Source organism: Phocoena phocoena, chromosome 4 (assembly GCF_963924675.1).
Source record: "Phocoena phocoena chromosome 4, mPhoPho1.1, whole genome shotgun sequence".
NCBI lineage: Eukaryota > Metazoa > Chordata > Mammalia > Artiodactyla > Phocoenidae > Phocoena > Phocoena phocoena.
In genome coordinates, this window is record NC_089222.1 from 69,230,674 (window position 1) to 69,374,852 (window position 144,179).

A 144,179-nucleotide genomic window follows, 5' to 3' on the forward strand; every position below is an offset into this window, starting at 1 on the left:
GAATTATAGAAATATGTCTAATTCCTTAGAAGCTCTTTCTTTCCTTTTTCTCCCCTTTGGATATTTGTCAGCTGCTAATCCAACTGGGTACTGTTGGTTCACACTTTGACAAAAGGTATTAAAACCTACTTTAACCTAAAAATTTCTCATGATAAAGATTTAAAGTTGGATTAAACAAATTGATTTCCTATCTTCTATAATTTTTAAATTCAAAATTATGTCTATGGCCTCCATTTTAACTAAAGTAAGAAGTCACAGTGTATCGATTTATACTCTATTCTAATGTGTAATGCATTTGTCTCATAGCATATACACAAGACTTACATGAAGAAAAAAAGAATACACAAGACTTACATGAAGAAAAAAAGAAAAGTGTTTTCTCCACTTATAACTATTTTATTTCATATTTTAACTTTTACCACTACTTTATACAGAGTAGAAAATAAGTCAGCGGTATTCTAGTTTAAAATAAGGCATCCTTTTAACATAGCAGGAAATTTAAGACATAATTTCTGTTAAGAACATGACGAGTCATCTCATCTATTTGTATAACGCATTGTATATTACTAAATCCAGCTATATTTCATTGAAAGTCACCAGCTTAAAGGGACTTTTCAGTTAGTTTCAAAGAAATAGATTACTTTTTATTTTTCTTTGTTCCTGTAAAAATCTTCATACAGCAAACTGTGAATATGGATTTCTGAGTTCTGGTGTTAATTATATAACCAGTTTTTCATGGGGGATATTAATTCCTGGTTACACACACACAAAAAAATATCTAGCAAATTCTACCTTTAATCTACAGATATCTTTAGGGAATTAAACTTCTTAAAGCAAATTATAAAAAGAAAACAAATTATAAACAGATGACTTTCTCTAAAAGGAAGAAGTATCAAAACCTTTTCTGAATGACATTACCCCTAAAGTTTACAAATGCATAAATATTGTTCAACTGCTCCAAAGTTAATAAACGTGAGATGATGAAAACAGGAGTTTTGTTTTCTTTATGATAATATCATGTTTACGTTCACAACAGGTGTAAATACGTGGGAACATTCAGGCATTATTGAGCAACAAATATTTATGTACATTTAAGTGGCTCCTACCAAGTGTATTTAAAGCACTACAGGCATGTTACTCAACTTGGTCAGTTTCGTGTATTTTTAAATTTTTTTTTTTGCTTAAGCAATATTGTTCATTCTAGCTCATGAGATAGTCTTATCTTCAAGCACCACACAATTAACATCATGTAGATAAACTGCATTTCCCCTGTTCTGTGACATAGCGGAATGCCGGTAGGCTCATCTGGCCAGCTAGTCATTGATATTCTTTAATTATAAAGTTACTTCAACTATGCTTCTGTGCCACAACAGGTGGCAAACAAAAATGAAATTGGATTCCCAGCCTTGAATTGATTAAATAAGTTTGCTCAGACGAGATGTAAACAAGAGCAGTTTGATGTGAAAACGTGGGGGAAAAAATGAAGGAAAATCCAGTGAGTTTTTGTTCTGTTTTACTTGACGTTTTTGGTACACTGAGTCTAGTCTCTCACAGACGTGCTGAGAGCCTCAAATAATTTCTGATATTGTGGAGGAGGCAGAGATGAGAATTAAAGGACCCAAAAGCAAATTGTACTGTACAAAAATTTTCTTAATATCTATCTCTGAAACTTCTAATACATCTTTCTCCTAGAGTCCGATAAACAATAGATTTCTGCTTCTTATAATGTATTCATTTGGTTGTAGTAGTCTCAGTGACAATTGCCCTAATGAACAGAAAAGAGATAGTAGCCAGCATAATCACAAAAAAAGAGAAAAGACAATGATGCACATTTTCTATAAATTGAGACAATATAATTTAATTTTTCAAGACATTTTCTAAAATATTTTAAATAAATTTAATAAAATATAATTTCTCATATAAATTGGGACAATATAATTTAATTTTCCAAGACACTGTCTAAAATATTTTAATTGATAGCTCAACAGCCTAGTCAGCTCTGGACAAAACTACATGTAGACAATGAATTTATGAAAAGCATACAATAGATAACAGCACTCCCAACTTCAGGTCTACAAAGCCATTCTGATCGTCCCATGCCATTCAAAAGTGCAACTGATTTGTCATCATTATTCACGACATAAGTTTGAAGCATGTAATATGCTGGATAAATTCTGCCACCGTTTCTTTATGCTTGAAATAGCTACAATCTTTAAGCAGTAAAGTGAGTAGATATATAATTTTGTCTAATGTTCTTATCTTTTTTGGCATCCAGAGGAAAAACTTTAGACACAGTATTTCCAAAAGCAAGCTAAAAAATAAACAAAACAAAATCTTTATTAGGAAGATTTTTGATAAAATGGTACATTTGAATAAAATAGTTTATGTACACCTGAGTATGAAATAAAGTTTTCTAAAACGAATGTTCAAATGGTAGTTATTAGCCTCATGTGGATCTTTAAATTAATTAAAATTAAATCAAATGTGAAAATTCAGCTTCTCTATCACACTAGCCAAGTGCTCAGTAATGCCGAGTGGCCTGTAACTACCGTAATGGGCAGTGCAAATTAGAGAATGGTCACATCATCAAAGAAAGTTCTATTGGACAGCACTGTTCCACATTATAATGCATATAACACAGTTCAGAGAATACAGTAAGACACACCCTTCCATTTAAGAGTTGGGGTAAGTTAAGTCCCAAAGGGGAAGTCACATAAGTAAAATCAGTGATAAATATGCTTCTATTTACTGGAGAAAAAAGAAGGAAGAAAATTTAAAGTTTACTTTGCAGACCACCAAATGATATTTAAATAATTTGATCATCACACTGAGTCTTCACATTCTGATCATAAAGGGATGTTTCAGAAAAATCAAACCAATTTGAACAGCATTTTAATCTTGAAATGAATGAATGCGTCATTTTAAACCTTCTGTGGGTTGTTCCCAATCAATTGTCCAACTTACGTTAGCTTCATCTAATTAATTACAAATTTCTCTAATTTCCTTCAATCTAAATAGTTTATAAAATGAAGACCTTGGGGAGATGGGTCTTCAATTCACTATTGATTAATAGGATGAACAATAAAAATGAGTTGAAAAACTCAGTAAAGACACTCTTTGCCATAAATGATAAAAGTCTATCGGGCTTCCCTGGTGGCGCAGTCGTTGAGAGTCCGCCTACCGATGCAGGGGACACGGGTTCGTGCCCCGTTCCGGAAAGATCCCACATGCCGCAGAGCCGCTAGGCCCGTGAGCCATGGTCACTGGGCCTGCGCGTCTGGAGCCTGTGCTCCACCACGGGAGAGGCCACAACAGTGTGAGGCACGCGTATCGCAAAAAAAAAAAAAAAAAAAAAAATCTATCTTCCTGCCTAGGTTTCTCTCCCTACCTCCACTCATTCTGTAAACTGTGAACCTAGCACTCATCAGTGCAAACACATAGAGTGTTATGATAGCACTCAGAGTCTACTTTTCATTCCCAAAAGAGCCAGCGTTTTCTTTAAACAAAACCACATTCAAATCCTATGCAAGCAGAAGTTTATTTTCAGACAGTAAACTGAAGAACTTGGCCTGCTAATCCAATCTTCTTTTTATAGTATTTTGGAAAGTCCCTTTCTGCCCTCTGGATATCTTTGAATATCTCAGGCTGGAAGGAAAAAGAAATCTACACATATCCCAGATTTATACCACAAGAGAGGCTCAATGAAGTATGCACTGGAACATAGTTTGGAAATTTTCTGGACAAGTTGAAGGGAACTTTCATGAATGGTATCCCCAGTAGAGCCAGCTCCTCAATGCTTATTTATCATTTATCATTTATGTGAAGGAAAACCCTAGCCAGCATTCTGGTGTCTCTTGATGTCTATCTGGTTAACTCTTGTAATCCCCATTTTTAGCATGATGCTAGGTGTTGGACAGTTATATTTTTAATGAATGGAAGAATTTAGCAGCGGTCGGTCAACTATATATTAAATAATTAAACAAATTACAATAATTCACAGTAAGTGTAAGATACTCTTGCTTTAAGCTGAATCTCTGAGTCCATTTTACCATCATACATTGCTATTTATGGTGGACTGTTTCTAGTTATGCCAATAAACACCACACTTCAGATATGATGTGGGTTGTTTTTGTCACCTAACCTGGGCGTCTAATTCATATGTTTATCACCATAAATATTTACTTTGTTCCTACTACATACACATATGTTTTAATATCTCCTTGCTTAAAAACAAACAAACATAAATCTTCCTTGACCCCCCTCAAGCTACTCTAATATCCCAATTTTTACTACCCTTTAGAAAAAATTTCTCAAAAATGTTGTCTGTTGTTAGTCATTCCTGTTGTTTGGTCATATTCTCTTTAACCATAAGTCCACCAGATAATTCTTGTCAAAACCATTAAAACCCTTCCCATTGCTATTCAGATGGAAAATCTCAGTTCTCATTTTACTGGACCTATTATGGCATTAGAAGAGCTGAACTATGTCTTCCTGGAAACAGTTTTTCATCTGACTTCCGAGGCATCTTTTTCTTTGTCGCCTGTTTCCTCGGTAGCTGCTCCTTCTCAGCCTCCTTTGCTAATTCTCTCTCATCTGCCCAGTCTCTAAATTTGGTGTGGCCTGGGACTTGGCCTTGGATGTCTTCTGTTTTATATCTGTTTAGAGTGATTCCCTAGACAGTCTCATCACAATACCACGCAATATTGATATGCAGATAACTGTCAAATTTAGATCTCCACTCTGAGTTACTTTCCTAAACTCAAATTTATATACTTAAATCATTACTGGGAAGATTTTGTTATACATGTCATAACAAGCTCAAAATATCTATGGTAGAGGTAAGATTCTCCAACTGTTCCTTGCATTTCTCCACATTCTCCAGGGGCTTCCCCAACCCCGCTAAGTTAGGTTGAGATCATGTGTCTAATTTTGGCAGGTAAGGGTGCATTTACCTCCATGTTTTTCCTATCCTGCTACAATGACACACGGTGCAGGGACAAAGTGAAGGAAAATAACCAAGGCTTCATGTAAATACAAAATAAATCTTAAACCAAGTTACACCACTGAGATTGTAAGGTTATTTTCTTGATGTGCTCTGCCTAATTTGTGCCAAAATACACTTTGAAAACTTGAAGGAGGGTGGTACTCTAAGAAGAACCTAAGTTATGGTACAGTCTCAGCAGTTGATTAATGGCAGACGAGGAAATTGATATCATAGGCTGGAAACACGAAGAACCATTTTACAAAGTAGCACAGTATGTGGTAAAACTGATGTCTACAACAGTTCAGGTTCAGATTGTGTTCCTCTTGAATTTCTAGAAGAAAAACTAGGAAAACAGAATATTGGCAGTATTTTTAGGTTGCTGTTGGATACACTTAGAAAGGTGTTGCAAGAAATAGTGAACTTAAGAAGAAAATGGTGTCTTTGCAAATAAATAAAAAGAGATAGTTCGGAAATACAAGATCTTGAAATATTGCAAGAGCTGTTTCTGGATCCCAAAACTATAAAATGGGATTTAAAATGACTCTAAGTGAGTGACGCCAGGTAAATATCAATTGGAATAAGGGGCTCAGGGCACAAATCAGATTACATGTATAGCCTTCAAAGTATGTTCCAGATGTCTTCAAGGCAACTCAGTTGGGGATGAGAATGAAAAAGAGTTAAAATTGTTTAAAAAAGATTGTGTGTAGGAAATAGCTGAGAAGCTTTCTAAATTGTTACAAGAACACCATTGGCAAAGAAACCATAAACCCTAGCATACAAAATGTCTTTGACACTTTAAGACCAAATAAACCTTGGGCCTCCAACTTTGTGAGAGTAGGAGGAGACCTGAGAAAACTGTGCAATCCTCAAGAAGGGAATATTCCCCGAGGAGCCCATATGATGTGTCCAGGGATGAAAATGAAAAAGCCAAAAAAGCAAAAACCTCAGAAAGGGTGAAGCCAGGGGAAATAACACAGTGGAAAAAGCACTCCACCTACACACTAGCAGGTCCTAATCAAGAAACCATTCTCCATCTCCAGGGTAAGAAACTTTTATAATATTTGCCCAGTGAGATTTCAGAATTGCTGGAGGCCAGCATTCTTGACGTTGTGTGCCTCTTGTTCTTTTCCTTTGTGAATAAGATTATTGATTGTGATAATCCAGTCCCTGTTCCTCTGTCAATTATTGAATTTTGTCCTTTTAGCTGATAGGTCTGTGAATGAAGAGGAGCCACATTGTATTTGACAAAGATTAGTATCTCCTGGAGGGCTTATTCTTTGTTCTGGGTGCAGCAGTGAAAGGAGTTTGGAGTTGTCTCTAATGGGAGACGGTTGAATATAGCCTATGTGGTTAAGAAAAGATCAAAGGATTGACTGTGGTTGAGGCAGTACTCTCCAAGTACTGTACGTGCTTTCTAACATTTATTAGTCTGTCTTGCCAATATTTTGGTGGCAGCCCAAGTGATTAATTCTAGGCAATGGACTTCAGTAGAAGTGATGCATGTCACAAAACTGAGCTCTGAACTGAGGCAGTTGAGAGCTGGGATGCATCCTCTATCCTTTCCTGTGTCTTGGTAATCTTGGAGGTCGTCAAGCTACAGCAATAATCTAGATGATATAGCCACAAAGTAGAAGAAGGTTGTACTATGTACACTGAACTTTATGATTGGATTTTATTATATTAGGTCTCTGAGATTTAGATTATAATTGGTGACACATCACAGCCTAAGCTATACTAACTATGGAAAGGTCCAGCAAATCTCTATTTCAACTCTTTTCTACCACCAAACTTACCTCGCTTATTAGGATGGGAAGAAGATAGACCACCTATAGCATAAGACATCTCAGCATCCTTTGCCTCCATGAGCTGATCTTTCAGTTTTTCCAGCTGTTAAAAATCAAATATGAAAAGTATTAATCTTTAATAACAGCAATGTTTTTTTTTCTATTGAAGAAGAAGAAAGATAGACAAAGAAAGGGAGAAGGAAAGATGGAAAAAAGGAAGGAGGACAAAGGAACATAAAAGGAAATAAAAGTAACAAATGAAAATAAACAAAAAGAATTAAATAGAAAAATAAAATGAAACTTGCATTTAGAAACTGGCTGGGAAAGGTCCATGACTTAACAGGTGATCAGGAACAAACAGGCTTATGGTGAAGGAAGTCAAATCTGAGTGTTCATTAATGGGGAGCCTGTAAACACAACCTGTGTAGCTGGTCTTGATATTAAGTCACCTATAATAACCAGTCCTTTTCAAGGAGTTCCGAAGAGTTATGTGAATGTTTGGATTTCCTGAAATATTTGTCCCTTCTAGCAGTAAGTGAGAAGTATTTTGATGCCCTAGGGTTCCCACCCAGAGTGTAAGCCATGTTAATTTTTTGCAAGCTCGCTGATTGCCTAAACCCTAAAGACCTAACTCTATCAAAATAGAACTCAGCCTGAGCTACTGCATGCATCTGTGTCCTAGATACTAAGAATTGATGGGGCATAATTCTCTCTCACAAACAGCCATACAGTTTGTATAATAGTGGATTTGCATGCAGTTGTGTTTGAGAGAGTTAAGAAATCATCTAATCCAATGATTTTCCAATTTTCTTCATAGCAAGGAGTCAGGAGATAAGGTTGCTAAGGGGCTTTCTGTACCGAAGCCAAATGCAGGTCAAGAAAGCAGCACTTCGGGCCCCTCCCTCACCAAACTAGCTGTTTCAAACAGAGCAGTTCCACTTTTTTTTTTTTTCCGGTACGCGGGCCTCTCACTGTTGTGGCCTCTCCCGTTGCGGAGCACAGGCTCCGGACGCGCAGACTCAGCAGCCCTGGCTCACGGGCCCAGCTGCTCTGCGGCATGTGAGATCTTCCCGGACCGGGGCACGAACCCGTGTCCCCTGCATCGGCAGGTGGACTCTCAACCACTACGCCACCAGGGAAGCCCTCCACTTTTGTATATTTCATTTACTGAGACCACATACAATTTTGTTTGGAAAAAAAAATTTCCACTTTAAAAAATAATAACTTTTGAAAACCACCAATCTAGTTATAGCCTCCTATTTTACAGATGAGGAGATTTAGGTCCAGAGAATTTTAATTCTTCCATGGTCTCATATGTAATTGGATAGCTAGGTCTAGAATCCAGATTTCTAGACATTTTATCCCATGATCACTTCAGTTATGGCTCTGTTCTGTTCTCTTTATTTTTTAGTAGAATTTGATTACTTTTTCCCTAGCGAATTACTTCACTCTTCCTCTAGCAGGAATAAAGGTTTTATAATAGAGTATTAATAATTGTAACAACTATTATGTCAAAAGAAAGTGTCTTTTGGTTATTATTAAAATTGAAATTTTAAGTATTTCACATTCTCACCTGGTTAAGTTCTTCCAATTTGTTAGCCAGCTCTATATCTGCAAGACACATTTATCATATGAAAAATGTACATTGCAAGTAATATTTAATTCATTTCAGATCATACATTCAAGGAAGACAAAGGTCTTTTTTGTATGATTTGAGATCACCTACCTGTCCCTAATATAAAGGTCCAAGCATTTTTTCAATGCCTGTAATATTGAAATATAATCAGTAATGTAATGAGCAAATACCTAATTTCTATCAAGCACAGAGTTTTTTTAAATAAACCATAGTTCTAACAAGGACTAGTATTTAGAAATAAGCTAGTTTACTGACATGGGGAAATTCTCATGAAATGATATTAAGTTAAAAAAGCAGGACACAAATCTTATCTATATAATTCAATCAAGAAGGAAATTTCCAGAAATGTTAATATCAACTCCCTCTGGGTTTTACACTTTGAGTATAGCTTTTTTTTTATAATTGTGTTCATTTTCTTCAATGAAAATATCTTATTGATTTTAAAATCCTGTATTTTTAAAGTATTTATTAAGGTATTGTTTTAACTGGTACACTGTCCCATGAATTTTTTTATAAGAACAGATGTTTTCTGAGAGGATACCACATTATCATATTGTCACACTATCTCTCAGGTTAGACTTGCTAAGTTTCTGACAATATTTGTCATTTCTTGGAGACCAGTCTGATGCATAATTGTAAATCATATTCTCCTGTTCAAAGAAAAAATAATCTCAGTTGGTGTAGCCTAAATTACCCAATGGTTTCTACTCCAACCATTTCCCAAATTGAAAGAATTTGATTGCAGAAAAAGTGCTAACTTAACTGCCACAAAACCACAGTTAACTTGTGAAATTTCTAGTGGAAACCTGTTTTGAAACGTTTAGTAGCATTTAGTAAATGAAGTAAATGAAGTAAATGAAGCATTTAGTAAAAATAATATTAACTGTACCAGTGGGAATTGCTTAGGTGAGAGGAAAATACGACTAAAGATAACTATTGAGTAACTAGATAGTTACTGATCTCATTAGGACTCTCAAACTGAACAAAATGCGATTTTAATATTTTTTAATAACGCCATTGCTTTTAGCGTGAATATGAGATAAGAAAGACATTTAAGCCTTCAATGCAGCATTAAAATTAGTAATTATTATTTTATTTAATATAAATTAACATGTAGAAAGAACAGGTCAGAAGATGGAATAAATAAAGTTTGACTTTATTCTTAACTCACCAATGTTGGAAGGTCTTTGGAGATCAAAATTTTTATTCAGTAGAGCCAGCAATAGTTCTTCGCGATCTGTATCTCCTTTATCTAGAAACAATTCATTTCCTGTAATAATTACCTCAATGTAGTGAAACCTCCATTTTCAGTCTGTGTCACTGAACATGTTTCTGATTAAATACGTTTTACAGGTAACTATAATCACTATCAATCACTATCAATGTGTATACTCACCAATAAAATGTGTATAGAGAGAGGTGTGTAATCCAAAAAGATGGGCTGTTTTAACGATCGTTGAATGTATGTGAACACTCAAAGAGAGATTGTGAGAGAGAGAGGGAGGCAGAGATAGAGAATATACCTGGAAGGTTACAGACTAAATTTTACCTGTAATTATTTCTGGGTTAGTAGAATTGCAGGTAAATTTTGCTTTCTGTTTTTTCATCTGTTTTTTTTTTTAATTTTCTACTATTGTGTTTAACATAAGAAATACGAATTAAAAGTTGTTTTTAAAAGAAAAAATAACATTTGATTTTGAGATTTTATTTGATACACATTAAAATATGAGCCTTTTTGTGTTCTGGGAATTGCCTTTGAATCATCCAAGGCAACCCTGTGGAAGAGGTAAGACAGTGCCTACTTTTTCCATATTGATATCTTTCCATCTTTGCCCATTTACCTCCCAGCCTACTCATTGGTCAGATGCCCAGCTATCTCAGCACTCTAAAAACAGAAAAATCACCCAAATTTTCATAAATACTTTAATTCTGGAGTAGAAGTCAGGACAATAGACTTTATTCAAGCTATAAAAAATGAAGAGTCAACAAGATTTTAATGCAAACAAAATAATAATTAGTGTGTTATAAACAAAATGAACTTTGTGAGGTGGCCTAAAAAATCAAACCTTTATGGTACAATTTCTATAGGATCATTCTTCCTCTATCTCCTCATAATAATTGATATTGTGTGGACAAAAGGTAGGTTAGTGAGTTTAAAATTTAGGAGTGGGAATATTGTGGTTTCAGTTAGAGAAATGGCTCATAATTTAGCTAAATTCTTCCTTTAAATTTTTTCTCTTTCCCTGTGTCTACAAAATGTCAACTAATGAACTCAAGAAACTAAGTGGCTAATTAAAGGAATGAAAGCTTTGCTGAGAAAGAAAATAAATGAGTTGGGGTAGGTGGCAGCGTCAAAATTTTCTGCATTGACCAAAAACACTTATTGTTGCTCAATTTCCTCAATTTCAAAGTTCCTCAATTTCCATTACTTCACAGACATAGAAAGTATTTGTGAAATTCTAGGGTTTTTTTTTTTCTTTGAGTGGTTAAAATAATAGACTAGCAATGGAATTTTTGCTTAACATCAATTAAACAAGGACCCTCGGAGATAATTTAGTTTAAGAGAAAGACATGACCATGCAATAGTGTAGTAATTTTTTTATTATAGCTGTTCACTAAAATGTTAAATTACAATCTTTAAAATGCTTTAATTGAAAAAAATAAGGAACATTGTGTAGCCAGGTGATAACGATTATTTGTTTCAGAAGGAGAACTGTGATAAAAGAGACAGATTCATTGCCTTCAGTTTAGGGAATTTATAAGACTAGGAGGAAGGTAACTAGAAAAATGATGATCTGAAGCTTTTGTTTGCTTAATTTACAGCCCACTTCTCTGCATATTTAAGTGGAATATTTTTTAAAAAGACAATTAATGTATTTACCATTCTTTACCAGTTTGGTTTCTAGTAATTACACCTGAATGACTGTCCTCAAAAATTCTTGTCACTAACTTTTAAGAAAACCACCTTTTGTAGGAATCTCTGAGGAAAAAGTTTTTTCAAGAAATTAAAATTTTTTTATTTCTAAAATTAAGTAAGATAATGCCTAAGAAAAATAGCAAATAAGTCTTATTTCTTGTTTTTATTTTTAGTATTAAAACACATATGGCTTTAAAAGAAAAAAAAATGAATGTACTTTTCATCTTTCTTTGAACTAAAAGTTAGTGTTGATAAAGGAGATGTTTGAATAAAAGAATACCCAAGTGCAGATACCCCTTTAGCACAAATGATGGCAAAGTTGCTCAGACATGAGAGAGTGATTACTTTTGCAAATACACAGGAAAAAACTGATTGATTACTACTTGAGATACTGAAGCTTAAAAGACAGTTGTCTCCTGCTTGTCATTTGAATGTGAAGATTTTTAAGGGATATAGACAAGAAACTTTACCAGAAAGAAACCTGGAAACCCCTCAAATGATAATATACCAAAAAAATTAAATTGCCCGTAGCCTTCCTGGTCACAATATTCACTCCTCCACCTTTTGTGGTAGGCAGCTTGTCCAGTTTCAAGCTTATCAACTGAGGCAGGCTTTCATACGGCCCCAAACAAATGAAAGCTGACAGATTGTGCCATTGGTCTTGCATGACGTCTAACACAGAGGATGGTGACCCCTTGGTGTTCTGTCAGCAGACAAATGCTTATTTGAAAACAATGTGTTAAAAGACTAACGTAAGTCAAACACTTAGTTGCTTTGAAAAATGTGTACATGGAGAGAAGCTCACTCTAATCATCGACAATTTAGATTAGAAAATAATCTTCCCAATAACTAATCTTCTCCATTTATATATAATGAAACTGAGGTCAAAGGGGGTCCCAGAAAGAAACCTTTCCTGTATGTTGCCAATGAAATATACATATCAATATGTGCTATTCTGGGATCAGAGTTGTTATCTAATTATAACCTAGCAAAATGTGTGAGTTGGATTTTACTGTATTTCATATACACATGATATCAGAAGTTACAGTTAACACTAACTAACATCCTAATTTTGCAAAGTCCTTTTTGAATGGCCAGATATTTCCCTCCTCACACATATATACTGTGTTAAGAACACTGAAAATCCTATTATTTCACAGGAAGAACAATGAAGTCCTACCAAGTACAATGATTTTGACTGGCCAAAGACAAAATGTGAGTGCCATGGATAAAATCCAGAATCTTTCATTCCCAGGCTTGTATTTAGGTCTCAGGCTTGTATTTGTTTTTCAAAGGGAAAATCCCTATAAATAAATAATAAGGGTTTCCGCAATTTTATTTCCACTGTCAAAAGAACTGCTCTAATTTTCATTGACTTTTAAAACACATTTGAAGCAAAATGGTCTAGTAAAGTTGAATTAGAGCTGAAAGGGGAAACTTAATCCCTTTTCTCAACCCAGTGTCATGTAAACAAAATTTATTACATTCTGTCTTGGTTCCCCCAAGTAAGACAAAAGTAAAAGGCTATCTCCCTCTTCCTGACAAGGAGATCAGTTAGATGATAGATCACCTCAGAGTTTCAAACTGGAAGAGATATTAAAGAGCAATATTTTTAAGTTACTATCTTTAAAATGTAAAGAAATGTATAAAAGTTTCAATGAGGTTAAGTTGCTTGCCTAATAAATCAGCATTTAACCTAGCTCCACTGATTCCCAGATTAAAAGCTATTTCCACTACAGAATGCACTGAAAATTTTAAAGAAAGATCAAGTTACCATATTACAAGAGCAGAAAATTATTTTCTCTATTGTGGCATATGTTTGTAGATGTCATAAATTAAACTATTTCATTTAATATAAGTACCCTAAGTATGTTAGAAATCTGATACAGTCCATGCGTAACGTGGCTGTTAGCATCGTCCTCCTGAAAGTACTATGTAAATTTCCCCATGCATTACTCTCCCCAAATCTCTTCACACACAGGTTTCTTTCTTGATGTGTTCTACTAGGAACCACTCTCCTTTCAAAAGTAACTTATTAATAATCTCATTGGATGAAAATCTCATTTTTCTTTCCTCAAGATGTATTTTTGAAATATGCATAGCACTATCACTATTTACACATTCCCATCTTTGGTCATGGAATAGAAATAAGAAACAGATGCCCCTGGATTAGAAAAAAAGAATGTAGTTGAAATCAATTTAGTACAGTGTCAGTTGAAATTAATTTACTTGAGAACAGCATCACAGATTACATGTAATTTAAAACAGCAACTACTGAAGGGCTGTTTGATTAAATCATATTGATGTTTAAAACATTATTGCTATAGTGGTAGAAAAATCAAAGCAATGCAAACAGGAAGATAAGGATTATTTACCCACCTGTAGGATTTTAGATTCGTACGTACATACCTTGGATAAAATATGGCAGCCCATGTACCGATTCTAAAAAGAACATTACAGATAAAGTTAAGAGTCCGAAACAAAGAGTGGTTGAGAGGATCTTGTTCATGTTAAAAATCTTCTGCGCTAGCAGAAAAACTGACTATCCAGGTCAAGACGAATATTTCAATGGCTCTGGAATGCTTCAGAGACCACGTTTAAAAGGTGGCAAATGTGCTTCTACTACAAATGATCTGGACAAAGAGAAAAAAACTTATAAAATGTAGTGCACCCTGTCAACATGATTCACTTACTTGGAGAAGTGACAGGTTTGCTACTCAGTCAATGACAAGAAGAACCCAATCAATATATCTCATACTTGCCCATTTCACTAAAAGCATGCATTCCTATGCATGCACACGCACTCAAACACATGCATAGCATAAAGCAAAGACTGGGACTAGAGACCTGTGGGTTAGCTTTTCATAAAAATGAAATGGGAAAAATGCCCTTCATTTGGCTGATTTAGAGCCAAATGTGGTCTTCCGGATAGTAATGTTATTTGCAAGCACCATTTCATTTTTAACCAACCAAACAGATTTGAGCTGGGAAGAGCTCAAATTTGAAATGAATCATAATGGGTACATTAACATCTCACTCTGTTGGAGAAGGATGGTTTCATTTTGCTGCAAGCAGCACTTTTAAAAATTAAGGCTGAATCTAATTAATTCAAAGTTGGCAAGTGTCCCATCAATTACTCTCTCTAATACTTGCTTTAATTGTGTTAGTTTTCTTTTTAAGTCAAAGTCTTTCCATATATCTGTAGTTCCAATTTTATGGCTTTGAAGATGCAACAATGACCAATGGCCTTGGCATTTACTCCTTCTCCCAAGAGACTTAAGGGGTCTTTGCTCTAAAACTGACTTGGTTCCACGTGTGTGAACTGTAGCACATGGTGATGTTAAGCAGATGCAGGAACCAAACTTTTCACCCACTGTTTTAATAAATTTTCTGAATAAAGTCTAAACTACTTAGTTTGATAGGCAGGACTGTTTTTTCTTCACAGACTCATTTTCCACTACGTGTCTTTGTGCACAGCTATATTAGACTTCTAATTCCTGAACATATCCTGCACTTTCTACACTCCAGAGCTTTGCTGATATATTTCTGTATGCATGGACTCTTCATCCCACCACCATTTTACCTTCTCAGTCCTCAAGCCTCTGATCAAATGTCACCAGCTCTGTTTAGTCTTCTGGATCTCTCTCTCTTTTTTTCCCTTATGGCCATAACATTTTTAAAAATTTTTATTGAAATATAGTTGATTTACAGTGTTGTGTTAGTTTCAGGTGTACAGCAAAGTGATTCAGTTATACATATATATTATTTTTTAGATTCTTTTCCATTATAGGTTATTACCAGAGTATAGTTCCCCCTGCTACATATTTCTTTTTAACCTCCTTTGGACTGCTGCAACACTTGGTTGATAAATCTATCACAACTCAAAAATCCATTCTTTTTATTACAGTTATGCATTTGTGTGTCTGCCTCCACTATTAAATTGTCAATACTTTGAGAGCAGTTACTGTTATAGTCATTTCTATTCCTATTTGCAAGTATCAGAGTGATTTAAAGGAAAAATCAGTGAAAACATAGTTGCTGTGTGAATAAATAATAACTGAAATGTGTGGTAATTTAAAGGCAAAATGGGATAATGCTCTTCAACGTTATAGCTAGTTACAAAGCTAAATAAATGAAAAAAATAGTTGTGACCCTTTAAATGTCTGTGTTTTCTTGAGCTTAAAAAGTTAAGAATAAACATTGTCTTTGAAACTTGATTTTAAAAGTTTATCATGTTTCTGTCATTCAAATATACCTTGATGTTATCTATCATAGTTTATTCAGTAAGTTATTTAGATTAGCTTTTTGAACTATTTTCTAAAGATTATATCAATATGGAAAATGGTATATCAGTACCACTTGATGAACAAAGAATATACAAATGTGATGAAAAATAGTTACAAGTTAAATAGTAAAGAAAAATCACATATTAAATATATAGGTAATAAATCTGATAAATCTTATATAAAATATATTGATAAATTTAATAATCCAAAATGAAGAAAGACCTGAGAATAAATTATTCAATGAAATGAGAAAGTTAAATATGAGCGAGCCAATATTAAAGACATGTTTAGCTCATGGTTCCTTAATTTAAAAACATATATATTTTCAAATGTAAATAAGATTGTTCTGATTTTTTAAAATTTTGTTATATAGAACAAGGAATCCCATTTCTTATGGGGTTTGCCTTCTTAAAAGAGGCAAAATAATTGGCTTGCCTTCTCTGATAGGGTTGGGTACTGATGACTTGTTTCTAAACAAACTTATACGTATGACTTTTGTTCCACAACGTTTGTTTCAGGAAATCTGATACAATCGTCTGAATCTTTTCTTCTGTTATATCTTAGTTGATGTTGTCAAGGTGATGAAAAATAAGTTCCTTTTTCATGATCATCCATTCACTGTGGGAACAAGCTTACAAAGCCCTTTCATTAAATCGTTCATCCCTCTCTCCCTAATAATTAAATTATTCTACTAAATTCTTCTCATGAGTGTAGAGCCAAATTAATTGTTCAAAGAAAAAACAAATTTTCGCTATTGATTGTATTGAACAGGTAAATGACGTCAGCATATTTGTTCCTGGAGCCACTAGTATGCACAGTAACACAGCAAGGTTATTGCTGCCATTCACTGAGCAATCATCCCATGTCAGGCCCTGTCCTAAGCACTTCACATACAGTTATCTTATTTAATTCCCACCACAGTCCTTCAATAATTATGTAATTGTCATATTTCACTTTTTCCAGCAAAGGGAGAAAGTTGTGGAGCCAAAAGTGGAACCTAGACCTACCCACTGCAAAGCCACACTCTTAACCCAAGTTGTCTCTTGCCCACAAGTGGGGAGAAACAGAGATGAAAAGTCATTGATTGTGCCAATAATAGAGACCCCAATTTTAAGAAACTTATGACACTTTCACTTTGCATTTTCAAGAGCAATTTTTCATCACTTAAACTGTATTTCAATTATAGCGTATACATAACATTTCTATTTTGTCAGCAAAGACATTGTCAAGTTATAATTTACAGAAAGCTTTAAGATTTACATACACTTTATCTATTTCACATAATGAGTGACGGGAAGAGTCAGGGTCCGTATGGTGACTCAAACACATTTGAATTATTACTTTATGACTCTATTAAAGTCTTGGACTCTCTTTCCAGTAAGTAGAAAAATTGAATAATTTCATTTTGACCTCTCTGACCCTGTTAGTTCTTGGTAAAATTCCTGACATATAGTTAAATGAGTGAATGAAAACAGCAGGCAGAAGGAAGAAGGCAAAAACAGAGACTCTGACATTCTGACAAGTGAGTAGATGGATTTTTTTAAAGAGTTCAGAATGGGCTTTATTTGTCAAAATTAAATAGAAATGTCTATTCAAATACCTTGACAGTATTTTAAATTGAGTTGTTTGTCTTTTTATTCTTAAATTGTAAGACTTCTTTATATTTTGGATACTAGTTCCTTATCAGATATATGCTTTGTAAACATATTTTGTATTCTGTCCATTGGCTTTTCACTTTGTTGATAGTGTCCTTTGAAGCACAAAAGTTTTTATTTGGATAAAGTCCAACTTATCTATATTTTCTTTTATCGTTTTGTGTTTTGAATATGGCATCTAAGAAACCATTGCATGATCAAAAGTCATGGAGACTTATGACTATGGGTTCTTTTAGAGTTTTATAGTTCTAGCTCTAAAATGTAGGCATTTGATCCATTTTGCATTAAGTTTTGCAAATGATGTGAGGAAAATGTCCAGATTTATTCTTTTGCAGGTGGGTATCTAGTTATCCCAGCACCGTTTGTTGAAATTTCCCCATTGAATGGTCTCATCATTTTGTCTAAACCAATTGACAAAAAATATGTGGTTTTATTTCTAAATTCTTAATCCTATTTCATTATTCAATTTGTCTATCCTTATATTTACACTACATTGTCTTGACTAATGTAGCTTTCTAGTAAGATTTGAAGTCAGAACGTGTGAGCCTTCCAACTTTTTTTTTTTTTCTGGATCACTTGTATTTCTATATAAATTTTTGGATTAACTTGCCTATTTCTGTGAAAAAAGGCAACTGGGATTCTGATAGGAATTGCCTTGAATTTGCAGATCAGTTTAGGAAATATTGCTGTCAAGTCTTTCAATCCATAAACAAAGGATATCTTTCGAACTACTTAGGTCTTTAATTACTTTCAAAGTTGTTTTGTAGTTTTCAGTGAACAAGTCTTACACTAATTTTATTCAATTTATTTCTACGTAGTTTATCTTTTTGTTGTTATAGTAAATGGAATTATTTTCTTAACTTAATATTTGCATTGTTCATTGCCAGAGTATAAAATACAATTGAGTTTGTATAATGATCTTGTTTCTTGCAAACTTGCTGACCTCATTTATTAGCTCTAACATTTTTGTTTGTCTGTTTTGCAGATTCCTGTAGATTTTCTATTTAGAAGACTGTGTCACCCACAAATACAATTTTACTCTTTCCTTCCTAATCTAGGTGCCTTTATTCATTTCTCCTAACAATTGTTTTGGCTATGAACTTCAGTATAATGTTGAATAGAAATGGTGAGAGTAGATCTATTTACCTTGCTCCTGATCTTAGGTGGAAAAGTTTTCAATCTTTCACCTTTAAGTATGATCTTAGCTCTGGACTTTTTGTAGATGCCCTTTACCAGGTTGAAGAAAGTCCCTCAACTTTTAGTATGTTGAGTGTTTTTATTGTAACAGAGTGTTGGATTTTGTCAAATGTTTTTTCTCATCTATTGAGATGATCATGTGGTTTTATTCTTTTTTTTTTTTTTTTTTTTTTTTTTGGCGGTACGCAGGCCTCTCACTGTTGTGGCCTCTCCCATTGTGGATCACAAGCTCCAGACGCGCAGGCTCAGCAGCCATGGCTCACGGGCCTAGCCACTCCGCAGCATGTGGGATCTTCCTGGACCGGGGCACGAACCCGTGTCCCCTGCATCGGCAGGCAGACTCTCAACCACTGCACCACCAGGGAAGCCCTGGTTTTATTCTATTACTATGGTGTATTACATTGATTGATTTTTGTGTGTCAAATGAAACTTGTATTCCTGGGGTAAATTCCATTTGTTCATAGTGTTTGATTCCTTTGAATAAGTTACTAGATTCAGTTTGCTAGTATTTTATTGAGGTTTTTTACATCTATATTTATAAGGCATATTGTTCTATAATTTTCTTGCTGTGTCATTGTCCACCTTTAGTATCAAGATAACACTGGCATCATAGACCTAATTGGGAAGTGTTCTTTTATCTTTTAATTTTTTAAGACTTTCTGGATGGAGGAGTCAAGATGGCAGAATAGGAGGAGGCAAATTTGCCTCTCCTCACAAGTACATCAAGAATACCTCTACAGATGGAACAGTTCTCACAGAGGACCTGCTGAACACTAGTGGAAGATCTCAGACACCTAAAGGTACAAGAAAAATTCCCACACAACTGGGTGGGATGAAAGAAAGAAAAAAAAAAGAAAAGAGGAAATGGGAAGGGACCAGCACCCCTGGTGGGGAAGTGAAGGTGAGGAGAGGTCCCCACACTCAGAAAAGCCCATTCACAGCAGGGAATTCAGCTGAGACAGCAAAGGACCTTCAGGGGATCAGAGAGGAATGCAGCAATCGGTCTGTGGAAGGCAGGACAAAGTAAGAACTGCACATATGGTCCATGCCACAGCCCTGCACACCTCCCAGACTGAGTCATGTGTCTCCTGGTGCGGAGGGGTACTGGGTGCTGGAAAGTAGTACTTGGAGAGTGGGCCCAGGGAGGGGACTGCTGTTGGCTGTGAAGAGACGGTCTGAAGGGACAGGAGTAAGGAGTTCTACAGCCAGGAAAGTTTTTGGAAGAAGCCCGGTCCACTACCGAAGCAAGGTGCCGTTGTTGAGTGGCGCATAAGGGGTGGGGCTGCTATTGCAAACCCCTCCTCCACCCACTATCTCCATGGGCATGGGGAGGGGCACCCTTCAAGCCAAGGCCTCCTCTGACTGCACAGGCTCCGGCGGGCTTGCACATGCTGCCCATGCCAAGGCCTCCTCCAGAATCAGACCTGGGCACCCCAGTCTGAGACGGGAAGCCGCCAGTGCTGGCAGGGGCTGAGTGCTAAAGTGTGGGGTTATGAGAGCAGATCCAAGTAGAGGACCACTGTTGGCTGTGCAGACAACCTGAGGGGATGGGAGTGAGGGGCTCTGCAGCTGGGAATGTTCCTAGAGGAAGCGTGGTCTGCCTTGGAAATGAGGTGCCATTGTTGAGTGGTGTTCAAGGGGTGGCACCACCACTGCAACCCCCTTCCTGACCTACCAGCCCCTGCCTTCACGGGCACTGAGAGGCACTCCCAACAGAGCGAGTGCTCCCCAGTATGTTGCAACTTCCTGCCAGTCTCTGTCACCGGCATTTCACGCACACCCCAGTTGTGCCCACCTTATCCCTACCCAGCCTGAATGAGTACGTGCCCCAATGAGCTGCTGCTTTTGACACCTCTTGCCTGGGTGGGGAACAGAGGCCTGAGGGTGATGCACATGCAGAGGTGGGGTCAAAGCCAAAGCTGCACCCTAGGGGTTGTGAAACTAAGGAAGAGGAACCGAAATCTCTCTGTGCAGCTGTATAAGCCATGGATTAAATCCCCATGATCTGCTTGGTAAACCCTGTGTCTGTGGAATACTTGAATAGATAACAAGTGCTCCCACAACTGACACTGGACTAGCTTTAGCAGCTGACTTTGGGGAAAAGTACACATGGGAGTTGGGCGAGGTTAGAGTCTGTGCTGTGCCCACAGTGCTCATAACAGTTCCAGAGACCTAGAGGTATTTAAGACCCAAGAGTGGATGCGAGGGTTGGCTGTGGCTCATTGTGAGTGCAAGGATATTGACAGCAGAGGCCTCAGGAAAATATTATTATTACTATCATTATTTTGTTTTGTTTCATTTTGTTCTCTTGTTGGTTTTGGGATTTTTAATTTATTTTTCTTTTCTTTTTAAAAATTTTTATTAGATTTTTATTTTTCTATTTTTATTTTATTTTTTTGTTGCTTTGTGTTTTATTTTTGGTTTTGGTCTTTGTTTTGTTTTTTGCTCTTTTTGTTCATTTTTGTGTTTGTTTTATGTTTTCTTTATTTTAGTTTGCTTCCTGTTTTTGTTTTGTTTTTGTTAATTTTGTTTTTATTGCTTGTTTTGGTTATGGGGTTCCTCTGTTTGTTTGGCTGTTCTCTTGTTTTTTGTTTTCTTTGGGTTTTTTGTTGTTTTTGTTGTTGTTTGATTTTGCTGTTACCATAGGTCTTGGGTTTTGTTTACCTGTTTGTTTTCTTTCTTTTTTTTTTTCCTTTTCTTTTTGGCCAAACCATGCAGCTTTCCAGGTCTTGGTTCCCTAGCCAGAGGTTGGGCTTGAGCCTCCAGGGTAAGAGCACCGAACGCTGGACCTCCAGAGAATTCTCAACCCCAGGGAATATTAATTGGTGTGAGCTCTACCAGAAGTCTCCATCTCAACACCAAGACCCAGCTCCACCCAACTGCCTAGAGGCTCCAGTGCTGGACGCCTCATGCCAAACAACCAGCAAGACAGGAACACAGCCCCACCCATCAGCAGACAGGCTGCCTAAAATTGTACTAAGCTCACAGACACCGCAAAACACACCACCTGATGCGACCCTGCCCTTCAGAGGGACAAGACTCAGCTCCACATGCCAGAGCTCAGGCACCAGTCCCTCCCACCAACAAGCCTACGCCAGCTGCTGGACCACCCCAACCACAAGGGGGCAGACACCAGAAGCAAGAGGAACTGCAACCCTGCAGCCTGCAGAAAGGAGACCACAAAAACAGTAAATTAGGCAAAATAAGATGACAGAGAAATATGTTGCAGACAAAGGAGCAAGGTAAAAATCCACAAGACCAAATAAATGAAGAGGAAATAAGCCATCTACCTGATAAAGAATTCAGAGTAATGATAGTAAAGATGATCCAAGATCTCTGAAAGAGAAAGGAGGCATGGATTGAGAAGACACAAGAAACGTTTAACAAGGACCTAGAAGAACTAAAGAAAAACAGTGATGAACAACACAATAACTGAAATGAAAAATACACTAGAAGGAATCAATAGCAGAATAATTGAGGCAGAAGAATGGATTAGTGACCTGAAAGGTAGAATGGTGGAAATAACTGCCATGGAGCAGAATAAAGAAAAAAGAATGAAAAGAAATGAGAACAGTCTCAGAGACCTCTGGGACAACTAAACACACCAACATTCGAATTATAGGGGTCCCAGAAGAAGAATAAGAGAAAGAGAAGGTGTCTGAGAAATTTTTGAAGAGATTATACTTGAACACTTCCTTAACATGAGAAAGGAGATAATCACCCAAGTCCAGGAAGCACAGAGAATCCCATACAGGATAAACCAAGGAGAAACACACCAAGACACATATTAATCAAACTAACAAAAATTAAATACAAAGGGAAAATATTAAGAGCAGCAAGGGAAAAGCAACAAAGGAATCCCTATAAGGTTATCAGCTAATTTTTCACAAGAAACTGCAGGTCAGAAGGGAGTCACAAGATATATTTAAGTGATAAAAGGGAAAAAACATACAACCAAGATGACTACCCGGCAAGGATCTCATTCAGATTGGACGGAGATATCAAAAGCTTTACAGACAAGGAAAAGCTAAAAGAATTCAGCAGCAACAAACCAGCTTTACAGCAAATGCTAAAGGAACTTCTCTAAGTGGGAAACACAAGAGAAGAAAAAGACCTACAAAAACAAACCCAAAACAATTAAGAAAATGGTAATAGGAACATACATATTGATAATTACCTTAAACGTAAATGTATTAAATGCTCCAACCAAAACAGACTGGCTGAATGGATACAAAAACAAGACCTGTATATATGCTGTCTACAAGAGACCGACTTCAGACCTAAGGCCACATACAGACTGAAAGTGAGGGGGTGGAAAAAGCTATTGCATGCAAATGGAAATCAAAAGAAAGCTGGGGTAGCAATACTCGTATCGGACAAAATAGACTTTAAAATAAAGACCATTACAAGAGACAAGAAAGGACACGACATAATGATCAAGGGATCAATCCAAGAAGAAGATATATCAATAGTAAATATTTATGCACCCAACATAGGAGCACCTCAATACATAAGGGAAATGCTAGCAGCCATAAGGGAGAAATAGACAGTAACACAATAATAGCGGGGGACATTAACACCCCACTTACACTAAAGGACAGGTCATCCATACAGAAAATTAATAAGGAAACATAAGCCTTAAATGACATATTAGACCAGATAGGCTTAATTGATATTTATAGGACATACCATCCGAAAGAAGCAGAATACACTTTCTTCTCAAGTGCACACAGAACATTCTCCAGGATAGATCACATCTTGCGCCACAAATCAAGCCTTGGTAAATTTAAGAAAATTGAAATTGCATCAAGGAAAAATTGATAATCAATTACAGGAAAATTGAAATCAATTACAGGAAAAATACCCTGCAAAACATACAAACACAGTGGGGCTAAATAATATGCTACCAAATAACCAATGGATCACTGAAGAAATCAAAGAGGAAATCAAAAAATACCTAGAAACAAATGACAAAGAAAACACGACAACCCAAAACCTAAGGGATGCAGCAAAAACAGTTCTAAGAGGAAAGTTTATAGCAATACAATCCCACCTGAAGAAACAAATAAAAGAATCACAGAAAAACCCCTAACCTTACACCTAAAGCAAGTAGAGAAAGAAGAGCAACCAAAACCCAATGTTAGTAGAAGGAAAGAAATCATAAAGATCAGAGCAGAAATGAATGAAATAGAATTGAAGAAAACAATAGCAAAGATCAATGAAACTAAAAGCTGGTTCTTTGAGAAGATAAACAAAATTGATAAACTTTTAGCCAGACTCATCAAGAAAAAAAGGGAGAGGACTCAAATCAATAAAATTAGAAATGAAAAAGGAGAAGTTACAACTGACACCACAGAAATACAAGGCATCCTAAGAGACTACTACAAGAAACTCTATGTCAATAAAATGGACAACCTGGAAGAAATGGACAAATTCTTAGAAAGGTACAACTTTCTAAGACTGAACCAGGAAGAAATAGAAAATATGAACAAACCAATCACAAGTAATGAAATTGAACCTGTGATTAAAAATCTTCCAGCAAACAAAGTCCAGGACCAGATGGCTTCACAGGGGAATTCTGTCAAAAATTTAGAGAAGAGCTAGCACCTGTCCTTCTCAAACTCTTCCAAAAAATTGCAGAGGGAGGAACACTCCCAGGCTCATTCTACAAGGCCACCATCACCCTGATACCAAAACTAGACAAAGACATCACACACAAAAAAGAAAATTACAGGCCAATATCACTGGTGAACACAGATGCAAAAATCCTCAACAAAATGCTAGCAAACAGAATCCAACAACACATTAAAAGGATCATACACTATGATCAAGTGGGATTTATCCAATGGAGGCAAGGATTCTTCAATATATGCAAATCAATCAATGCGATACACCATATTAACAAACTGAAGAATAAAAACCATATGATCATCTCAACAGATGCAGAAAAAGCTTTCAACAAAATTCAACACCCATTTATGATAAAATCTCTCCAGAAAGTGGGAATAGAGTCAACCTACTTCAACATAATAAAGGCCATATATGACAAACACACAGCAAACATTATTCTCAATGGTGAAAACCTGAAACGGTTTCCTCTAAGATCAGGAACAAGACAAGGATGTCCACTGTCACCACTTTTATTCAACATAATTTTGGAAATCCTAGCCATGGCAATCAGAGAAGAAAAAAAAAATAAAAGGGATCCAAATTGGAAAAGAAGTAAAACTGTCACCGTTTGCAGATGACATGACACTATACATAGAAAACCCTAAAGATGCCACCAGAAAACTACTAGAGCTAACTGAATTTGGTAAAGTTGCAGGGTACAAAATTAATTCACAGAAATTGCTTGCATTCTTATACCCTAATAATGAAAGATCAAAAAGAGAAATTAAGGAAATTATCCCATTTGCCATTGCAACAAATAGAATAAATTACCTAGGGATAAACCTACCTAAGGAGGCAAAAGACCTGTACTCAGAAATCTATAAGGTACTGATGAAGGAAATGAAAGATGACACAAACAGATGGAGAGCTCTACCATGTTCTTGGATTGGAAGAATCAATATTGTGAAAATGACTATACTACCCAAAGCAAATTCAGTGCAATCTCTGTCAAATTACCAACAGCAGATTCAATGCAATCCCTATCAAATTACCAACAGCATTCTTCACAGAACTAGAACAAAAAAATTTCACAATTTGTATGGAAACACAAGAGACCCCAAATAGCCAAATCAATCTTGAGAAAGAAAAACGGAGATGGAGGATTCAGGCTCCCTGACTTCAGACTATACTATAAAGCTACAGTAATCAAGACAGTATGGCACTGACACAAAAACAGAAATATAGATCAATGGAACAGGTTAGAAAGCTCAGAGATAAACACATGCACCTATGGTCATCTAATCTAAGACAAATGAGGCAAGAATATAAAATGGAGAAAAGACAGTCTCTTTAATAAGTGATGCTTGGAAAACTAGACAGCAACATGTAAAGGGATGAAATGAGAACTTTCCCTAACACCATATACAAAAATAAGCTCAAAATGGATTAAAGACCTAAATGTAAGGCCAGATACTATAAAACTCTTAGAGAAAAACATAGGCAGAACACTCTTTGACATAAATTGCAGCAAAATCTTTTTCGAGCCACCTCCTAGAGTAATGAAAATAAAAACAAAAATAAACAAATGGGACCTAATGAAACTTAAAAACTTTTGCACAGTAAAGGAAACTATAAACAAGACAAAAAGACAGTCCTCAGAATGAGAGAAAATATTTGCAAACAAAGCAACGAGAAAGGATTAATCTCCAAAATATACAAACAGCCCATGCAGCTCAATATCAAAAAAACCAACAACCTAACCAAAAAATGGGCAGAAGACCTAAATAGACATTTCTCCAAAGAAGACATACAGATGGCCAACAAACACATGAAAAGATGCTCAACATCACTAATCATTAGAGAACTGCAAATCAAAACTACAATGAGGTATCACCTCACACCAGTCAGAATGGCCATCATCAAAAGATCTACAAACAATAAATGCTGGAGAGGGTGTGGAGAAAAGGGAACCCTCTTGCACTGTTGGTGGGAATGTAAATTGATACAGCCACTTTGGAGAACAGTATGGAGGTTCCTTAAAAAACTAAAAATAGAGTTACCATATGACCCAGCCATCCCACTCCTGGACATATACCCTGAGAAAACCATAATTCAAAAATATACGTGCACCCCAATGTTCATAGCAGTACTATTTACAATAGCCAGGACATGGAAGCAACCTAAATGTCCATCAACAGAGGAATGGATAAAGAAGATGTGGTACATATATACAGTGGAATATTACTCAGCCATAAAAGGAATGAAATTGTGCAATTTGCAGAGGCGTGAATGGACGTAGGGACTGTCATACAGAGAGAAGTAAGGCAGAAAGAGAAAAACAAATATCATATAATATTGCTTATATGTGAACTCTAGAAAAATGATACAGATGAACTTATTTGCAAAGCAGAAGTAGAGACACAGATGTAGAGAATGGACTATGGATACCAGTGGGGGAAGGGGGTGGAATGAATTAGGAGATTGGGATTGACATATCTACACTATTATATATAAAATAGATAACAAATGAGAACCTACTATACAGCACAGGCAACTCTGCTCAATGCTCTGTGGTGACCTAAATGGGAGGGAAATCCAAAATAGAGGGGATATATGTATATGTATAGCTGATTCACTTTGCTGTACAGCAGAATCTAACACAACATTGTAAAGCAACTGTACTCCAATAAAAATTAATTTAAAAAAATAGTTTCTGAAGGAATGGTGTTTATTCTTCCTTAAATATTTGGTAGAATTTGACAGTGAAGTCATCTGGTCCTGGACATTTTTGTGTGGGGATTTTTTCTGAAATACTAGTTCCATCTTCTTATTTCTTATAGGTCTATTCTACTTCTTGATTTAGTTTTGGCAGTCTGTGTTTTTCAAGGAATTTGTCCATTTCATCTAGGTTATCTAAATGTTGGCATAAAAGTCTTCATAGTACTCCTTTATATGCCTTTTTTATTTCTGTAAGATTAGCAGTAGTTTGGAATTTGATTATATAAGTTTTAAATCTAGAAACAAAACACTGAGATATTTGTCACTTATTTATCAAGAAGAGCCATGAGATACAAAGACCTCTCTGGCAGAGTCCAGGGGAGAATAATAGTAATAACAACATATATAACTAATACTGAACACCAACAAGAATTAACATCCAGAAGAGACTTTACTCCAGTGGATGAGCAGGGCATCAGGAACTTCTAGGCACCAACACAATATAATGTGGGAGTTTAGTCTGTTTTCAAGTAGCATTTCTGATAATGATTGAGAGCATTGTAAGTGTCTGAGTACAAGTTATGTAGGGGCTTAGATTCTGGTCCAGACTGGGAACTTAGAATATATGCTTCTTCACTTGTAGCACTTAATGCAAGACAGAACAGCATTCAGAACTGTAACTGAGGTGAAATCACTGAGCAAAAAATCATATGAAATATAGCCTATGGGAACAGAAAGAGATGAGAAACTGGGTTCAAAATCCAGGCTCTACTAGAGGATGAAAAATTAAATTAGCAGTGTCTCTGTAACAAAAAGGATTCTCTAAGCTTATAAGCAGCAGGAAGCCAGACTCTTAGAATTGAGATCAGAGGAAGAAACTGTTAAAAAATAAAATAAAAGGTTTGGGCCTCAGTTTAAAGAGTAGACTCCTTGGCCAACAGGGGCCCTTTGTTCTAACAAATGTCTCTAAATTCACCTTCTTTTTTCAGTTACCATGGAGATGGTAGTTGTAAAGACAGTCTATCCTTCTATCACAGATCAGGATCTCCATGTGCCACTAACATTTAATCAAACCTTTTTTCTCTCCCATCTTAAAACAAACAGCAAATAAACTTTATTAGACTACTCACATAATCTTCCACCTACTGTTCCTAGCTTCTCCACCCCACCATGGCCAAACTTCCTGAAGTAATTTCCTGCCTCCACTTCTTTCTCATATATTTACTTTAGCCTATTTCAATCTTGCCTTCACCTTCCTCTTCCCAACTCCACTGAAATAGTCCTTTCCAATAATCTTATTGCTGCTAAATGCAGTGAACACTTTAGCTTTTCCTTTTCCTGGATATCTTTTCAGAATCTCCTTTGTTGACCACACCCTTCTTACTGAAAAACTCCCTTGTGTTCTCCTACTTTTCTTGTCATTCTTCTTCAGTTTCTTTTACCATTTCATCCTCCTCTGACCTTTAAAGATGAACTTTCTCAGGGTTTGATTCTAGAATCTCTTTTCTTATCATGCTTCAAACTCTTCTAGGAAATGTATGACTTTAATTCTCATCCACATACCAGTGACTCAAACTTGTATACCTCTCACCTCACCTTTCTTTTGACTACCATACCTGGACTTCTTACAATTTTCTCAACCACATCTGGAAGTGAATTATTCATTTTTCACTCTAATGTTTCACTTCTCTTCCAATGTTTACTACCTGAGTAAGTAGCAGGGCCATTTACCAAGTTATTCATTCAAGAAACCCCTTCCTCTTTCTTCCTTTCCATCTTTTCCAACCAACTGCAAAGTTCTGTCTCAATATCATAGGTATTTTTTCAAATCTTTCCATTTCTATCTTTCATACCACCTCCCTAGACTGAGAAGCTATTATCTCACACCTACGTTATTGAAGTACCCTTATTACCAAGTCTCCTCACATCCACTTTTGTCCCCTTCAATCCATTTTCCAGGAAGCTTTTAGAGTAATCTTTTGGAACTGCAAATACCTGTCTGTAATACTCCTACTTAAAACCCTTCAGTCTTATGTTCATTACACTTAGGATAAAGATCAAACGTCATGATACTGTCTATGAGGTCCTGCACTGTCTGCCTCTACCTACATCTTCCATCTTGTCCAGACCCATCTTTCTCTTACCACAGTTCAGCCACAATGACCTTCTTTCAGTTCTTCAAAAATGTCACTACTTTCTGCCACAAGGACTTTGTACCTGCAGGGAGGCGCACTCTCTTCTCTCCCCTTACACACACACACACACACACACACACACACACACACACACACACACACACATTCCCTTTTAAGCTTCAGTTAAAATTGTCACTTCCTCAGCAAAATCTCCGATTTTCCAGAGTAGGTGCGCCCTCCCATCACAGCCTCTCACTGTGCCGTACTTTGCTGGATAGTGCATATCTTAACTCTAAATCGATTACTCATGTATGTTTTTGTGCATTGTCGGTCTCCATTGCACTATAAGATTCAATATGCTTGTAAGATTGTTTGCCTTGTTCATAACTATATCCCCAGCAACCAGAATAAATCCTGGCCCACAATTGTCTCCCCAAAAGTATCTAATGATTAAACAAATGAATAGATAAGAAGAATGAGTCCATTTGTAGTCCTATTTGTGCTTGGGTACTTTCCATTAGTTTGATTAATTCAAACTCCACCTGCTAGAGGGAAGAAGACATAGAATAGGGCTATCTCAAGAAAGGTGGAAGGATGGGTATCTCTAAAACTAGTCAGGGCTGAGACTTCCAAATTGAGAATTTCCATGCCCAGAGGAAAAGAGGACAAGAGAAGACAAAGGCTGGCATATAGTATTCTTTGTTTTTCTCCTAAATGAGGAAGTAGCTGGCACTGAGCATGTGAGGTGAAGGGAAACTGAACATGACTTTGAACTAATAGGCAAACTAACTAATAATATATGAACACCTTAATGTGTATATAGACCAGGCAATAAACTATAATGGTGTTTGCTGTGCTTGAGAAAGAATGTCATTATCTGTGAGGAAGAACAGTGTTGGAAACCAAGTGATGTCAGAAAAGGAAACTGGCAGGCATGCTGCAGTTCACTTAGAATCTGAATCAAGGCTTCATCCAGCGGAGCTCAGGAACAAAAAGCATTTTTCTATGAGAATCTCTTCAAAGAAGAGCTTCCCTATAAGTTCTTTGCCTTTTCTCCTTGTGTGTGACCTTGGGATTTGCAGATTAACCTAAAGGTTTTGTCTGTTATGAGTGTCTGACTCATAGAGTAATTCATCTATGTGTGGCCATTTTCCTGACTTTACACTTATTAGGAACTAATCTCAGGAGTCCTATTTGCTGTTCTCTGAACCTGATTTCAGCTTTTTCCTTTCTCTTACTCTGAGAGCTGGTTTAGAACTTGCCTTACTATGCAATGGAGATAAAATACTTTTAAGAGATCACTCTTTTGTTCACACAGTTCCCGTTGTCTAGCAGATCCTTATCCTTCATTTAAGCTACCTGGAAAACTTATTTTTAAAAAATCAGAAGTCCAGGATTGTATTTTCCAATTAAGAATTCCAAGAACTCCTTAAGGCAGAATAAATTGCTTCTTCTTCCATATACTTAGAGTATAATATACTTCTATGTGTTACTGTACTTGTGGCATCATACTGGTTACTCCTTAAGTCAGTGTCTGGATTGCCTTCTAAATCTGAGTTGCTTAAGGACAAGGATAGTAATTCCTTATTTTTCATTGTAATATATATCTTCCAGCCTGTGGTAAGAATTAAGAGAGAAAATATGAGAGGTAAAAAATTTAGCATGATGCATTCCACATATTTTCCCTGGGAAGGAAGAATTTAAGACAAGAATCTGGACAGAAGTATCTAGGAACATATTCTCTTTTTTAAAAAAATCTCACAGTTAATTCACAAGTACCTATTTATCCCCAACCAGGTAACCATCAGTGAATCAAGAGATATGAGGGATGAAAGAATTAAGAAGCTGTGCTCCCTAATGGTTATAAATGGTGGTTACAATGAATAATTATACCACCATTCATTATCTTTATTTAAACCATCTCTATTTACTAAGAAATTAATTTTAAGAAAACATTATTCATCATAAAATGTGCTTAAAGAAATATTTGCATCGTTATCCAGCCAGATTAAATGTGCCTTTTGTCACCTACCTTAGAAAAAACAAAGTAATACATTTTGCTCTACCATATAATATTGGGACTTCCAAGCTCTGAGCTCCAGTCTCCCCAATGTAAGATGCTGAGATTAGTTATGTCTGAGACCCTTTCCGCTTAAACATTCTGTTGCAATATTCTGTTGAACACATTCTTTTTTTTCTTTAACATCCTTATTGGAGTATAATTGCTTTACAATGGTTTGTTAGTTTCTGCTTTATAACAAATTGAATCAGCTATACATATACATATATCCCCATATCTCCTCCCTCTTGTGTCTCCCTCCCACCCTCAATATCCCACCCCTCTAAGTGGTCACAAGGCACCGATCTGATCTCCCTGTGCTATGCGGCTGCTTCCTACTAGCTATCATTTTACATTTGGTAGTGTATGTATGTCCATGCCACTCTCTCACTTCGTCCCACCTTACTCTTCCCCCTCCCCGTGTCCTCAAGTCCATTCTCAACAACTGCATCTTTATTCCTTTGCTGTCCCTAAGTTCTTCAGAACCAATTTTTTTTTTTTTTTAGATTCGATATATGTGTTAGCATACGATATTTGTTTTTCTCTTTCTGACTTACTTCACTCTGTATGACAGACTCTAGGCCCATCCACCTCACTACAAATAACTCAATTTCGTTTCTTATTATGGCTGAGTAATATTCCATTGTATACATGTGCCACACCTTCTTTATCCATTCATCTGTCGATGGACACTTAGGTTGCTTCCATGTCCTGCCTATTGTAAATAGAGCTGCGATGAACATTGTGGTACATGACTCCTTTTGAATTATGGTTGTCTCAGGGTATATGCCCAGTAGTGGGATTGCTGGGTCATATGGTAGTTCTATTTTTAGTTTTTTAAGGAGCCTCCATACTGTTCTCCATAGTGGATGTATCAATTTACATTCTCACCAACAGTGCAAGAGGGTTCCCTTTTCTCCACATCCTCTCCAGCATTTATTGTTTGCAGATTTTTGGATGGTGGCCATTCTGATTGGTGTGAGGTGATTCCTCATTGTAGTTGTTTTGTTTTGTTTTGTTTTTTGTTTTTTTGGTATGTGGGCCTCTCACTGTTGTGGCCTCTCCCGTTGCGGAGCACAGGCTCCGGACGCGCAGGCTCAGTGGCCATGGCTCACGGACCCAGCCGCTCCACAGCATGTGGGATTTTCCCGGACCGGGGCATGAACCCATGTCCCCTGCATCGGCAGGTGGACTCTCAACCACTGTACCACCAGGGAAGCCCCCTTATTGTAGTTTTGCTTTGCATTTCTCTGATGATTAGCGATGTTGAGCATCCTTTCATGTGTTTGTTGGCAATCTGTATATCTTCTTTGGAGAAATGTCTATTTAGGTCTTCTGCCCATTTTTTGGATTGGGTTATTTGTTTTTTTGATATTGAGCTGAATGTGCTGCTTGTAAATTTTGGAGATTAATACTTTGTCAGTTGTTTCATTTGCAAATATTTTCTCCCATTCTGAGGGTTGTCTTTTCATCTTGTTTATGGTTTCCTTTGCTGTGCAAAAGCTTTTATGTTTCATTAGGTCCCATTTGTTTATTTTTGTTTTTATTTCCATTTCTGTAGGAGGTGGGTCAAAAAGGATCTTGCTGTGATTTATGTCATAGAGTGTTCTGCCTATGTTTTCCTCTAAGAGTTTGATAGTGTCTGGCCTTACATTTAGGTCTTTAATCCATTTTGAGTTTACTTTTGTGTATGGTGTTAGGAAGTGTTCTAATTTCATTCTTTAACATGTAGCTGTCCAGTTTTCCCAGTGGCTGTCTTTTCTCCATTGTATATTCTTGCCTTCTTTATCAAAGATGAGGTGACCATATGTGCGTGGGTTTAGCTCTGGGCTTTCTATCCTGTTCCATTGATCTATATCTCTGTTTTTCTGCCAGTACCATACTGTCTTGATTATTGTAGCTTTGTAGTTTAGTCTGAAATCAGAGAGACTCATTCCTCCAGCTCCGTTTTTCTTTCTCAAGATTGCTTTGGCTATTCAGGTCTTTTGTTATTCCATACAAATTGTGAAATTGTTTGTTCTAGTTCTGTGAAAAATGCCATTGGTAGTTTGATAGGGATTACATTGAACCTGTAGATTGCTTTGGGTAGTATAGCTATTTTCACAATGTTGATTCTTCCAATACAAGAACATGGTATATCTCTCCATCTGTTTGTATCCTCTTTAATTTCTTTCATCAGTGTCTTATAGTTTTCTGCATACAGGTCTTTTGTCTCCTTAGGTAGGTTTATTCCTAAGTATTTTATTCTTTTTGTTGCAATGGTAAATGGGAGTGTTTCCTTAATTTCTCTTTCAGATTTTTCATCATTAGTGTATAGGAATGCAAGTGATTTCTGTGCATTAATTTTGTATCCTGCTACTTTACCAAAATCATTGATTACCTCTAGTAATTTTCTGGTAGCATCTTTAGGATCCTCTAGGTATAGTATCATGTCATCTGAAAACAGTGACAGCTTTACTTCTTCTTTTCTGATTTGTATTTCTTTTTCTTCTCTGATTGCTGTGGCTAAAAGTTCCAAAACTATGTTGAATAACAGTGGTGGGAGTGGGCAACCTTGTCTTGTTCCTGATGTTAGTAGAAATGGTTTCAGTTTTTCACCATTGAGAATGATGTTGGCTGTGGGTTTGTCATATATGGCCTTTATTATGTTGAGGTAAGTTCCCTCTATGCCTACTTTCTGCAGGGCTTGTGACATAAATGGGTGTTGAATATTGTTGAAAGCTTTTTCTGCATCTGTTGAGATGATCATATGGTTTTCATTCTTCAATTTGTTAATATGGTTCATCACATTGATTGATTTGTGTATATTGAAGAATCCTTGCATTCCTGGGATAAATCCCAGTTGATCATGGTGTATAATCCTTTTAATGTGCTGTTGGATACTGTTTGCTAGTAGTTTGTTGAGGATTTTTGCCTCTATATTCATCGGTGATATTGGTCTGTTGTTTTCTTTCTTTGTAACATCTTTGTCTGGTTTTGGCATCAGAGTGATGGTGGCCTTGTGTAATGAGTTTGGGAGTGTTCCTCCCTTTGCTATATTTTGGAAGTATCTGAGAAGGATACGTATTAGCTCTTCTCTAAATGTTTGATAGAATTCACCTGTGAAGCCATCTGGTCCTGGGCTTTTGTTTGTTGGAAGATTTTTAATCATAGTCTCAATTTCAGTGCTTGTGATTGGTCTGTTTATATTTTCTATTTCTTCCTGGCTCAGTCTCGGAAGGTTTTGCTTTTCTCAGAATTTGTCCATCTCTTCCAGGCTGTCCGTTTTATTGGCATATAGTTGCTTGTAGTAATCTCTCATAATCCTTTGTATTTCTGCAGTGTCAGTTGTTACTTCTCCTTTTTCATTTCTAATATTATTGATTTGAGTCTTCCCCCTTCTTTTCTTGATAAGTCTGGCTAGTGGTTTATCAATTTTGTTTATCTTCTCAAAGAACCAGCTTTTAGTTTTATTGATCTTTGCTATTGTTTCCTTCGTCTCTTTTTCATTTATTTCTGAACTGATCTTTATGATTTCTTTGCTTCTGCTAACTTTGGGAGTTTTTTTGTTCTTTTTCTAATGAACACTTTCTTATAAGCTATTTGTAGCATGCAAAAATCATCTTAAAACAAAAGATAATTCAAGGTTCTTGTCATACATTTTCACACCTAATATAATACTGAACACAATAATAGATCCACAGTAGCCTCACAAAAAAATCATTGATTTAAATTATGAAATCATCACTGCTTTGTTTAGCTTAGAATGGTTACTCTTTTTTCTCAGTAAATCTATTTACTGTATGTGTGTTCTAGTTTATTTTTCCTTTTCTTCCATTTGTAGTGGTGGCTTTCTGCTTACCCACAATATGTCACTTTCCTCTCCTTGACTAAGCCATCTCCTCTCCTTTTGGTGGATTCCAGGAAGTCTTTTTGGGTGGCTAAACAAATTTAAGAATTTATATAAGCCTTCATCAAACCAGCAAAAGAATTTGTCTCATTCTAACGGGTGGCCTGAAGAGTTTAAAGGAAAATAAAATCATTTAAATATGCTTGACTTGGACAACCCATTTTGCTCAGTCTTGGTTGATTCACAATGCTACCTTGCCAACCACAAATTTCCTTTCATTTTGCACCACGATATTTTTCAAGATTTCACTGTGAGAAATCTTCTATGTTGTCATTACATTAAGTAATGGATGAAATTAGATATTGAACAATTCAGTTTTATTAATTAATTTCTTGATGAATTTAATACTCCTAGAGAAACTCAGTGCAAAGAGCAGTGTTTTAGGGAGAAAATGCCATTATCATAATGAGATTTCTTCCTTTGACACAAACCATTAGGTGGAATCAATATTTATGAAGCTTTTATCCTGACGTATAATTTGTAACTCCTGCCAGGGTATGACTTTTTAGCTCAGCTGTTCTTAAGTCCACTAAGTACTGTAACAGGATGAACTCAAAATTATTACCACTACTGGAAGCTTTGCTAGGAAATGTGAGTTGAGAAGAAAATAGTCCCTGGAAAGTGAGTTATGTAGAAGCAATCAGTTTTGTTGACTGCTGAGAGTCAACTCCATACTTAGCTTTGTTATGAGACATCTTCATCAAACATCCCTTACAACCCATGAACAGATTAATGTCTCTGGAGAGGGAAAATTTGAGACAAGAACTGGGACAGTAGTGTCTAGCAATATATTCTCTTTTTTAAAAAAATCTCACCGTTATTTCACAAGTACCTATTTATCCCCAACCATGTAACAACCAGTGAGCCAAGAGACATGTGGGATAAAATCATTCAAGAAGCTGTGTTCCATAATGGTAAGAACCTATTACTAAGATTCAGAATGCCTACGTTCAATCTGTGATGCACCACTTGTGAATGTCATGATAATTGGTGAGTCCTGATTTCTTTATCTTCTTCCTCATCTGCTGTTCTTCCCAGTATTTCAAGCTGATGGTACAATCAACAACTCTTCATTGTCTGTGGAGTATTATATACATGTTATTGACCCACACTAAAGCCCTCTGGAGTTGTAGTTTTCTGTGTAGCCAGACATAGAATAGGATGGGACATATTCATTTAGGTCCAGCTTGGTGAAGAATATATTTCAGAAGAGAGACTTAGCTGATGACTTTAGAATGAAATCTAGTAGAGTTCCTGAAACAGCCTTCATCCAGTGAAAGGGATTTGAAAAATAGTTATGTTGGTTTTCTTGACCTTGATTGGGAAAACTCTGAAGAATGTACTTCACTGTCATCCCAAATTCCCTAGTGGATTTTACTCCAGTTGTCCACAATCGTATCTTGCTTGATAACATACTCCATCGGCTTTCTTCCCTTCCTAGGATCACTTCTCCTCTCCCCATCAGTCTCTTCTGGTATTTCCTCCCCAATAAACTACCTATACTTGAATCCTTGTCTCAAGGTATGCTTCTGAAGAAAGCAAATTAAGACACCTCTAATAAAATATAATATTCACATATTGTTTTTAACCTCAAAACTCCATTGTACAGAAACTCAACAAACACAAGATATGTGTGTACTGCTTACCTTTTCCCTCACTTACCATATAAGACAAAGAAAAACTACATTGCTGTAAAAACATAAAGAGCACCAATTAACTTCAGAGACATATTCAACCTGCTCACTGATTTCATCATCTATAGATTAGGTATAAAGACGATTTAACTCTAGCACATTTACAATTTGCAAATAATCTACTTGGGCTAGTAGACATTTGGTGCTATCTAAAATATCCATCAGCATATTTGGTCCATGCCAAATGGCTTTGGACAGGATCAAATAGTTCTAAAAATATAAGGACATTTTGGCATAGACCAAATATCTAATGGACCAAATGTCTTACGGACATTTTGGACAGGACCAAATGTCCTGCAAGGATCTACTTGTCATGTATTTTGTTAGTTTATGTCTATTCTTGTTTTATCTTGTATGCAAGTCAGAAACATAAAATAGCCACTAGACTCCATTGCAGTTTCAGAAATTGCCTAAAGCACCGTGGAGATATTTATAATAGTTCAAAAGACCTGCTTTGGGGTTCTTTAGCTGCTTGAGCACTAAATATTCCCCTCCGGTAAGCATGGGGAAATTTCATGCTTATAGTTGCTGCAGATTTCTCATTAACTAATTCCCTAAAGAAGCTTTGCTTCACCTCTGGCAGACCTTTCCTCTCCAGCACATGAGAGACAGGCTACTGACAGGAATGAGAGTGCAACCCATGAAATTAAATGAACGAGAGACTCATTGGAATTATGTGAAGAGAAAGAATCGGCAATCTTCACTTCCCATTTTAATTAGCTAATGAACGCCTGGACAGGCACTGAGTCATTTATTGAGGCAGAATTCTGTTGCGACCACTCTGTGTGAATACAGAATCATAGATTCTTGGAACCTGAGCTTGCTTTGAATACTAAGCTTGACTTTGAAGGCTCTCCATATCTAGCCTCAACCTATCCCTATAGTCTAGCCTCAACCTTTCCCTATAGTCTCCTTGCTGACCACATTTCCTCCATATTCTAGTATACTGTGTTTTAGCCTGGGCACTTCAGAAAAGAAAACCTGAGGCAAAATTACATGCTTATGTTTTATTGGAGGGTACTGAAGGGTGACAGAATATGCCACCTTAAAATATGCCATTTTGACATAAGGATTATTTTGAGCTAAAGACATCTGAAAAATAATCAGGTGAAAGAAGGGCACTGTGAACTCCTCTTTTTCTTCCCGAAAGCAGGAGATAAATCCACTTATGGAATACGCCCTCCTAATACCAAGAGGAAAGTAGCATTCTTAGCACTGAGAGAAACCTATAAAAATAAACCTTGTTAAACTACACTTATCTTTCTGGTCACTTTTCTACCCAATGAACTATCCTAGCTCTAGCCCCACTACCTTGCCACATTTTCACCATTTACTACTCTTTGCCCAATTCAGTATATAGATGCGTTCAAATCTAGCTGCTTCATTGGGTCTTCAGTTACTTATGAGGGCTCTCTGTCATGTAAAACTCATATTAAATTCACTTTTATGCTTTTCTCCTGTTAATCTGTTTATGTCAATTTAATTCTGAGTCCCAGCCAAAAACCCTAAGAGGTTTAGAGTTACCATTTGCCTCCTGAATGGTACAAAGGAGCACGAGACAAAAAGGGAAAGTAAGGCATGGAAAGAGGGGAACCAAATACAGAGTAATGTGTTGCTGTGCTGGCCACAGTCTCCCATTACTTACCTGAGTCTTGCAGGATATATCTGCACTCTCTGCAAGGAATCACTGCACCTCAAAAGAGTCCTCGGTGGATTGGTAGGGCAAGGGATTCTCTGTTACCTCCATCTCATCTCTTGGTCTTATTGGTCTCTTGGTCTCACTATCTTATTGGTCTACTCCATGGAGTGTTCCCTCTCCTGAACGTTCAGGCTGTGTTATTTCCCAAGGCTTCCGGTAGGGAAGCTAGAACCTCCTCAACTTCAATTCACCAGTAAGCCATGGCCTTGTGAGGCTCTTGGGCATGGAGGCCCTTTTGTCCCCCATTTCTTGTAGTCAAGACTTCAGCCTCCATAACCTTCCCTGAGTTCCAAAGGGCAGATTCAAACAGTTGCTTTCAAGGTAGGAACAACCAAGAAACCACCTGAACCAAGATTAAAGGGACCGGAAAAAAAAAAAAAAAAGATGAAAGGGACCGGAGAAGCTCATCAAGGGTAGGAGACTGCCCACCTATGATGATATTTAGGGAGTACAGGTACTGCTCACACCTTACTCTTGTCAGCAACCCCACTCTCAAACTATTAGTATAAAACCCTTCACCAAATCCACCCAGGTGGGGACACGTAGTTTTTGAGGGCAGGGACCCGCTGTGTCCCCCTTTGCCTGGCAAAGAAATAAGGCTATTCTCTTCTGCTTCACCCAAACCTCTGTCTCCCAGATTAGATTCTGCAATGGTGTACAGAGGCTGAGATTTCGGCCTCAAGTACCTTATGCAGGGGGTCATTCATTTGTGTTTGTGGGAGAAGTAGAAATAGTTGTACCTTTATCATCATGGGAATGGCAAGAGCTATTGCTAAAATCTCTGTGGCTTGGAAGCAAGTGCTAGGGCCAGGGATAAAGGTAAAGAGGAGCCACATAAAGATGTGACAGGGCAGCTTGAATTGCAACATGGACCCACTACAGAACACTCTCTTGTACAGGACCACAAGCAAAACGTGCAGCCTCTAAGTCGCAGTTAAAGGTCACAGTAGTATTGCCATTTGCTATAAATGTTACCGCCAAAATTTAAAGGGGCTCACATGTGCTATACCTCTTTTGTCATGTAGGAGTTGCAAGAGGCAAAATCATATTTATTACTTTCATTTAAAGTAATCTCAATCTTGCCATTACTGAGAATTAGGGTTGAATACTTCTTTGTTGGAGGAGGCTTTCTTGTGCATTGCAGCATGTTTAGTTGCTTCCATGGCTTCTATCCACTTTAGCTATTTCCCCGACTTCTACCCCTGATGCCCACTAGATGCTACCCACTCACCTTGATTTTTGAAAAACAAAAATGTCTCCAGACACTGCCAAATGTCTCTCGAGGGCAAAAATTTTCCCCGGTTGATAACCATTGCTTTAGAGGGAAGGACTCAGTGTGCCCCAGATCACCTTACTCTTGTCAGCAACCCCACAGACCCAAAACACATGACTCCTGAATCTTTGTAGGGTCTCTTTCCACTTTCTGGTATATATGTGTCTTACTAAAGTATTGAGAATACTTGTTCACTCTTGCTTACCAGGCCAATCAGAATGATTAGAGTGATGTCATCTATACATAGACCATTGGGATATTCTGTAGAATGTGAGAACGATCATCATGGTCAAGACACTTGAGGACTAGATCCCGAAAGAGTATTACAGTTAACATAACCATGTAAAGGCAAACTGTGCTTGATCTTCTATGCTAAATGGATCGTTAATTTGATAAGAGCACACCAAATGTCAGAGACTGGGTTAATAAAGATAATAATTAGCTACTGGGAGTCAACTCTCAATGGGTATCTCACATATCTGCATAACTTGTAAGCAGAGACACTGACTTTTTTTTTTAACATCTTTATTGAGTATAATTGCTTCACAATGGTGTGCTAGCTTCTGCCCCACAATAAAGTGAATCAGCCATACATATACATATATCCCCATATCTTCTCCCTCCCTCGTCCCCCTCCCACCCTCCCTATCCCACCCCTCCAGGTGGTCACAAAGCACGACTTTCTTTATTCTAAACTATCTTTCAAAGGATGATTTTATAGTAGACAGCTTTGGAAGACAGAGAAAGCATCCCCTTTCAGAGCCAACAGTAGGTTTATTTACAGTCCAGTATAAGAAAGACAGTATCTCCCATCAAGGCAAAGGGCAACCAGGCTTACTTCCCATTATAAAAGATTCAGGATCCTTAAGCTTGAGGTTCCTTTCCTATAATATACCCCATTGAGTGTGAAGGAATCACCTGGTTGTCTTTGTATCATCCTGTGTGAACTGGGGTTTGGGGAACTGGTGCAAATGTTGATACACTGTCTACTGCTATTTCTGTAAGTAATACACTATTTTTGTCTCTAACCCAGGAATCTCCTATTTTCTGCCAGTGTCCAAGAAACTGTGACAGTCTAACTTATTAGCTTGCAAGTGGAGTAAAATCTCACACTTCCCAGTTCCTGATGTCTTGTAGGATAGCAATAATTGGAGTTATAATCTGGTTAAGGTTACAGCAGTCTCCCATCATACACCATGACCCATGGTGTTTACAGAGGTCAGACAAATGAATGGATCAGAAAAATGCTCATGGCTAATTTTGCTACATCTTTTATATATTTGATGGTGGCTCAAATCTCTTCAATTCCTTTGGAATGTGATACTGTTTCTTACTTACTGTTTTTGGGGTGTTGCTATAGGAAACTGATTTAAATGTTTTTATTCTTTAATTGGTGCTAGTATATAAAAATACAATTGATTTTTGTATATTGACCTTGTACTCTATGCCCTTGTTAAATGTATTACTTCCAATAGTTGCTTTGCTTCTAAATAGTTTCTATGTAAATAATCATATCAACTATAAATAAAGTTGACTTTTTTTCCAATCTGAGTGAACTTTATTTTCTATTCTTCTTATTTCACTGTGGAGTGTTGCACAGTAAAATGTTGAATAAAAATAGGGAGAATTGATATCCTTTCACTGTTCCCAACTTAGGAGGAAACAGTGCAATATTTCACCAAGCTCTTTATTTTTCATAGATACCTTTTACAACATTGAGGAAGCTTCCTTCTATTGCTGGTCTATTCCTGGTCTGGTAAGAGTTGATTTTCTTAAAATTATGAATTGCTGTTCCATTTTGTCAAAATTGTTTTTGATAATCTCTATTGAGATGATCAAGCTGTTGAATTACAGTGACTGATTTTTAAATATAAAATTAATTTTACATTCCTGGGAGTAGCCTCAATTGTTGTTTATGTGTTTTTCCTTTTGTATATTTCTATTGATTTACTAATATTTTGTTGAGAAATTTTGCATCTATCTTCACCAGGGGTGTTGGTCTATATTGCTCTTTTCATATAATATCTCTATCAGGTTTTGTATTCAGTGCTATGCTAGACACATAAAATAAATTGGGTCATGTTTTCTCCTCCTGGCTTATTCAAGTCTTTCCACACCTAACCTCATAGCACTTTAATTTCATTTTTGCATCCATTACTTTGTGCTTCTGTTGTCATGAATCTTACTTTTACACACTTTATAAACACTACCTTATAATGATTTTTTTTTTTGCTTTAAATAAGTTGTCTTTTAGAGAAACAAAGAAAAAAAAGAAAAGAAGTAGTCTTCTGGAAACCTATCCTCACATTTAGATCTTCTTTCTTTCCTTTAAATCTGAAATTCCATTTGTTATCCTTTCCTTCAGCCTCTTGAACTTCTTTTAGTATTTCTTGTAGTGTAGACATGGTGGTTACAAATTTTCTGAGCTTTCATTTTTCAGAAAATATCTTTATTTTATTTTTATTTTTGAAGGACAATTTTGTCAGGTATTGAATACTCATTTGACAGGTATTTGTTATCACCTTACAGTTGTAATTTTATTATTTTCTGGCCTGTATTGTTTCTGGTTAGAAGTCAGGCAACATTTATATAAGTTTTCCCATGTATAAAATATGCTATGTTTTTTTGGGGGCTTCCCTGGTGGCGCAGTGGTTGAGAGTCCACTTGCTGATGCAGGGGACACGGGTTCATGCCCCGGTTCGGGAAGATCCCCCATGCCACGGAGTGGCTGGGCCCGTTAGCCATGGCCGCTGAGCCTGCGCGTCCGGAGCCTATGCTCCGCAACGGGAGAGGCCACAACAGCGAGAGACCCGCGTACCGCAAAAACAAAACAAACAACAAAAAAATGCCATGTTTCTTTAGATGCTTTGAAGATTTTCTGTTCCTCTGTGGTTGCTGTCCATTTTGACTAGAGTGGTCTAAGTGCTTTTTCTTTGTATTTCTCCTTCTTGGGGTTTCCTGAGCTTCTTGGACCTGTAGACTGAGGTTTTGAAATAAAATCTGGGAAACTTTCAACCATTATTTTCTCAAGGGTTGTTTTTTTTCCTGCCTCATTATCTTCCTCTCCTCTCCTGGGTCCTTATGTACTGTGTTATAAACAGTATGGTATTATTCCACTAGTACCTGAGGCTCTTGTTTTTTTAATCTGTTTTCTGTTTTTTCATATGAAATAATTTCTATTCATCTGCTCTCAAGTTCACTGAGTCTGTATGTGCCATCTCCAAAATATTATTAAGTCCATCAGTGATTTTTTTTCACTTCACATATTGTACTTTTTGTTTCAAGGATTTCCATTTATGTTTTTGGTTTTAATCTGCTAAAATTCTATATCTGTTCACTGTTTTTTGTGTAAGTTCTATTTCGCTGAGAGTTTCTAGTCGTTTATTCATTATGACCACATATCTTGCTTTAAGTCCCTAAAAATATTTCTAATAACAGCTAAAAATAGCCTCTTTACGTCCTTGCCTGCTAAATTTAACATCTGGGTCACCTTGGTGTTTGTCCCCTCTGATTGCTTTTTTCTTGATTATTCATCACATTTTCCTACTGCTTTACATGTCTAGTAATTTTTGGTGGGAAAACTTTTTGTCCTGAATATTTTGAATGATACTTTGTAAGGAGTCTGAATTAAATTGACTTTTTTTTTTTTTTTTAATGATTGTTGAGTTTTGTCTCGGCAGGTGGTTATTTGCTAGAAGCTCTTCTTCTGTCAAAGCTTGGTTTTAGGCTGTGTTAGGTTAGCTACAGAATATCCTTTGCAGGTAGGCTATCCACAAAACTTATGGCCTCTTTGGTAGCTTACCTGAATACCAGACGTGTTAATGAGGTCTCTCCACTCTGAGTGGGTCTTTAACATTTCCCAGCATCTAGTGTCCTCTAGAGTGCCCATTCCATCCTCTATTCTGTGGAAACTGCTTTCCGTTAGGCCTCATAGGGTTTCATCTGGCAGATATGCAGTGCAGGCTTTGACCAACGACTTGGGAACTCCTGTGTGCAGCTCCTGCTTGTTCAGTCCCCTACCCCACAAGTTCTAATTGTATCAGCAGCCCTGTATTCTACTTTATGCCTCCCCAGAGAGACTCTGCTTGGACTCCACTCCCTTTATAAAAGTTGGAAAATTGTACAAAGCTACAAAGTTAATAAGAGCATAGGAGCTCACTTCATGTATTTCTCTTGTCTCAGGGATCATACTCCCTAAAGCCCAGGACTTGTCAACATTGCCACATACATTTTCTCCAGCTTTATACTTGTTTATGGATGGAGGACATGTTTGGAACGATTTACTCTATGCTAGCAAGAAGTGCAAGTATAAATATGCTTTTAAATTTGAAATTATGAAATATGTAATATTTTGTATGTAAAGAAAAAAATGGAAAATTTTCCCTATTTGTCTCAAATATGTGGCTTTTCAAAGAACTGAAACTTTACAGATATAATTGAAACATACTTTTTTGGTTATTTATTGCTATATAATATATCACTCTACAGCTTCTTAGCTTTAAATAGTCACATTCATTTCTTTGTTCAATATTCAACAAATTGGCTCAGGTCAGTGAGGACAGCTTACCTCTGTCCCACCTGGCTTCATCTAGAATGTCTCAGCTGGGTTTTGAAGATCCATATCCAAAATGCTTGGCAATCCTCTTGGTGTTGGCTGTCATTTGGGAGCTCCACTAGGGGTTCAGGCTGGGGATCTTTATTCCCTTACAGATAGCCTCTCCACATGGCTAGTTGAGCTTCTCACAGCAAGGAGATATTAGGATAGTCAGATTTCTTACAAGGCACCTTACTTCTTTCAGAGCATCAAAACAGAAATTGCCTAGTCTTCTTAATGCCAGAGCTTTCAAGTTTCAGAATATTACTTCTGCCATGTTTTACTGGTCAATGTAGTAACAGATCCAGCACAGATTCAATGCGAGGAGAATTGGACTCTATGTTTTTTTTTTTTGTTTTTTTAATTTATTTTTTTTGGCTGTATTGGGTCTTCGTTTCTGTGCGGGGGCTTTCTCTATTTGCGGCAAGTGGGGGCCCCTCTTCATCACGGTGCGCGGACCTCTCACTATCGCGGCCTCTCTGGTTGTGGAGCACAGGCCCCAGACGCGCAGGCTCAGTAATTGTGGCTCACGGGCCCAGTTGCTCCGCGGCATGTGGGATCTTCCCAGACCAGGGCTCGAACCCATGTCCCCTGCATTGGCAGGCAGATTCTCAACCACTGCGCCACCAGGGAAGCCCCTGGACTCTATGTTTTGATGGAGCTCTACAACATCATAGTGCAAGAGGGCATGTGATAGGAATCAATATTGTGGTCATTTTTGCAAATGTAATCTACTACTCACAGTTTCCTGCATCCATTATTCTTTCCCCTTCTCCCACCGCTCAGAGGTAGCCACTGTAATCAATGTGTAAACTTCTTATGCATATTTTTATATCTTTAGTACAGCTCTCTCTAGCACTGAACAGCTTTCATACTTCAAGCATTCTCCACATAGAGCCAAGCAAAATAATGAAAAATCTCATAAATGTGTTATAGGACAGGAATTCCCTAGATGTGTTTATCCAAGAATCTACTAAGACCATTACACTGCTGACAGCTTGAGTTACACAGGTTCATCCTGTTTCCTTCTCTCAATTTGAATTTATAGTCCTGCCCTTTTAGTTATAGGTATCATGGGGAAAATAACACGTGGAAAGAAGATTCCTAAATTATGGGTCTCCTGGAGAAAAACTGACTATGTGGTTCATCTTTAAGAGTGGATTCCAATCTTTTCTAGGTTGAAGATCTCCTTTTAATTAAGACCTTCCTCCATACATAATATTTTTTAGTCACCTTTGGTTGAAAAAAGTACATAATCACAGAAAGCTATGCTGATCTTAGTAACATTTGTAAATAAATTTTTGTATATGAATCACAAATGCACTTGAGTTCATTTAAAAACTAGAAATATGCTTTATGAGAGATTTATAATTTATGCAATTTGCAGATAATTCCTTATATATACATACATACATACACACACACACACACACACACACACACACACACACACACACACACATATATATATATATATAAAAATTAGTGGAACTTATGAAAGTAACTCCAGCATACAGGTATTTGTCCCCCAGAGGTTAGAAACCTTTTAACATAGCTCACACTGTTGAATCTTGCTTTAGCTCTGTATTAGATCATGATCCTTCTTGCACAAGTCAGAACCTATGCCAGTGTGCTTAATATCCCTGGATATGAAGACTGTTGACATCCTACCTTAGTCCCTGCCAAGTCTCTTGGATAAGAATCCCTTGCTCTGGCTCCATATAGACTCACTTTCTTCATTACTGTCTCTTGCCTGCACTCTCGTGGTAGTCATGAAAAATCTCCCAAATGACAGTGGTATCCATACTTATTTTTTATTTTCCTTATTTTTTCACACTGGAAATGTATTTATATGTAACAAATAAATACCCTGTAAACAAAAGTTAGACTTCAGGACATGGTGGTATATAAGCTAACGTTTCCTCTTGGCAAAATGAGATTTCTGTCTTTATGCACAGCCTCAGCGGCCATGGCTCACGGGCCCAGCTGCTCCGCGGCATGTGGGATCTTCCCCGACCGGGGCATGAACCCGTGTCCCGTCACATTGGCAAGCGGACGCTCAACCACTGTGCCACCAGGGAAGCCCAAGATTTCTGTCTTTTTAACCCAGTTGTTTCTCCAACTTTTTTTTAATGATGTCTACTATCTAGTAAGGTCTAGATTTTTTTCTTAAAACTCAGTTTTTAAAAACATTAAAAAATTTACTTTCAAAAATATTGTTTGATCAGCACGGTCATGATCTGCTTTAATACTTCTTTACCAAATGCTTTATTCAACAATGTATTCAATACATATTTTGTGAACAGCTATTATGTGCCAACACTATTCTATGTACTTAGGACACAGTAAAAATTCACATAGGCAAAGTTCCAATCCTCTTACTAGACTGGACAGACATAATAAATAAACAAATAATATCTGCAGGAATAACTAACTGACGTGGAGAGAAAAAAGAGACAAGATATGGAATGACAGGGATTGGATTACTATTTTAGATAAGGTCAGGAAATGTCTCTCTGAGAAGGTGGCATTTGAATAGATACTTGAATGAAATTGGGGAAGCACATCATGAGGTTGTTTGGCAAGGGGTGGGGTGGGGTGAAGGCTTTCCAGGAAGAGGGACCAGTTAAGTGAAAGGTCCTGTCGCAAGAATATGCACGGCCTAGGAGGAAAATCAAGGAGGAAGGGCAAGATGCCAGGGTGAGAGAAGGCCAGTGAGTTAGGGTACAAGAGGAAGGAAATGAAATCAGAGTGCTAGGGGTGATTCTAGCAGATTATGGTAAGCACTTTGGATTGTATTCTAAAGATGAGATACCACTAGAGATTTAAGTACAAAGGAGTGACATTCTCTGACTTGTATTATAAAATGTAGGTGATTCAGCAGATATAGAGAACAATCTAGTGGTTACCAGTGGAGGGGGGGAGGGGCAACATAGGGGTGGGGAATTAAGAGCTACAAACTATTAGGTATACAATAAGCTACAGGGATATATTGTACAACAGGAGGAATATAGCCAATATTTATAATAACTATAAATGGAGTATAACCTTTAAAAATTGTGAATCACTACATTGTACACTGGTAACATATAATATTGTAGATAAACTATAACTCAATAAAAAATTTAAAAATTGATTGATATTTCAATGGGAGTGTGGCTTTAGTGGGTTTTCAGGAGAGAATGAATTAGATACATAGGTTCAATCCACCATCTTTACTGAAACACCCTCATTCATTTTTTAAACTTTGTAATCTGGTTACTGGCTCTCAACTCTACAATTGCTCTTTCCTTGTGAATAACCGAGATGTCAAATCAAAAGTCCTCTTTCCCAGTCCTTGTTGCCCTTATTTTTTCAACAGTATTTGACACCACAGCCAATTAAACCTTTGAATGAATATGAAACATATGCAGTAGGATACATGAATATGGAACTCACAGGAGAGTTTGGGTTGAAAATATAAATTTTGGAGTTGTCAGAATATTAGGTTGAACCATATTAATTGTCAGTCAAAATGGTTCCATATTGGCAATTTCATTTACCCAAGAGTTAATAATTAAAGCAAAGTGACTGAATGAATTACCCAAAGTAGTAAGAATAGTTAGGAAGGAATCGTTTGAGAACTGAAGTGCTGTCTGAAACACTCCAGCATTTAAAGGTCTAGGAAGGGACTTCCCTGGCGGTCCAGTGGTTAGGACACTGTGCTTCCACTGCAGGGAGCTCGGGTTTGATCCCTGGTCCAGGAACTAAGATCCCGCATGCCTTATGGTGTGGCCACCAAAAAAATAAATAACTAAAGGTCTAGGAAATTGGGAGGAACCCCCAAAGAATGTGATATAGGAGTGTGTGTGTGTGTGTGTGTGTGTGTGTGTGTGCGTGTGTGTTTAGTTTTGGTGTACATTCTAGGGGTGGTCAGTTGCCTAACTAGGAATACAAACTGCAGGTGTTGTAACCTAGGATTTTACCAGAAGGCTACACTCTAAAGAAAATTATGAGAACTTAAGCTATTTTTTTAAATCTTAGATTAATAACAGAACTTTTATAGCATAATTTAGTGAATATTAGAAATGCATTTAAAATCGGGGGCACTTGAAATATGTAGATATGTGGATTGACTGAAATATTTTAAAGAAATTCCCCACTCTTGTTTGAAGAGTGTATAAGAACCAAGAGAGCCTTTCAGCCTTTAATCTGTGCAACGATACCCAACGCATGATTCCAAAATTATGGCTGTGTTTGCACAAATCTTTTATGGACTGTGTAGTTAGAGCCTATAAAAGGATAAAGAATTGGGACTGTATTAAGTTTGCAGAGCAGGTTTTATGACTTTGTACCTATGTGCTAATAAATGTGTATATATATGAATTTGGACATACTTTTTTTGTAACCTAGTAGAAACAATTTGGGTGGAGCTGCTAGCCTATAACTATCTCCAATAACTGGCAGATACCACTATCCAGAAGAACCATCAAAATGAGCTTTCGTTGGTTTGGATAATTTTTGAACAAAGCGGCTAGTGGTGTAGAACTGTCTTGGGAGCTAAATGAGATAAGCAAAAATACAAAAACCAAAACAAAAAAATGTTTCAAGAAGATGAATAGAATCATATCTATTACATGGTAATAGCCAATAGGAGGAGGGCTGAGAATTGACCACTGGATTTGGCAATATGGAGGTCATCGTTAATTCTAATAAAAACAGCTGTTTTTGGAGCGGTGAGGCTAAAAAGTATGATTGGAATAAGTTCAAGAAAGAATGAGAGAATAGGAAGTGGAGATCATATGAATAGATCAATATGGCTTATGATCTTATGAAGATCATAAGAAATGTAGATATTTTTAAGGAAAACAAAGCAATGACCCTTTGGCATATCTTAACCATATTAGTCAGAGCCTAGGCAAGAAACAGAAGTCACACTCAAAACGGTTTAACTGGAAAGAATAAAATGCAGGGACTACTTACCAAGGCGTGGGTATGGTTAAGGGAACAGCAGTGAAGCCATTACTATCCTAGGCCTGAAGGGGTACTGGAAAGAAATGGTATTATTAGAGACCCATGAGAGCTGGAACAATGGGAAGGAGGGCTCTAGACAGGCATTGTAGTCAGAGGGACACAGTATGACCAAAATTTTGGCCTAGCATAAAGGAAAGGGGTGTAATACACACCCTGATATTTCTCTCCTCCCTTTTTTGATCTTCTGCCAGTGCTGTGCGTTTGTCTAACTCAAAAGGAAGAAGCCACAGGGCAAGGAGGCCCTGGTGACGTATTTATAAATGTCAGCCTCCGAGGGCAGAGCATGACAGAGCAGTGAAGACAATGGGTTTTGGGGAGGGAAACAGACAATAGTGCTATTATAAATATTCTCTATGACCACAGGAAGTTAAAAAAAAAAGTCACAGGAGGCAGGCAAGTTAAAAATCCTAACAAAACTACCTTTCTAATAGTACTTCCTTTCTATTTACACATTTAATTTACTGGGTGTTCTTTCTGCCTAGTAATAGGGTTGTCTAACCTTTTCTGAAAATGGTCCAAGAGTAAATATTTTATAATTTGAGTCCTAAGAGGCAAAATTGAAAATATTATGTTATTTCTGTAACCACTTAAATGTAATCATTTAAACACATAAAAAGCAGTCATTCAAATTCAGTGGGCTGGATTTGGCCTATGGGCCACGGTTTGCCACCCTCTGGCCTAGAAAATCTTTCTTAATTTTTCTCTGGCCTTAGTCAATGTCAAGTCCAAATAAAACCTCCTACATATGGCCTCTCATACTGTGACTCTGAGCTGTGAGTGACAGAAAATCAACTTTTACTAGTTTAAGATAGTAAAATTACTAGCTTAAATTGAGAGGATGCTGGTGGTAAATCCCAGAATGCAGAGCAGCAGGAATCCCAGCTGCTCCAGGGATCAGCTGGTTTGCTATTGTGGTTTGTGTCTTCAGTTTGGCTTCATTGTCTACTAGGAAGAGCAAACCCTCCCCACAAGAAATAGAATGCTTATCTGTCCTTCTTTATATAATAACCCCAGAGAAGTATTCTGCTTGACCTGTCTCGGTCACACACCCATCCTTAGATGAATGTATGTGGATGAGGGAGGAAGCTTGCTGATGGTGGAGAGGTTCTCCGGTTGTACAAGCTTGTGAGAGGAGGCCCTCCTGAGGAGGGCTTCCCATAGGGAGGGAGAATTCTGTTGCCAGGAGATGCAGACAGGAGATGCTGTCTATTTCGAGGAGATAAAAATGTCACAATTATAGAGCAATGTGTGACATGCCAGAAGAGAGAGATGTCTGACACACGTTGTTACCACCCTCAGAACCTAAAAATCACACTTGGTAGACATTCATGCATTTCTGATGAATGAATGACTCAGTTCCCCCGGCTGATTGTGAACACTCTCTTCTCCTAACTGGTCCAGATTTTGATCAGCTGCTCTTTAGTTCTGTAAGTTGTAGTAGAGGTTTTTAACGCCCATGTATTACCTTTCCTCTAATCCCAGGAGGCAAAGAGTGCCCGAGAGCGCCAGTCTCACAGAAAAGCATCCTGTGGAAACAGCTCACAGAATGGGGACTACACCGGAGACAGTAACGACTGTGTTCTGGGGGGCCCGTGCGGCCTTTTTGAGGAAGCCTTCGGGACACAAAGCCCCACACCGACAGACACGACCCTTCGTCGACAGGGAGGCAGGGCGCGGGGGCGGGGGCACCGCCGGGCCCCAGCCTCGGGCGCGCGTCACTCGGCACAAAGGAGACAGCAGGGAGGCGGCCGCGGGAGCCGATCTGCACTCGCCAGCCGCTCGCAATTGCGGTTACAGACCTGCAGTTCCCCTCCCCCTCCCCACCCAGGCCCGCCTGCCCGCCCGCCGGCCTTTCTGTCTCCTCTCTCCCTCCGTACTGGCCGGCCCGGGTCCATTTCCGGGCTCGGGGTATTTGGTATCGATCTGGGCCGGGGGCGCGGGAGCAGGTGGCTGCGGCGGGGCAGCTGGGCCGCCAGCCTGCTGCGCCGGGGCCCGTCTCCCGCCGCCTTTGTCGCCAGTCTTTGCCCGGCGGCCCGCTCTGTCCTCCGGGCCCGCGCGCGCTGCCGGACTGACTTTGCGCCGGGTCGGGCGCTGCTGCTGCTCCTGCTGCGCTCCGGGCCGCGCTCGGTGCCGACGGCCGCCGGGAAGCGGGAGGCGAAGGGCAGCCCGGAGCCCGGGCCAACATGGCTGAAGTCACCATCGACCAATCCAAGCTGCCGGGAGTCAAGGAAGGTAGGGGCCGGGCCGTGGAGCGCGCGCCGGGGCCCCTCCGGCTCCCAACCCGGCGTCCCTCCCGGCGGGGGCGTCGTCTCGGCGTCCCCAGCGGCGCTTGCTCGGCGCCCATCTGGTGCCGGCCCGCCGTGGCCGGGAGGGAATTGAATTCAGGCTCTGCTGTGGGACCTTGGGCAAGTCACTTTCGTTCTGAGCCTCAGTTTTCTCCTACGTAAGGAAATTGTGGCAGAGAGGTCAGCACCACCCTCATCAAGTGGTTGTGCAAAGGTTCTCTTGAAGAGAAATGCCCTTAGTGAATGCTCCAGAGCTGGGAGCTGTGTCCTAAAAATTCAGGCCCAGTCTAGCTAACTTGAAGGCTAGGAAGTGGGGAAGAGTTGACGTTCAGTTCCTTGTGGAGCCTTTGTTTTGAAACTTGACTCTCCCTTCTTCTGTCTACTTTTCCTAGCCCTGCGTCTGGCTGGCTGACTTTCCCACCTTCCTCCAGGTTTAAAAGTTTAGTCTGGGCACTGCCCAGCGCGAGCAGCGGATGGGAAGCTGCTATAAATGAGCATTTTCTCACAAAAAGCACTAAGCAAAGGGGAGCAGGGGACTCACTGTGACCTTGATTTTTACTGGCTCCGTATATTGAGGTCCAGAAAAATCAAGATTGATTAGTATTGGTCTGGCTTGGGTTCTAGCAAGTAGCCCACTGACTTCTTGTTCCTCGTCTTCATCCAGACCTAGTATTTTTTTTTTTTTTTTCAACTGAGGTCTTGGGTGCTGGATCGCCTTAATCTTTAGTGATCTTTGGCTGTTATTTTGACCTTGGGAAGCATGGAAGTCCCAGAGTGCTATCCGGGCTTGCAGAGATTGTCTTTGTAGTGGATGTTATTTGTTTCAGCTGACTCTTGTGGTCTTAGTTGTCTTGGGAATATGGAATTGAAAATAAGAATCTTTGCTTTCTTGGAACTGCGTGTTTCATTGCCAACCTGATTTGATTCAAAGGGGCTTGTGGGTGCTCAGGCTGACCCCAAAATCCGAAGAAAGCTTGCCTACTTTATGTCCCAGAGTTCCAAACACTAGGCGATTTTATGTAGAATTTTTAATTGGGCTGGGCCTGTCCTGTTGTTCCTGAAGGATGTTAAGAGTTTAGGCCTGAGATTTTTATCAAATAGTGTTTTTCAACCTTTCAGTTCCTAACCTGGCTTTGGTGAAGATTCTGGCATTCATATGTAAATGAACTTTTCTTAACACTGTCAAGTCTGGAGCCTGAGTGATAGGAAAGGCAAATTTACACTTTGGAAGTCCAGGTCTTTGAGCTTGTCCTTAACCTTTCTGGTATGAGAGAGAGAGAGAGAGAGAGAGAGAGAGAGAGAGAGAGAGAGAGAGAGAGAGAGAGAGGAAACAACCTTAATATGTAAAGTATTAGTCAGGTAGTGCTAAGATTTTACCCAGCTCCCTGTATGTCAGTGACCTGAAACAAACTTGAAACTCACTTTCTGTGTATGCATTTATATTACTCTTAGGTCTTCTGGTTTCTAACCGAGACATGAATGGTTTATTCTAGTATATTCTTTCTTAAGGGTTTCAACAAACACTTTCCATCTGTAAATGCAAAATTTTTCCATTGCTAAACTCCGGAGTTTAACACATTTGGATTGCTTTTATTTTGCACAACATGGTGTTTGGCAGTCGGGTTTACATGATATGGTAAAGTGGTAAGGACATTTCTGTGGCTGTTTCATTAAGTTAGAATTAAGTATTGATTTACTTTGAAGGTGGTCCGAAATTGTTGAGAAGATTATTGTCTGTGTAAGCATCTGATTTTTCTAGTTCAAAGATCATCAAAGGAAGTGATACGCTATACTAGGAATGTGCTAATGGTGGTGTGGTTTTTGATCTGGGAAGTATTCACATCGAATAAAGTGTATCTTTCCCTAATTTAACTCTTAATTATGGCCAGTTGCTCCCTAACGATGTTTCTGGACCCTAATTAAAGAAAATAAAGTTGGTGTCCATGATTGGGTAAAACATACACAAACATTGAGACTTTTTAATACTGAAACTCCAACTCAGTTTGAAAAGGAAGTTTAGCAATAATTCACTTAATATTCTGGCACAGATTTTTAAACTCCAGTTTTAAAAATCTGTCTCCTCTACTTCTCCTATCAATCTAAACCTTTATATACAATTACAATTTGGGATCATGGGGTAGATTCCAATAGAGATTGAGAAGAATAATGCAGTGGATGTCTGTGCTTTCCCACTGCCCTTTTCTTTAGGAGAGGATGGGGAGCCCTGGGACTTTTGTTGTGAACTTCTCAACAGAGGTCATGGGTAGCAGCTGACATCAGGGAAAGAGACTATTTGAAAACTTTTTTTTTCTAGGTTAAAATCGAATGCTTGCTTATTTAGTTTTAAGATGGCCAAAGATATTCAACATTTGGACAGACCTTTGAAAAAAATAACTACAGCAGTATTTTTACTTTGGGAAATCTCTCTTAAAATAGGAGACAAAGGGACATGTGTGAGTTCTTATGCAGTGAAAAGAATTAAGTCTAACTAAATGTCAACACACATCATTATTTCTGGTTTAAAACCATATTTGGAACATCTAAATACTTTTTGTAATGGAAATACTGTTGCCATTGTTTGGTAGTAATGCTTTATTTCTTCTGAAACATTTGAGGTTCTTTGCCACAAGATTGGAAATAATTCTCAGCCACTTTTTATCAGTAGATGTGTAACTCAAATGCATCATGCAATTTGTGAATGCTAGACAAAGGTATTCTCAAATAGACAAAGGTTCCAACAATATTCCGAAAGTTTTTTAGTTTAGATCAGAGCTCCCGTCCCCCCAAAAAAGAGCACTTTTCATTAGTTAACAAGCTTAGAGTTTTGGTAAATTTTAGCTTCTTCGCTGAATCTTCTTTCTGAAACCACAATCCAGACTCCCCACTTTTTTTTGCTCTCTGCAGTCTGATTCCCATCTTTCTACTTAGTTTTAATTGCTCACCAATCACTAATCTTGCCCTTTCCCCCACCTAACAGAGGTTTCACGTTATCTTCAAGTTTTGGTCTGAGTGCTGTAGCCTGTCCATCAAAGCCATTTCTAGACCCTTTAAAGTTTATTAACTCCTTTGCAGTTTTTTAGTCATTAGCGTTTTCCCACTTTTAGCCATTGAGCACTTATGTATCAACCCTCCCATCTTCTACCATCTTCTTCTTCTTTCTCCCATCTTCTTCTTCTTTCTTTCCTTTAAGCAGTAAGAAATTTTATTATGTGTTATATATCCTTACTGTCCTTCAACTGGAAGTTTCCACCGTCTCCAAAGTTAGTTAACTCTGTGTGTGTGTGCAGGCACGTGTGCACCTGAATGCAGTCACGATTAGCGTCTGAAATTGGTGCACTTGGTAGAGACGTTTCTTGAAATAAAGGTAGCTAGCTATTCTGAGAGCAAATCCTTTTTCTTTCGTGAAAGACGAAAGTTAATACATTTTCAGAAGTATGCCTAGAAAGCACTGATTCATTTTAGGTCCAGGACACCCCAGTGGCATAATGGGGTAAATTAAGTTAATGGCGTAAATCCAGAACTTTAAGGGGAAGAATACAAAATTATGTCTGGTGCAGTGAGTAAACCAAGTAGTCCCAGAGATCTAAAGCATATCACACGCACACTAGGTACCTAATGCGATGGTGATCTCTGAGAGGTGCATTATCTGGCTCCAGGGCAAACTCACTTTCTGTTTTCTGCAAAATTCCACAGCAGTTTTTTTTTGTTGTTGTTATTGTCTTTTAATGAGACCACGGCTACATCTTGAGTTAGGAGGTTTGTGTCTTGCTTTTCCTTACCCTCATCTGGCTTCAGGTCTTTCACATAGCCAGCAAAGATTCAGCAAATATTTGAATGTGTGAATGAATGAATGAGTAAATCATGAATACTAGATGCTCCCTTTTAGTTTAGGAATCCTATCTCTGGCATAATTTCATATTCCTTCTCAGAGCATAAGCTCTTTTTTTGTATTTTATTTATTTATTTTATAAATTTATTTTTATTTAATTTTGGCTGTGTTGGGTCTTTGTTGCTGTGAGCAGGCTCTCTGTGGTTGCAGCGAGCGGGGGCTACTCTTTGTTGCTGTGCACGGGCTTCTCATTGCAGCGGCTTCTCTTGTTGTGGAGCACGGGCTCTAGGCGCACGGGCTTCAGTAGTTGTGGCAGGTGGGCTTAGTTGCTCTGCGGCATGTGGGATCTTCCCGGACCAGGATTCGAACCTTTGTCCCCTGCATTAGCAGGCGGATTCTTTTTTTTTTTTTGGCCGTATGCGGGCCGCTCACTGTTGTGGCCTCTCCCATTGCGCAGTCTCCGGACGCGCAGGCTCAGCGGCCATGGCCCACGGGCCCAGCCCCTCCGTGGACCGGGGCACGAACCTGTGTCCCCTGCATCGGCAGGCGGACTCCCAACCACTGCGCCACCAGGGAAGCCCTAGCAGGCGGATTCTTAATCACTGTGAGGAAAGTCCTCAGAGCATAAGCTCTTAAAGGGCAGAGATAATGCCTTTTAACCATGGGCATCATGTATCTTAGTGCCGCTATTAACTTTATAAAAACTTTTAATCTATTTTTCTAATGTTTTTTCTTCTTTAATCTTCGCTGTGGTGGAGAGGCAGTCCTGTAGAATTCAAGGAGTTGTTGTAAAGAGCCCTTGAAATTCCGTACGTGCATCCAGAATGCCTCTCACATAAGGGAAAAAAACATCTTTCAGTTTATTGCTATATGCAGGTATGCAGTACCTTCTTAAATGAATCAGTGATTTTTAAAAAATGAAATAGCTGTTAATTGTAAAATAAAGATTATCTTAATGATTTGAGAAATGCTTTTTTTTTTTTTTTTAAACTAACAAGTACATAAAGGACAACTTCTCCCTTGTGGGAAACTGTAAAGTTAATTGCTATTTTTAAAAAAGGATCTCAGAGTAGAAAGCATTAAAAACCACTGATCTAGGCCAGCCAGATTTTCCAGATGAAAATCTGAGAGCCAGGATGGGAGAGTGGGTTGTATCAAACCGCTGAGGCTAAGTATCTAAAAATTGTCACATGGGGCCTAGACTTAGAAAAGTTCAAAACTGAGTATTCACACAGCTCAGTCTTCCCTGCTCTCTCCTTTCCCACCTTCCCTTCCTTTCCTGTCTCCTCCCTTCCTCTCTCTTCCTTTGTTCCCTCTCACTCTTCTTCTCTTTCTTTTAAATTATTCTGTAGATGCATAAGAATCATTCCTCATGTATTCCGTTAATACTGTCATTTAAAACAGTGGAATAAAAATAATGAATGACAAAACAATTCCAGAGATTTTTCTCAACTTATTTTAGGGACAATGTTTGATATGAATGTTAATGAGTTAACATAGGTTTCATTTTATTTTTTAATTAAAAGCTTTTTTTTTTAGGTTTTTATTTCGATTCAGCAAATGAATTACTAGGTGAACTACAGGAGGTCATACTCCTGCCTCAGTGTTTTTTTCTACCTAGAAAATGCATTTCTTCTCTGGTACACTCAGCTGAAGGGGCTAATGTTTAGAGGCTTGGACATTTTAAGAAGTTTAAACATATTAGGGAAATAAAGAAAGCCATAGGCTATGTTTTTTTCTCTAATTCTTTTCAGGAACATAGGAGTTTTGATTGAGATAAATGAATTTTTGCCTCAGTAACAAAAAGCAGTGTGATACCATAAAACTTAAGTAAACTCTGCTTGAAATCCCAGTTTTCTAAGTACAGGAGTGTATTTTAAAATTAACTACCCTGACCTATAAGGGGAAAAAAATAAACCTTATCACAGCTACATTTGCAGTTTCAGATGTAGCCACTGGAAGGGCTGTTGGATTAATGTTTTTAACTGATGACCTGTTTAAAAGTGTCCTGTGCTTCAAACCTGTAAAATTAGGATACCCTAGATCCTAAATAAGACCTACAAAGGATCATTGGTCTTATATACCTTAGGGATTATTTAGACTATTTATTCCCAGATGTTTGAATTTAGAAACCAGTACAAAAGAGTTTCTAGATACTACATTTAAAAGGACACAACAAACATGCACACTCAAAAGAACTATTTTTTTGGTCATTATTATCATTAAAACACATAAACACACACACATTAAGATATGTAGGTCTTCATATAATAGTTGGTAACCATACACTGACATAAAAGCATTGAAAACTTTCTGATAAACTAGAACCAATCTAAAACCAGTCTTGCTTGTTGTATATCAGTGTTTTTTTCTTTTTAGTCAAATTCATTGATGTATAATTCACGTACAGTAAAAACGCATCCTTCTTAGTATGCAGTTCTGAGTTTTGACAAATGTATAGTCTTGTACCCACCACAGCAATCAAGATACAGAACAGTTACATAACCCCCAGACTGCTCCACCCTTTTCCCCGCCTCCACCAACTGCTGGTGTGTTTGCTTTCCCTATAGTTTTGCCTTTACAAAAATGTCATATACATGGGATCATCCAATAAGTTGCTTTTTGAGTTTGGCTTCTTTCGCTTACCATAATACATCTGATATCATGTGTGCATCAGTAATTTTGTTCTTTTTTATTGCTGAGTTCCAGTGTACGGCTGTAGCACCATTTGCTTATCCATTCACTGGTTAACGAACATTGGGGTGTTTTCACTTTTGGTGGTTATAAATAGTCTCTGTAAACATTTGTATACAGGTTTTTTTTTGGGGTGAACATGTTTTCATTTCTCTTGGGTAAGCACCTGGGGTAGGATTACTGGGTCATATGGTGAATGTATGTTTAGCTTTATAAGGAACTGCCAAACTTTTTCAAAGTGACCTGTACCGTTTTGCATTCCCACAAGCAACGTATGTGAGCTCCAATTGCTCTGCATCCTTGTCTGCACTTTACATTGTCGAGATATATTTTTTAAAATTTTTAACTATTTTTTTAAGGGTTTAAATTCTGGTTTTGTTGTTTCGTAGCTGTGTGATCTAAATTTTAACAGTGTAATATCATCTTATGTGGCTTTAATTTGCATTTCTCTAATGACTAATGATTGGAGCCTCTTTTCTTGTGCTTATTTCCTATTCTCATATCGTTTGTTGAAGGAGTGTGTGTTCTAAGCTTTGCCTTTAAAAACAAATCAGACTGTTTTTATTGAGTTTTGAGGGTTCTTTACATATTCTGAATTCAAGTCTTTTATCAGATAGATATTTTGAAAATGTTGGTGGTCTTTAAACCTTGCTGCAACATTAGGATGATGTGGGGAGCTTTGCTGTAAGCATATTCCTGCCCAACTTGATATCAGCTGAATCTCTTGGAGATGGTCCCAGGAATCTGTAGTTTTTTATATCTAGATTATATTCTTGGACTTACAATAGACATTTGGAACATATGACTAAGAATACTGGGGCCACCCTAATGCAGGGATTGATCCTACCCTACTCTGATTTTTTTAAGCTTTTGCATTGGCAACTCATTTCTTTATCAGGGTTAAAGAATGGGCAGCATTTTTTTTTTTTTTTCCTTTTAGTAATTGAAATTAGTTCCTCTAAGATAGGGGTTTGCAAACTATGGCCTATGGGCCACCGCTTGTTTTTATACAAGTGAGCTGAAGACAGTCTTTACATTTTTTAATGATTAAAAAAAAGAGGAAGAAGAATGTTTTGTGACAGGTAAAAATTATATGGAATTCAAATTTCAATGCCTAAAGTTTTATTGGAACATAACTTTGCTCATTTGTTTACATATTGTCTGTGGCTGCCTTCACGCTGCAAATGATGAGATGAGTGTCATTATAACAGAGACTATGATCAGCAAAGCTTAAATTCTTTACTATCTGGTACTCTGTAGAAAACAATAATTTCTTTGGGACCATTTCAGTGAAACCGTTTAAAAAACTTCCCTATTTAATCTTTTTTGATATTTCAGTTATCCCTATGAACATTTATCAAAACTTTTCTTTAATTATAGTGGTGCCCTGTTGGGGACTATTATTGGCTGAACTCGTGTAGCATGTTTTATTTTTGTAGTGACTTTTAAAAATACAGGCTTACATCCTGATTTTTATTTTACTTTTTTTTAAGAAGAAAATGTGCTCTCCATATAAATTTCTAGGGACTTCACAATTGATTATCAAGGTAGAAATCTTATGTAAAGTGAGAATAATCCATATGCCAGCTCTGAGTAAGGATCTGTGGGGCTTTCATGAGTGAAGTGCATGAGTAAACAAGTTCAACTTCTAAAAAGTTTGCTTATGATTCTTAGCTTGTTACTTGTTACTGGCTGTCTTCAAAACATGTTACAAACATTTGCGTGAATGAAGTGCCACTTTGTCTTCTTGGATACTTGTATCAGAAGTACCTAGGTTGATTTACCACTAAACTTTGAAGGCCTAGTGTGTGATGGGCATTTCTAGTCCTGATACAGCTTCTCAATGACCAAACACCAGGGGAGTCCCCACTGGACTTTCTTGGCTTTTATTTTTCTAATGAGTCATAAAGACTGAGTCACTTTCCATTAGCATTACTCCAGGACTTTTAACTGCATATAGTAAAAGCACGAATGACTTACAAGGATATCTTTCCCTCTTCATTGCCTCCCCATCAACAAATTTTTTTTGCCTATTGACTATATAGAGGAGTCCATGATTCACTTTAGGTATTAAATTCACTAATTTTTGAGTAGCACTTCCCACCAAATACTTTAAAATATTAGCTTTGTCTTTCATATTATGAAATTCAGCAAAATACAGAATGTCAGGGTTGGCAAATACTTTCAAAACGTTTTTAATGTCTAGATGGGAAACCAGAAGTAGAGGAAGAGAAACAAGGGACTTGATTAAGATTCATATCCTCTCATCTGCACGTTGAGATTGGCCTGACATCTGCCAGCAGCTATTTTGGAAAGGACTATGCACGCTCAGTGTCTGCATTTACAGATCACTTTCTGGCTTTGCTTACAAACGGTTCCTTATCCTGTCAGTGATTGCTGGACTCTAACTTGCCATGTCTGCTTCTGTTGTTTTCCCTAACTTGCCATGTCTGTTTCTGTTGTTTTCCCAGTTTTCCATGGTCAGACCTCATTATTTTAAATTGGGCTTTAGTGTACCCATGAAGCATTTCTTCTTTTCTTTTCCCCTTGTAAGTTACCCCATTAAAACTCCACAGAGCTAATGTTTGAAAGATCATTTTGGCTATGTGTGTATATTGGAAGGGACAAGCTGAAGGTTTAGAAGATGGCTGGGGAGCTATTATTGATAGACTCCAGTTTACTGTGCTTTTAACATCCCTGAATTCCAGGAACTTGGTTGCAGTGGCACTCAGGCTCCCCCAAAATAGGATAATTACTGAGGCTTAAAGGCAGTGCTGCCAAATAATTTATAGGCCAAACCCAGACACTTTGTGAGTAAAAAGGGTGATCCTAATAATTTTACCAGAATAGGTGTATGCTGGTGACCACACAACTGCAAGACACATTGCTGAAATACCACAGGCAGCTGGATATGATGAGTAAGCAAGGTCCTTGTTAAAAAACCCTTTCTAGATATGAAATGTAAAGTTTTTGTTGACACTTAAAACCTGAAGGGTACCTGTTTCCCGTATACTATCTTGAGGTTCTTAATGTGTTTTCTATTTCATAATTGATTACTAAGTGAAATCTGCTCAATTGGAGGTAGTAGGAATAATTAAGTTTTCATTTAGCTCTTCATATGTGGGTTTCCGAAAATTCTACTTTTTTGTTACGCGGGCCTCTCACTGTTGTGGCCTCTCCCGTTGTGGAGCACAGGCTCCGGATGCGCAGGCTCAGCGGCCATGGCCCACAGGCCCAGCCGCTCCGCGGCATGTGGGATCTTCCCGGACCAGGGCACGAACCTGCGTCCCCTGCATCGGCAGGCAGACTCTGAACCACTGCGCCACCAGGGAAGCCCCTAAAATTCTACTGTTAATTAGTTAGTTTTCTTTTTGTTTCCTGTTTATTGGTTCTCCCCATTTATTCCCTCTGAATGTGGAGAATGGGTGTTGAAAAGATTTGTGTAATTGAAGGGAGGTAAGAAATGCACACATTTCTGATTCCTACTTACTTGGCAGTATGTAATATAAGTATCATTTTCTTCACCTTAAATAGAGTAGGAGGCTACCATTCTACTCTGTGCATTTCTGCTGTGTATCTTTTAAGTAATTGAGCTCCTCCTAGAATTATTTTGCAGTATTTGCTCTTGTTTACTGATATATTAAATAATTTGTCCAGATTGAAAGGAAGCTTGTATAAAATTTAACTTAAGCAGACTGACTTCTTTGGAAAGGGGAAGTACTTTGAACCTAGACTTGTTAAGCCTTGGTTTCACATCTCATCTTTCCTACTTATTTGATGTAAGGACTCAGAAAAAACACTCAGTATCTCTAAGCTTCACTTTCCTTATTTGTTTATTGGAGATAATATTTACTGTGTCTAATATATGGACTTTCCATGAGAGTTAATTGAAGAAATGGATATGAAAGTATTTTGCAAAATGCAGTGTTATACATTCAGTCTCAGTGATATTACTGTTCAAGTTACCCTAAAATACTCCAACTTTTCCTTTTTCCAGACCATGGTTATTTGAGCCCTAATCCTCTGCATGGTATTTCCTTCTATACTATCTAAATATAGCATATTTCTATCCTCTCACTACCTCCTCAGGCCCAGCTCAAATGCTGATTCTCAGTTAAGTCTACCCTGTTTCTTTCCTGTGTATCTTTTTAACTTACTTCCTTAAGCAACATGTCTCATCCTCTGTATTGGTCTGAAAGCTCTCCATCAAGACAAGACTGGTAGCTGACTGATCTCAGTACTACTTGGGGATCCTTACCCATAGGAGATACTCCAGAAAACTTGTCAGAGTATCTGACAGCTTATGTTCAGTGGGCAGACTGACCTGAGCTAACTGAACTAATGACACTAGAATAAGGGCTATGATCATTTGCATGAATTCACTGGGATAGGAATAGAGGATTAGAAGCAATCACTTTTACTTTTTGTTGCATGAAATTTCCCCATCTCTCACATGTCTGTAGGGGACTGATTGGCGTTAAGGTTAACTCAAGGCCAAAACACATAGTAGGCTCCTTTGGAAGCAATGATCTTACCTGTTTACGGATTGATTTTAGTTAAGTAAGACCTTGTTCAAGTGGGTACATTTTCCAGGATTGTGATATGGTATCATTTTGTTGCTGTTACTAAAGGATCCAATTAGTTTCTTAGATGGTATTGGATTCTATTCAGACTTTTTATGTTTACTGTTTTCTCCTTTAGATTTATTTTTAGGTAAAGCGGTCAAAGTTCTTACAAAGTTTTAACTAAACAGGTCACATGTAACATGTATTTTTTAAGTTCTTGGTTATAGAGTTCCTGATTGTGAAGAATCTGAATATTTTGAGTTGGAAACTAAAAAGATGAATGTACAGATTATAAACCTGGTATGGTTTATGATCAAGAGAGGGTGGGAAAGCGTGAGCAAAAGAGCTCAAGAATTTTTGTTTTGGGGGTGGATACGTTTAATTCATACATATTTTAGGATGGTTTTCTAAATTAGGGCATACTGCGTAGTCTCTTTCAGTTTCATGTGGTGTATTAGAAGTTAACACTGTTTTAAAAACATGCAGTGCTACAAAAACCAATTTATACTTCTAAGTAGATATTATAGCAGTTTTTAAAAATCATCAAAATGACTTTGAATTCTTAAAAAACAAGTGAGACAAGTGAATCAATCCTCTAGAGCAGAAAGGTGTTTGGACAGCTTGTCTTCCTGTTCACAGACGCAGGCTGCCCCTGATTTTCTTTCACTTCCTCTTCAGGGGAATTACATGACAACCAAATATACTATAGGATAACCAAATATACTATACTGAAGCCAGTTTCAGTAACAATACATACATAGAGAAATCCAAGGCATTTAGAACACATTGTAGTTGAACTTAAATTTGGTGATCTTCAAGAAGACTTCTGAATATTGAGGGTGTTCACTTTCCCAGGCTGTACTCTGTTCATTGGGCCCCAGGTTAACCTTTTAGTAAATAGTACAGTCCACAATTGCGTTCATTGGACAGTGAATGAATGATAACATGGTCTCATTTTACCATGATACTGAAGGCTCTGTGAGAACTGCTAGTTGAGACAGGATAAGTCTACCTTTTTATAAGTCACTAGATTGAGCAAAAAGGTTATTTTAAGATTTATTGGTGGTTAAGGCTACTATACATAAAATATGATGGATAAAAGCAGATGTTTGCCATTTTGTATGGTAGAAATGATAAAACCAACAACAGCAATGAAGAAAGCAATATTTGGTACAGGAGAAAGTTAGCATAACAGTCATCCTGTATGGATAGTCTTTTATATAGGCTGTGGTTATGACATTTTAGATGATGTGCCTGTATCCAAGAGACAAATATATATTACTTATACTGAATCAACTAAATTTCATACTACCTTATATCTAAGTGGGAGGAGTTCTTAAAAATAATTTGGACTGTTTCCTTATAGGTCAGGACACTGAAGTTCTGATTTGGAAAGTGACTTGTCAAAGGTCACTTGGTGAGCTGCTGACAGAGGCAGAACTAAAATTCTGACCGGTATCTGAAATGAAGAACTGGGCTGTTTTTACTCAACCTGTTTGTTCCTTATATGCTACAATAAGGCCATTATATTTCTATAAATTGGGAAAGAGATATCTATATTTCTTATAGTAAGATGCCAAAATGCCATGTGGATTTGGCAGAAAGCTTTTACTAGCGTATTCAAGGAACAGAAATTAGGAAAATTCATCTGGTTTTAGGCATGCTGTATTTTAAATTTACATGTTAATATTTTGTTTAGATTTTGATGGCTGCACTTCTTCTCAACAGTCTACTCTCCTACCATTCTTAATGGTGATACTTTGATGATTCTTCTATTTTAGTAAACTATAATTACATGACTTTCACATAGAATTCTACTTTGCTTTCTAATCCTGGACATTCAACTGAAAAAAGTTTGGGGTGGTGGAGCTTATTAAACATTCTAGACACATTGATTTCCTTTTAACTCAGGCCCACAATGCATACATATAGGAAACATGTTCTCCCTCATGGGAAAACATATGAAGTTAGAAAGAGCTATTGAAATGTAGTCAACTGTTGATTATATTGTAATTCCTTGCCAGGAAACATTTCCATACATTCATAAGAGGAAGTAGTGATTGCTTATTCCATTATAGATTCTATACTACAGAAGTGATATATCTGTGTTAATCAGGGACTTAGTGGGACCTGACTAAAAGAAGTACTTAATAGAAAAGAACTAATTATAAGAATTCATTAACTCTGATGATGCCAGTAATAATTGGAAGTTCCGTTTCTTGAACTTCCTTTTACTGAGTGACAGATGTTTTCTTTGGCCCTTCACTTACCTAATTTAGTCCTCACAACATTTATCCTCATTTTGCAGATGAGGAACCTGAAGCTCAAAGAGATCAAATAACTTGCCTAAGATCTTTTAGCCAATAAGAAAGCAATTTTGAATCCTGATCTGTGTAGCTCCAAAGTTGTTTTTCCTTCTCTGAAATACTCTTTAAACATTAGGCAAAATCCAAATCAGAACCATCATGCCATTTTATGTACTCTGTTCACTTTTGTATCGTTGAAGACATCTCAGCTTCTTTCTTATTGGAGTTTATTACTAAACTTCAGTTTTTGCTTCTCTCTTCCCATAGCACTGAGTGTCCAACCTTCTTTGGTAATAGAGAACCATCAAAAGTTCACATCTAACTTAAATACCACTAAGGTGAATACAGGTTTCCTTCTCAAAAAGAAAAGAAATAAAGTAAAATATCCCCTCTGATGAAATACATGGAGAACCAAAGTGGTTGACAGAATCCCTTCTTAAAATCTATGCACAACTCCCTGTTACCTGCTTAGGAAGTTTCTGGGTGTACTTTGGAACACAGGCCTGTTTTTTCCAGTTTGCTGTTGGGTCATTACCTTCTTCTGTACAGAGTATTTCTAGGAGACAAAATCTGCATTTAATGTAAGCCTGCTTGTAAGAGAAATCTCCTGGTCTTCTGGGGAGGCATTCCCCTAGTAAGTGTAAAAACTGAGTTGATCTTAGGAATGTACCCATGATCTCAAGATACCTTTTAGAAAAACACAATCTAGTCAGTAAACATGACCAATTATTGAGCATACGGCAGCATATCAGAGTAGAATTCCAGAAATCTCAAGACTTGCCCATTTATTTTATGTGCATACTTTCAGATTTACATTATCCAAGATTACTGGAAATGAGTGTAGAGTTCTGACAAATGGTTACCACAGTGGAACTGTGACTGTTGCAATTTGCTTTATGGGAACAAGATTGTAAGAGAATATTTTTCCCATACCTGCTTATCCCATGAGCAATTTTTTAAGTTTGTTTTTTTTTAAATTTTGAGTATTACTGTACTCTCAATCTTTTGAAATCGAAATGAGTTTACTAATCCTAATAAGAAAGAAAGTGCTAGCTAAAGTATCTCCTTGCAGAAGAGAAGTTGAAAGTTCAAAGATAAATAGAACTTGCAGTAGCTAGTACTTAAGGAAACTTGTCATATGAAGCCAATAAACCAAAATGGTTTTTCTTCCCTTGGTGTAAACTTGTACTTAAGTTGGCTTGATGTGATCTTTTGGGTTTTAATGGGCATGACTGGGTTTATCCTACCGAGGTTTAAGGAGATGGGTGGCTTTTCTTTCTAGGCTAAGGCAAACAGAGAAACCAAACCACTTGAGGGCTGCCAAACCATTTGTGGGCTTAAGTGCCAGGAAAAGTGCCATTCAAATAGAGGGACAGAAGGTCGGAGTTTCTCTAGGGATACATGGGGTGAAAATAAAAGAAAGAAATTTTTACTACCAGGATATTCATAGTGGAAAATTGCTTTGAAAAAAATTGTCTGCTACTGCTTGTCTAAGGGTTTTTACCCTTTTGAGGACCCCTGTGGTTATCAGTGGTCTGTTGTTTTCTACATAGAAGGTTTATCTCCATCAGAATAATTTGTGAGTACCTTTTTTAAAAAAGAAAATTTCCTGCAGTGCTTAAGTACTTACAGTTGTTATTATTACTCTCATATTACAGGGGAGCAAATGTAAGTGATATTAATTTGTTCAAGATTATTCATCTAGTGAGTGTTAGAGCCAGGATTAGAATCTAGGTAAGCGTACCCTTGGTTATACCGTAGTACCTCTGTATGCAGTAAGTATTCACTGAGTATCTCGTTACCAATGCTCTGTGCAGTGTACTACAGAATTCTAACACTGTTTAAGAGTTTCATTTTTTCCTAAGTGTAACTTTGATAGTCATCTTTCTATGTTTAATTATGAAATTTTATAAATCTATTTAGAAATCAACTGAATCATTTTAAAGCAGGAGTGCTTCCCTTTTAATCATTTTTATGATAGTAAGAGTAATTACGTATTTAGCTGCTGTGTAAATTCATATATTCCTGAATTGTTCTGAAGTGGAACACCCATGTAAAATGTAATTGTTCTTAAAGGAAGGCACCAAAGACAGTACTTTTAGAAGAAGACTCCTCTGATTATGATCAGTTTAATTTTACATGCCAATTGAAATTCACAAATGCATAATTTGCTAATGAGAATCCACAGTTCTTTGGTAAATGATCTGTAAAGTATTAGAGATCTGGTAGGTTATTCAGTAGTAGCTGTACTTCACAGAATCGAATTCCCTTAACTATATTGAATTAACAGCTCACTTTCCTTTCCAAGAGGATGTTTGTTCACTTTGTTTCTGTGACTGTATCTGCACGGTGGTTACTTGATAGATGTACAACAACTCTTATTCTTTTCAACCGGCTGAGGTTAGCAAAACTACCATCACCTTAAGGCTGAGAAAAAAGAAGCATAGGAGAAATAATGTACTCTGAAGTTAAATCAGTAGCTACTACAAGGCTAAAAATATATTGGTTGTCCATACTGGCAAAGCGAGTTATATCTGTTGGTTAAAATATAAATATGCATTCTCTCTCTCTCACACACACACATGATTAAAATGGTTTTAAATGCTGCTGAGTGGTCCGGTTGTCTAAATTGACACTGTCCTTTCTGTCATACTGTGATTATTGTTTAGGGCAGTGTTGTCCAACAGAACTTTTGTGAAGGTGGAAATACTCTGTATCCCTCACTGTCCATAATGGTAAGCACCAGCCTCATAAGGCTATTTAGCACTGAAAATGTTTTTAGTGAGACTGAGGAACTGAATTTTTATAATTTAATTTTGGTTAATTTAAAGGAATAGCTATGTGTGACTAGTGGCTACCATATATAGTGTGAAAAAAATTTTTGTGACCCTAGTGGGTAGAATAATGATGGATGGATAGAACATACAGATTTGCTTCAGTTTAGGGCAGTCTTTTCTAATATGTGTTCCATCCAACATTGGACCATGTGAATGCACCTCACTTGGGGTTTTGGAGAGTTGTGATTTTCCTTGGGTAACTTTTTTCTTCTGTTACTGCCAACACAAAAAGGTTTGGCTTCAAAGCACCAGTCCATAAAGTTTATGCCTGTAGCCCAGGAAGCTTGTGAGGTGGTTTGTGTTTGTGGGTATTTTTAATCATTTATGAAAACTTGAGTCAGATATTTCCTAATGGAAAGTCTTATCTCTATCCAGCAGTTCTACCAGGATGAGTAAAAACTGCTGTTTCCACCCTGCTACCTTCCTTCCCTTTTTCAGTATTCCTCTCACCCTCAGTCTTTTACCCTGTCCGATGGAAATTTCTGACTCAGCCATTTTCACTTTTCCAATAAGTTACCCAGTTACTCTGTGGTCTCTGATAATGATGCAGATGGTCTGTGATATTAAAGTAGTACTTCTGATTTGAGGACTTATATTATCTCAGCATTTTCAAAACCCACTTGCCTGCAATCTAGTGTGTCTGTGGTTAGCTATAATATATCTCCTTGCCAAACAAGTGGTTTGGGTTACTGGGGCTTTCATTTAACTTTGAATTGGGGGGATGAGGGGAAAACAAAAGCTCAGGAACCTATTTTGATAAATTGCATCAGAGTTAAATGTTGGGATTAAATCAGTTGTTTTGCTTTTTAAAATGTCTCCTTACTGAGCTCAGTCTTGTTCTTTTGTTGAAGGTGTGTGCATATGTTTGTGTGTATGTAGACACGTGTTTAAAACTCATGCTTGAACTATTGAGAAGTACATTATATAACTCAGTGTTTTCTACTTAAGTTCCAACATGGTGGCTGAACTTGCTTTCGTGTTTGGTACTAGTAAAACATTTCTCTCCAGTCAGGAACTGGTGTTATTTCTCCTTTACAATAATGAGAACTGAACAGCTTTTCATATTTCCCTGATTGCTTTGGTTCTCAGGAAGATCAGATGCAAATTTGGGGTCTTACGTAGACTTTGTTTTTGTTAGCATACATTTTTCCTTAAAAAAAAAAACAAAACTTATTCTCTAACCTTAAGGAAACAGTATAATTAAATTGAATCCATAACATTGCTACTGCAACTTATTTTTTCCTGTAGTAAATATTTGCTGCTTCACTGTTTAGGTGCTTAAATTAGATTAAAAACATGCGTTTTTTTTTATTATAAAATGTTATGCAAGGGATTATAAATAATAAGATTCCATTTCATGGTAGATAAATTAGAAAATATATAAATGTTTTAGAAGGAAAATAAGCTACATTATAGTCCCACAGTACCTGATCAATGTTAAGATTTTGATGTTTATCTTTTCTAGTATTTTCTAAATAAAATTTAACTTGAAAAATCAAATATTTCAGCTGTAGTCAGTGTACACTATAGAAAGGCTCAGAAATCAGCCCTGGGCTCTGCCCATATCATGGCGAGTACCTTCAGGACTTCACCTGTGCATATAGCCCATATAATATGCCATGTGGATGGTCATCTATCGTGTGTATAAAACAACAGACTGAAGAGTGCCAGTGGTTTGTACAAAACACCCACATACACTGTAGGGAATGTGAGTGCACTCTGAGGCTGGAACTAGGACCAGGGATGATATCTCTAGATTGGCAGGTTTTGTCCTTCCACAGACCATTTTATAGTTACCTGAAAGGGAACTCTGTTGAAAGGAAGTGGGCTTCCTGTGGTTAAATATTTATGAGGAGTCCAGATGATTATTTGGACAGGATAAAGCTGGACTTAACAACTACTCAGACCCTTTCTGATAGTCAATTTCTATAATTTTAAGAAAGTGATGAATCAGCACCTTTTTATGAACAGTGACTGAAATTTAGAAATATTTGAGGAAACTTGGGAACCCAGCCTGTCATCCAGGGCCTTTATTATTTTCAGAGGTATTTTGGATTAAAGCCTCTTGATGCTCTAAGACATTTTAGACTTCTAACCAAGGTGGTGACTTTAGCAGATCAGATATTTGGTAGAACTTTGCAGAAAATCCTGGGTTATACTGTTCTGGTCTTTGTGGAGCTTTTTATGAAAAGGGGAGCTTTCTATCATTTTGTAATGTTGATGGAAGGATAATTAACCCTGAAAATGTCTTTCTGTTACTAGATTTCTCAGGACTTTTCTCTCCTCCTACTTTTTTTTTTTGGTTCTGTCATCCTTGACGTTTTTCATTCACCTTATACTTAATTTATTAACATTTTCTAATTTTCGGGACTATTTGGCAGCCTGCAACTATAGAGGACTTCTGAGGACATGAGACAGTTTTATCAAACAAATAGCTCAGGGGACTAGCTCCAGATTCTGAAAATTCATGCCAGCACCTTAGCACACAGTGCATTCTGCTTTAAAATGCCACATACATCCTATGTACCCTTTCAGGCTGTTTAGCTTAATAAACATGTCCTCATGTATACAGACATTTTTCATAGCCCTGGGGTCTAATCTTGGCAATGCCGCATATTTAACTATGTGATCCTTGGCATGTTATTCTAACTTTCAGAGCCATTTTGAGTGATGTACTTAATTGTCATCTAAAGGAACCAAGAATTGACCACCTGCCCGAGTGTACAACTTTTCTAGGTGTTCTAGGAGTCTATCAGGTAATTATCCTTTCCATTATAATACATCTGAAATTTGGGGTGTTGGGAACAGAAACCCTTTGCTGTCATTTAAGGCACTGTGGGTAGATGCAGCTTCTTAGCTTTGTTTAGGTAAGCTAGAGAATGTGGAAATGCAAGATTTCATGGTGCATCATTTATACTAGTCATCATTTTTCTCAGGAGCCCTCCTTTCCACAAGGATTTATTTGAAAATCATCATCCCAGGCATTGAGATAAATATTGGAGAGAAAATGATCCATAAGATGTTTCCTACCTTTCAGGATCTTGAATGTATAATGGGGAAACAAATGAGTACATGTATTTATATGATTAGTTCTCCAGTGTTATATTTACTACATATTATGAAATCACTGGGGGGAAAAAAAAGCATAAGTAAATCTGCTGGGTGTGTGAGAGTATCAGTTGTGATGGTTTTGGTTCTGTGTCCTATAGGATTGGATTGATAGAGAAGTAACATTTGAATGAGGTTTCTGAAGGTTGATTATGAAGTTTTTGAGAGTAGAGAGGAACCACTGGCAGATAGAAAAGGGTTCTTAAGCCCATCATCTGTGTAACGGTGACTAAACTTCCCTCAGACTTGCAAGACTCCCCCATTCTCTGTGTTTCACACCCACACCAACCACCCAAGAAAAACATAAACCAAAACCAATAACCATAAAAATCCCCAAACAATTGAAACAGTGGTTAATGATACTCGATGCCCCAATCATTTGTACAATATGTGGAATGAAAGTCTTTGTCTTTCATAAAGGAATTGCAGAAATCTGTGTGTACTTTGTGGGTAGTTTAGTAAGGGGGGATAATTATACTAAGGACAATAAGTACAGGAAGGTGGATCTGACTTAATTATTTTATAGATCTCTGCTGAGAAGGCTCTTCTATCTCCCAGGCAGATGGAGTAACCATAGTATGTATATGGGAAAGAACAGGGCATTTGGAGACTTGGTCAGAAATGTAGCCCACCCATTGGCTACTTCAACTAGGAACAAAGTAATGAGTATGGAACACCTGTGTTGTTTACCTCTTTAGCATCAGCCAAAATTAGGTGCCACTCTATTTCCTCTGTCATACTGTACTTCAGTTTTGTTCATTTCTACAAGATGGAAATTATAGACACTAAAAGTCAGAGAAGGATCAAAGGTTACCTTTCAGTTACCCTTTATCCCTAATAAATTAATTGCTCAAACATCACTTGGGTATTATTCTAATTGTTTTCAGCTTTCTGCCTGAAAGTGGGAAATTTCAGTTGTCAGAGTGACCAGGGGCTCAAAGCTGTGTTTGTTGTTTTGGGGCTCATAATTGGGGCAGGTGGTTAGGAGAGTGTCTCCATTCCATAGCTGAGCATCTCTAAGAAGCTCCCACTGATGGTGGTGGTGATGGTGTTGGAGACTGGTTTTGGTGTTGGTGTTAGTGGTGGTGATGTTGATGTTATCTTAGTCCCTATATATAAACTTTGCTGGGGCTGAGGAGGTGGAAGATTTGGCATTAGGATGAGGTCTATTCACAGTTTACCTGCATCCCATTTCTCTTCTACTGAGGCAGTTTTATTAAAGCTTTTAATAAAGGGAAGAGACTTCTTTAATAGGTTAGCGAGACATTTCTCTTGTAGGGCAGCAGACAAAGGCTTAGGGGTTTTACCTATGTTATCATTTCTTAGTTAAAATTGTCTTTAACAACTCTGAGACACATTAGTCAGAATTCATTAATGCTCTCTTACCAAAGGGAAGAAAAGCCATTGATTTTGGGTGGAGATGGGGGAACGTGGTTAGATCCCAAACGGAGATTTTCCTTGGAATTTCCCACTGCAGTTACTACCTAGGGTTTTTCTTACAGGTCATCTATGAAATACTGTGCAAAATTTTTTTGTCCTTGCTTTTCAGAAGTGAACACAGGCCAACCGTGATAGCTAGAGACTTCTTGGGAGATAGTGAGACAAAGTAAACTATGTCAATTGTTATTGCTCTGTTTTAGGACCTGGAACCCACCTTCTGAACACATGTACCACCCTTACCTAAATTTTATTTCATCTTCAATTTCAAAGAAACTAATGCATATTTGTCTTATTTAGTATTTAATAATATCACTCTTTTCTGACATACTTAAACATAGGCCCATTTCTTCTAGGAGTTCTTTGAGCAGAAATATTGGAGGCCAGAAGAGCTCAGGTTGGTTTGCAGTTCATTTGCTCATTTGTTGGGTTATCTTGGTCAAGCCAGTTTATTTCTCTGAGCCTAGTTTCCTCATAAATAAAATGAGGATATTGATAAAAACCTTCAGACCCTCAGACAGTTAGGAGGAATAAGTGTGAAAGTGCATTGTAACCTACAAAGTGTTACATCAATGTCAGTTGCAGTTGCCTGTCATTACCAAACTTTTCAAGACAAAATCTGTGTCTGGAACATCGTCCTCATTCATAGAGGGTGTTTCCATGTGAACAGAACAAAGGAAAGTAAGCATAAACCCAGCTCTCAAAGCAGTGAGTATGTATTCCATCTGCTACTAATAGCATTTACACTAAAACAGAATAATTCACAAAATTATACCAGAACATAAAAGGTAATACAGACACAGTTGAAAGAAATAGTTTCTAGTGAATGTATTAGTAATCCAGGAATTTTTTTTTTTTTTTTTTTTTTGCGGTACCCGGGCCTCTCACTGCTGTGGCCTCTCCCGTTGCGGAGCACAGGCTCACGGACGTGCAGGCTCAGCGGCCATGGCTCACGGGCCCAGCCACTCCACGGCATGTGGGATCTTCCTGGACCAGGGCACGCACCCGTGTCCCCTGCATCAGCAGGCGGACTCTCAACCACTGCGCCACCAGGGAAGCCCAACCCAGGCATTTTTATGTGGGAGGAAGCTTGCTCAGTTTTCATAGCCATTTATTTTCAGAAAGTTTGGGGATGTGGGTAAAAAAATGACAAAACAGGAATGACTTCTTCACTCATCTTCTAGTTTGTATAGAGTTAGTTCGTCCCTCTGCTAAGAATGCTTACCCCTTCTGCCCTAGGAGTTTTAACCTTCCTTTGAGGTTGGTTTTGTATGTTAACTACTGTAAGGTTTCCTGATACAGCTCTGCCAAGTCACCCCCACTCCTTACACCTAGCCCCAGTTCATAACAAGCACAACTGCTCCACTTTTATGCCTTCAAGGAATCTTCTATAGGTCTTTATAAACTTTATTACATTTTATATTATGCTTATTTACCTTTCTGTCAACTCCACCTTCTTGATGGCTTGTAAATGACTTATTCCTCCTAATAATAGAATTCAGCAAATGTTTGTTGAATAACTGTGTTTACTAGGTGCGTACTATGCTATTTGTTTATTTAGAGGGATCCACAGATGAATGAGAATCATCTTTCTCTTCAAGGAAAATAGATGGGAGATATATAAATCCTACTTCCCATTCCTGAGACTTGCTTGCCTTAATATAAACTAATCCACTGTATATATGTACATATCTGGATTTTAAAAATCACTAAAGCTCTGTTCTTTTCATGGGAAAGGGAGAGGTTTCTAGTCTTTATTTGAATGTATGAAAAATTTTACAAGTCTCTGTGATGCTGTCAGTAGCGACAGAGCTTAATTCTATTCATAACATTGTTTTCCTCCTGTCTATGGAACTCTGTTCTTTGACTTTATTGACCAGTATTTCTTCATTTTTTTTCTATTAATGAGCATCTCCTGAAGTCCTACTAAATTTATGCTACATCCAGCACTAACTGTGTGGAAGGTGTAGAGATTGCAGGGCTGGATGGGAATGGAGAATGATGGGGTTGGCTTAATGGCAAGAAGATAACCTGAGATTAGGGTGAATGAAAGCGAACATAGGAGGGAAAAAGTTTGAGAAGTGGCAGGATAAAAGCTCAGGGTCCAGTAGTTCGTCTTAAATGTGCCTGCCTGGAAACCATAGTGAGACGAGTTTATGCTGTTTATTCTCAGTACTGTTTATAGCCCTTTGCTTCAAAGTAGAGTGGATTAGAGCAGGAGCAAAGCTCCTGGCTTTGAACTTGTCCTGGCTGAGAATTGTTTTCTGTAATTCCCAAACTGGTTACTGATTTGCAAGGTGGCTGGGTGTGTGATTTTCCCAGCTTGCATTAGATTAGCGTTGCAAAGAATACAGGGGCTGACTTTGAAAGCAACTAGAGTGGATGCATAGGAAATTATGGATTAAGTAAGTAATATTTGCGCATAAATGAGATGATATATTTGGAAGTTTTTAGTAAACTTTGAAGGGCTAAATCTGTGTATTGACAATACAACCCTGTGCATGTATGAGTGTGTGTACATCTTTGTAATCATGGAAGATCTTCTAGGTTCTTTTCTAGTGCAGGCCTTACCCATATTTTGTGGGTACCAATTCAGCCTCTACTGTAATAAGATTCAGGGTCAAATCACAATAATTAAATATACTTCAGCCTTGCTTTTTACATATTAAGAACTAATTAAGAGTCATTATTAAGGCAATCATAAATTCATAAATTCCTTGGTATATCATGATATGTGAAATGTGTCATCATGTTTATGGTTTATATGTGCTGCTGATGAAATAAAGATGAGAATTTTTAAAGTTTTTATGTTTAGCTGTAGAATTTAAGTGCAGTATATGTAAAACATTACAAAAAGCACAGAAAATATAGAAACCCAGGAACCTATCACCTAAATTTAATAGATGTTAATATTTTGCCTCACTTCCTTCAGTCTTCTCTAGTTTGTTTGTAAAGCAGTGGAACAGCATATATATAGTCAAGGCACACCTGCCCCTTTGCTTGTGTCTCTAGGGGTCACTATGTCAGTGCCAGATATTAAGACCATATATTTTTACTACAGGTATATGTATCCATAAACATTATATTTTTAATGTCATGCTGACTGAAATAAAAAACGTGAAAATATTGCAGTTATTCACATGGAAAACTGTAGTAATTTTATAATTTTTATTTTATTCAGCATAATATTAAAAGCATATAAAATATATCATTTTGGCATACCTTTCTGCTCTAATAACATAAATTGAAGTGGCTTTTAAACTTTTTAAAATATTCATTCTGAATATTTGTTGTCTGTGAACTAAATCCATACGTGTCTTAGACATTTAATTAATTAATGTTAATCGGCTAAGTGTTTTAGAGAATGCATGTCGGTCAGTATAGAATATCTTCTTTCAGTCTGTTCCGACTGTGGTTTACCAGAGTCCAGGAGGGCTGGTTGCCATGAGCAGGAAGAGCTCTTGCTTGCTGAGAAACTGACTCCCAGCCCTGCCACCGGCAAACTATGTCTACAGCCTTCATAAGCCCTTTCTTTCTTCTGGCCCTTATTTTCCTCACCTGTTAAGTAAGAGGTTTAACTAGCTCTTCTTGAAAGCACTTTCATTCTGTGAAATATTGGGGAACTTTGACCTGGGCCTCAAGTTGTTAGAATTTGCTGAGAATATATTGGATGTAAAAGAACAGGACTTTCTATTGAAATTGCCGGTTTTGTAGTTGCATTTGAGCCAGGGCTAAGTAGGTCATATTCGGTTTAATATGATTTTGGGGCAGAAATGATTTTTCCATCATAAAACCTTTTCAGAGTAATCTTGACGCCTCCAAGCCCTGCCTGCTTTTTTGTTGCATTATCTCTCAGCGAGGGACAGGGCTGTGTGAATGTGTATGTGAACATACATAAGTGCTAAGAATGGCAAAGGAATGTTTTTTCATTCTGTTTTAATTAAATGTCTTCACAGACAAAGTCAGAGCTGCAGAAAGAAATCTGTAAACTCTGGTAAGCCCTAGAGGACAGTTTCATGAGTCCTACACATTGCAATAGTCTGAGGCTTTGGGAACTTTCCTCTTTAATGTGACGTACATGTTTGGAATAGAGTAAGGATATATCACCTAAACTACACGTCCTTAAAACAAACAAAACAGCATTTTTCATGATAAGAGTCCTTCATATGTATGTTTGTTTTAAGAAGCAGAAGTTTAAATTACAGTTTGGGGTGGAATGGACCTTTAAGACCATCTCTTCCTATTTGTGTCTAAGAAAGTAGTTCAGGAAATGCTCTTGCCTGGCTCTCCAGATGGAGGCAAAGTTAGGGGCAGATGCCTGGTACCCTCCAAGGTTCCCACTGTCTTTTGGTTTGCAGGCTCTCTTTAGGCAGCTCTATATTTAGAGAGACCTAGAGAACCAGTTCTAACTCGTGTCTGAGGGTGTGGACCCATTGAAGAATGTGACTACACTTAAAGTAGAGATCCGCTCCTGCCTAAGGGACTAATAAAGGTGTGTTTTTCCTTAAGAGCACCAGGATACACATAAGTCTCTGGGAAAGGATCCTCTGAATCCCAGATGGCTTAACTCCTCTGACCATGCAAAAACTCAGATTTTTCTCAGCTGCAATATGTGAAACATTCTTGTCTCTTATTATTACAGCAGTCCTTTATAGAAGTGGGTTAGAATTTCTGGGCCTCTGCGTTCTGATTCTGTGATTAATTTCCACAGGCCAGGGACCTAACCATTATTTTGTGACACCTTGTTCTTGGCCCTGAGCAGGTACTATGTGGATTTTTGTGAATGAAGACTTTATACTAACTAGTCACTGTTTTGTGCATTGCGAGTTATAAAGTTGATCATCCTAAAATATTAGGTTGGAGTCTTTGAAGTCCTGAACAAGATCTTTTTATTTTTATGTTAAAGTACTACTAATGAGCCTTTCTGTCTGCCCCTTCTCCCTCATCCTCTGCAGTGTGCCGAGATTTTGCTGTCCTGGAGGACCACACCCTGGCCCACAGCCTGCAGGAACAAGAGAGTGAGTAATAGCCCTCTGCGTGCTCCTTCAGTTTTCTTTTTTAGTGGTAGCTTGAGGCAGATTTCTCAGAGTGAGGCAGGGAGAAAACAGAGTCATCGGGTTATATCACCCATCCATCCTGAGGGATCTGTCTAGGCAAATGACACCTCAGTGAAGAATGAAGTTCTGGGTGTTTTGAAGTCAGATAGCTGCTAGGGATGAGAAGACTGTTGGATGTATCAGAGGAAAAGAGGGACTTGAACCATTTCCTTTGCCTTAGTGCTATAGGAGGGAGATAGTGGTTATACATGCATCGGGGGTGTGTAGAAGGCTGGCAGAGGGATGGGTTCCTTCCCCTAGAATAGGAGGCCTGAACATCTTTTCCCAGGCGCGGGCGGTGTCTAGCTTGTAGATTTTTCTGAATTTTTTTATGTATGTACTCATGAATAGTAAATCTAAGTTATATGTGTTATACAGAAGTACGTAAGTATGAATTTGTAATTTGTGAATCATTAATTCGTGTGTCAGTATAAAAATTCAGTATTGAAATAGTATTTTATAAATAAGGTGGCAACTTGTAGAGCAGAAAGAGCACTGGCCCTGGTTTTAGATTATTTGAGTAGAAGTCCTGGCACTGCCACTGTTTTATCTTGTGCCCAGTACAAATTACTTTAACCTGTCTGATGCTCTTTTTCTGCAATGCAAAGATGAAAATAATAACTCCTGTGCTGCGTATTATATAGTGTTATTTAGAGCATAAGATGAAATGATGGACGTGAAGCCCTTTTTAATGGAAAGGCTCTTCTTAAGTTTATTCTCAGGTTTATCATTAATAAGCCAAAGCATTATAATTCCTCTCTCCAATTTTACTATCCAGTTGAGCATCATTTGGCATCGAATGTTCAGCGGAACCGTTTGGTCCAGCATGATCTCCAGGTGGCTAAGCAGCTTCAAGAGGAAGATCTGAAAGCTCAGGCTCAGCTGCAGAAGCGCTACAAAGACCTGTGAGGACTTGGGGACTGGGAGGGCATCATGCCCGGACTGGTTTTCTCTGTGGGGTCAGCAACCAGGGCAGGGAAGAGGACTCTCCATCTGTTCCTCTGATTCCTTTCACTATTAGATTACAAATCCTACAGTGACTATCCCATAGTTTTCTTTGAATTAAAAAAATTGTCTTTGTTGTTGGAATACTTTACTAGGTTTTGCGACATGTGGTATCTAGTGTGGACTCAACACTCTCACTGATGAGTCCACCTCTCTGACTCAGTTTTCCTTACCTGTACAGTGAGCAAATGATCTCTGTCCCCTCTGCCTCCTGGGCTTTTGGGGGGAATCCAGCGAAATACTGGATGTCAAAGAACTTTATGAGGTCTGTTGGGTTCCTTTATTGTTTCCTAGCAGTGTTTGCTACTCCTATTTTCCTCGAACCCCTGGCTTTTCTTTTTGTGTGGCTGCGCCGCACAGCTTGCAGGGTCTTAGTTCCCTGACCAGGGATCAAACCTGTGCCCCAGCAGTAAAAGCACCACGTCCTAACCACTGGACCGCAGGGAAGTCCCAAACCCAAACCCCTTGCTTTTTAAGTAGAGGCAGAATCTTTTGGAAAGCTCTGAATCGTACCCTTAGTTTTCTTCATAACTTCAGTGTCTGACCAAAGTTATTTCTCTGTCTCCTCCTAAATGGAGAGATCATGTCTAAGGTTTCTTCCAGCACAATGACTTTTTATTCTTTTTCATGTTTTAAAGGCTCACAGAGTACCTTTCTTCTTTGAGAGAGGCTCCTATACCTAAATCTCTAATGGTGGATTTAACCACAAAATTGTTTTGAGGAGGAAGGGGTAAAGGAGGAAGTGAAGGGACCCTTCTATTTACTTTCGTTGTCATGTTTAAATAAACAGGATAGCCTATTATTTTTGCTGCCTTTGAGGAAGGGTTTTTCTATTTTATTATTTTCAGAGAGGACTTTATTCGTGATTTTATTCAGCTTCCTTATTTTGTACATAAACATTCTTACTGACTCTCGCTAATAACTCTGCCACCATGAAAGGCACCAGAGAGCACAGATATGAATAAAACATAGCCATTGCCTTTAAGGGACTCAGGGGAAATAAACTCTGAGCGTTTGCCAAAGCAACACTCAAATTTGTGAAACATTCCATATTCTTAAAACTAGATTAATAAACACTTTTTGGTAAGTTTAAAAAAAAAGTAAGTGAAAAGAGGGTATGGAAATAAAAAATGAGTATATTTTTATTTTCAATTCTGTGGTTTGAATGGTTCAGAATCCTTGAATGTTAGACCTGTAATATGAAGTCATTAAGTCCAAAAACTTTTATAGCTGATAAGACGACAGAAGAGTGCATGATTCGCTGGCTAACAGTGGCAGGACTGGAAATCAGGTCTCCAGGCATCTTGTCCAGTGATTTTTTCTACTGATTCTAAAAAAGCTTGCCATTTCTGCTTCTGGCCTGTGTTCTCTATCTTGTATTCCCTTCCTCCCTTTCTGTCCTGTATGTGCGTTATACACATACATACATACCCCCATGTGTGCACACATCTACTTTCACCTACATCTACTTTTACCTACATAGATTTCACCTACAAATCTATTTCCCAACATGTTGAAAGTGACCAGTTCTTTATACAAATGAGAATAGTCTTCATCCCCTCAGTTTTGTTAGAATAGAATGTATGGATTTCGATTCCTCCAGAGAAGTTAGGATATTGCCCCCAACACCCAACACTTTTCAGTTATAAAAGGCTGCCATTAAACATGGAATATACAACCAAGACTAGATTAACTGAGTACTTTAAGTTCAACTGGCAGGGGGAGAATAAGAGGAAATATTTGTGTAGCAAACGAACTGCATATATAAACCACAATTGTAATTTTGTTCCAGCATCTTTTTAGATAGTGAACTCTAAACGTGCTATCTCTCTCCTAGTTAGCAGTTAAAGGTTGTAAAGGCTGTGTAAAGGTTGGCTCCCCAGCACTATCACACTCTAGAGTTATAAGCTGCCCAGTGACTTTTCTTGAAATCTGCAACCAGAAGACTGGTGTACCTGTAGCCATCTCTGAGAGGTCCAAACCCCATTTTCTGTTGGAACCACTGTTTCATAGGTGCTGTTTTAAAGGATCTATTTCTCCCACCAAAATGATTTGTCTTGTTTCTCCCACCAAAATGTACTGTGGGCTTCTGAGTGCAGGATGGAGATTTATTTATTTTCGTATCCTCAGTGTTGAGCATGGTGCCTGGATGATAGCAGGTGTTGTTTGAATCTTTTTGAATGCACAAACGCCAAAACAAAACAAAACTGTGGTAGCAGCCGTATTACAACATTTGGGCTTTTTAGTGGCCAGAGTATTAAGAAAACTGGCATCAGCCACAGAGGTTTCTCCTGGGACCTAAAGCTAGGGAATATACATTGGGTTGTTTTCCCCCCTTTTTAAAAGTTTTATTGAAACTGAAAAAAAATGCCTCTAATTAAAAAATTTATAAAAATCATTTTAAAGTCATACCACCACCTCTAGGTGGCCACAGTTTTATTGACATTTTAGTGAACTCACTCCCAATTTTTTTCTGCATACTCTGTACGTATTTGGTTATTTGTGGACCTTATTCTCACAGTATACATCTCCTTTGAGGGAATATGCCTGTCTCTGTAAAGCAACCCCAGTAGGATGAGGTGATATGGTAGTATAGAAAAAGCCTGGAGCTTTCCGTTGTAGTGTCTGGGTATTACATTCTGATTCTACCACTTATTTTCTCTGCAATCTTAGGGAAATGATTCCACTACTCTGGGCCTCAAGTTTTTTCATCTGTAGGATATGACAATATCAACCTCTTTGCATCATTATTGTGAAGATTAAGTGAGATAAAAATACGCACTGCCTCATAGTGAGTATTCAGGAAATTGTGTTTAGGAAAAATCATTCCTTACGTTCTTTATTCATGTTGTTTTCATCTTTGTGTTTTAGTGAACAACAAGACTGTGAAATTGCTCAGGAGATTCAGGAGAAGCTGGCTATTGAGGCCGAGAGACGACGCATTCAGGAGAAGAAGGATGAGGTACAACTTAGTTAATGCCCCTCCACCCCACAGAGGAGGGCTGCTCAGCTCCAGAGCTGTGACTTTCTGTATTCACAGGCTCAGTGTAGGGTTGCTGGATGGGCAGAACTCTCCCCTTTTGGGGTGCATAGTCCAAGTGTCACCCTCCATGAACCACTGTTTATTGCCCTTTGACCAGTTGTTTAAGTGGTGAAATCTTAAAAGATGATAATGGATAATTTGACATAAATTGTGAATTCGTTTCCGTAGGGCTACTGTAGCAAATTACCACAAACATGGCTTAAAACAATAGAACTTGGGCTTCCCTCGTGGCGCAGTGGTTGAGAGTCCGCCTGCCAATGCAGGGGACACGGGTTCGTGCCCCGGTCTGGGAGGATCCCACATGCCATGGAGCGGCTGGGCCCGTGAGCCATGGCCGCTGAGCCTGCGTGTCCGGAGCCTGTGCTCCGCAGCAGGAGAGGCCACAACAGTGAGAAGCCCGCGTACCGCAAAAAACAAAACAAAACAAAACACAATAGAACTTTACTGTCTGACAGTTCTGAAGGCTGCAAATCGAAATTAAGATGTTCGCAGGGCCATGCTACCTATTAGGAAAGATCCTTCTTTGCCTCCTCCTAGCTTCTGGTGGCTCTTGGCTGTCTGGCATTCCTTGGTTTGTAGTTGCATCATGTCAGTCTCTACCTTTATTGTCACATGGCCTTCTTCCCTGTATCTTTTTGTCCTTTTGTTTTCTTATAAGGACACCAGTCATTGGATTGAGGACCCACCCTAATCCAGTATGATCTCCTCTTAATTATATCTGTAAAGATCCTATTTCCGAATAAGATCATGCTCTGAAGTTCTTGGTATAAATGAATTTTTAAGGGACGCTTCAGCTCAGTACTGGGTGTCTGTCTGCGGGTTATTCCCACAACTTTAGGGAGAGCAGAGCTTGAGTGTAGCCTGAACAGGAGTCAGGGACTGTTCATTGCTCTCATTCTTTTTTGTTAATGGTTTCACTCTCCTGTGATATGCTGCCTCAAAACAATGATCTGTTTGATTCTGTATATATTTTTAAACTGTGTTGTTTTTAAAGCTGAAAATGGTTAAAATTAGCAGTAGTATATGGTTTGTGAGAAGACTTGAATTTGCGCTTAATGATCACTTGCTTTTGTGTTATGTTTTCAGCATTTCAAATGGTTCCTTTTCAATTTACATTGATTCTCTGTCTGCTTTTTTTACACCTATTGTGCTGTTCTTGGCCATTGTCTTGATTTATAATAAGGAAAAAATGATTTATTATTTTTAATAGTAGAACGACCATATGGTATTTTGCATACTCAGAAATACTTTTCAGGGTTAAAGTGGGTGCTATTAATAAGTACATAAACTGGGACTCTCCTGGGCAAACCGGCACATATGATCACCCTATTAAATAGATATAATCAGGGTTATCAGTGAACCAGCCTGCATCTTCTGTTCCTCCACTGAGCCATCCTTGTTCCTCTGGAACTCCTTGTTCAATGCCAGGTGCGTGTGAGACGCCTGGTGTGAGCATATTAGCTATTTCTTTAAGAAACAAACCATGATTATGTGATGATCAGAGTTGTAAGTAGGAATTGAGGATTCCTTTTCATCCTTCCTGTTAGCAACACAGGAGCTCTTTCTTATTACAGGATGTGTTGCATCTCTATAGTCAAGACTGCCTTGGAGATGAAACTGGCAACTGAAAGAAGTGATTATGTTTTGTAGACAGAAAAGCTTCTATTTTAAATATCACAGAGTAACGAAGTTGTCTTCTTATAAATGCTACTGGTGTCCTGTAATTCTCCCCCCTCCCCCCACCCCGTTCAGGGAAAAACAATATTCGGGAAACCAAAATATTTTATTTTACGCATGTGGAATCTAAATAGCAGTCACAATAATCTCATTGTTACACTATATAAAGCGTGTAGTGTAGTGAATAACTGCGTTTTTCAGATGAAGAAATTAAGTCTTGAAGAAGTAAATGACTGGTCCCAAGCTACAATAAGATGCCAGAGAAATGTCTGTACAGTTCAGTCTCCTGACTGACCACCTCTGACCTGGATGTACTGAGACACAACATAGAACACAGAGACTTTGGAGTTAGACTATCCTGGGTTTGAATCTTATCCATTTAACTTTTAGCTGAGACTTTCAGCATCTCACTTAACCATGTAGAGCCTCAGGTTCCAAACTGAAGAAGTCCATGGTAACTCCACACTTACCCCAAAGGGCTGTTGTGAAGTTTAAATAAAAGTAAGTATATAAAGTCTCTGCCACATATTAAATTAATAGTTGCTCTTTCCTTTTTGCTTTCTTGCCAGGTGTTTTCCCCATCATTCTGCCCCTTACAACAACTCTGATTTCTCTTATAGGGAGATAAGCGTGAAATTAGAAAGGGGAAACAATACACAGGCTTAGGTGTGTTCTAGTGTGGTCTGATCTGAGGGATCTTCAGGCGTTTATGCTTTGCTGCTCTCCTACTACACTGCCTTCCACTATTGTTTGACCTACTGCAATGTTCCCCCTTCCCCAGTGCAGTGCAGTGAGAGATGAGAAATCCAGTTGTGGACGTTTAGTGAGACTAGCCTTTAAAAAACTGCTTTCAGACTTTTTTGACTTTTCACTGATGCCTTAGATTAGATGGCTGTCCCGCCAAGATATTCTTCTGTTGTAGAAAAATGTGACTTCCAGCTGACTAGTATGTTGTAATATTAAATAAACAAAATCTGCATTAGTAAAGTTTGATGTTGAAGGATGTATGATAATCCTTATTTATTTTAGTCCAGGGTGCCTAATAGGGGAGACTAAGACAATTGTGCTGATTTTTCTGTCCAACTTTGCATTGCCTGTTACTCATCAACTGTCCGAATTCTCCCCCCTCCTCACCGCCCCCATGCTCTTCTGCTTCCTTGTAGAGTCTGCCTAGCTAATGAGTTCTTACTGAACGGCAGGGCTGTGGAAAATTCCTCTCTGGATTTTCACCCAAATCTCTTTTAGAGATTTTTGGGGTCAACTCTCTTGGGTAGTTCCTAGTCCCCCCAAACAGATGTAGAATCCAAGGCCCCTTTCCTCTTGGGACAGATTTTTTTCCGAACAACATTGTTCCTGAGTAGCATTATACGACTTTGTGTGGGTGAATTCGCATGTCTAGCTTTGTTATGGTATAATTTTATTGTGTTTTTTAACAGAGCACAGATGTAAGGAAGGTAGCATTTCCACTGGGGAGACAGATATAGAAAAGTTTAAAAAAGATCCTTTGTATTCTTACCAGCATTGTGGCCTCTCCCTCCTTCCTTTCCCTCCCTCTTTTCTCTCTTTCCCTCTTCCTTCCTTCCTTCCTTCCTTCCTTCCTTCCTCTCAGTGCCCTGTTGAAGGGGCTTGTAGCCTTTGGTAATACTGGACTGTATGAGTTTGTGATTAATATGGGGGGATTAATTTTATTGGGATCTTTCCCTTTGGTCACAGCTTTAGCATTTGTCAGTGTTGTTTAATGAAGCCAAGAAATGTGTGTTTAGTTGATTTAACTCAGTTATTCTTAAATAAAACTCTTAACTAATTGTGTGTGAATGTATACATATGTGTGTCTTTAAACCTAGGTCCAAATATATGTGAATGTGAAACTATTTTAGCGAAAAACTTTTTTTTTTTTTTTTTGCGTAAATAAACAGTAGCATGGCCAACCATGTTATGAAAAGTCTGTGGCACTAGTCCAACAATTTGGAGCCATTTATAATGTGAACTGCTCAGGGATAAACTTAGTAAACAATTTACATTAAAAATTAATCTAGTGTGAGCCATGGTACTTTTTCATAGCATTCTTAAGGTCATTAGTAATTTGTGTTCTAAAAAAATATTTATATAAGTTGGTAATATCTAGAGAATAGCTCAGATAATAATTTTAGCAACTGAAATTTTTCCCTATGTTTTGGCACTTTAGAAATAGGTTTATACATATATAGCCAGATGGGGAGTGAGTGGGTTTCTTCTGGTTGAGAAAATTCTTCTCTCTTTTTATCCTAGTTATACTGATGTTTTTATAGCAATGGAATTGGTGTTACCCTCTTTTTCTGGTCTTATAGAGTAACCCTTTTGGGATTATTCCTGCTTTGAGTTCCCTACTGAGTTCGATGTTAATATGTTAATTGCTAGTTAATAAAAGAAATTTAGCAATCTAATGGAATGGCTTCCTTTTTTTTGTTCTTCTGACAGTCATTTGACAATCACATTTTCAGATCTCCTTTAGCTTGTCTTTATACCCAAGATTTTCTCATTTTGAATCCCAGTACTATTGTATGATAGAGGTGAAAACTTTAAGGGGGAAGTAACCCTGATATAAAATCATATAAACCATAAAAATACCCTAAGGGATCCAGCACCACAGTTCAGTAATTTGTCTTCTACTTGAGAAAGATGCGTGGGGTTCCTCTGGGTTCCACTGCACCTTGATTGTATGAATGCTTCTCTTAGAGCACTCATCTTTGCGTGTCTTATATTAGGTTAATCACTTTTCTTCTAGCACTTAATAGATAAGAACATTAACAATATTGACCACATATCTTGTTTCCCTATAGGAGGTCTCTAGCAGAATGTTTGACCCATTGAAGGGAATCAGTAAATCTATGTTTTTCTTAAAATAACTTTCCTCTAGCGTTCCAGGGATCCTTACATGTGCCCTTACTTATGCTCACAGCTTCCAGTTTTCAGAGTTGAGTGTTGTTTCAATAAATGTATTTACTAGAAAGTCTTGTATGCAACAGAGTTGTTTCTACATATTAACCCAAAGTAAGTCTACCTGATTAATTAAAAAATAATTGAATGTGACTTCAAAAGGGCTTATGAGTTCTTTTAGATTTTTTCCCCAAGTTATGTTTTATTGAACACTAGTTTCATAAGGTTTATGTTTTTTTATGTAACAAAAAGGCATCTGTCACAAAATAAATTTGGAAATTCCTGGGTTACAGGAAGATAACAGGTTACTTTTCTTTTATCAAAGTGTTAAAATGAGCTAATGTGTTTAAAGAGTTAGATATAATACGTGTTTTCTATTGAATGCTTTCTGGTTTATTTGGAGAAACTTTTGATACCAGTGTTCTCAGAAACAGAGCTTGACAAATGCTGTTCTAGACTAACCTTTAACAGGAAGGAAGCTGTAGACTAAGGAGGTTGTTTATGTCAAGGGTGACCAAGCTGCATCCAAGCATTGTGACTAATAATTGCCATCTTTAGCTTGTTTCAGGGGAAATTTTTTTATATTGAAATCACCTAACTAAACCCATTGTGCAGTAATGTTGGAGAGCAGGGAAGAAAACTGACTTGGGCTAAACCACGGTTTATAATATAGCAGTAATTTTCCTTTCACTCCCCAAGTCTAGCTAGCTGTTCTTCTCAGACAGAAGAAGCTTACTCAGAAAAGAGCTGAGAGGTTAAAACAGCAAAGGGTTTGGGTGCTGAGGTGCATGACACATTATGATTATTATTATTCTACTCGGTTAAAAGCCCTCCTTTTGACTAGCTAATGCATTGTACAAAAGAGGCATCACCTTTGTTTCTCTTTGGTTCAACTTTGGCTCTTCACATTGAGAAGGCTTATTACTATGTATTAATTAGGACCAAATTCAATAGCAGCAAAGCAATTATAAAGTCCCTGGAGTAGAGTTTCATAATTTCTACTGGCAGTTGGACCTGGTAATTTCCCTTTATATTTTTATTCAGTTATATCAAGGGAAACTTTTTGTTTTCGGTAAAACAAACCACTTAGGAAAATGAGTGTTGGGTGCTTAGTAAACATGACACCTCAGGGAAGTGTTTACATTTTCTTCCTACTTCTGCAGTAAAATAAATAGGGATTTGGGAAATTCTGTATTCAGGTATTACTTTGGGGAGAATAAATGATCTTGTCACACCTCTCTCTTTTCCTAACCGACTGGTATATCAAATAGAATGAACCTGGCACAGGGGATGGCACCTGGTAGCACTCTCAGATTTATTACAATGGTGCGTTAGGGTGTCAAGACATCTGACTTCAAGGTTGAGTAGTTCAGACTCTATTTTACAGATAAAGAATTCAGGCCCAAAGAAATCCATTTTAGTAGTTAATGTTTCTGTCCCAGTGTCTCTAAAGCATCTCTGACTTGAACTGGAAGAGAAAAAGAAAATCATCATCTTCTTTAGGTTTAGGGGATTTTTTTCCATCAGAGTATTAGAAATTCAGATTTCTTTGCATGAAAATTATACTTGTGTTTTAAGTGGGACTGTGTTCTTTACCTTTCATTCTGAGCTGCAGTATTTTGTGAGTGCTTTTACATGGATTACTTATCAAATATATATGTATATGTTTTACAGACTTATGAGAAGTTTCCAGCATAGAAATCAGTTAAAGGACATATGTTAATAGTATATTTATAAGTTTGAATTTAGGCATGGACTTAACATAAAGTCAGGTTTGTAAGGCTATCTTGTGAGCATTAAAAGCCGAGTATATGGATAACGTTTGCTAATTTACCTAGCCTCAGTATCCAACTTACTGCTACACTGATATAAGAGAAATTGAGTCATTCAGATGAATTTTATTTGCCTTGCAGTCTTATTATATTCTTCACATTGACTTATTCAGAAAATTGCAAAAAGAAGAATAGTGATTAATTCTTGCCTCAAAATTTGCACCATTTACATCTGACCACATCTTATATTCCTCATTGTAAATATAAAGAAGTTAGCCCCTCAAACTACCTATGGCTATTATTACCATTTGCATCGGTGAGTACTGTTGCCATATTTGTAAGATCTTTAAGAATCTGATAATGGCTAGGGATCTTTTTTCCAAAAAAGTGTACATGAATAAAGTTTATGTGCTATTTTATTGGGCCTTTCATAGAAATAATCTTCAAATTCAGAACACTGTCACTTTCTACCTCAAAACCTTTAGGAACCCCTCATCCCTTACATTACAGACACCAGACTTCTTAAGATTGTCTGTAAGGGGTGCCTGTGATCCAGCTTCTGCCTGGTTTTTTAGCCTCACCTTTCTCTGTAACACCCCACATCCAGTGTTCTAACTGGACTATTGGTTGTTCCCTAGATTGATGCCCATTAAAATATTTATAACTTTGCTGATGCTGTTCTCTGTTCTTCCTTTACCCGTTGGAATCCAGTTCTTTGTTCAAAACCTAACATTAATGCAAAGCCTTGAACTAATCCGTTTGAGTAGAAATAATATTCCCTCTTTTGTGCTCCCATAGACATTTTACCCTCTTTTTTGAGGCATTTATAATTCAGTTGTATTGCAACTATTTGTATATACCTTTGTTTTCATGGGGGACGGTAATCATTTAGGGGACGCAGTCAGAATGTTATTACTCATCACTCAGTAACTGCTAAAAACTTGCCTGGAGATAGAGCAGAGGGGAGACAGGAGGAAGACTGTTTTCTCTTTTTTATTAGTTAAGACGGTGGTCCTCTAATGCAAAGCTAAATGAGAACCAACTGAAAAATTCTTTTAAAAAAGTTTTCAAATTACATTGTAAATACAGTTTATAAAAGTTTATAGATTATGGTACTCTTCCTCATTCAGACTTAGTGAATCATCATCTTGGAAAAAGGGCCCATAAATATGTATTTAAAAAATTCTGTTCTATAACCACCTGTAGGAACATTACATTTGAATGTCTTCAAGTTAAGTTAGATTTAAATTCAATTAAAAAAAAACTTTCCCTCTCATCTGGATCTTGTGCCCTTCCTATTGAGCAGTCATCTGTGGCATTTGGACAGAAGGAGCTTAATATCAGGAAGTTTAGAGAGCCTAGCTGGAGGCAGAGCCACAAAAGCCTGGCAGTGGAATGTCAAACCATTGACCTGTAGGGTCACTGTATGGAGTTTGTTCATTCTCTGGTAATGTTTATTTCCCTTCTCTTTGTATTTGCAGGACATAGCTCGACTCTTGCAAGAAAAAGAGTTACAGGAAGAGAAAAAGCGAAAAAAACACTTTCCAGAGTCCCCTGGAGCCAATGCTTATGGTGATAGTTACTATTATGAAGATGGAGGTAAGTTTTTGCATCATGACCTACTCTATCCTTAGACTCAGTTGCAAGACACCCCTTTAAATTTGTCTGTAAAGTGACCCTAGGGCCCCTTTAGATTTGTGGTGGAATTTTATCTTATCTAATAAATTCATCTGTTCTTTAGTTGGATGACCAGAGCCATTTTTATGGCTGTTAAAACTTGAATATAGTTTAGCAAAATTTGTCATGCATTCTTTTGCACTATTGCTACTTGGAATGTTGTATTACATTCTAAGCACATAAACTGGGGTGTGGAAAAGTGGCATATGAGTCTCTGGGCTTGATCTTTCTCAAGGAAATCTGGACAGTACTGTTTGAAGCAGCAAAGTGGCACAAATACTAAAGGAGGTACAGCATTTATCAGTTACTGGATACCAAAGCTTTTTTTCCATGCTTCTTATCTTTTAAACCTAGGCCAATGGGTTAACCTGCTGATGACAAAATTGAATTTTAAGATTCTCTGTTCCTTTTTTGCTCTTGATGCTTTCTTTGCTATTTGATTACCATATAGAAAAATTTCTGAAATAGAGAGATCCCTTCTCTAGTGCTTGCTTTTGCAGTGGTGGCGGTGGTGGTGATGGTGTGGTGGTGGCACTTGTGGTGGTGGTGAATCTTTATCTTAAAATTGTGTTGGGAAACGAGTATTAACAAATATTGTTCAGTCCTTTTTAAAGATCTGTCAAAGGAAAGACATTTCCTATGGTTTTTAGTGTCAGTATTTATTGTAGTTCAGCTTGGAGACTATACTTAGGATACCAGCTAAATAAAATCTAAAAGCAGCTTCTAGAGAGTAAAGATTTTAAGGTCAGTAATCCCCAAGTCCCTTGAAAATTAATTGTCAATTGCTTTTCTATAATTTCATTGTAAAATGTAAGTAGGTATTTGTCTTTGATGAGTAGAATGAAAGATACATATATGTAGGTGATAGGATTATTATAGTTTGAGTCTTGCAGTCACAGTGTTCTAAATCTATCCTAATCAGTAGAGCTCAGCTCTATAACACAATCAGTAAGCAGGTTGATTCTCTACTTATTGCTTGGCGTGTTATTCTTCCATATGTAAAATGCTCAGCTCTTTGTTGATAGCCACTTTCCTTATGATGGTCTTTCTAATCAAATGTAGTACATCATTTAAAAAGAAAAATTATTGCCGTATTTTTCTGTACTAGAGGTCAGAAGGTAAAGAGTTACTCGTCAGCTTTAATTAAAATCTTAGAAATGTGGTCTGGCATAAAACATTAGGGTGGTAAGTAAATTAAGTACACTAATTTTAGCATTCCTCTATTAAAACCTTTATACTAACTTGAATTGGGACTCAAGCCTGGTGGTTTGGACCAGACTGCTGACATACTGTTTCATCTCTCTAGACTATGTTAAGAATTCTGTGGATTTTCAGGGACACCTAAAATTTTTACAAATCTCTATTTAACTGCTTTTGTAAAGTTACGGAGAATAGCATATATGCTACTTTTTTGGAGTTGGGGGGGATTGGTAAGAGAAAACAATGACCTTCAGAGCATGTGCCTGTAAAGTACTGTTGGAATTTCTCTTCAGTTGTGTTGCTGCTGGGAGACGATATATCGCTGAGCACATGATCTTCATTTATATGCCTTTGAGTTAGACTAAGTTGAGTTCCACAGAAACCGTATTGCAGTCCAGCTCATATTTACAAAGCAGCCTTATGTTCTTTGCAGTGGTCCTTTCCCAACACGTAAGGGATATTCTTTAATTGTACTTCTTTGCGTGCAATATGATTTTTGTCTGTCTTATAATAATCACAGCAAATCATTACAGAAGTGTTTGTTTTAGCTTTCATTTTACTTAAACTTTAATAAATTAATCTTTTAAGAATAATCATTTATAGATTTTCTACAAATCTGAAATTATCCAAAACATCTGTCAGATTTATATCGATTGAAATGGTATATCTTATTCATTTATGAATCCATGTTTTTTTTTCAAAGCCACTTACCTGTATTGCAAGCATATTAGAGACTTTAAGTCATGGTCTTTGGAGTCATTAGACCTTGATTCACGTTTCATCCATTCCTTAGAAAAATTGTAATGTTAAGGAAGTTATCTACTGTAATCACTCTAAGCCTTTTTCTCATCTATAAAATGGAGATTCTAAAAATAAATCCTTCGCATGGATGTTGAGAAGATTAAACAACATAATTTTTCTGAAGACTTACGAACTCTGAAGTACTATTATTTATACATATATTAATGTAATATGTGTACTACATAGTATTTTGTCTATTTAAACAAAAATCATTTTATTTTGAAAGACAAACATGGAAGCACACAAATCAAATGTTTGCATATATATATGCATATATATATATGCAAACATATGTGTGGGTGTATATATATGTATACGTATATACATGTATATGTATGTATGTATGTATTGGCTATAAGGAAGTTAATTATATTTGCCAAATAACTTGGTCTCAAGAAACATAAAAGTCTCAATCCTTAACTGAACTGGGTTTTAAAGGATTCAAACGGATTCCTCCACCCCGTCTCTTTTTTTTTTTTTTCTTTCCCAGGTTTAAAGATATCACAAGTGATCACAATAAATATTTTTTCCTGTCAACTCTGTAAAAACATAGTGACAGCTCTGTTCTAATTCTTGCAACACACTTCCCTAAAGTAAAACTACTAATATTTGTTAACTTTTTAGAAAGAAGTAAAAATAAAAAACAAAACAGTCATAACTTGACAAATCCATGTTGAAAACAAAACCTTTCTTGTCTCTTTTTGGGCTTAAAGGCAGGCTTCGCTCCTGCAGTTTTCTGTGGGAACATAGGTATTAACACTAAACCATTGTCTCCTAGTTGGGGTCATCATTTATGTAGCTGGTCAGTATTATGTTAATTTACAGCAGTAGTGAAGTGATTCTTTCTCAGCTGTCAAGATACTCCTAAAATAACAGTTTGGCTAAAAGAATAGATACTTTATTACAGAGAGTAATTGTTCTGTTTCACTTCTGCTTATGTAAAAAATAAGTTTTCCATAAATTATGAAGATAAACACCTCTACAGACTTTTTAGAAGACAGATTTTAATTTAGATGTCATCTCTGAGGCAAATGTTCTTTTCTTCTGGAAAGCTCAAGAGGAAACAATTTGGAGTTTCTAGTGGAAGCTTATGGCATAAGAGATACATATAACACATCTCCCCACCTCTGTTCCTTCATTAGATAACAATAACACACTTTAACAAAAACAAAAAACCCAAAACAAGCAAACAAAACCCGTAATAACTAAGGAAATGTATGGTCGTTTATTTTTTCTACATCCCACCCAATTACGGTAGCTGTTTCAAAAGCAGTTCAGCGAGTGACTAATTCCAATAGGGAAATCTTGGCTATCTTAGCAATTTTCCACGGAATTAGGATTTCTTTTTGTTACTTCCCAGTTAAGGTAAAAGTCTTAGAAAATGTTAAAATAAATATGCTCTTGCAATGTGCATTGTTAATTTACTTCCTTTGTTTTCACAGTTTGCTTGTTCTTAAATGAGACCTGACAAAAAAGCACCCATGTGTGTGCTGTTTCTGCAGTTTGTGTTAAACTTAGGGACTTGTATATTTAGCACATATTGTATTTTTATACCCAGAAAACAATATCATAAAGTTTTTTGAAATGTATTTAGGAAGTGACTCCTTTTTATGTATTCTGTTATGGCATCTCTTTTTAAACCTTTTCCTCTGAAGAATTTCAAGTAAGATTAGGAACAGAGTTGTCCAAAGATAATACAGTCATTTACTCACTTAAAATTCTCCTTTACTCCCTCTTCTTCCACACTGAACTGTAACATGGCTGGGATTGTTGGCTTTGGCCACCTATGGGGAAAGGACAGAGGAATACGAAAATCTGTGGCTCATCACTCTAGTGGACTAAGTAGAAATTAGCAATATTCTGACATAGATTTATTGTTATTTCCAATAAGAATATTTGAAAGTCTCTGACTGGAATCACAAAGCTTAGTTCTTTTTCTATTTTATAAGACTCCCTCAGCTCTCACTTTTCCCCCATATACTAGTTCCAAATTGGTTTTATAAATAGAATTAAACATTTAATGACTAGAATTTTTGTTATTGGCAAATATTAAAGTATGTGTTAGCTCTTCGCTAATCATATCAAGCTCTTCTTTCAGATTTACTTTTTTTCACGTACTTTCATTTTAGTTTTCTACCTTTCTGGCTATGTACCCAGAATCCTTCATGTACGCATGGACCATTCCAGCAAATGCTCATTCCTTCGTTTCAGTGTGTTAAATTGAAAAAGTAATCTTCTCCATTTTAAAATATGTTAAACTTGGGCCCTGTCTCTGTCCTGTAGTGAGTTCATACTCATGAAGTTAACTTGCATTTCTATTTTTCACATTCCTCCACCTCCGCTCAGACCAGCCACGGTCAAGGAGGGCAAGGGAGTTGGGTTCTGGCTTCTCAAAGTCTTATAGACTCCAAAGTGAGGAAAAGACTGTGAAGCAGAGAAAGCAGAAATCGAAACCTCCACAGGAGAACTTGGAAGAACTGGAAGAGCATCGTTCATCAGAGAAACCTCTTTCGTCCTCTAGCTTGGGTAAAGCGAGGGACGATCCCCAAATTAACACTGAGCAGCCTGAAAGGAAACGATCTGGTCATGAGAGGCTCCGAAGACCTCCTCTCCCCAAGATCAGTGGTGAGGTGTTTCTGAGCACTGAATCGGAAGACTGGGAGGCTAACCATAGCCATCGAACTCGGAATTGGGAAAAACAGTCCAGGCACCAAGACCAACTTTCTCCCAAGGCCTCACAGAAAGCGGGGCTTCACTGCAAGGAAGCTGTATATAGAAGCAACCATGGGCAAGGTGAGCACAGAGAGAGGAAGCACAGGCCCAGGGCTCCTCCCATCTCAGAGAGTGAGGCGCGGCACCCACTCCATGATGCAGGTAATAAAGGACAGCCTCGTTGGAAGTTCTGGTATCATGTATATACATACAAACAACTGTATTTAATAAGCATCGTAAACAACCTGTTCTTTCTCTCTGGCTTGTGCTCCTGGCTTGGAAATAAATCCTGGAGCCAAATATTACAAAAAGGTATTCACTTAATCTCAAATCTCTGCCTTCTAAGAGAACACACTCATTCCTTACAACATTCTTCCAGCTCCAGATAGCAGTGGAGGTACCCATCCCAGATACAATTTTTAATTTGCCACGACCATATATCAGAGATTCTGATACCAAAGCAATGCTCTTGAGTTTCTGGTTTTGATTCAGTGAACCCAGAAGGTTTAGGCACACCACATTCATAGTATTTGCCTAACTAGAAGACCTGCGGGGCTGGAAGTACTGGATTTTCTTGACCTCATCTTTCCCAGCTCTAAAGTGAGAGATGGGAGAGGCAATCTCTTAAGATAGCGTTTTTCAAATAGTGAGCCTCAAGTTTGTTTTCATCAGAATCAGCTGGGCTATTTCCTAAAAATTCAGATTTCTGGGTCTTACATATGTTATCATCTCTGGAGTGCAACATGGCAATTCGGGTTTGTTTTAGACCAGGAGGTGATTCTCATGTACTTAAAGTTTGAAAACAATTGCCTTGAGTTCCTTCCTGTGCTTTAACCATCTTCAACTCTAACCCTACAGTTGGTGTTCTGAAGTGCCAATATGAGGTAAGTTCTTGGTACTTATGTAAGAACGAGGTGAAGATTAGTCTTAAACCTCAAATTTCTGGCATCCATGAGGCCTAACTCTGAAGTCTGTCACTGACATAGTAGTGGTTCTCTCTATTCTTGTCTGGAAACTGCCACTGTGATGTTTTCCGTGTGGCTGTACCACTGCAAGTCATAGTACTGCACTGTCTGGTGTTTTAATTAGACCATACTCATCTCCCTAGTTCTGTTTTGCTCTCATGGAAGTTTTACAGAGATACGAGGATTATTGGGAAAAAAGTACCAAGGAGATGACTGTTCTTACTGAACTTCCATTACTGTTGCCCAGCCAACCTCTACTTCTGGTCTGGAAAGTAGTTTCTAGATTGCAGGTTCAGGTTGATCCTTTTGGTTCCTCCTTTCATGTTATCTCTTCCTATCATGTTAGTCCTTTAAGTTTTTAAAGGACTTGGTGATAAAGAAAATGAAAATTCAGTTCAGCAAGCCAAATGAGTGTCTGCCACAAATATTCTTGCCTCAGGCTTTATGTTTGGGGATGGATGCTTGGATCTGAGCCTCAGAAGTTTCATGAGTCAAGCCAAAAAGATGGATATGTAGACAAACAATTGCAAATTTGATATACTTTTAACAAAGAGCTGTGGGGCAGTAGAGGAGGAAGTGATAAAATCTATGTGGAGTAGGCTTTATGAGTAAGTTACACTGGATCCAGATTTAGAAAGACGTGTTGGAGTCCAAAAGATACCGGGGAGGAATGGTGATTACATCGGCCTCTACATTTCTGATTCTGTGACTCCAACCTTCTAAGTGTGCTCTGAGGGCTGGTTAAATCTTTATGGCTTTCAGTACACTTGAGGGTATCTTAAACAGGCTTAGAAAGGGTGGAACTAATATGAAACAAACACTGACTCACAGGCCCTAGTACTGGAGTTATAGGCAAATGTTTTGTTTGTTTTATTTTAATAGCATAAGGGTTTAAAAACAGTGTGACTAGGCAGCTACTAAAATGGCTACAACATAGCTGCTAGCGTCTGTCATTTTATATTCAACTTACTTTGCAAACTTTACCGACGTGGGCCCAGTAGGCGTCTGAATTTGCGATGCCCTTCCCCCCCACCTACCCAGAATAGGTCAGAAGATACATGAAAATATAATTATTAGATACTGGTGTCTATTACTGGTGGCTGTTGTGAAAGCACAGTTCTTCAAGTTGTTAGCATAGGCCAAAGTTTTATTTAACTTAATAATGAAGAAACTAGCAGGACAGCAAAGAGCATTGATCTGCAGGACATGGTTTTTTGTTTTGTTTTGTTTTTTGTTTTGTTTTGGGTTTTTTTGCGGTATGCGGGCCTCTCACTGTTGTGGCCTCTCCTGTTTCGGAGCACAGGCTCCGGACGTTCAGGCTCAGTGGCCATGGCTCACGGGCCCAGCCGCTCCGCGGCACGTGGGATCTTCCCGGACCGGGGCACAAACCTGCGTCCCCTGCATTGGCAGGTGGACTCTCAACCACTGAGCCACCAGGGAAGCCCAGGACATGGTTTTATAATTGGTTGAAAATGGAACACAGAATAAAATTGCTAAATTAAATATAAGATTGGTTAATTTTCTAAAGGGCAGTAAATCCATACCACCTTTGAGGGTAAACACCTCTATTGAGCTATTAAATTACAACAGCTTATTAATTTTCTGCTGGTCAACTTCCAACGTCTCAGAGCCATTAAACACCATGCTGCTATGATATTCCCCAAGTGTCAGAATGGCTTATTACAAAATACTCTTGAGTGGTATCAGGATCCATGTGTCATCAGATTACCTTATTCCATAGTTTGGGATAAGTTTATCTTGAGTACCAGTACTTTTAACAGTTTTATTTTATCAGAATTTCTTGAAAGGTAAGCTTTGTTTGTGTTTATTGAGGGAGATTCTTGTGTCCTCAGACTGGAGAATGATGAACGGAAAAAGATAAGCAAGAACTTGATTAAGAAATGAACATGGAACTCTTGAAAGTATGGTTCACCTGGTTTTTTGAAAGCTAGTTTCCAAATTATGTTTGGGTTTCTAAAAAGAAGGCAGCCATCTTGGTAATTTCTTTGAATTAACTATGTTTAATAACATTTTAGAGCATCTCTGTTTTCTGTAATGACAGCCTTACACGGTACTATCTGAAGTTCCTCATTACATACTTACAAAAGCTCTTTTCACCTTTGGTACGGAGTATACTGCATTTAATGGGCAGTCCTGTCAGTCCAGAAATCTAGTATTCCAGGCTGTAGAAATTTTCTACTTATGAGACGTGCAAGTTCCAAAGATATATCAAGAGTTCAAATAAACTCTTCTTTTTCCCTCTAAATATTTGACCTAGAGAGATATTACCTCAAAATATAACTGTTTGTTTTTATTGGGGTATAGTTGACATATAACATTATATTACTCTCAAGTGTATATTTGTATGTATTGCAAAATGATCACAATAAGTCTAGTTAACATCTGTCACCATACATAATTACAAATTTTTTTTCTTGTGATGAGAATTTTTAGGATCTGTTCTCTTAGCAACTTTCAGATATGCAATGCAGTACTTACAGTCTCCATGCTGTACATTGATTGCATCCCCATGACATTTATTTTATAACTGGAAGTTTGTATCTTATGACTCTCATCACCCATTTTGCCCATCCCACCAACCCCCACTCTGGCAACCACAAATCTATTCTTTGTATCTCTGAGCTCAGGATTTTTTGTTTTGTTTTAGATTCCACATATAAGTGAAATCGTACAGTATTTGCCTTTCTCTTTCTGACTTATTTCACCTTCCATGATGCCCTCAGGGTCCATCCCTGTTGTCATAAATGGCAAGATTTAATTCTTTTTTATGGCTGAATAATATTCCTCTCTCTGTGTGTGTGTGTGTGTGTGTGTGTGTGTGTGTGTGTGTGTGTGTGTATCTAACATTTTCTTTATCCATTCATCCATCAATGGACACTTAGGTTGTTTCCGTGTCTTGGCTATTGTAAATAATAATAACTCAGTAAGCACAGGGTGCATATATCTTTTTGAGCTTGTGTTTTCATTTCCTTCAGATAAATTCCCAGAAGTGAAATTGCTGGATTGTATGGTAGTTCTAACTTTTTTAAAATTTTTGAGGGACTTTTGTACTGTTTTTCATAGTGGTTGTACCAATTTACATTCCCACCAACAGTGCACAGGGGTTTCCTTTTCTTCACATCCTTGCCAACACTTGTTATTTCTTGTCTTTTTGATAATAGTTATTCTAACCGGTGTGAGGTGATACCTCACTGTGGTTTTGATTTGCATTTCCCTGATGATTAGTGATGTTCAGCACCTTTTCGTATGTGTTGGCCATCTGTATGTCTTCTTTGGAAAAACGTCTGTTCAGATCCCCTGCCCATTATTTTAATCAGATTGTGTTTTCGCTGTTGAGTTGTATGAGTTCTTTATATATTTTGGATGTTAGCTCCTTATCAGGTATGTGATTAGTGAATATTTTCTCCCATTCTGTAGGTTGCCTTTTTATTTTGTTGATGGTTTCCTTTGCTGTGAAGAAGTTTTTTAGTTTGTTGTAGTCCCACTTGCTCATTTTTGTTTTTGTTGAGTTTTCTTTTGGTGTCAAATCCAAAAAGTCATCTCCAAAACCAGTGTCAAGAAGCTTACTGCCTATGTTTTGTTCTAGGAGTTTTGTTGTTTGGGGTCTTATATTCAAGTCTTCAAACCAGTTTGAATTAATTTTTGTGTATGGTATAGGTTGGTGGTCAAATTTCACTCTTTTGCATGTGGCTGTCCAGTTTTCCCAGCACTATTTACTGAAGAGACTGTCCTTTCTCCATTGTGTATTCTTGTCTTCTTTGCCATAAATTAATTGAACGTACATGCATGGGCTTATTTCTGGGCTCTCTGTTTTGTTCCACTGATCTATATGTCATTCTCTCTCTCTCTCTCTTTTTTTTTTCTTGGCCATGCCACGTGGCTTGCGGGATCTTAGTTCCCTGACCAGGGATTGAACCCGAGCCCTTGGCAGTGTAAGTGCGGAGTCCTAAGCAGTGGACCACCAGGGAATTCCCATGTGTAATTCTCTTTTTAACTGCCAAGAGGTCACAGTCTTAACACCTTTCAAACCAAATAAGACTCTTTGTTTGACTGTTTCATTTGAATGCCTTCCAAGCATCTTTGATTGATATTAAAACAAAATATTTTCTCAGTTAATTTTGTGGTGTAGAGTAGGAGGCATAGTAGTGGAGAAAGTTTAGTTCTCGAAATCTGAGCACATTTCCATTGTACTTCGTTCCCCAGATGGCAAAATTGAAAGAGCAGGGCATAAGTGTGTCTCCCCTGTCGTCCTCAGCTAGGCTTTGGGTTACTCGTGGAAGTGCCATTTCTGTAGGAGGGCATATGGTATAGCAACCTATCTTGTCCACTGACTTTTCCCAATGCCAACTTCCCTATCTAATTTTACTTATTTTTCCCTGAAATCTTCCCTCCTAGTTATGACTAAGCTAAACATAACTCAAGGAGTTTTATCTACTCTTGGGAGTGAGTATACCACTGTTTCCTGACTGTGCCAGACCACTCAGAAATCTGCGTTAAAAGCAGCCCAGCTTAGCATAAGATTCAGTAACTCTAGAGATAATGTGAAGTTGAAGTAGATTCTGTAATTCTGGGTAATCAGGTGCTAATAGACCTGAAGGTAAGAAAGCCAAGTTTAATAGTCTTTATTTGGGGAAAGGCATATGAGTCTGTGACTTTTGGATTTACCACAAAGCTAGGTTTAAAGTTCAAAAGAGGCTTCACCAGATAATTTAAACTCTTCATTTGCCCAGAATTTAGTTGTATTTTTTTCTTTCCTTTTTCCTCTTTTGTTTAAAGCAAGTGAATCATGTGCTGAGGCATTTTGATAAAAATTATATTCATGTACAGTTAATCTGATGGACATAATACACCAAACTAGTAGTTCTAATGGTAATTGCAATTAAGAATCAACTGGTAAGATTTAAAATAAACTAACAAAGGCCAGATCTCACCCAGGCTACTTATATTAGAATCTCAGGGGTTTGGATCAAAAATTTTCATGTGTATGTAAAGTACTCCAAGTGATTCTAATATATAGACATGATTGAGAACCTCTAATGTAAAGAAATAGGCAACTGGGAGTAAATTTTCTTTCTCCCTTTAGTAATCCATTTACTGAAAGTCACTATTCCAGATGGTTAATCTTATTCACTGCATTAAAATTTTTTATTATTTTTGAATGTAATACAGTCACATTTTTGAATAATTGTAATTTATAAAGGATACAAAGAAGGAAATACCCACAATTTTAGAATAACCATTAGCATTTACCACTTAATTGAAAGTTATAAAAGGAATATATGCTGCTTATAAAATTTCAAAGTAAAAAGCCAAAATTCCATACCAGTCCCCGTGTTCCTTTCTCCTCAGAGCAATAGAACCCTAAGGTCATTGTGCTCTCTGACATTTCACTTACGTTACATCTTCCCTAAAATTTAGCAACATTAAGCTGATCAGAGCTATAGGAAAGCTCTGAAGCAAGTGGGTTTGGAGGCCATAAGAGCAGAAGCCACTTGTCAGGGCCACTGACTGGTTAATAGGGACTGTCACATAACTCACAGATGATGCTGTTTCTGTTCCCTCTGAAGTAAGGTGTGCAGGGCCGAGGTAAAAAGATGGAAAGCCTCTCATCTCCTCCAGCCTTGACAGTTTAGTCTCTTTAAAACTCCAAATAACTTGCTTTTCTCTAAATTCTTTTTATTTCAGGGACTTAATCTTTTTTCACTTCCTGTTTTGCAAAAGCCTCACTTATAGTTCCTTGTATGATTTTCTACTGCTGGAGAAACTATGTGAGAGGGCAGTTTTTACCAAGCAGGTTTGGGTGGGTAACTTTGTTTTAAATGTGTGGGTTACCTGTATCACGTCTTGCATGCCTAGGGGAAACAATTATTTCCAGCACACCCTACGTTGAATTTTAGAGTGGAGGCAGTATTGTCACTGTTAGATACTGAAGAAAAATTTCTTTATCATAAATTTTGCCACTTTTCAGAAAACACACTCAGTAGCCTTACTGCACTGAGCTTTTTCTAGGAATGAAGCCCAGAGGGATGAAGGAAGTGGTCTCTACTCCATCACGAGTGACCAACAGGGATCAGGAATGGAATGATGCTGAAATTGCCAGAAAACTGCAAGAAGAAGAAATTTTGGTGAGCAAACTTTAATACAGAATTTTAGGTGAATTAGTGTTTTTTTTTGTGAATTGAATCAATCTTGACATTATATAATAGGCATCATAGTCCTCTCTCTGTCAAGAAACTGATACCTTTTTTATGGGTGGAAAAATCAAGACAATAGGAATAACGTGTCCAGTTGTACTCACTGAGTAAGCATTAGCAACAGAATTCCATATCCCTGTCTCTCCTTTATTGAGTTCTGATAATTCTCTAAGAATCCGCTGTAGAATTTGATAAAAATAGACCCTGCTCTGGCTAACAAAAGTATACCAACTGATTATCATCTTCAGGGGTGTTAATCACCACTAGTTTCAAATACCAATTTACTTTTATGAAGATTTATTTTTTTTAATGGACAACAGAGATTCCAATTAAATTATACTTTTTTGTATTTTCTATACCGTAGGCTACCCAGGTGGACATGAGAGCAGCTCAGGTAGCTCAGGATGAGGTGAGTTCGTGTTAGTTAATTTGTTTAGCTGATATTCTTTGGAAATATCCCAGTATTTGTCCCAATTTTCTACCTGCAACTTTGCAATCAATGATACTGACTGGACTTTGTTTAGGAAATCGCTAGACTTCTAATGGCTGAAGAAAAGAAAGCTTACAAGAAAGCCAGGGAACGGGAGAAATCATCTTTGGACAAAAGAAAGCATGACCCCGAGTGGAAGGTAGGGTCTGTCTGTTTGTTTTTAATTAGAAATACAATTAGAACTGAAATGGGGAGACTTTTTTTAGGGTAAGCTCACAAATATATTTAGGGTATACAAATTATCTGTATTGCATATGTGAATCTGACTTGTAAAAGTTGATTCACCATGAAAAATCATATTGAATTCTTCAAAGTAACTGTGTTAAAAGTTACTGCTAAGGTCGGAAAACTCATGTCCTTCATTTTAAGACCAACTGAGATGCAGGTAGGTGCCTCTGGCCATGAGCAATCTTAGGTTTACTATGCTTGCCTTACAGGAGAATGTAGTGTTTTCACTTGCTCTTAAATTGCCCTTCTCTTCTTCTCTCAACTTTCCCTGTTTGCGTATACTGCCCTTCCTCCTTGATCATGCGCAGGTGTCTCTGTTTCCTCTGACATCACTTGACCCATGGCAGACTGACGGCCATTCTTATCACCAGCAATCATTGCGTATGAAACCCTCTAGCATGAGCTTGAACTGTAAGCATCCCCTCGTTAATCAGAAATAGTAGACAAAATAGTCAGCGACTGCTGTTCATTCTCCTGTAATCTAATTGTTGTATATGGTGATTGCAAGTTTAGTTGAACAGATCTTACTCATTAGCTACTGTGTGCAAAGGACCACTCCGGACTTACAGGGAAAGACAAAGGTAGATTTTCCCCAGAATAATGTGTAATGTAGAGAGGAAGATAAACTATAGACAGCTAACAGATACAAGGTCAAGCTGGCTGAAAAATGCAAAATGGAAGAACAACAAAGGAGCGGGGGTGAGAATTCATATAGTAAAGGCTTTTGGGGGGGAGTTTGTACTATGCTGGAAGGATGGAGCCAGGGTGTGTGTCCATGATATGGTTGATGTTTAGGACTGTTCTTCCCCCCTCTTCCCTCCCTCTCTCAAACAAAATCCTCCCTTGGGTCTCTGATCCTGTCACAGTCTCAGCATGTTTTGAGGAAAACAAAGACAGAGAAAGCATGATGACGGTGTCGCTCTACTATTGCCTGTTGCTCAGTTACCTAGTTGTGAGTCTGAAAGCAGATGAAAATATTATTTGCATATTAATTATTTAATTTATCTCCCTCCTGTACTCTCTTAGTAATGCATGATTTTTCCTAACAGACATATTTCATTTTGGTAGAAGGGTTCCCAAATGCTTCTGTTACGTAAATTAAACCATAAGTAGTTGACCAGGAGTTACTCAGGTTCTTTGTTAACTGTGAGGGAGTAGGTATTTTTAAAGATTGCAAATCAGGAAATGAAGAGGGAGTAGACCACATTTCTAGCAGTATCAGGACTTCTGTCATCTCTAGATTCTGTAACTGGTGCTGGAATTGTTTCTCTCCTGGAAAAGTTGGCATGAATATGCCTTAGTTTCTGAGCTTGAAAATTAGCATCCCTAAGTCAGGTGTTCAGAAATAAGCTTAAGAGCATGAAGCTAGATTCCACAGACTCTGGGAGTCCGCCAGTTCTGTTACTGAACCAAACTTGGGTCCGCTCACCCATGTGCGCAGTAAATCCACTCTACTAACATTGGGTTGTGGGGAAGGAAAGCGCAGCGTTTACTGTAAGGCCCCATACTAGTAGTCTGGGACCGCTAGTACTCAAGAAGCCCGAACTCCCCGGTGGGTTTCAGGAGAGCATTTTTAGAAGGCCTGGGGGCTGTGTGCTCATGGTCATCAAGTAGTTAACATCTTCCATTTGGTGGGGGTTTTCACATCTGTCAAACTACTCAGGAAATGTGCACCAGATACTATTACCTAGGTACTTCAGAGAGGAGCTAAGGCAGAGAATATGGGGGAGGGGGGTCTGTCCCTGGAAGGCGTGATAGGGTCCTGATCAGTTATAGTTCTCGTCAGCTGCTGTGCAGCTGTTTTGTTAATAATGGGTGGCCAAGCGCATCTCTATGGGGGATCGTGTTTGTGTGTGTTTAGCCCACTCATCTGGCTGTACTGAAAACCTGCAACACACTTTCATGATTATATATTTTTTTGTCTCTGAGTGGCTGTATTTTTAAAAATATTTTAAGTGGCTCAACTGGATGTAAGTAACCTGAAATTACTAAAGGAGAGTTTCATATCATTTAGATAATTAATGAATCTAATCTTTCTCTGTTTGTTTGCTGTTTTCTGTATGTGTGTGTGTTTTTCTTTTCTTTTTTTTCCCCATAGCCCAAGACAGCTAAATCAGCACACTCAAAGTCAAAAGAGAGTGATGAACATCACCATTCTAAGAATGACAGGCCAGCACGGTAAGATGACACCTGAAAAAGGGAGTGAGGAACTTGATCTTGGGGTGAGTAAGGAGATGTTGGCTGCCTGAAAAGAGTGTTTGTTCCTTGGAAAGGAGATCCAGAAATCTGCAGTTGTAAGGTGGTGTCAAGTCTTGCAGGGTTATTTTCAAGCTTTGTTTTCAGTTTTAAATTGGGTTGAACAAGGCAAATCAGGAAGACGGAGAATTTTACAGAAGCTGGGGTATAGAAGGAAAGATGTACTTTTGGTTAGGACCAAGTTCTTGTCTCTGGAGTCACTGAATTGACTGACCTCAGCTAGGAAGGGATGAGATTAACCATTTTCCTAAGTAAAATCTCAGGTTTCAAATTTTTTCTGAGTTTCATGGTCACATTAGTGTGTGCATGACATTTGCATACACCTAAATTCATTTCTATGTGAGTCTCAACGTCCTAGGCAAATACTCATTTGAGTCATTGCAGATTGTTCTAAATCCCACTAGATCAAATAGCTGTGGCTATGCTATGTATACCTTCTGACTTCTCTCAAGCAGTCTTGGGTCATGGTTATGGAGCGTCTGCTGTTTTTCCACTGCAGATTCTCAACATTTAAGTCTCTGGGGAAGCAACCTTTATTTTTTCTTTATTTCTTTCTGTTGCTTTTCAAAGGGAAATTGATTGGAAGAGGAAGAGAGAGCAATTAAATAGAAAAAGACAAAAGTAACACTAAATCTAATATTTTGAAAACTCTAAATTATTGAGACTTTGTATTTTGGTCCTGATTATTAATAATATATTCATTAATTTTTTTTTTTTTTTTTTGCGGTACGCGGGCCTCTCACTGTCGTGGCCTCTCCCGCTGCGGAGCACAGGCTCCAGATGCACAGGCCCAGCGGCCATGGCTCATGGGCCCAGCCACTCTGCGGCATGTGGGATCCTCCCGGACCGGGGCACGAACCCGTGTCCCCTGCATCGGCAGGTGGACTCTCAACCACTGCGCCACCAGGGAAGCCCTTCATTAATTATTAAAACAAAAATTTTATCACACTGAAAAATATACACTGTTGTTGTCACTCATTGCTCACACTTAAACTACGAGACTTGTTTCCTTAAAGAGAATATAGTGTCCTTAAAATGCCATACTCTACTTTTAAATCCATGGGCTTTCAGAAGATAAATACGTTTCAGAAAACTTTATCAGGTTGTAAAGCTTTTAGGGCAACAGTAGTGTAGTTTGTCTAATTGTATAAAATTGGTTCCTCTTCCAGCTTTTGGTTATGCACATGCCAAATGCCTTTTAAAGCAAATTTTAGAGCTACATACTTCAGCTTTATTTATATCCCTACAACAGCCAAGTAAAATAAGAAGTAACTAAACTGTTCTCAGTAGGTAAATAGGTGTGGCATATTATGGTTTTTTTAATGAAGGGAATTAAAATCATCTTTAGAGTTAGTAATTTTGCAGTCTTCAAAGTCCTTGGGCTTTTTAGAACACCTTGGCACCTTGGGCTTTTTTAGAATAACTTTGACAGCATATGATAGAACAGTCTGGAATGTCTATTTAAAGGATTTATTAAAGTTGAAAACAAGTTTCTGGAATGTAATAGGTACTCTTTAAAATATTTGATGTATTTGATTATGAATAATCAAATGATCCTGTGTTAAAAATGGCTATTGTAAATGAGTGAGAAGTGGCCTATGACTAATAGAACTGAATTGAATTAAGAGGAATGTTTGTCTTTAAATAGCTTTTGCAGAAAGACTATATATGGCAAAACAAAAATGAATAAGAATTTTATGAAACCTATATTTTCATAGTTAAAACTTAAAGCCTATTATCTTATTATAGGTATCTTATACAATTAATATCAGAATTATGCTTTCCAGTTAGAGTCTGTGGTTTCCTCTTTCACATTTAGTCATGGTGGAAGCTGAGTTATCCATTTGTACAGAGAGAGATAGTTTCAGGGGTTGAGAAACACGGAGCTTACTAGTTCAAGACGTTTACTTCAGTGTGACAGTCATGGTTAAAAGTCATTTTCATTGTCTATTATAAGATTTCTAGTCTAAAAAAATAGAGAACCAGTAGGCAATCTGAGTTAATTCCAATTCTTTGTAATTGGAAAAAGTTTCAACCCAAGTTCCAAATTGTTTTAACTCTAGGATTGTATATTAATAATACTACTTGGTATTTTAGTTTTGCATTTTTCCCTTAGAAAAACTTAAGGATTTTATAAATCTCATTTAGTTCCTACAGTATTCTTATGAATATGAAATATATTTGTCTCCCTTTCCTCATTTATCACGTATTTGTTGAGCACCCTAATAAATTGTCCAGAGCTAAAGTAAGCAGCAGTCAAAAAAAGTTGTTTCCTGCTCTTATGAAATTTATAAACTAAACAGATAATTATACAAATAACTATTATGATTGTGTTAAATGCTAAGGATGAAAAATACAGGTTGTTAGCAGAGCATAAGGAGACACTTAAACTAGTCTAGGTGTCTAGGCGGGCTTCTCGAAGCAATGAATTTTGAGTGAATTCTGAAGCGTATTTGGCTTTATCACTATTAGCTTAAAGATACAAATCATTTCATACGAGCAGTTGGAAACAAGTAATCCTAATACATCAAAAACTGTAAAACAAACTATTAGTTAACAGGGTTTTTCCAACTTTGGATATGAATACCCTTAACTGAAGTAACCGTCTCCAGTGCAACAAATAATTTGGTAGGACCCCTGGAAGCAGTAAGCGCAGATTTGTTCTCCGTGTAATCAAATATTGAACAAAACAGCACACCAAGAGAACTGAGGGCATTCTAGATTCATTTGTTTATCCTTATAGGGGGGATCCTAGAGAATTCATTGGTGTCCTATACTTTGTTTTACTCTTTAGCATCCCTTTCCTTGATGATGAGTTGATGGTGAGGCAATCAACAGAGTTTTTTGTTTTTGTTTTTTGCGGTACACGGGCCTCTCACCACTGTGGCCTCTCCCGTTGTGGAGCACAGGCTCCGGACGCGCAGGCTCAGCGGCCACGGCTCACGGGCCCAGCCGCTCCGCGGCATGTAGGATCCTCCTGGACCAGGGCACGAACCCATGTCCCCGTCATCGGCAGGCGGACTCTCAACCACTGCGCCACCAGGGAAGCCCAACATAGAGTTTTTTTGACAGTACCAGTTGGCTTGTGTTTCTCCAGTTTCCAGTCACCTAATGAGGGTATTAAAAAGAGTACAAAATAGAGCCTGCCACCCTGATTACCAATCCTGTTTTCTTGAGCCTCAGTTACTTCTTTAGTTAACTTTCTTAATTCTGGAGTCAGATTGCTTTGTCTCAACTGTTCCTGCCAAGTCTTATGTTACTTTTTAAAGGCGAATGTTACAAATATCCATGAATAATGAAAGGAAAACACTGAGTTGATTTCTAATATTTGTAAACAAATGGTTCAAAAAGAAAAACAAGAAAAATGCCACGTTATTTGTTGCGCTCATATTTATCATATGTATATAAAAATGTAAGAAAGTATAAAAACATATGGCACGTACCATTTGAAAGTATAAGGAGTATGTGTGCTTGTGTGCATGTGTGTGTGTGTTTGTATAATCTTGAATGCAGATAATGCTAATGATAAAAACACACACCTATGTAGCAGAGCATAGTATAGTAGTTAAGAGCACTGGTTTTGAAGTCCAGTTGAGTTTGAGCCCTGGCTCTACCACTCACCAACTGTGTGAACTTAGATCGCTTACCTGATCTAACCTAATCTAACTCTAAAATATGTGGATGATAGCTACCATGCAAACTCATCCTGAAAGTTGAGATTGTCTCTGTAGAGCCCATAGCATAGCCCTCAGTATATACACACATTTACATCCGATGCTGACCTCTTCCAGACACTGACTACCCAAGGAGATACCTACTGCTTGGGTCAGGGTGAGAAATTTGAACACTTGTCCTCATTCTTATATGACAGAACCCATTATACCCAAACCGACCATAACTTTCCAGACTTCAAAATATTTATGCTTTCCATAGTGCATATATAATTACACGACACATCCTACAACGTGGCTGTATATTTGGCAGGTCTTAACCTCATCTGGTTCCATGCTTTAACACAAATGTTGAGCACACCTTTAGGAAACAACAACCAAAAAAAGGGAGAGATTTTGTTCTATCTGTATCAGTGCCAGATGTCTGCAAAAATCTATGTTATATAAGTAAGATAATACAAAGTTTGGAGTATTAAAAATGTCCCAATTTTTTTTTACAGCTTGTCTTGTTTTGACATGAAAAGTTGCACATGTATTATTACTGCCCTTCCCTTCTCTAAGTTCTACTCTGCCACCTAGTGGTTTAAGGAACTTTGCTCTAAATTTTCTGTGTTGGCCAGCGTCCCCTCTCTGTCCTCCCTTCTTACCTGCCTCCCTCTCTCCCTTAATTACTTTCTTCCCTTCTATCCTTTCCTTTCTTTCTCTTTTTCTTCGTAATACCTACCAAAACAAAGTATACTTCTCATTAATGGCAGTGATAACATTAATCTTTGTTTCTCTAGCCCTTAGCACAATGCCTCACACATACTAGGTGTTCAGAAAATATTTGTTTTCATTGAATTATGTGCATCAGAACAAAGGAACAGTAAGATTAAATAATTTATCCAAGGTCATGTAACTGGCCAGGAACTAACATGAGGATTCTAAAATATTCTGGCTTTGTATTTCTACCGAAAATGTCTTTGCCAAGTGATCCAATGAGAGGTGGAATTGCTGTCATTACCCCTTAGAGTATCTCCTTAAATTCTAACTTTTTTTCAGGCCACTACCACCTACCATGACAGAGGCTGAGGATTTGGATTACACTCATTTTACAAACCAGCATAATTCCACGCGTCATTTCTCAAAGTCAGAGTCTTCTCATAAAGGTAATAAAAATATATATGGTCAGGTTTCAGATCCGTTTTGGTAATCCTCATGCTGTGGTGGGAAAGCCAGACGCTGTCTTACAGATCACTAGAGGGGAAAAATAAGTTATTCTTCCTCTTGGCAGATCATTATAGTAGTCTTCATTTTTTTGGAAAACAAACAAAAATGATTAAAAAACAGAAAGCAAACACCTTAAGCTGAATACAGGACTTTTCTATGTACAGTTAGTTCACCCTTGAACAACACAGGTTTGAGCTACGCAGGGGTTCATTTATACATGGATTTTTTTCAATAATAAATATTACAGTACTATACCATCCATATTGGCTGAGTCTGCAGATGTGTGTACAGAGGGCCAGCTCTAAACTATACATGGATTTTCAACTGTGCAGAGAATCAGCACCCCAAAACCCCACATTGTTCAAGGGTCCAGAGAGATTTCATTCATAGCTTTTATCAGATCCTTAAAGGGAGACTATGTTCCCCACTTAGATCTACTGGGCTTTTCCTGTCTTGGCTCTTGTTTCTCATCTGCCCGTGATTCTCTTAATTAGATTAAAATAAGCACATACGTACACACATCACACAAAACACATCGCATGGAAGAAAAATGGGACAAAGAAAATGAGAAAAAAATGTGAGATCTAAGTTGGACCAGATCTTTAAAATGAAAGGAATAATCGGGTCTAGTTCCTCTACTAACCATATGCGTTCCGTTAGGTGTATTTTTGTGACAGTCATAAAATGAGTGAGGAAAATGTCGTTTCTCATATTAATTTGCTCATCTAAAGATGGAGGTGATTTTAATGGTATCAGCACGGTCAGGATTATATGAGTAAAATACATGAAAGCAGATTGCAACAGACTTTACAAAGATTAGGTCTTATCAATTGATGTTTGGTTTTTTTTATGGTTTTTGAAGATTTATTAGGTGATGTTTTCATTATCCTTTCCCAAATCTAATGATTGCCTTCCCAAACTTACTTAAATTTTCTTTTCTGAGGTGATTACAAGATACCATTGCACAGGTGCAACTCTAGACTAATTAAATTAGAATTTCCGGGGGCAGGTTTTGCCAGACATTTGTATTTTTTTAAAAGCTCTCCTTCTCCTGCTTCCCTATCATTCTGTCATTCATCCAATGTTGACATTAAGACAAAAAACATTACTTAAAAGATGAGATTAGTTGAATATTATCAAAACAACCCATACACTACAATTTCCTTTAGTTGGTGGCCTTTTTACCATCCCTTGTTTAACTGGAGGAAGTTCATGAGGTTCTTTCTCAAATTATATACATGCATCACTTTTAGGAGGTGCCTTCCTGTCCTTGACATACATTCGATACATAATATTAAAATAACACATTGATTCTGAATGTAACTACAACCTGGGTATCCGCAGGAGATTGGCTCCAGGACCCCCGAGGATCTCAGAATCCTCAGATACTCAAGACCCTTGTATAAAACGGCATAGCATTTGCCACGCGTCCTCCCCTAAACTGTAAATCATCTCTAGATTACTTACAATACGTAATACAGTGAGAATGCTCTGTAAATACTTGCAAACGTATGGCAAATTCAAGTTTTGCTTTTTGGAACTTTCTGGAAATTTTTTTTCTGAATAGTTTCAGTCCATGGTGGATGGGGAACCTGCAGATATGGAGAGCCAATTGTATTCTTACAACCAAAAACAAACAAAATATGAACCACTTGAAATGCATATAAATATAGGTAAATTATTTTACCTGAGCAGGGAGAAGAAGTGTCTCAGAGATTTTTCCTTCATCGTTTTTCTTCTTTTTTCCTTCTCTCTCCAGGTTTCCATTATAAGCCGTAAAAACCTAGGAACCTGCCTTGAAAACGGACTCACTGTAGCAAAATTACTGGATGATACAGAATGCATTCCATGCTTATTTTTTTCTCCTATATTTTGTATTCCTCAGATTTATCCTCAAGTGTTTTTTAGACCATAAATAATTTTCATTCATTTAAAATGTTTTGGTTATTCCTGATCACGTGGGCAGTACAAGAAAATCTAGCTTCTGAATATTGGCCACCTTTATGCTGCATATGCTTCCTGGGATATAGTATCTAAGAGCTCTATAAAATGCCATTTTCGTTAGGTATGGAGTATTGATATCTAGGGAATAGGCTTTATTTAGCAATTAGAATTTTGTGGAGATAATGATCAAAGTAACACAATGTTTGCATGCAATGCAGAATAAAAGAATATGAGAAATAGCTTTTTTTTGGTTCATTAGTGTGTGATATATTAAAAGACAGAGACATTTGCTTTTTACTATTCAAGGAAAGAAAAAAATCACAACCATAAAATATTAAAAAAAAACCCTAAAAAACCTGGAACAGTTGAAATATGTAACAGACTACCAGGACTGTAGAGGTTTTACGTATCCTTACACGCCCTCCTGGGAAGATTGGCTTAGATGTCGTTCACTAACACTGTCGCTGCCATTGCCTCCTCAATAGCAAGGCTTTCTGAAGCCTCTGGGCATTGGACCATTTATTAGTATTTACTAGCAAAAATTTAATTCTGTGAAGTTTTAACTAAAGTCTGTGCAAAATCAACTGAAAATCGAAAAACTGAAAATGAAAAATTTTGTATCCCTTCTCTTATTTTACATTTACTTATAAAGCCGAAGGGAATGGAATTGGAAAAATGTTTATATACATGGTGCTGCCATCATTTTCTCTAGCTGTAAGATTGATCAGAGCAGCATATGTTGGCAACCTCTCAAAAATATTTTGTGTATCTGTCAATAAGTAGATTAATTGGGCATGAAGTTGATAAAGGGGTTCTTCATCCAGCTATTTGGTTCTACACATTTGTTAATGACACATGGGCATTGGATTCCTTTGGTGCCAGACCTTTAAACCCCTCTTCAAGAAATATGGAATTTTTTTCCATCTTCTAACCTCATGGAAATGCCTCTTTTCCCATACTAGTTAGTTAACATAAATATCAGTCATGCTATATATATAAATAATATCCTTTCAGCCTGACTTCCTGTTATTTTTCATTGTATGAATCTGACGTTTTTGGCATTTTAGTGTGATGTTTGTTTAGGAAAGAAATCTGTGGGTGACTTGAGAAAAATGGTTAATCCATTCTTTTCTGGCTTCTGTTTGCCTTATCTTTTGAGATAGTCTTTAAAGTTGGGCAATATTCAGGAAGCTTTTTAGACTAGTTTCTCAGAGCAGATTTGGGTTTTTCATTTTGAGAAAGATCTTTAGTTTCATAAAGTTTTTGGACTGTGTGAACTTAAGTAAAAGATATCTAAGAATTAAGTTTTGGGAAAATGATAATCTAGAAAGAAACAAAACCCTTAAGGATGTAGTCATTTCAGAAAATTGGGGAAAGGAAGAATAACAGGACTTTGAATGTCCAGGATGAAATGAAGGAGAAAAAGTCTTTATTTAAATAGGCAAGGGCAGACCAAACGGAGACCCTAGCCTTAAATCAAATTCCAGAGGGTGGTTTCAATATCCAAAGTTTAGGTATTGTTGATTTACAGTAATGCTATATTTTTCTTTGTCTGCCCTGTGATTTTGCTTCATGTTTTAAAAAGTTTTTTATGGTAGCTTTAAAGAAAAAAAAAACAGTATATTTTTACTTGAAAATCAGGCAAATGGGCAACATTTGCCATATTTTTATTTTATAAATGTTTATTTTTCTATCTCATACAATGATCAGTTCTTCTTTTCAAATTCTCCGTTTCTCTTGCCTCTCATGTATTACTTCATCCAGTCATCTTTATTATTGTAAAATGCTAACTGGATATATTTTACTCAAAACAAATGTCAGGTGAGTTAACACGTGACCAGGATGTTAGTGTTTCAGCTGTCTTAGTGAGTGACCAAAGGTGGTATTTCCCTCGTGACACACAAATTCAGCACCTGGATTGAAAATTTGTTATTTTTTTTAAGGTTTTTAAAAGATTAGAATTTTTAAATATTTTAATTTAATTTAACTTTTTTTGTAAAGCAAACACTTTAAGGAGTATCAGAATAATTCTTTCCCTGTGAGTAAGGAGACAGATCAAATTCAACCAGTGGAATTCCTCTTACTCTCATTCAAATAGTGTAATTGTTATCTTTGAGACTATAGAAGCAACTAACAATTGTATTTTAAGAAACTGCCAGACATTCTTCACTGTGTTCTCTGCTTGTCACTTTGTCATTTTTATATAAATATGGAAGCATTTATTTTGTTTCTGTTCCTACTGCTGGAACACACGCAATTTAATTTTTAGGCCCACAATGGATTATGCTTTAATGTTGTGATGTAAACGAATACTACTGGCCTTTAGAAAATCTTTCTGTTTCCATACCTCTGTTCTGTGGAGACCAGGCCTCATTAACGTCAGTATCACTGAATGAGCACAGCGTGTTGTGGAGCCTTATCATAAGGCTACCGGACATGCACACCCCATTGCCGCAGCCTAACTTTTTGTAAGTCATCGCCTGGAAGCAAGGTTAGGTAAGGGTAAGATTAAATGTGCTGAGTTGGAAATAGTGTGACTGCTGTCTAACCATTGTTAGACATAATTTTATTGGGAGACTGGACGGTTGCTACACATGCTTTAAAATAACACTGCAATTTTTCGAAGGTCACTTTGCGTACAGAGTCTTGGACTTACTATTTCCCAAGTGACTTTACAACAACCAGCAACAGACTAATGAACTGCAGAAAAGACTATATGGTTTTTGATCATAGAGAAACATCTAAATTAGAAAAGATACGGATAGATGCTCCCAGGAGGAAAACCTTTTTAGAATGGCAGTGGCCACTTGGATCTAGACCAACATATTCCATAACGTGTGAACTTGGGCCTGTGTTCCACTGGACTCACGAGGAAATTAGGAACCAGACCTGTTTACCCCTTTTCTTCTGTACTGTGGCCCACAGTGGGACTGGACCATGAATAAATCCGTTGCAGACATTGTCCGTACCTTTCACACAATCTTGGGACTTTTCAGTATAAAACTAATTAACTTTCAACTGATTATTATTTTTCTTTACTACTGTCAAATGTTCTCTGAATTTTGTCTTGTGCCAGATTGCTCTTTGGAAACACCTGGTATAATATGGTGCATTTAGTTTACCACATAAGTGGTTAACACTCTAGGGCCTTGATTTTTAATGAGTGTTGTCTTTATATAAAAATCACGTTGGGGAGTACCAAGATTATTCATTTATTCAGTGATGATTTCCTTGAAAGATAACTGTGGTGATTGGCTGTAATATCCTCAGCCACATAAAGACGTAAGACCCCTGTTTAAGCAGCTTTCTGAAGGACTGAGAACAAGATAGGACTTGCACTCAAAGGCTTTCTTCCCTTTTGGGAAAGCACTATTTGTGTTGGGGACGTTAATACGGAAAAGGGAATCCTTCAGGTAGATTTCACTGTTACATAGTGTGCCATATTCTGATAATACTGGCTTTTTAGAAACAAGCATACAGAAATCAAGACCTGCTCTTTGAGCGAAAAGGAAAAGAAACAAAGACGAAAACAGATTTTTAGAGTACTTTGTCCATTGCTTACTGCTTGGAGTCAGAGAAAAGTTAGATAAAATGATCCCATTTTTCCTCCTATCTGGTGGTGCCTGTGAGTCTTAAAGCCATAACTGCTTATCTTACTGGTGACAGGATCCTTTTTTTCTCCCTAGTCCACAGTAGGTCATCTGGGCAGGGAGAAGCAAACTGGAGACTGGCCTGATAATGCCGCACGGGGCACCCAGTGTCACCCAGAGTTCTCTGGGAAGAGTCTCTTTTATCCCTGAGTATACATAAGACTGTTAAAGGGAAGAGTTGAGGCTGTTGTTACTCTTGCCATTTAACTCTCATTAGAAATGCTGAATTTATTTCTAGAGAAACCAAGAAGGAAAGGGTAGAGTAGGAAATCCTCACTTCTACAGTCACTTTTCTTAGGAGACCTGCACTGTGTGCCAGCAACGTCTGTGAGGAGCAGTATTGCCTTAAACTAGTTTGATTGTGACCAAGGTCAGTGTACTATATTTCCTATATGTGAACGACTGTCAACTCTCCATTGAGATATAAAATTCACAGGTGAGCCCCAGACATCCTCACACCAAGCTGTGAGTGACGTCCACACTGATAGGTATGTCATTCCATTTCAAATCGCCTCTCAATCTATGAATGAGCAGTGGCATGACCAAGAAGGCTGGTAGTAGGCGAGAGAGAATTTCCTGACCGGATTCTTCAGGTGATCACTTCCTAAATAATTGAGAGTTGACTGTCCTCCTTTTCTATGGCTACTGTGTAGAAGATATTATCAAAGGTTCTCTTATGCAGTGTGAAGTCATTATGTTTTGTAAGAATTTCACCAACACTCTTATGTATTAAAATGCATACATTAACAAAAAAAGAAAACCGAACAAAACAGAGACATTTACTCAAATGGGAGATTTGTTGATATGAAGATTGTTTGTATTTTATTACTTTTAAGAGAAAATCAATCTGAAACTTTTGCTATGGTAGGGGAGACACCAGAGTGTGTTTTAGGGTTGTATTTGATGCTACAGACTAACACAATCATCTAAGTAATCATGTTGATTTGTGGAAATGTCTGGTCCTAAAAATCATTCTCTTTGCCCTTAAATATGTGTGAACACTGCCTAGATATATGTTCCTAATAGACTTAAATGTTTTTGTGTATTCTCAGCAAACTAGAAAATTTTTCTCTCATCTTGAGTAACTTTTTCATAGCATAAGGCATTTCAGATAAGAACAGAACTAATTGTGTAACTTAGTGCCCCACGATTCATTGCTGAGTTTCATATAGAAAGAGTGGAAGAATTGAAAGACAGGGGTCAAGTGACATTTCCTTCACAAAAGAGCAAGGATTAAGGACAGCAAAGAGAAGACAGTTGAGAGAATATACTATTACACATCATACATATACTTAGGATAAATTTTTGTTGCACTGAGTTTCAGACCATAATTGCTAAAAGAGTTTCTAACTCTTTCTAAATTTAGTGAGAGGGTTTTTGATACCAGAATTTCTAAAATTTCTTATTGAATTAGCCTCTGAAATCCCCATAGGCTATACCTTCAGCTTTGTCATAGACTGAAAGCCAAATGCCCTTTCTCGGATATAGCTATACTTTTCACCTGCCTCTTAAAGGCAACCCAATATTTAGTTCATGAAGTATTATGATAGCATATAAAAATGATGTTCCAAAATGAGAATTCTCTGTAATGCGGTTTTCCTTAAGAAGAATCCATCCCAACATTATTGTATTTTGAAAGGTGCCGAATTACAAAGTATAGGAGTTTGTTCATATAAATCAAGCTGCTCAGGAAATTTGAGGTGGTGCTGTCATTTGTCTCAAAATTTGGAAAAGTATCCTCTTGCAAGAGGTAACTGCACAGTGCCCAGAGGTTTTGGATGCTTTGGTAAGAAAGCCCTTTGACATTTGGAAAGTAGATGTTTAAAAAAACAAGTGAGATGTTATCTCAAGTGCTCATCAGTTTGTAGCCAAGCCCCAGAGGGAAAGGCAGCTTTGAAATAGTTACTTCATGGAACTGAACAGAACCTTAATGGAACAGAGTTGCCAGTCTGAGGACAGAAAACAAGGAGGCCACCTCAAATCACATGCCTATCTAGAGATTAAGTGAAACTGTGAGGGACACTGGATGCCTTAAGGTGACTGATGTTGGGTACCAGTGGGTATGTGTGCACGCTTCTGGAAGAAGTTGATGGAAACAGTCTGTTTCAGTCCACCTTCATACAGCACAGGTTTCTGCTCATGACCTCATTGGGGAAAGTGAGAAATGTGGTGCTGGAGACGTTCTTGTGTCTTGGGCGGCTGAGGTGCTAACGTCATTCAGAATCCAGTGCTCAAGCCTCCCTTCAGTGCCAGTTATACATCTTCATTCATTCATCTATGCAAGCTTGTGTTTCAGTGGTTCGTTTTTTACACCTTGTGACCCATTGGATTCTTTCAATATCAGGTTTAACATTGATATTATGAATCATTTTTAAACCAAAGTATTGTATAAGTCCGTGTGCTTGTTTTCCTGTACGGATGGAGGCAAACACCGATCTTGTCCTTTTCTCTTAATACAGTCATCCATTTATTACGTTAATGGTCTCTGTCTCATGTTTTCTTTACCACATTCAAGGACTTGGGAAGATCTGGGAATATTCATTTGTTTTTTCTTCTTTACAAAGTTAACCCTAATGTATCTTTGTTTAATAACAGTAGCTTTTTATCTTATTCTGGTTACTGTAACCATGTATAACACTGTACTTCCTAGTACATTAACATTCTCAACAAATACTCCCAAGTCCAAATCCGTTAGAAAAAAAAAAAAAAATCCGTTAGAGAAGTGGCTTTGTTTTGTGTGTGGTGATTGGTGGCTTGGTTGATGTATTTGAAAGAAAAACAGGTAAGTGGATGTTCACACAGTAATCCGAATGATTAAAGGCTCCATGAGGCCAAAAACCAAGTCTGCACCACACATGCAGTCCATGGATGTTAAAAATAGACATTAATAATAACTAGCATTTAACATTTTACCTTTATGAGGTGTTTCTTTATCTAATTTTCTTTACTAGACTAGCCATGATGTGGAAACTGATTCTGCAGAAATTTAGCAGGTTACTTAAAAATAAGATACGGGCTTCCCTGGTGGCACAGTGGTTGAGAGTCCGGCTGCCGATGCAGGGGACACGGGTTCGTGCCCCGGTCCGGGAGGATCCCTCATGTCGCGGAGCGGCTGGGCCCGTGAGCCATGGCCACTGGGCCTGCGCGTCCGGAGCCTGTGCTCCGCAACGGGAGGGGCCACAGCGGTGAGAGGCCCGTGTACCGCAAAAAAAAAAAATCAAAACCAAACAACCCTCGTAACAAAAATAAGATACTATTTTCAATGACTGTTAAACTGATTTTTAAAGAGGTAACTAGTGTGTTGGCCACAAAGTTCGTTCGGGGTTTTCATGGCGCTACGGAAAAACCTGAATGAACTTTTTGGCCAACCCAATATTTAGTTTCCTTCGGCCAGACTCAAGACCTCACTTCCTTCTCTGGCAAATGTTACAAGGGAATCTAAGTGATCTCAGTTATACATCTATACTGTTGTGAAAACGTGTTAAGGAAACCTAATCCAAAATTGGAGTTGGGAAGCCACGAAGGGAGGGCTCTCGCACGTGCCACGCGTTGCAGCTTGTATAGTTCAGCAGGAAGGAGGAAGAGTTCCTCTCTCACCTGGCAACAGTAAGCTGCCCTAATCTTCAGCCAATGAGAAGCCGCCACCACTTCAAAATCTCATTCTCCTCCAGTGAACTTTTGTTCAAAACAGCCCCTCCCCATTTGTTCTCCAGACTTGCTTATGTTTCAACATAGTTGGCTTGTCCCAAATTGTCCTTTGCTTTTCCCATATAAACTAATTTTTGCTTAAGGAAAATTGCTCTTTGCTCTGTTTAAGGTTTACACTGTGTATCACTACCAGACACCTAAGGAGCACTGGTGATATGCAGACATTACAGTATTTTTTAGTTGAAGAAATGTGTTGATTTCAGTTTCTGAAGAATGGGTGAAAGTTGCCAGGGATAAAAGTTTGCATACCTAAAAGTCAATTTAAAAATTAAATATGTAATTAAGGCAGCTCCTCTTAATCTGTGGCAGGAGGTACCCAATATGCCTGGGTGGGTTTTGTGGGTATGGCTGGGTCCGAATGTCAGGCTGTGGCCATGTGGTGTGGAGAGGTAGCACACTAGAAAGCTCCTCAAAGACAGCCGGGAGAACCTTAGCTGCCTTCTACTCCTTGGAAATTCAGAGAAATCTCAGAAGGCTTTGGACTACTACTACATGTCACAGGGTAGGGATTTGAAGAAATTTCACCCACATATCAAGGGGCAGAAAGATCACGTGTTTCCTCCCCATTGTATCTGAGTTACGTGCTTAAACAAACATGAACTAAACACTGCAGTAGAGCCAATGACTAAGGAAATCGACAGGAATAAGGAGGTCTGAGTCCTAGTCCTGGCTTTTCTGTGAACTTGGTTCAGGACCTTGGAACACCACTTATCCTTTCTACTAATAAGCTCATTGCAGTGAGAGTTGGCAATCTGTAAGTACTCCTTCAGGTCGAATATTCTAGGATCCTGGCTGTCAAGATGTGCTGGGTTCCTCTAAGATACCTCAAAAAGAGAAGAGCCTCATGCCCTACTGGGAGCCTGGAAAATCCCGAACTCTTCCTAGGCATTCGTTTGTAAGGCCTCATTCCTGAACTCGTGTCCTTTAAAAAGATTTTTTTTTGTTTATTTTGGACAAAAATTGTATATGTTTCAGGTGTACAATGTGATGTTTTGATGTACATATACACTGAAATGATTACCACAATCAAAGCAGCATACCCGTCGCGTCTCATAGTTACCTGTGTGTGCAGGTGTGTGTGGTGAGAACGCTTCAGACCTACTCTCTTAGCAAATCTCTAGTATATACCACATTACCATTAACTGTAGTCACCATGTTGTACGTTAGTGTCCAGAACTTATAACTGAGTGCTTGTTCCCTTTGCTGATCTTGTGTTCCTGACTGCGCTGTTCTGCTCCTAGCTCCGCACCCAGCACATTGCCCTCAACTTAACATGTGTTCCTCTAACCAAATCTGTCTCTTTCTATCCCCAAGCTTCAAATATGACCCTCTTTCACTGAAAGGTCTTTAGATATTCTTGTGAACTCTTGAAACTCCAGCTAGTATACCTTACTTTTCATACTCCCGAAATGTATATTTCTGACCGATTCCTGAGCCTTTGGTCGTGTGCATTGTGATGCGCACTGCCACACTTGATTATTTTGTGTCATTCCTTTCCTGATCTGTGCCCTCACGAGCAGTGCTCTCAGTGTCTGCCTGATTTTGAGGAAGATTTTCCAGCTGACCCACCAAGCACCTGCCCTCAAATCCCTGACCAGGCCTTGGGGGCTCTCAGACGCAGAGCTGGGGGCGGGGTGTGTATGTGTGAGTGTGTGTGTCTGCAGGTATATCTGCCATTGGCAGATGTGTGTGTAAATGACAGTGGACTTTTCTGGCCTGGAGAGGTGGGTACCAAGTGATAGGTCTCAAGTTTTCCTTTTATGGATCATGCTTTTGGTGTCAAGTCTTAAGAACTCTGCCTAGTCTTACATTTTTTTTACGGTACGCGGGCCTCTCACTGCCATGGCCTCTCCCCTTGCGGAGCACAGGCTCCGGACGCGCAGGCTCAGCGGCCATGGCTCACGGGCCCAGCCGCTCCGCGGCATGTGGGATCTTCCCGGACCGGAGCACGAACCCGTGTCGCCTGCATCGGCAGGCGGACTCTCAACCACTGCGCCACCAGGGAGGCGCTTCTTTTGTTTTTTTTTCTACAAGTTTGTAGTTTTATATTTAAATCTTTGATCCATTTTGAGTTAATTTTTACATAAAGTGTGATGTTTAGGTCAAGGTTTATTGAAGTCGTGACTAACGGAGATTAGGCCTCCTTTTATATCATTCTAACAAGAAAGGGGAGGGATGTCTTGTTGCTGCCTGGTGTGGAGGAGGTCCAGACTCCTCACATGGTCCCCACTGACACTGTGTATGTGTGTGGTCAGGGAGAGGACGTGGTGGATGGCTCATCACCTTGGGGATGTAAGTCCCAGCTCCCTACTCTGCCTTCTCTGACACCACCCTAGTATGATAGGGGGTCGAGGGTCCTCCCTACAGCCTAACAAGGCTGAAGGTCTAAGCTTCCCACCAGGCCGTTGCTGGCAAGGGGAGTCATGGAGCCATGCCTTTTCTCTGTGGTGTTTGGCTGGAGTAGAACTGTTGTTGTCTAAACGTATCTGTCTTGCCAGATTGTCCCTTTCCCAGTTCTCTGGCTAGAGATAGCAGGCCCTTGGTTGGTGCCTTTTGTTTTCTGGGCCTCTTGGTGTTTCCAGGTTCCTGGCTTCTTCAGATCCAAGTCTGATATATACAAGGCAAAAAGAAAACCCAAGGAACTCAAAATCATGTTGTTCCTGGGGTCCCCAAATCCCTCATCTTTTTTTTCTCTACCATTTTAAGTCTTCTTGTGTTTGTTTTCTATATAACATTGAAGGTTTTTTTGTTTGTTTGTTTGTTTTTCCTTGCATTTAGTGGGAAGAATAGGGAGAAGTATGTTTATTTCATCTTCCTACAAGTGGAAAACTCCACTATTTACTTATATATTAATCTAGCATTTTTATGTTTTGTTTAGGTTTTGATGTTTAGTTCACCTGGAGTTTGTTTTGATATAATTTAGCTTTATTTTATTTTCTCACTTTGTTGGTCCTTTCGTCCTATGTCATTTATTAAGCAACACACTCATTTCCTGTGGATTTGAAATGCCACTATTGTAATGATTCAAATTCTGTATTTCCTCATTTAAAAAAATTTTTGTCTTAGCTCCTAGTCTAGTACTACATTTTAAATCATGAAATTAACATCTAGTGAGACATTTCCCCTTGATTACTCTTTCAAAATATGTCTATGGCTATTCTTTCATATTTATTCCTCCAGGGGAAACTGAAGATCACTTTGGCGATTTTCTTTTTTTTCATCATTTCATTGATTTATTTATTTAGTTGGTATATTCTTTTATTGCTAAAATGGCATATTTTATGTTATGTATACTTCTTGTGTTTGATGGAGATTTTCTTGAACATCAGAGGTGAAAAAAAAAGAAAAGGAAAAAATCTCTCCTAGTCTTTGCAGATTGACTCTGTTCTGAAGCCCTCCTTTAACACTTAGCCAGACTTTCACTGAGTCTAAGATCTACCCAAGGTCAAAGCTTGAGTTCTTCTGAGGTCTTTTCTGAGCATGCATCTTGCCCTGGGCATGTGCATGGTTTTCTAAATTTCTCCATAAATATGGGTGCTTTTAATTGCTCCAATTTCACAAAGAAACTCTCTCCCCCGTTTTTTCTCCTAAGACCGGCTATCTGTTGTCTCAACTGTAATCTCTTGCCCCAGTTGCCTTTGAATGGTTTATCTACTTTGCAATGCTTTCAAATGATGCCCACTGCTTTTCTAGCCTCGGTGAATTCCAACTTAGGCAAAACAGAGATGAGCATTTTGCATCACTCCTTCAGGTAGCCCCCCAGTCAAGTTATGAAGATTTACACAATAATTTGCAAATAAATTCTACTCTGCTTCCTTTGGAACCAGGGACTAGGGTGCCCCAACTGGGAATGGAGGCTACTGTCTTCAACTGTGGCTGAGCCAGAGAAGGGGGCGGGGCGATAACGAGTAAAATGCCTAGAAGCTTTTCTACTGTTTTTAAGTTAACTTTTTCTGGATTCTGTGTTCACTTGGTTAATGTAAACCTATGACTATTTTCCATAGTTCTGACAAAGTTTCTGCTTATTTCTAGATATTTCTGTGGCAGAATTTGGAGCTTGGAGGTGCCTACATAGTCACTTGGCTGCCATCACTCTGGGCAGTTTCTTAAAAAGCAAATCTGAGTCATTTTATAGATTAATGTTGGGAAATTTATCTTACTATGCTTTTCATGAGTAACGAGAGGAGTAATAAACAGTGGAGTACAATTTAGCTGTCAAAAGGAACAAGGGAAGTCTCAGCCATGGAGTCATTTCCAGGATATATTTTTAATTAGCAATAATCGCGCCTCGGATAAACCTCATTGGCTACGATACTGCCACTGCGCAAAGCTAGGATATATTTTTAAATGAGAAAAGGAAGGTGGTGAAAGCATAAAGGTTTTGCATCATGTATCTGGAAAAGGGGGTGTGTGGGGTTGCTGCTATGTATGCATGTTTCCTTATAATAAGAAAAAATGAAATGTTTATAAAAATTTTAAAAGTTAGCTATAGGGAGGGAGGAAATACATGTGTAGGGGATATGTAGAAGCTAGACATAATGGGATATACCTTATCTTGTAGATTTGATGTTATAACCAGATACTTATTTGAAATCACTATGAAACAAAATTTTACAAGTAAAAGGAAAACTATAAAAGTGAAAGTAAAATAAAGCAAATAGACCTAGAAACAAAGAGCACCCTGGTAGCGATTAACATCCTTCATGCACAGATTGTGGTCTTTTTTTCTACCAAAAAAACCCAATCAGACTTTCATAGAGAAATGGCTAATTTTAGATATTTAAATTTGCAAGATGAAACTGCCATATCTTGTATTACCAGATAGCAAAGAAGCTATCAAAGAAAAGGTTTTGTCAAAATATCCCCAATCAGCCAAAGACAGGATAATTTGTGCATCAATAGGGATAATAACTGAAATGGATAGAAGGACATAAAATATGTTTAAACCCATGTATTTAAAATGATCTTTATCCCCTTAAAATAACCCTTACTGATCACCTGTGGCAGATGCTATGGACCAGCTCATTATTTTGAAAACTGGTGAATATGGAGAATAATCAAGCATTTATCCCTCCTGTTGTTTTTTTCTTTTTAAAATAAGATCTGTATCTTACTGATGAATAAATGAATAGCTGATTATGATAAATTTCCCTTTATAGAATATTTTAGCTAATAGTCAAATTTTAAAAATGATAGAATGATAGAATCATTTTGCAACCCTCAAAGAATTAATAGATCTACACAATGATCACTAACAGTTGGTATCATAAAAAGAGAGAGAATTAGATATTATGTCCCTCCAAGTGAAGGTAACAATATTATCAACAAAATTACCAAGTTTCTAGATTTATCTACTAATATATAGGAAGTATAGGGCATTCAGGACAATTTTAAATAGCAACACAAGATTGCAATCTGCAAAATCTAGACTATGAGAAACTATAAAACAAACAACAAAAATTCTTCAAAATAAAATATATTTGTAAAGAAAATGGAGAAGGGGAACAGTGTAAGACACAAGCAATACTTTTAACTAGTTGAAAAGACTGAAATCTATAAGGTGATTAGGGAAATGTGAACACTGACTGGATATTTGTTGATATTAAGAATTTAGTGTTAATTTTTTAGGTCTGATAATGAAATTGGGGTTGTGTTGTAAACAAAAATTTCTTATATTTCAGAGATACACACTGAAATATTTATAGATGAAATGATACGGTGTCAGGGGTAGGACATAAATGAGTATAAAAAAGAAAAGATAGGCCATATATCAATAACTGGTGATGAGTAAATCAGATTTATTATGCTATTCTCTCTACTTTTATATATGTTTGAAAATGTCCATAATGAAGTTTTTAAAATGACAGGGAAATAAATTTTCAAACAAAAGCTATGAAAAGCCACACTAAAGATGTATGTGTACTTCAGGCAAAAGTGAAAAGATCTTGGATGAAAGGTCAGAAATACAGAAAGGAATAAACATAAATGAAAAGTATATATTTGTTGGTAAATATAAATGAATATTGACTGTCTAAAACAATGATTAGATATCTTGTGGGTTTAAAACATAAATAAAATACACCAAAATTGTATATGAATTATGATAAAGTAAATGGAGTTAAAGTGCCATAAAGCAGTATTTCTCAAATTTTTAATATATGAATCATCTAGGGATCTTGTTAAATTGTAGATTTTGACCAAAAGGTCTGGAGTGGGGCTGGAGATTTAAAATTTTAATAAGCTCCCAGGTGATTTTTATGCCGCTTGTCTAACAACACACTAAGAAGCAAGGTAAAGGAAGAGGTAAAAATACTAACTTTTATTAGACTTTGATATGTCAAATATGCTTGCTGTAATCTTTATTATAACAACAAAAAGAGTGGTAAAATAATGTAAAACTACTAAGATAGATAATAGTGAGAGAAATGGAATAGTAAAATATAATCAATCTAAAAGGAACATAGAAAAAGTGAAACAAGTAGAAAGCCAGTAGTTAGATGGTAAATTCAAACCTAAACATTTCAGTAGTTATATTAAGTGTTTGTGGACTAAATGTTCCAATTAAAAGCCATAGATTGTCAGACTGAGAAAACCCAATTATATGATGCTTATAAGAAATATTTAAAATACATGATACAGAAATGTTGAAAGTAAAAAAAAAAAAAAAAAAAAACACAAAAAGCAAACAAAAAAGTTCCATGAAAACACTAACCAAAATAAAGCTGTGATAAATATCAGAAAAGTCAAACCTCGGTAAAAATATTACTGGCGAAAAAGAGGAACATTTTATAAACTTGCAGCCTTCGTGTTACCAGGATGATTTCGACAAAGTGGACAAGTGAACTTTTCTAACAGTTAAAGCTGTTAGGCTGCCTCAGGAAGTTATTCATTAAACTATGCTCCAACCACTATAAACTCACTTTCTCCAAACATACAGACTCCTTTGTAATTCTATTTAGATGTAAACAGAATCTTTCTAATATGAAATATTTTTCAAGGTGAAGTGGGCTACACTGGGAAATAGTGATTTCTAACCACATGTAACCCTGGTTAGGACTGCATCTTATTCTTGCTTAGCAGAGTGCCTGACACATAGTAGGAGCTCAACGTAGAAGTTTCTATGCTGAGTAAATTGACGGATGGAAAGGAAAGAGGGCTCCTAAAGCTCTCTCCAACCTTGACATTCTTGGGATCCCCATTTACTATGCAGAGTGTTAAAAAATGATTAAAGAAGACAATTTAGGTGATACTAACAAACTAAGGGGGCAAACTATGAAGTGGAGTCTTCTTTCAGAGAACTGCAGAATGGGGTGGAAGGCGGGAAGCTTTTATAGGATAAAGAATAAAAGAACAAGGGAGAACAATGTCAGCATCATGGCAGAGTGAGATGTTTCCTTTGTCCCTCCCTTTCAATCTACAACCAGTAAAACATCCACAACTCAAAAAAGGCGCCTCTGTCCAAAACACCAGGATGCCAGATAATTCCACATATCTGTACATTTAAAGATGGGTGGAACAGATAGAGGAGACAAAACCATGGAAACAGTGGAGGCTGTGCCTGCAATCCTGGTCCCCTGGCCATGGCAGCTGAGCCTGAAGCCCCAGAGAACCCAGGATCTGCAGGAAAGGCGGTGCACACTACTCCAGCCCCCTGACGATTGCCTGCAGTGGTGGCATCCAGGAACCCGATAACACCGGACAAGGCAGGGGCACCCATGACCCTGGCTTCCCCTCTCCCCATTTCTCTCTCTCTGTGGCAGCAGAGCCTGCAACTCAGAAGATCTTGAACGCTGCAGAAGTGCCCACCATCCTAGTGCCCCAGGCAGCAACGCCAGCAACACCAGCCGCAGCAAAGCACCAACAATCCCAGGGGCACAAAAGCAGTGATAATAAGAGCACTTGGTGAAACCTCTGACCGAGGTGGTGGAGGGTTGGAAAGTGAGGACTTTCAAATACAACCAGAGACAGCTCAGATAAGGGAAGCCAAAATGTTATGCTATAGTGCCACTTACTGAGAAATAAGAGAAAGGCCTCTAATTTCTAATCTGTTGAATCTTTAGATTCAAGTTAGGAAAAAAGCTTTATCTAAAGTAGAAACATGTTCACTACTTTAAAGGCACCAGCAAGGGAACAACTCGTCAAACACCATGAGGCACCACAATAACACTGTATCACTAAAAGAAAATGACAATTCTTCAGAATCCAAACTTAAAGTCATGGAATATCTGACTTTTTGAATCTGTTAGAGTTCAAAATAGCTGTCATGAAGAAACTTGACAAACTACAAGGAAACCAAGAGAGGCAATTTCATGAGCTCAGGAATAAAATTAGTGAACAGAAGTAATACTTTACCAAAGAAATTGAAATTCTAAAAAAGAACCAAACATATTCTGGAGCTAAAGAACTCAATAAATGAAATGAAGAATGCATTTAAAAGCATTGGAGATAAAGCAGGGCATATGGAAGAGGGAAATAGTGAGCTTGAAATAGAAATCTAGAAATGAGACAGGTAGAAGGGAAAAGATAATTAAGATCTAAAAATATGAGGAAATTCTCTAAAAGCAATCTTGACTCTTTTAGAAAGGGCAACATTAGGGTAATGGGTATCACAGAAGGAGAAGAGAGCAGAGAGTTTATTTCACGAAAAAATAGCTGAGAGCCTCCCAACCCTTAATTTTTTTAAGCTTAATTTTTTCCCACAATAACTTCTGAAAGAAGGTGTGTATTTTACACTCACAAGGCCTGTCAGTTCAAACTAGGTATATTTCAAGTGTTCCAGAGTCACACGTGGCTAGTGGCTCCTCTTAACAGACAGCACAGATCTATTACATACCTCAGTTCAAACGGAGACAGGGGGGAGTCCCATTTTAACATGTTAACTAGCTCATACAATAATGCAAGTGAAAACAAAATGATTGATCAATACGAATTGGTGTTTTCTAACCACCACCAAACTGTAAATTCCGCTTATTTGTCTGTTGTACCCACATTTTACCAGAAGAGGGCGCTCGGAGCTGGCAAGACGGCTTAAACCTTGAAGTACCAGAGACTTAGCACCCATCAACTGGATTGGCTGGATATAAAAACCAATACACTGGTTCAGTTAGGAAAAGTCATACTCTTTACAAAAAACAATACCTTATGAAAGTATTAAATGCTAATTATATAATTTTTTAGAACTGTGATAAGTAGAATTTAAATCAATTAATGCATCACCCATAGTCCTACGGAAACACAATTACAAACACTTTTTACTACATTCTGTTCCAGGCCCTTTTCTGTACATAGGATTTAATTCCATGTAATTGTAGTCATATTAAGGAGAATGTAGGGTTCAGAGAGATTTGAGCATGTTTCAGAGCTAGTGAGATTGATCAACCAGGGTGAAAAAAAGTTTGAAGAACTTGTACTATTAATAAAGAAATTTCAGTACTGATAGAATAAAATTTCTGATAAAGTAAGGAGCCAGAGACACATAGTCATATGCATTCTATGTGTATAACATACACACACACACACACACACATACATATATATGTTCGTACTTGGCCTTGGAGATCATATTATATAATAGGTTATATATAATATGAAGGCCAGAGAAAATGGAGTGTAGATGACATAGATTTGGCGGTAGGAGGTGGATAGAGTTTCTATCTTTCATTTCTTCCTTCCTTCCTTCCTTCCTTTTTTTTTTTTTTTTAACTCCTGTGTAGTAGGAGAGAATTTCCTGTGCTGAGAATGAGAATTAGGGGGTAAGGTTGGAAGTCTGAGGAGTGTGAAATAAGAAGCAAAGTTCTATTTTACAACCAAAAAGTGAGATTTAGAAGCCAGTGGAGAATGGTGACAGTTTGGAAAAATGGCCAAGGGAAATGATGAAGGGGACTGACTAGGAACTGCTGAGTACTGTGGATCGAGAGAGCAGCTGGGATTGGATTCTCTACATTTATGGTGGCATCAATCTTCACGAATGCTTGCTTTTCAGCAGCGGCATCAGCAACCCATACGTAGAGGCAGAAGATCTGAATGGTTGGAAGTGATCCATTGTTGGAGTTTAGATGGGCGTGTGTAGCAGAGTCAAAGGGCCAGAAAGAAAGAAAGAGAATAAGTGAGGTACCGTGACATCTTGATATGAGGCCCAGGGGTAAGGGAGTAACATTCTTGGAGAAGAGGGAAAAGTTTTCTAAGAGATCATAGTGATCAGGGTGCAGGGATCAGGAAATGAGGGAGTGAGTGTAAAGAATAAAAGCTTTGGGTCAGAAGGAGGATATTTTAGATATGGAAAAGGACTGAAGCCCAAGGAGTAGTTGAGAAGTGCAGTGCAAAGAAAGATGACTGTAGTTTAGGGTCAAGGACTTTGAACACTTGGTGGTCTAAAGTGTCATTTACGTGGGCCTTGAGTCCCAGAACATGACCGAAGGCGTTGTTGTGGAGGTTTACATTAACAGCAAAGAAAAACAGATCTGGGAAGGGCAAAGATCTTATGATGCTAATCTTGAAGGAATCCTTGAGTAATCAGGAATTTGTGTCAATTTCTAGGCATAGAATTTGGTAATGCCACAAAGGCTCCTAGAGCAAGATGAGAAAAAGTATTCTTTCAAGGTAATAAATTTGAACTGTTTTCAGGCCTCACACCCTGGGATTTAAGTGCATCAGATAGATTTGGGTTAGAAATAAGTTTTTGATTCTCTTGCTAGCTGTGTGGCTTGAACAAATTACATATCAACTCTGAAACTTAGTTTCCCTATCTGTAAAATGGGGATAATAATATAATCTATTTCAAAAATTTACAGTACCTTTTTCATAGAAAATATTCGATAAATGATAGTTGTCGTAGTCAAAACTAAGGGAAGAAAAACAAAAAAAAAAACCCTCAGACATGTTTATTGATAAAAGGCAGAACATATTCAGACTGGAAGGATGTTCTGAGTTTATCAACAATAACAACTTCAATTATGGGCAAAGAGAAACAGAAAGAAGCCAGGAGTTGTTCCAGATCAAACTGCAGGAATATCAGGTTCTCTAACTCTTTGCTAGAACCTGTAGCGTCCTCCCCTTTCCTTCCCTTCCCCTCTCCCTCCTCCCCTCCCCTCCTTTCTTCTCTTCTCTTTTCCTTTTCTCTTGACAGGTTTAAGGGTTAACAGTTTTCTCTTTATGCAGCATAAATCTGGTTTCCTTATTTCTAATCATTTGACCTTCTTATGCCCTCTAGCAGTTTTACTTTCTCTTCTCATGACAGCTCTTCAGACATTTGGAGACAGTGACTATCTCCCTGATGGTTCACTTCTCCCACGTAGTCGTCCCTGGGTCTTCAGTGTCCTTTTACAACACAGCCCAGGGCCTTGGCACTTCCAATCACCTCTTTGCCGGTGTTAGTTTGTCTCGGTTCCTTACGGGCACCTCACCTCCAGGCACGGTCTGAGTTCCACAAAACTGAGTAGTATGGACCATCTGAGGTGTGGACACAGTTCACGCAGTTAAAACCCACATCGATCTTTTATTAAGCTTTCCGTTTGTTTCTCATGCAGCATTTTTATGGGCTTCCCCAGAAGTGCAGATGAATTTTACAACAGAAGGCAGGGTGTGCTCTTTTTCCAGGTTATATTTCATTTCGTAGATTTGCCTATCATTTACCTTTGCTGATTTTGGGGATCCTGATTCTGGCAAATTGAATGTATGTGCAGGTTTGAAGAACACTGGCTAAGGCTCAGGTGACTCCTGCATCATTTAGAAGCCTGGAAATTGACTTCACAGTCAGAGCCCCTGAGGTTTGACTCAGGGTGGGAAGGTGGGAGGGAAGGCGGCTATAGACAGCAAGGAGCTTCCTCCTTAGAGAAGATGAGCTGGAGAAAAGGGGCATGCGAGCTCCAGGGTTTGTCCTAACACTGACCCTGACAACGTTTTTCTCATCAGAAGCAAAAGTATTCCTTTTTGAGAAAGATTGTTTTTACTTTTCAAATTGTACCCTTTCTACTACTTTGAATTTAAGCATTCTTTAGTTTGCAAGGTAGATGTGCTAGTAAGTGGATTTTTTTTTAATCTGCTTACTTGGGAGAAGAAAATTGGGCAATCTGTTGATCTACCAAATTTGAGAGCATTGGTCTCTAACTTATTTGGATACATTAAATACGTTGAGTGAACAAAAAATTTACTTTGTCAGGAAGGGAAAACTTTTCCTCTACCCTCTTAAGGTCACTGGCAGGGTCTGAAAATTAATCTGACAAAGATAGATTTAACAGGAGAAAAGCATACACATTTTATTGAATTTTCACATGTCCAAGGGAGCGTTCACAAGAGAATGAAGACTTGAAGAAATGACCAGAGCCAAAAGCTTTTATACCTTTTAGACAAAGAAACAATAAATCTGTGAAAAATTGACAAGAAGAAGGTGTTTGGGCCTGAAGTACTAAATGGTGAAGAAGTAACTGGGAAGATAAGGGCGAGTTTAACAAGGTTTGTTTATACAGATTTCTCGGCTCCAAACTCCCCATCTCTAGGGATAAGAATATCTCCCTTCCTCCTGATACAGGGAGGGAACCTTCACTTGAGTTTTATGACCTGTTTCTCAGGGAAGAAGGACAAGGGGGGAAGGTCAGGAGAATTTTCTAATTCTGCTCTTTTCTCGAACTCCTTCAGCCTCAGATGTTCAATACGCCCAGGTGCCATATTTCGGGGTTTGTCCTGAACCCATCAACCTCCTCTGAAAACTAATTTCCACATAAGAAAGAGTCTGTAAGTAGAACTCACTGTGTGTTCAGACCAGAGAGCTTTGTCAACACTGACTGTCTTACTGCTGTAACTTCCCACCTTACAGAGGAGGAAGCTAGTAAGTGGCAGGACCAATGAGGCATATTAGGCTTGGCTTTCAGCCCCGCATGTAATTGCCTCTCTAGGTCTTAGACCTGGTTTTTGAGTCAAGGAGAGCCTGGGAACGTAGCTGTGCAGTGAAAGGGTGCATCGCCTAGAAAGCCAGGTAGGAAGGAGAGTGTCTGTGTAGCCTTGCGCAAGTCAGTTCAGCTCTCTGGGCCTCTGTTCACTCATCCTTTAGACTCTATGTAGTGAAGCCCCCTTGCAGCTCTAAAAATCAAGGTTTTAGCCATGACAATAGAATGTTAATAGGAAAGAACAAAGGACAAATAGGTGAATGAAAAGAAATAGGGCTTCTTCTTTTGTGATATTTGTGTGTGTAGTCTGGGGAGTTCTCCTCTCCTGGAAATATGTAGGTAGTTCTAAGGACAAACCCTTTTGCTAAAGAACAGAACAAATTATAGGAGAGAGAAAAGTCTGCTAGAGCAGGGCAAAGGAGACAGATGCTGCCATCAGTTGCTGTATTCGTAGTGTTGGTAGGAAATGACGTGCCCACTAATCAAGCAGGGCCATGAGGCATAAGGAAAGCCATCAGCCCAGCAGGAAATGGGTTGTCTTCATAAATGCCAGATCTTTTCTGCCCTCTTCCACTCTATTTTAATTGACACGTTCAGTACTTTTTGATCTATAGCAATTAAGAGGCAGCTTCTGCCGGTATGCCGGTGGAAGCTGGTCAGGGCTTTGAATCTGACACTGAACGAGACGGAGAGGTGCCGTGGGAGTCTGGGCTGTCAGGAGATGACAGCGGCCTGTGGCAGGACTAAGTGCTTTTCACCCAGAGGCAGCGCTGCTAGTGAGATGAGAGCAGGGTGCCCCAAGTTTGCAGACGCAGGGGAATGAGCTGGCAGAAAGAATCACATCACATCTGCCAGAGAAAGTGATCAAAAGCAACAGGACTCAGGCAACTGGCAAAAGGTGACCCTGGATACTTGTCTGCTTCAAGAGCACAGATGATCCTGAAGATTGTGAGAAAGTGAATGCATGGGCCAGGATAAGCCTTGACCAAGTTAAACGATCTCTCTATCTGTCTCAGAGTTTAAAAACTCCATCCTTGCCATTTGACCACTTGCAGATTATATTAGGAAATAACGTTTTGTACAATGTCTGTAATTTTGGATTTTCAGTGTTCCAGTTTTATTCCTTGGGGAGCTCTGCCAATACTCATCTGAACACTTCTTCAAGCAAGAGACCCGACACTTGATTTTTCCTTACCTCCCATCAGTTCCGAGCCAGATGTTGAAATGAAATAAAGGAAAATCTGCTTCATTCCAAATTCAAAGTGTATATATTGCTGAAAGCCATGCCTGAGGCAGAAGAGCAGTGTTTCCATTTCTACATTTTAATCTCCTGGATCATGTTTTTTTTGGCCACGTTCTTTGTTTACTGTTTCATTCAGTCTGTGACTTCCTAAAAAGAAAGGGTCAGTTTCTCATGGAGGTAATTTCGTTTTTCATTTCCTTATAATCACGTGGTAACTATTTGAGATTGCACTCTCAGCAGGAGAACATTTACCATTTTTAAATAAATATGTTTACTGCAGTTAAATCAACTTTAGCTTGTTCATCCTGAAGCCTTGAAGTTTGTTAAATTTTTATTGAAAACATACCTTATGTCCTAGAAAGCAATTCGCTCTTCTAATGCAGATTTCTACATTGTGGAAACTGAGGCCCCAAATGATTAAAGGATCTATCCATATTACCTAGCTCGTTGATGGCAGACAAGTCTTAGATTTCTTATCCTGGCCCCACCCTTGTGCCCTTTCCCACCTGCTGTTCCACCTCCATTTTCAAGGAGAAAAATCTATTATCCAGCGGTAAGCAATCGATTTCTATGTTCTTATTCAAAATGTGGTCTGGGAACCAGCGCCATGGGTCCCCCGCATCCCCGGCAGAATGTTCAAATACAAAATCCAGCCCAAACCCATGGAATCAGAATCTACATTTTAACTCATGTGCACCTTGAAAGCTGTGATGCACTAAGCTCTCAGGTTGGACTTTGACATTTAATTGATAGATCTATTTGGTTAGGGTAGCCTCTCAGGCTTTATAGGATTGGAAAACAACATATGTGCATATGTTTTCATTTCAACTAATAAAGCTGTTGCTTATTCTTTAATTTAGCTTGTTACATGACAAAAGTTTAGCATTATAAAAAAAAGTTTAGCATTATAGATAACTGAAGAGATGATTACTTAAAATCAAGTACAAATCTAGGGATGATCTCTAATATTACTCTGACTATGGGATAAAGTAAAGCATTTAGGGCCTGTCTTAATTTGGTGTATAATAATAGGGACTGTGATGGTATAAAAAGATTTTTAGAAATAAAATGGGAAACTAGGCTATCTCCTTCCACTGAGAAGTAAGCCACCCATTACAAACTCGATCTTTTTGGGGTTTTTTTTAACATCTTTATTGGAGTATAATTGCTTTACAGTGTTGTGTTAATTTCTGCTGTATAACAAAGTGAATCACCTATACGTATACATATATCCCCATATCCCCTCCCTCTTGCATCTCCCTCCCACCCTCCCTAACCCACCCCTCTAGGTGGTCACAAAGCACGGAGCTGATCTCTCCATGCGATGCAGCTGAGAAAAACACAATTCAAAAAGCGTCATGTACCACAATGTTCATTGCAGACTCTATCTTAAAACATCCTTTGCAAGCATAGGTTAAAAACAGGGAACGTTTCTTGTCCTGTCTCTTATGTGTGAATTTTCATACCAGTGATAAGAGAAGGTCTGGCATCACAAATTTAAGCTGTTTTATTCCTATTGTGGAATGTAGGAGTGGCGCTTACCTTTGCACACTGGATTTTGGTCCATCTCTTATTTTTCCTCTTCATCCATACAGTCTCCACCGTGTCCTCTTTCCTCTCATGATTCCAGGAATTTATTAAAGTGCCTTTTTCTGTAGAACCGTTTTCTGTAATATTTCACCAACAGAAATGCCTTTTAAAAAACAAAACGAAACAATCTCAGAATCTTCCCTCCTCCTTAAAACCCCCAATTTTTATAAGATTAAGTAAAAACTTCTTAATAGACCTTCATCTTTTTGAAAAATATTTTTTTTAATTGAAATATAGTTGGTTTACAATGTTTCAGGAGTACAGAAAAGTGATTCAGTCATACACACACACATATGTATGTGTATGTATATGTGTATATATGTATGTGACTTTTTCAGTTTCTTTTCCATTACATGTTATTACAAGATATTGAGTATAGTTCCCTGTGCTATACAGTAGGTCCTTGTTATTTATCTATTTTATATACAGCAGTGTGTATCTGTTAATCCTAAATTCCCAGTTTATCCCTCCCCCACCCCTTACCCCCTTGGTAACCATAAGTCTGTTTCCTGTGTCTGTAAGTCTGTTTCTATTTTGTAAATAAGTCCATTTGTATCATTTTTTTAAAGATTCCACATATAGGTGATATCGTAGGATATTTGTCTTTCTCTGAATAGGCCTACATCTTAATGTTCACCCTGATCTGCGTCTTACCCAATTCACTAACACAATATGTGATTGGTCCCAGATAAGAAAAAGAAAATCCCTATTCTATAAAAGATTTTAAGGGACAACTGGAGAAATTTGAATAAAGGCTGTATATCAAAAGTATGATATCAGTGTTAATTTCCTGCTTTTAATCATGGTACTCTGTTTATGTAAGATAATGTCCTTCATTTTAGAAAGGTGCACTCTAGTGTTTAGAGGTAAAGGGGTGTCGCCCTGTCTGCAGCTTACTCTTAAATGGTTCAGGAAAAAAAGTATAATTCACAAACATACACACACACACACACAGAAAGAGTGAGAGAGACATTCACACAGATAAAGTGCAGTAGAATAATATTTAGGGAAATTAGGTGAAAGGATTTTAGGATTTCTTTGTACAGTACTATTATTGCAACTATTCTGTGAGTCTAAAGTTTCAAAATGAAAAAAAAATTGGACAGATGGTCACGTAGATCAACCTGTTGCTATTACAATTACATTATAAAATCTTAATCTGTAAAATATTTTCATGATTTATTTTTTAATGAAATGAAGGCTTATAAAACCATAGGCATACTATGATCCAAGTTATATAAGCTATGCGTACACATATATTTTAGAATAGAAAACAGACTGAAACAATAAGCTTATAAATGTGAAGGATGGTCATTCCTTAGCAGTGAGATTTATGGGTAATTTTAATATATTTTTCCTTTTGCTTGTCTATTTTTTCTTAATTTATTCAAATGGCTGTTTTATTGGTTAAAATGAGAAAACAATAGAATTATTATACTTGCAAATTCTTCATTAGATTTTATTCCATCTTGTTTAGAAATTAAGATTACAAATAACGAATTTATTTTGCATCTTAATTTGCAAAACATTAGTGCCTGTTTTAACCTTGCTGAAATCAGAAATACAATGGTTTCCCTTGTATTTTGTTTTTCTTACTTGTTGACATGGAAAAAAATTGAAAACATCTCTTGTTCTTTCTCACACTTTAACCAATAGTTTTCACCTATTTTAACACTTGAATTTTAACCGAAACTGCTAAACAAGGACAAACTGAGCCATTTGGATAAGTATATGTACACTTGTCTTGAACCCACTTGGCAAAGGTGCTAAAAAGTGCCAAGTCAGGCTCAGGAGAAAATCTAAAGAAACAAAGGCCCTAGATACTGTTTCTATTGAAGGGATAAGTTTGGTTACATTTTTATTTAATGAACAATCAGGGCAGCAATATTTCTCCTCCTGCCCACCTCTGCTTCTATGGCTCAGAGCCACCTTGTCTTCTTCCAGCTGACTTTACATTTTCGAAGTTGAGGCAGAAGGCATCTAAAGCCTTCAAATGCCATAGAAAACTTCTGCCATATTGTTCAGCAGCAAGCTTAGCAGTAATTTCTCATCTCTTCCAGAAAATAACTGTCAATCAGTTAGTAGAAACACATTTAAAATTTAATTAAATTATTGAGTGGGCACCTTCAAGATGGCAAAGGAGTAAGACATGGAGATCACCTTCCTCCCCACAAATACATCAAAACTACATCTACATGTGGAACACCTCCTACAGAGCACCTACTGAATGCTGGCAGAAGACCTTAGCCTTCCCAAAAGACACCCTCAGGCGACCTACACACAGAGGCAGGGCCAAATCCAAAGCTGAACCCCAGGAGCTGTGAGAACAAAGAAGAGAAAGGGAAATTTCTCCCAGCAGCCTCAGAAGCAGCGGATTAAATCTCCACAATCAACTTGATGTACCCTGCATCTGTGGAATACCTGAATAGACAACGAATCACCCCAAAATTGAGGCGGTGGACTTTGGGAGCACCTGTAGACTTGGGGTTTGCTTTCTGCATCTAATTTGTTTCTGGTTTTATGTTTATCTTAGTTTAGTATTTAGAGTTTATTATCATTGGTAGATTTGTTTATTGATTTGGTTACTCTCTTCCTTTTTTAATTTATATATATATTTTCCTTTTTTCTCTTTTTGTGAGTGTGTATGTGTATACTTCTTTATGTGATTTTGTCTGTATAGCTTTGCATTTGCCATTTCTCCTAGGGTTCTGACTGTCCATTTTTATTTTTTTTAGTATAGTTTTTAGCACTTGTTATCATTGGTGGATTTGTTTTTTGGTTTGGTTGTTCTCTTCTTTCTTTCTCTATTTTTTTCTTACTTTTCTATTTTTAATTTTTAACAATTTAAAAAATATTTTAATAACTTTATTTTATGTATTATATTTTCTTCCTTTCTTTCTTTCTTTCTTTCTTTCTTTTTTTCTCCCTTTTCTTCTGAGCTGTGTGGCTGACAGGGTCTTGGTGCTCTGGACGGGTGTCAGGCCTGAGCCTCTGAGGTGTGAGAGCTGTGTTTAGTACATTGGTCCAACAAAGACCTCCTGGCCCCACATAATAGCAAATGGCGAAAGCTCTCCCTGAGATCCCCATCTCAACGCTAAGACCCAGCTCCACTCAATGACCAGCAAGCTACAGTGTTGTACAGCCTATGCCAAACAAAAAGCAAGACAGGAACACAAAGCCAGCCATTAGCAGAGAGGCTGCCTAAAATCATAATAAGTTCACAGGCATCCCAAAACACACCACCCAATGCAGTCCTGCCCACCAGAAAGACAAGATCCAGCCTCATTCATCAGAACACAGGCACCAGTGTTCTCCACCAGGAAGCCTACACAAACCACTGAACCAACCTTACCCATTGGGAGCAGACACCAAAAACAATGGGAACTACAAACCTGCAGAGTGCGAACCAGAGATCCCAAACACAGTAAGTTAAGCAAAATGAGGAGGCAGAGAAATACATAGCAGAAGAAGGAGCAAGGTAAAACCCACCATACCAAACAAATGAAGAAGAAATAGGTAGTCTACCTGAAAAAGAATTCAGAGCGATGATAGTAAAGATGATCCAAAATCTTGGAAATAGAATGGAGAAAACAAGAGACGTTTCACAAGACCTAGAAGAACTAAAGAGCAAACAAACAATGATGAACACCACAATAAGTGAAATTAAAAATTCTCTAGAAGGAATCAATAGCAGAATAATTGAGGCAGAAGAATGGATAAGTGACCTGGAAGATGAAATAGTGGAAACAACTACCACAGAGCAGAATAAAAAAAAGGAATGAAAATATTTGAGGACAATCTCAGAGATCTCTGGGACAACACTAAATGCACCAACCATCAAATTATAGGGTCCCAGAAGAAGAAGAGAAAATAAAGGGACTAAGAAAATATTTGAAGGATTAAAGTTGAAAACTTCCCTAATATGGGTAAGGAAATAGTCAATCAAGTCCAGGAAGCACAGAGAGTCCCATACAGGATAAATCCAAGGAGAAACATGCCAAGACACATATTAATCAAATTATCAAAAATTAAATACAAAGAAAAAAATATTAAAAGCAGCAAGAGAAAAGCAACAATTAGCATACAAGGGAAACCCCATAAGGTTAACAGCTGATCTTTCAGCAGAAACTCTGCAACCCAGAAGGGAGTGGCAGGACATATTTAAAGTGATGAAAGGGAAAAACATACAACCAAGATTACTCTCCCCAGCAAGGATCTCATTCAGATTCAATGGAGAAATTAAAACCTTTACAGACAAACAAAAGTTAGGAGAATTCAGCACCACAAAAACCAGCTTTACAACAAATGCTAAAGGAACTTCTTTAGGCAGGAAACACAAAGAAAGAAAAGACCTACAATAACAAACCCAAAACAATTAAGAAAATGGTAATAGGAACATACATATCGATAATTACCTTAAATATAAATGGACTAAATGCTCCAACCAAAAGACATAGACTGGCTGAATACAAAACAAGACCCGTACATATGCTGTCTACAAGACCTGTACAAAAACAAGACCCATACATATGCTGTCTACAAGAGACCCGCTTCAGACCTAGGGACACATAAAGACTGAAAGTGAGGGGATGGAAAAAGATATTCCATGCAAATGCAAATCAGAAGAAAACTGGAGTAGCAATTCTCATATCAGACAAAATAGAATTTAAAATAAAGATTATTACAAGCGACAAAAAAGGACACTATATAATGATCAAGGGATCAATCCAAGAAGAAGATATAACAATTGTAAATATTTATGCACCCAACATAGGAGAGCCTCAAAACATAAGGCAAATGCTGACAGCCATAAGAGGGGAAATTGACAGTAACACAATAATAGTAGGGAAGTTTAACACCCCAATTTCACCAATGGACAGATCATCCAAAATGAAAATAAATAAGGAAACACAAGCTTTAAATGATACATTAAACAAGATGGACTTAATTGACATTTATGGGACATTCCATCCAGAAACAGCACATCACACTTTCTTCTCAAGTGCTCATGGAACATTCTCCAGGATAGATCATATCTTGGGTCACAAATCAAGCCTTGGTAAATTTAAGAAAATTGAAATCATATCAAGCATCTTTTCTGACTGCAACACTATGAGACTAGATATCAATTATAGGAAAAAACTGTAAAAAATACAAATACATGAGGCTAAATAATACACTACTTAATAACCAAGATATCACTGAAGAAATCAAGGAGGACATGTACTCATGCAAGCTACCAGGACAATGACAGTTTATTCACCACGAACTGGGAAAATTCCAAGTAAACCTGATTACTGCTTTCTCCCTCCCTGTTACTAACTCTTTAGAGAAGGTCTTAACATTTGGAGCAGGTTCCCAGACTTAATTTAGTCTGGCATGTAGGAAAAATCAGGAAAACCAGGATTATAGTTTAATTACTGACTTCTGTATGGCTAAAGTTGCAGGGATATAGAGAACAGTTAGTTCAGTGCTTGTCAGACTCAAATATGCAAACCAGCCCTAAGACTCCAATTAAAAATTCAGGTGTGGGCTTCCCTGGTGGCGCAGTGGTTGAGAGTCCGCCTGCCGATGCAGGGGACACGGGTTCGTGCCCCAGTCCGGGAAGATCCCACATGCCACAGAGCGGCTAGGCCCGTGAGCCATGGCCGCTGAGCCTGCGCATCCGGAGCCTGTGCTCCGCAACGGGAGAGGCCACAACAGTGAGAGGCCCACGTACCGCAAAAAAAAAAAAAAAAAAAAAAAAAAAAAAATGCAGGTCTGAGGTGGGGACTTATGTTCTGCCTTTCTAGTATTGTCCCTAGGAGCGTCCAGGCTTCTGCTCTAGGGCGCACACTTAGGAGCAAAATCTGGTTCAACTCCCTTATTTCAGAGACAAATTCCTTGAAACATAGAGAGGTGAGGACTTCTATTTTATTTACCTGTATGGCAGACTATACGACCAGAGCCCCACCTCCACAACACACACACACACACACACACACACACACACACACACACACACACATACACACACACACACAACTACCTGGGTTGCCAGATGAAATGTAATTGATATCCTACTCAAAGCACACAACTGAGCTTGAAGTAAGAAATCTTCAGGAACACCAAAGATAAAGAACAGAAAACTGGAGAGTAAGTACATGAACTGCCATGGGACACACTGAGAACTACTCACCTAATTTTCTAAATGTGTACCAGAGAGGGACTGTGACCTACTCAAAATTACATTTGTGTAGGACCATGACTTGCTCAAAATTCCATTTTTGCAAACCCCGTGTAAGCACTATATCATTAGCCATAGAAACTAGAGAAGATATTTTGTATTATTTTTCAATTTAAAAAATATACAATTTTTAAACGTTACACTCCATTTACAGTTATTACAAAATATTGGCTATATTTCCACGTTTCCCAGTACATTCCTGTAGCCTATCTTATACTCAGCAGAAACTGAAGGCTTTGACAAATAATAATGAAGACCTACATATCAGATTTAAAACTTACTATAATGCTGGTATGATTTAAGAAGAAAAACAGGAATAGGCAAATACATCAGTAGATCAGCATAGAGAGTAGAAACAGAATTAAATATAAATGTAAATATATATTTTCTTAGTATCTGAGGAGGCTGCATTTCAATTCAGGGGGAAAAACAAGGTAGATCATTTAATAAATGGTAATGGGACAGCTTCCTTTCCTTTGAAGGAAATCAAGATTGGTATACAGTATACGATGGTACATGGTGAATTGTAGTCTAAAGTTAAAAAGATCAAATTATGTAATAAATTTAAAACACAGCTGTGGGAAGAAAATAAAACACAACTGTGGGGCTTCCCTGGTGGCGTAGTGGTTGAGAGTCCGCCTGCCAATGCAGGGGACACGGGTTCGTGCCCCGGTCCGGGAGGATCCCCCGTGCTGCGGAGCGGCTGGGCCCGTGAGCCATGGCTGCTGAGCCTGCATGTCGGGAACCTGTGCTCCGCAACGGGAGGTGCCGCAGCAGTGAGAGGCCCGAGTACCAAAAAAAAACCCAACCCTGAGAAGCAAACAAAGGATACTATTTGTAAATCTTAGGAATCCAGAAGCCCCAAATAACAACAAGAGGACAGATTTAATCACATACAAATAAAAACTTATGCACAGCCAAAGACCCTCTTTAAAACAAAGTCACAAAACAAACAATCATCTGGGAGAAACAATCTAACACTTATTGATAAAGGGTTACCGCACCTAACATAAAAAAGTTTCCTAACAAATTAATTAGAAAAACACAACAACCCAAAGAAAAAGTTTAAAAAATGCAAACAGATAGTCTGGAGAAGAAATGCAGAAGGGCACTTAATGGTAATCAGAGAGATGCAAATTAAGACTGCAATGCCCACTCTGCCTGATCATTGGTGTTGATCTTAGGTTTGAACTGATATACTCGTGAGAGAAGGAATAGGATTTACTCAGCACCAAGTTTATTTCACTCTATGAAAGGCAACAACAAATCATGCATGACACCAACAGAGTGGGGTCTTCTGACTATTAGGCAGAGCTTGCAGTATCCCCAAATCACTACACGCTCAGGACATGTGTGATCACAGAGACAGAGCTGAGCTCTTGGAAGCCATCAGCCCTGGATTTGAATACCTTGCTAATTGTACCACTGTCTGATACTGTAGTATCTCATCGATATCATTTATTTTTTACTTGAAAAAGCATCTTGATGATAATGTGCAGGTGCTTGGCCAAGTACATACACCTCAAGCTACTTATCATTTATCTTGGATAGGCTATGGGTATGGTTCTAGTGTTAGTATCACAAGAAAGATTTAACCAACAGTCAAATACATATGTCCATGTATGTATGTATTTATATATATATATATATATATATATATATATATATATATATATGGAAGAAAGGAAGAAAATTTTATTCTATAAATGACTATATTTTCTTTTAAATTACTATAGCAAACATATATTACTCATGAGTTTTATTTAAAAAATAGTTGGCTTCAGGGACATTTGTTAAGGAAATAACACTAGCAACTAATGCTAAACCTGACCCCAATGTAATAACCTGTGAAATGGACTACAGAATGGCTTACCAGAGTCCCTGGTTCTTAGAGGACATTTGGGTCTTATTAACTGAAGGCCATTCCTACTATTAGGGTGTTTCTGTGACTTGCAGAGGTGTTTCTTCTCTGGGTGTCCCGCTGTAAGGAGAATGAGGTTTTTTAGTAACTGTCAGACTTCCCTGGCAGCTGGGCCCCTAAACACTTGGATTAGCCCGTGTTTATTTTGTTGTTTTTGTTTTTGTTTTGTTTTGGGTAGTAAAAACCTCTAACACCTGGCTCCTGAGGCTGAGATATTCAGTCATATCGTGTCTCTTCACATAAAGCCAACATTCCCCAAGAATCTGGTCAAGTTCACGTAGAAGCTTCTCTAGTCCAGTAATATTAACTGTCCAAGCCCAGGATAAGTTTCCAGGGGTCTCAGAACTGAGGTTCTCTGGATGTCGTCAGAACTCAGTCTCTAATTGCAGGTTTAAGCCAAGTTCTTGATGGCATCAACTTCACCAGAGTTGACTTGTGGCTCCTGGTGTGACTTTGAGACCTTCACAGTCAGCTCTGATAGATTTTCAATAAGCTTCTTCTAGAACCTCGATAGGAATGCTGGCTAATGACTGCTGGCATTTGCTCTGAGCTGAGAGGTCAAGTGACAGTCCCTGCTTGCTCCAGAAGATGGGGGAGAATCTTTGAGATCTCCATCTTGGATTCCAATACTCCCAGTGGCCTTTAGGGCCATGTTCTCCCTGGGGAGGTGTGTGTCGGGGGGGGATTGTCTCATGAGAGCATCAGGAAAAATATTTCTGGAGGTTCCCAGGGCCCAGCTCAACCCTGTGTGCTCAGGGAGACCCGTTGGAATTGTGTGCATGAGGTTCTAGAAAGTTAGATTTCTGCAACTAGACACTAGCTAGACCCAATCTGTCCTGGAAGCAATTGGGAAGACCCACGGTGAGGTTCTGAGGCCCTCCAGACTCAGTGGGAAGAGAATTAGAAAATCTCCCATCTCCAGGGATAAGATTAGTCCTGGTATGCCAGCCATTCCATTACTGGCCCTGGCTCTCACTACAGAACAGATTTTGCTGTTGGGCATAAGCTGTCTTTCTTAGGCAAATTTTCACAGGTTTTGGTTTATTTAAAAGGACAGCCCTAATACTCAGAAGATCCATGGGTATTTAGGTAAATTATTTATGGTCTGAAATCTTGTACATCCACTTTTCAAAGGAGTAATGCAATATGGATGAGAAATGAGTTCTGCCTCAGTGCATACACCATGCTCAGCATTCTTGCAGAATGGTCTTCGCCGTGTGGAGTCTTTTGGCAACCTCTGTGGTTTTAAACTTTTATGGCCCAAGCATTGCTCAAGGTGAAGCAGGTGTCCATTGAATTTTATTTTAGTAGTAGCTTCCTTGTGGAATGGTTATTTGATTCTCTTCCTTATTAAGATATTTCTGGGCTGAGTTTTCAGCATGAGAACACTGGCTATTATGATTATTTCAAATTCTAAAATAATACAGTAAGAAGGTGTTTTTTTTTTCATTTTGCCAGAGAATAAATTTAGGCCATGAAAAATTGGATTATTTACCCTAGATGACACAGTGGACACTTACAAATTCAAATTTGACCTTAAATTTAATTATTCCATTAGACCTAAAGTTCTAAAATTTCAGCATGCATCAGAATTACCTGGAGGCATTTGTAAAAGGCAGAGTTCTGGGTTCTATCGCCAGAGTTATGATTCAGTGGGACCCAAGGATTTGTTCTTCTCACAAATTCCCCAGTGATGTTGATGTTACTGCTCCAGGGACCACAGAGAACCATTGCTCTAGACTATGCTGAGGTTTTGGAAACTCTCATCTGCTATAGTTTATTCCTTAGAAGCTTATATGTGCTTTCTAGCTTGTAGAGTACCATCAACATCTTTTATATTGTTATACACAAGAATCATTCAAGGGCAGTTCTAGGTTGT

General features: G+C 38.0%; 2 protein-coding genes and 1 pseudogene across 2 annotated transcripts; 1 reads left to right on the forward strand and 2 right to left on the reverse strand.

Annotated features, from left to right (window-relative positions):
* Window positions 1-2,285: 2,285 nt before the first annotated feature.
* Window positions 2,286-13,830, reverse strand: UTS2B (urotensin 2B). Its single transcript, XM_065877003.1, has 5 exons — window positions 13,731-13,830; window positions 9,576-9,674; window positions 8,342-8,379; window positions 6,778-6,871; window positions 2,286-2,311 (listed from the first exon to the last, which is right to left on the reverse strand). The coding sequence occupies exons 1-5, from the start codon at window positions 13,828-13,830 to the stop codon at window positions 2,286-2,288; spliced, it is 357 nt and encodes a 118-aa protein (XP_065733075.1).
* A 37,261-nt stretch (window positions 13,831-51,091) lies between these two features.
* On the forward strand, window positions 51,092-111,321 carry CCDC50 (coiled-coil domain containing 50). Its single transcript, XM_065876746.1, has 11 exons — window positions 51,092-51,375; window positions 77,160-77,222; window positions 78,079-78,205; window positions 81,177-81,267; window positions 89,195-89,312; window positions 101,099-101,214; window positions 101,648-101,692; window positions 101,808-101,912; window positions 104,100-104,179; window positions 108,970-109,076; window positions 110,897-111,321. The coding sequence occupies exons 1-11, from the start codon at window positions 51,327-51,329 to the stop codon at window positions 110,914-110,916; spliced, it is 921 nt and encodes a 306-aa protein (XP_065732818.1). The 5' UTR covers window positions 51,092-51,326; the 3' UTR covers window positions 110,917-111,321.
* An 11,370-nt stretch (window positions 111,322-122,691) lies between these two features.
* LOC136122990 (U4 spliceosomal RNA) lies at window positions 122,692-122,771 on the reverse strand (annotated as a pseudogene).
* Between the last annotated feature and the right edge of the window lie 21,408 nt (window positions 122,772-144,179).

Excerpts from the sequence above, each read along its gene's own strand:
- UTS2B (XM_065877003.1), bottom strand. The coding sequence starts at position 13,830 with ATGAACAAGATCCTCTCAACCACTCTTTGTTTCGGACTCTTAACTTTA. Across the intron at positions 9,675-13,730 it reads GCTGCCATATTTTATCCAAG|GAAATGAATTGTTTCTAGAT; the intron begins GTATGTACGTAC and ends TAATTATTACAG. Across the intron at positions 8,380-9,575 it reads CCAAAGACCTTCCAACATTG|ATATAGAGCTGGCTAACAAA; the intron begins GTGAGTTAAGAA and ends TGTGTCTTGCAG.
- CCDC50 (XM_065876746.1), top strand. The coding sequence starts at position 51,327 with ATGGCTGAAGTCACCATCGACCAATCCAAGCTGCCGGGAGTCAAGGAA. Across the intron at positions 101,693-101,807 it reads CTCAGGTAGCTCAGGATGAG|GAAATCGCTAGACTTCTAAT; the intron begins GTGAGTTCGTGT and ends GACTTTGTTTAG. Across the intron at positions 101,913-104,099 it reads AGCATGACCCCGAGTGGAAG|CCCAAGACAGCTAAATCAGC; the intron begins GTAGGGTCTGTC and ends TTTTCCCCATAG.